Source organism: Lithobates pipiens, unplaced genomic scaffold, assembly GCF_037356315.1.
Source record: "Lithobates pipiens isolate NorthernLeopardFrog02 unplaced genomic scaffold, aLitPip1_a1.2 Scaffold_16, whole genome shotgun sequence".
NCBI classification, from domain to species: Eukaryota; Metazoa; Chordata; class Amphibia; order Anura; family Ranidae; genus Lithobates; species Lithobates pipiens.
Genome location: NW_027507748.1, coordinates 14306470 through 14450648, shown reverse-complemented (window position 1 = coordinate 14450648; position 144179 = coordinate 14306470). Strand labels below are relative to the sequence as shown.

Here is a 144179-nt window from a genome sequence, read left to right as displayed (position 1 = left end):
TGATCTCTGGACTCCCCTCTACAAAGTTACAATGTTACAGTCTGATCTCTGGACTCCCCTCTACAAAGTTACAATGTTACAGTCTGATCTCTGGGCTCCCCCTATAAAGTTACAATGTTACAGTCTGATCTCCGGACTCCTCCTACAAAGTTACAATGTTACAGTCTGGGATCTCTGGACTCCCCCTACAAAGTTACAATGTTACAGTCTGATCTCTGGACTCCCCCTACAAAGTTACAATGTTACAGTCTGATCTCTGGACTCCCCCTACAAAGTTACAATGTTACAGTCTGATCTCCGGGCTCCCCCTATAATGTTACAATGTTACAGTCTGATCTCTGGACTCCCTCTACAAAGTTACAGTCTAATCTCTGGACTCCCCCTACAAAGTTACAATGTTACAGTCTGATCTCTGGACTCCCTCTACAAAGTTACAATGTTACAGTCTGATCTCTGGACTCCCCTACAAAGTTACAATGTTACAGTCTGATCTCTGGGCTCCTCCTACAAAGTTACAATGTTACAGTCTGATCTCTGGGCTCCTCCTACAAAGTTACAATGTTACAATCTGATCTCTGGGCTCCTCCTACAAAGTTACAATGTTACAGTCTGATCTCTGGACCCCCCCTACAAAGTTACAATGTTACAGTCTGATCTCTGGACTCCCCCTACAAAGTTACAATGTTACAGTCTGATCTCTGGACTCCCTTCTACAAAGTTACAATGTTACAGTCTGATCTCTGGGCTCCCCCTACAAAGTTACAATGTTACAGTCTGATCTCTGGACTCCCCTCTACAAAGTTACAATGTTACAGTCTGATCTCTGGGCTCCCCCTACAAAGTTACAATGTTACAGTCTGATCTCTGGACTCCCCCTACAAAGTTACAATGTTACAGTCTGATCTCTGGACTCCCCTCTACAAAGTTACAATGTTACAGTCTGATCTCTGGACTCCCCCCCTACAAAGTTACAATGTTACAGTCTGATCTCTGGACTCCCCCCACAAACTTACAATGTTACAGTCTGATCTCTGGGCTCCCCCTACAAACTTACAATGTTACAGTCTGATCTCTGGGCTCCCCCTACAAAGTTACAATGTTACAGTCTAATCTCTGGACTCCTCTCTACAATGTTACAGTCCGATCTCTGGACTCCCCTCTACAAAGTTACAATGTTACAGTCTGATCTCTGGGCTCCCCCTACAAAGTTACAGTCTGATCTCTGGACTCCCCCTACAAAGTTACAATGTTACAGTCTGATCTCTGGGCTCTCCTACAAAGTTACAATGTTACAGTCTAATCTCTGGGCTCCCCCTACAAAGTTACAATGTTACAGTCTGATCTCTGAGCTCCCCCTACAAAGTTACAATGTTACAGTCTGATCTCTGGGCTCCCCTCTACAAAGTTACAATGTTACAGTCTGATCTCTGGACTCCCCCTACAAAGTTACAATGTTACAGTCTGATCTCTGGGCTCCCCCTACAAAGTTACAATGTTAGAGTCTGGTCTCTGGACTCCCCCTACAAAGTTACAATGTTAAAGTCTGATCTCTGGGCTCCCCCTACAAAGTTACAATGTTACAGTCTAATCTCTGGACTCCTCTCTACAATGTTACAGTCTGATCTCTGGACTCCCCTCTACAAAGTTACAATGTTACAGTCTGATCTCTGGGCTCCCCCTACAAAGTTACAGTCTGATCTCTGGAATCCCCCTACAAAGTTACAATGTTACAGTCTGATCTCTGGGCTCCCCCTACAAAGTTACAATGTTAGTCTGATCTCAGGACTCCTCCTACAAAGTTACAATGTTACAGTCTGATCTCTGGGCTCCCCCTACAAAGTTACAATGTTACAGTCTGATCTCTGGGCTCCCCCTACTAAGTTACAATGTTACAGTCTGATCTCTGGGCTCCTCCTACAAAGTTACAATGTTACAGTCTGATCTCTGGGCTCCTCCTACAAGTTACAATGTTACAGTCTGATCTCTGGACTCCCCCTACAAAGTTACAATGTTACAGTCTGATCTCTGGACTCCCCCTACAAAGTTACAATGTTACAGTCTGATCTCTGGACTCCCCTCTACAAAGTTACAATGTTACAGTCTGATCTCTGGGCTCCCCCTACAAAGTTACAATGTTACAGTCTGATCTCTGGGCTCCCCCCACAAACTTACAATGTTACAGTCTGATCTCTGGACTCCCCCTACAACGTTACAATGTTACAGTCTGATCTCTGGGCTCCCCCTATAAAGTTACAATGTTACAGTCTGATCTCTGGACTCCTCCTACAAAGTTACAATGTTACAGTCTGATCTCTGGGCTCCCCCTACAAAGTTACAATGTTACAGTCTGATCTCTGGACTCCCCCTACAAAGTTACAATGTTACAGTCTGATCTCTGGACTCCTCCTACAAAGTTACAATGTTACAGTCTGATCTCTGGACTCCCCCTACAAAGTTACAATGTTACAGTCTGATCTCTGGACTCCTCCTACAAAGTTACAATGTTACAGTCTAATCTCTGTACTCCCCCTACAAAGTTACAATGTTACAGTCTGATCTCTGGACTCCCCCTACAAAGTTACAATGTTACAGTCTGATCTCTGGACTCCCCTCTACAAAGTTACAATGTTACAGTCTGATCTCTGGACTCCCCCCCTACAAAGTTACAATGTTACAGTCTGATCTCTGGACTCCCCCTACAAAGTTACAATGTTACAGTCTGATCTCTGGGCTCCCCCTACAAAGTTACAATGTTACAGTCTGATCTCTGGGCTCCCCCTACAACGTTACAATGTTACAGTCTGATCTCTGGGCTCCCCCTATAAAGTTACAATGTTACAGTCTGATCTCTGGACTCCTTCTACAAAGTTACAATGTTACAGTCTGATCTCTGGACTCCTCCTACAAAGTTACAATGTTACAGTCTGATCTCTGGACTCCCCTCTACAAAGTTACAATGTTACAGTCTGATCTCTGGACTCCCCTCTACAAAGTTACAATGTTACAGTCTGATCTCTGGACTCCCCCTACAAAGTTACAATGTTACAGTCTGATCTCTGGACTCCCCCTACAAAGTTACAATGTTACAGTCTGATATCTGGACTCCCCCTACAAAGTTACAATGTTACAGTCTGATCTCTGGACTCCCCCTACAAAGTTACAATGTTACAGTCTGATCTCTGGGCTCCCTCTACAAAGTTACAAAGTTACAATGTTACAATCTGATCTCTGAGCTCCCCCTACAAAGTTACAATGTTACAGTCTGGTCTCTGGACTCCCCCTACAGAGTTAAAATGTTACAGTCTGATCTCTGGACTCCCCCTACAAAGTTACAATGTTACAGTCTGATCTCTGGGCTCCCCCTACAAAGTTACAATGTTAGCCTGATCTCTGGACTCCTCCTACAAAGTTACAATGTTACAGTCTGATCTCTGGGATCCCCTCTACAAAGTTACAATGTTACAGTCTGATCTCTGGGCTCCCCCTACAAAGTTACAATGTTACAGTCTGATCTCTGGACTCCCCCTACAAAGTTACAATGTTACAGTCTGATCTCTGGACTCCCCTCTACAAAGTTACAATGTTACAGTCTGATCTCTGGACTCCCCCCCTACAAAGTTACAATGTTACAGTCTGATCTCTGGACTCCCCCTACAAAGTTACAATGTTACAGTCTGATCTCTGGGCTCCCCCTACAAAGTTACAATGTTACAGTCTAATCTCTGGACTCCTCTCTACAATGTTACAGTCCGATCTCTGGACTCCCCTCTACAAAGTTACAATGTTACAGTCTGATCTCTGGGCTCCCCCTACAAAGTTACAGTCTGATCTCTGGACTCCCCCTACAAAGTTACAATGTTACAGTCTGATCTCTGGGCTCTCCTACAAAGTTACAATGTTACAGTCTGATCTCTGGGCTCCCCCTACAAAGTTACAATGTTACAGTCTGATCTCTGGACTCCCCTCTACAAAGTTACAATGTTACAGTCTGATCTCTGGACTCCCCCTACAAAGTTACAATGTTACAGTCTGATCTCTGGGCTCCCCCTACAAAGTTACAATGTTAGAGTCTGGTCTCTGGACTCCCCCTACAAAGTTACAATGTTAAAGTCTGATCTCTGGGCTCCCCCTACAAAGTTACAATGTTACAGTCTAATCTCTGGACTCCTCTCTACAATGTTACAGTCTGATCTCTGGACTCCCCTCTACAAAGTTACAATGTTACAGTCTGATCTCTGGGCTCCCGCTACAAAGTTACAGTCTGATCTCTGGACTCCCCCTACAAAGTTACAATGTTACAGTCTGATCTCTGGGCTCCCCCTACAAAGTTACAATGTTAGTCTGATCTCAGGACTCCTCCTACAAAGTTACAATGTTACAGTCTGATCTCTGGACTCCTCCTACAAAGTTACAATGTTACAGTCTGATCTCTGGACTCCTCCTACAAAGTTACAATGTTACAGTCTGATCTCTGGACTCCTCCTACAAAGTTACAATTTTACAGTCTAATCTCTGGACTCCCCCTACAAAGTTACAATGTTACAGTCTGATCTCTGGACTCCCTCTACAAAGTTACAATGTTACAGTCTGATCTCTGGACTCCCCTCTACAAAGTTACAATGGCACAGTCTGATCTCTGGTCTCCCCCTACAAAGTTACAATGTTACAGTCTGATCTCTGGGCTCCCCCTACAAACTTACAATGTTACAGTCTGATCTCTGGACTCCTTCTACAAAGTTACAATGTTACAGTCTGATCTCTGGACTCCTCCTACAAAGTTACAATGTTACAGTCTGATCTCTGGACTCCCCTCTACAAAGTTACAATGTTACAGTCTGATCTCTGGACTCCCCTCTACAAAGTTACAATGTTACAATCTGATCTCTGGACTCCCCCTACAAAGTTACAATGTTACAGTCTGATCTCTGGACTCCCCCTACAAAGTTACAATGTTACAGTCTGATATCTGGACTCCCCCTACAAAGTTACAATGTTACAGTCTGATCTCTGGACTCCCCCTACAAAGTTACAATGTTACAGTCTGATCTCTGGGCTCCCTCTACAAAGTTACAAAGTTACAATGTTACAATCTGATCTCTGAGCTCCCCCTACAAAGTTACAATGTTACAGTCTGGTCTCTGGACTCCCCCTACAGAGTTAAAATGTTACAGTCTGATCTCTGGACTCCCCCTACAAAGTTACAATGTTACAGTCTGATCTCTGGGCTCCCCCTACAAAGTTACAATGTTAGTCTGATCTCTGGACTCCTCCTACAAAGTTACAATGTTACAGTCTGATCTCTGGACTCCTCCTACAAAGTTACAATGTTACAGTCTGATCTCTGGACTCCTCCTACAAAGTTACAATGTTACAGTCTGATCTCTGGGCTCCCTCTAAAAAGTTACAATGTTACAGTCTGATCTCTGGGCTCCCCCTACAAAGTTACAATGTTACAGTCTGATCTCTGGGCTCCCCTCTACAAAGTTACAATGTTACAGTCTGATCTCTGGGCTCCCCCTACAAAGTTACAATGTTACAGTCTGATCTCTGGGCTCCCCCTACAAACTTACAATGTTACAGTCTGATCTCTGGACTTCTCCTACAAACTTACAATGTTACAGTCTGATCTCTGGACTCCCCTCTACAAAGTTACAATGTTACAGTCTGATCTCTGGGCTCCCCCTACAAAGTTCCAATGTTACAGTCTGATCTCTGGACTCCCCCTACAAAGTTCCAATGTTACAGTCTGATCTCTGGGCTCCCCCCACAAACTTACAATGTTACAGTCTGATCTCTGGACTCCCCCTACAACGTTACAATGTTACAGTCTGATCTCTGGGCTCCCCCTATAAAGTTACAATGTTACAGTCTGATCTCTGGACTCCTCCTACAAAGTTACAATGTTACAGTCTGATCTCTGGGCTCCCCCTACAAAGTTACAATGTTACAGTCTGATCTCTGGACTCCCCTCTACAAAGTTACAATGTTACAGTCTGATCTCTGGACTCCCCCTACAAAGTTACAATGTTACAGTCTGATCTCTGGGCTCCCCCTACAAAGTTACAATGTTAGAGTCTGGTCTCTGGACTCCCCCTACAAAGTTACAATGTTAAAGTCTGATCTCTGGGCTCCCCCTACAAAGTTACAATGTTACAGTCTAATCTCTGGACTCCTCTCTACAATGTTACAGTCTGATCTCTGGACTCCCCTCTACAAAGTTACAATGTTACAGTCTGATCTCTGGGCTCCCCCTACAAAGTTACAGTCTGATCTCTGGACTCCCCCTACAAAGTTACAATGTTACAGTCTGATCTCTGAGCTCCCCCCTACAAAGTTACAATGTTACAGTCTGATCTCTGGACTCCCCTCTACAAAGTTACAATGTTACAGTCTGATCTCTGGGCTCCCCTCTACAAAGTTACAATGTTACAGTCTGATCTCTGGGCTCCCCCTACAAAGTTACAATGTTAGTCTGATCTCAGGACTCCTCCTACAAAGTTACAATGTTACAGTCTGATCTCTGGACTCCTCCTACAAAGTTACAATGTTACAGTCTGATCTCTGGACTCCTCCTACAAAGTTACAATGTTACAGTCTGATCTCTGGACTCCTCCTACAAAGTTACAATTTTACAGTCTGATCTCTGGACTCCCCCTACAAAGTTACAATGTTACAGTCTGATCTCTGGACTCCCTCTACAAAGTTACAATGTTACAGTCTGATCTCTGGACTCCCCTCTACAAAGTTACAATGGCACAGTCTGATCTCTGGTCTCCCCCTACAAAGTTACAATGTTACAGTCTGATCTCTGGGCTCCCCCTACAAACTTACAATGTTACAGTCTGATCTCTGGACTCCTTCTACAAAGTTACAATGTTACAGTCTGATCTCTGGACTCCTCCTACAAAGTTACAATGTTACAGTCTGATCTCTGGACTCCCCTCTACAAAGTTACAATGTTACAGTCTGATCTCTGGACTCCCCTCTACAAAGTTACAATGTTACAGTCTGATCTCTGGACTCCCCCTACAAAGTTACAATGTTACAGTCTGATCTCTGGACTCCCCCTACAAAGTTACAATGTTACAGTCTGATATCTGGACTCCCCCTACAAAGTTACAATGTTACAGTCTGATCTCTGGACTCCCCCTACAAAGTTACAATGTTACAGTCTGATCTCTGGGCTCCCTCTACAAAGTTACAAAGTTACAATGTTACAATCTGATCTCTGAGCTCCCCCTACAAAGTTACAATGTTACAGTCTGGTCTCTGGACTCCCCCTACAGAGTTAAAATGTTACAGTCTGATCTCTGGACTCCCCCTACAAAGTTACAATGTTACAGTCTGATCTCTGGGCTCCCCCTACAAAGTTACAATGTTAGTCTGATCTCTGGACTCCTCCTACAAAGTTACAATGTTACAGTCTGATCTCTGGACTCCTCCTACAAAGTTACAATGTTACAGTCTGATCTCTGGACTCCCCTCTACAAAGTTACAATGTTACAGTCTGATCTCTGGGCTCCCTCTAAAAAGTTACAATGTTACAGTCTGATCTCTGGGCTCCCCCTACAAAGTTACAATGTTACAGTCTGATCTCTGGGCTCCCCTCTACAAAGTTACAATGTTACAGTCTGATCTCTGGGCTCCCCCTACAAAGTTACAATGTTACAGTCTGATCTCTGGGCTCCCCCTACAAACTTACAATGTTACAGTCTGATCTCTGGACTTCTCCTACAAACTTACAATGTTACAGTCTGATCTCTGGACTCCCCCTACAAAGTTACAATGTTACAGTCTGATCTCTGGACTCCCCCTACAAAGTTACAATGTTACAGTCTGATCTCTGAGCTCCCCCCTACAAAGTTACAATGTTACAGTCTGATCTCTGGACTCCCCTCTACAAAGTTACAATGTTACAGTCTGATCTCTGGGCTCCCCTCTACAAAGTTACAATGTTACAGTCTGATCTCTGGGCTCCCCTCTACAAAGTTACAATGTTACAGTCTAATCTCTGGGCTCCCCTCTACAAAGTTACAATGTTACAGTCTGATCTCTGGGCTCCCCTCTACAAAGTTACAATGTTACAGTCTGATCTCTGGGCTCCCCTCTACAAAGTTACAATGTTACAGTCTGATCTCTGGACTCCCCTGTACAAAGTTACAATGTTACAGTCTGATCTCTGGGCTCCCCTCTACAAAGTTACAATGTTACAGTCTGATCTCTGGACTCCCCCTACAAAGATCCAATGTTACAGTCTGATCTCTGGACTCCCCTCCAGAAGTTCCAATGTTACAGTCTGATCTCTGGGCTCCCCCTACAAACTTACAATGTTACAGTCTGATCTCTGGACTCCCCCTACAAAGTTCCAATGTTACAGTCTGATCTCTGGGCTCCCCCCACAAACTTACAATGTTACAGTCTGATCTCTGGACTCCCCCTACAACGTTACAATGTTACAGTCTGATCTCTGGGCTCCCCCTATAAAGTTACAATGTTACAGTCTGATCTCTGGACTCCTCCTACAAAGTTACAATGTTACAGTCTGATCTCTGGGCTCCCCCTACAAAGTTACAATGTTACAGTCTGATCTCTGGACTCCCCCTACAAAGTTACAATGTTACAGTCTGATCTCTGGACTCCTCCTACAAAGTTACAATGTTACAGTCTGATCTCTGGACTCCCCCTACAAAGTTACAATGTTACAGTCTGATCTCTGGACTCCTCCTACAAAGTTACAATGTTACAGTCTAATCTCTGTACTCCCCCTACAAAGTTACAATGTTACAGTCTGATCTCTGGACTCCCCCTACAAAGTTACAATGTTACAGTCTGATCTCTGGACTCCCCTCTACAAAGTTACAATGTTACAGTCTGATCTCTGGACTCCCCCCCTACAAAGTTACAATGTTACAGTCTGATCTCTGGACTCCCCCTACAAAGTTACAATGTTACAGTCTGATCTCTGGGCTCCCCCTACAAACTTACAATGTTACAGTCTGATCTCTGGGCTCCCCCTACAAAGTTACAATGTTACAGTCTAATCTCTGGACTCCTCTCTACAATGTTACAGTCCGATCTCTGGACTCCCCTCTACAAAGTTACAATGTTACAGTCTGATCTCTGGGCTCCCCCTACAAAGTTACAGTCTGATCTCTGGACTCCCCCTACAAAGTTACAATGTTACAGTCTGATCTCTGGGCTCTCCTACAAAGTTACAATGTTACAGTCTGATCTCTGGGCTCCCCCTACAAAGTTACAATGTTACAGTCTGATCTCTGGACTCCCCTCTACAAAGTTACAATGTTACAGTCTGATCTCTGGACTCCCCCTACAAAGTTACAATGTTACAGTCTGATCTCTGGGCTCCCCCTACAAAGTTACAATGTTAGAGTCTGGTCTCTGGACTCCCCCTACAAAGTTACAATGTTAAAGTCTGATCTCTGGGCTCCCCCTACAAAGTTACAATGTTACAGTCTAATCTCTGGACTCCTCTCTACAATGTTACAGTCTGATCTCTGGACTCCCCTCTACAAAGTTACAATGTTACAGTCTGATCTCTGGGCTCCCCCTACAAAGTTACAGTCTGATCTCTGGACTCCCCCTACAAAGTTACAATGTTACAGTCTGATCTCTGGGCTCCCCCTACAAAGTTACAATGTTAGTCTGATCTCAGGACTCCTCCTACAAAGTTACAATGTTACAGTCTGATCTCTGGACTCCTCCTACAAAGTTACAATGTTACAGTCTGATCTCTGGACTCCTCCTACAAAGTTACAATGTTACAGTCTGATCTCTGGACTCCTCCTACAAAGTTACAATTTTACAGTCTGATCTCTGGGCTCCCCCTACAAACTTACAATGTTACAGTCTGATCTCTGGACTTCTACAAACTTACAATGTTACAGTCTGATCTCTGGACTCCTCCTACAAAGTTACAATGTTACAGTCTGATCTCTGGGCTCCCCCTACAAAGTTACAATGTTACAGTCTGATCTCTGGGCTCCCCCTACAAACTTACAATGTTACAGTCTGATCTCTGGACTTCTCCTACAAACTTACAATGTTACAGTCTGATCTCTGGACTCCCCCTACAAAGTTACAATGTTACAGTCTGATCTCTGGACTCCCCCTACAAAGTTACAATGTTACAGTCTGATCTCTGAGCTCCCCCCTACAAAGTTACAATGTTACAGTCTGATCTCTGGACTCCCCTCTACAAAGTTACAATGTTACAGTCTGATCTCTGGGCTCCCCTCTACAAAGTTACAATGTTACAGTCTGATCTCTGGGCTCCCCTCTACAAAGTTACAATGTTACAGTCTAATCTCTGGGCTCCCCTCTACAAAGTTACAATGTTACAGTCTGATCTCTGGGCTCCCCTCTACAAAGTTACAATGTTACAGTCTGATCTCTGGGCTCCCCTCTACAAAGTTACAATGTTACAGTCTGATCTCTGGACTCCCCTGTACAAAGTTACAATGTTACAGTCTGATCTCTGGGCTCCCCTCTACAAAGTTACAATGTTACAGTCTGATCTCTGGACTCCCCCTACAAAGATCCAATGTTACAGTCTGATCTCTGGACTCCCCTCCAGAAGTTCCAATGTTACAGTCTGATCTCTGGGCTCCCCCTACAAACTTACAATGTTACAGTCTGATCTCTGGACTCCCCCTACAAAGTTCCAATGTTACAGTCTGATCTCTGGGCTCCCCCCACAAACTTACAATGTTACAGTCTGATCTCTGGACTCCCCCTACAACGTTACAATGTTACAGTCTGATCTCTGGGCTCCCCCTATAAAGTTACAATGTTACAGTCTGATCTCTGGACTCCTCCTACAAAGTTACAATGTTACAGTCTGATCTCTGGGCTCCCCCTACAAAGTTACAATGTTACAGTCTGATCTCTGGACTCCCCCTACAAAGTTACAATGTTACAGTCTGATCTCTGGACTCCTCCTACAAAGTTACAATGTTACAGTCTGATCTCTGGACTCCCCCTACAAAGTTACAATGTTACAGTCTGATCTCTGGACTCCTCCTACAAAGTTACAATGTTACAGTCTAATCTCTGTACTCCCCCTACAAAGTTACAATGTTACAGTCTGATCTCTGGACTCCCCCTACAAAGTTACAATGTTACAGTCTGATCTCTGGACTCCCCTCTACAAAGTTACAATGTTACAGTCTGATCTCTGGACTCCCCCCCTACAAAGTTACAATGTTACAGTCTGATCTCTGGACTCCCCCTACAAAGTTACAATGTTACAGTCTGATCTCTGGGCTCCCCCTACAAAGTTACAATGTTACAGTCTGATCTCTGGGCTCCCCCTACAACGTTACAATGTTACAGTCTGATCTCTGGGCTCCCCCTATAAAGTTACAATGTTACAGTCTGATCTCTGGACTCCTCCTACAAAGTTACAATGTTACAGTCTGATCTCTGGGCTCCCCCTACAAAGTTACAATGTTACAGTCTGATCTCTGGACTCCCCCTACAAAGTTACAATGTTACAGTCTGATCTCTGGACTCCTCCTACAAAGTTACAATGTTACAGTCTGATCTCTGGACTCCCCCTACAAAGTTACAATGTTACAGTCTGATCTCTGGACTCCTCCTACAAAGTTACAATGTTACAGTCTAATCTCTGTACTCCCCCTACAAAGTTACAATGTTACAGTCTGATCTCTGGACTCCCCCTACAAAGTTACAATGTTACAGTCTGATCTCTGGACTCCCCTCTACAAAGTTACAATGTTACAGTCTGATCTCTGGACTCCCCCCCTACAAAGTTACAATGTTACAGTCTGATCTCTGGACTCCCCCTACAAAGTTACAATGTTACAGTCTGATCTCTGGGCTCCCCCTACAAACTTACAATGTTACAGTCTGATCTCTGGGCTCCCCCTACAAAGTTACAATGTTACAGTCTAATCTCTGTACTCCCCCTACAAAGTTACAATGTTACAGTCTGATCTCTGGACTCCCCCTACAAAGTTACAATGTTACAGTCTGATCTCTGGACTCCTCCTACAAAGTTACAATGTTACAGTCTGATCTCTGGACTCCTCCTACAAAGTTACAATGTTACAGTCTGATCTCTGGGCTCCTCCTACAAAGTTACAATGTTACAGTCTGATCTCTGGACTCCCCTCTACAAAGTTACAATGTTACAGTATGATCTCTGGACTCCCCCTACAAAGTTACAATGTTACAGTCTGATCTCTGGGCTCCCCCTACAAAGTTACAATGTTACAGTCTGGTCTCTGGACTCCCCCTACAGAGTTAAAATGTTACAGTCTGATCTCTGGGCTCCCCCTACAAAGTTACAATGGTACAGTCTGATCTCTGGGCTCCCCTCTACAAAGTTACAATGTTACAGTCTGATCTCTGGACTCCCCTCTACAAAGTTACAATGTTACAGTCTGATCTCTGGGCTCCCCCTACAAAGTTACAATCTGATCTCTGGACTCCCCCTACAAAGTTACAATGTTACAGTCTGATCTCTGGGCTCCCCCTACAAAGTTACAATGTTACAGTCTGATCTCTGGACTCCTCCTACAAAGTTACAATGTTGCAGTCTGATCTCTGGACTCCCCCTACAAAGTTACAATGTTACAGTCTGATCTCTGGGCTCCCCTACAAGTTACAATGTTACAGTCTGATCTCTGGGCTCCCCCTATAAAGTTACAATGTTACAGTCTGATCTCTGGACTCCTCCTACAAAGTTACAATGTTACAGTCTGATCTCAGGACTCCCCCTACAAAGTTACAATGTTACAGTCTGATCTCTGGGCTCCCCCTATAAAGTTACAATGTTAAAGTCTGATCTCTGGACTCCTCCTACAAAGTTACAATGTTGCAGTCTGATCTCTGGACTCCCCTCTACAAAGTTACAATGGCACAGTCTGATCTCTGGACTCCTCCTACAAAGTTACAATGTTACAGTCTGATCTCTGGGCTCCCCCTACAAAGTTACAGTATGATCTCTGGTCTCCCCCTACAAAGCTACAATGTTACAGTCTGTTCTCTGGACTCCTCCTACAAAGTTACAATGTTACAGTCTGATCTCTGGGCTCCCCCTACAAAGTTACAGTCAGATCTCTGGGCTCCCCCTACAAAGTTACAATGTTACAGTCTGATCTCTGGGGTCCCCCTACAAACTTACAATGTTACAGTCTGATCTCTGGACTCCTCCTACAAAGTTACAATGTTACAGTCTAATCTCTGGGCTCCCCCTACAAAGTTACAATGTTACAGTCTGATCTCTGGACTTCTCCTACAAACTTACAATGTTACAGTCTGATCTCTGGACTCCCCCTACAAAGTTACAATGTTACAGTCTGATCTCTGGACTCCCCCTACAAAGTTACAATGTTACAGTCTGATCTCTGAGCTCCCCCCTACAAAGTTACAATGTTACAGTCTGATCTCTGGACTCCCCTCTACAAAGTTACAATGTTACAGTCTGATCTCTGGGCTCCCCTCTACAAAGTTACAATGTTACAGTCTGATCTCTGGGCTCCCCTCTACAAAGTTACAATGTTACAGTCTGATCTCTGGACTCCCCTGTACAAAGTTACAATGTTACAGTCTGATCTCTGGGCTCCCCTCTACAAAGTTACAATGTTACAGTCTGATCTCTGGACTCCCCCTACAAAGATCCAATGTTACAGTCTGATCTCTGGACTCCCCTCCAGAAGTTCCAATGTTACAGTCTGATCTCTGGGCTCCCCCTACAAACTTACAATGTTACAGTCTGATCTCTGGACTCCCCCTACAAAGTTCCAATGTTACAGTCTGATCTCTGGGCTCCCCCCACAAACTTACAATGTTACAGTCTGATCTCTGGACTCCCCCTACAACGTTACAATGTTACAGTCTGATCTCTGGGCTCCCCCTATAAAGTTACAATGTTACAGTCTGATCTCTGGACTCCTCCTACAAAGTTACAATGTTACAGTCTGATCTCTGGGCTCCCCCTACAAAGTTACAATGTTACAGTCTGATCTCTGGACTCCCCCTACAAAGTTACAATGTTACAGTCTGATCTCTGGACTCCTCCTACAAAGTTACAATGTTACAGTCTGATCTCTGGACTCCCCCTACAAAGTTACAATGTTACAGTCTGATCTCTGGACTCCTCCTACAAAGTTACAATGTTACAGTCTAATCTCTGTACTCCCCCTACAAAGTTACAATGTTACAGTCTGATCTCTGGACTCCCCCTACAAAGTTACAATGTTACAGTCTGATCTCTGGACTCCCCTCTACAAAGTTACAATGTTACAGTCTGATCTCTGGACTCCCCCCCTACAAAGTTACAATGTTACAGTCTGATCTCTGGACTCCCCCTACAAAGTTACAATGTTACAGTCTGATCTCTGGGCTCCCCCTACAAACTTACAATGTTACAGTCTGATCTCTGGGCTCCCCCTACAAAGTTACAATGTTACAGTCTAATCTCTGGACTCCTCTCTACAATGTTACAGTCCGATCTCTGGACTCCCCTCTACAAAGTTACAATGTTACAGTCTGATCTCTGGGCTCCCCCTACAAAGTTACAGTCTGATCTCTGGACTCCCCCTACAAAGTTACAATGTTACAGTCTGATCTCTGGGCTCTCCTACAAAGTTACAATGTTACAGTCTGATCTCTGGGCTCCCCCTACAAAGTTACAATGTTACAGTCTGATCTCTGGACTCCCCTCTACAAAGTTACAATGTTACAGTCTGATCTCTGGACTCCCCCTACAAAGTTACAATGTTACAGTCTGATCTCTGGGCTCCCCCTACAAAGTTACAATGTTAGAGTCTGGTCTCTGGACTCCCCCTACAAAGTTACAATGTTAAAGTCTGATCTCTGGGCTCCCCCTACAAAGTTACAATGTTACAGTCTAATCTCTGGACTCCTCTCTACAATGTTACAGTCTGATCTCTGGACTCCCCTCTACAAAGTTACAATGTTACAGTCTGATCTCTGGGCTCCCCCTACAAAGTTACAGTCTGATCTCTGGACTCCCCCTACAAAGTTACAATGTTACAGTCTGATCTCTGGGCTCCCCCTACAAAGTTACAATGTTAGTCTGATCTCAGGACTCCTCCTACAAAGTTACAATGTTACAGTCTGATCTCTGGACTCCTCCTACAAAGTTACAATGTTACAGTCTGATCTCTGGACTCCTCCTACAAAGTTACAATGTTACAGTCTGATCTCTGGACTCCTCCTACAAAGTTACAATTTTACAGTCTGATCTCTGGGCTCCCCCTACAAACTTACAATGTTACAGTCTGATCTCTGGACTTCTACAAACTTACAATGTTACAGTCTGATCTCTGGACTCCTCCTACAAAGTTACAATGTTACAGTCTGATCTCTGGGCTCCCCCTACAAAGTTACAATGTTACAGTCTGATCTCTGGGCTCCCCCTACAAACTTACAATGTTACAGTCTGATCTCTGGACTTCTCCTACAAACTTACAATGTTACAGTCTGATCTCTGGACTCCCCCTACAAAGTTACAATGTTACAGTCTGATCTCTGGACTCCCCCTACAAAGTTACAATGTTACAGTCTGATCTCTGAGCTCCCCCCTACAAAGTTACAATGTTACAGTCTGATCTCTGGACTCCCCTCTACAAAGTTACAATGTTACAGTCTGATCTCTGGGCTCCCCTCTACAAAGTTACAATGTTACAGTCTGATCTCTGGGCTCCCCTCTACAAAGTTACAATGTTACAGTCTAATCTCTGGGCTCCCCTCTACAAAGTTACAATGTTACAGTCTGATCTCTGGGCTCCCCTCTACAAAGTTACAATGTTACAGTCTGATCTCTGGGCTCCCCTCTACAAAGTTACAATGTTACAGTCTGATCTCTGGACTCCCCTGTACAAAGTTACAATGTTACAGTCTGATCTCTGGGCTCCCCTCTACAAAGTTACAATGTTACAGTCTGATCTCTGGACTCCCCCTACAAAGATCCAATGTTACAGTCTGATCTCTGGACTCCCCTCCAGAAGTTCCAATGTTACAGTCTGATCTCTGGGCTCCCCCTACAAACTTACAATGTTACAGTCTGATCTCTGGACTCCCCCTACAAAGTTCCAATGTTACAGTCTGATCTCTGGGCTCCCCCCACAAACTTACAATGTTACAGTCTGATCTCTGGACTCCCCCTACAACGTTACAATGTTACAGTCTGATCTCTGGGCTCCCCCTATAAAGTTACAATGTTACAGTCTGATCTCTGGACTCCTCCTACAAAGTTACAATGTTACAGTCTGATCTCTGGGCTCCCCCTACAAAGTTACAATGTTACAGTCTGATCTCTGGACTCCCCCTACAAAGTTACAATGTTACAGTCTGATCTCTGGACTCCTCCTACAAAGTTACAATGTTACAGTCTGATCTCTGGACTCCCCCTACAAAGTTACAATGTTACAGTCTGATCTCTGGACTCCTCCTACAAAGTTACAATGTTACAGTCTAATCTCTGTACTCCCCCTACAAAGTTACAATGTTACAGTCTGATCTCTGGACTCCCCCTACAAAGTTACAATGTTACAGTCTGATCTCTGGACTCCCCTCTACAAAGTTACAATGTTACAGTCTGATCTCTGGACTCCCCCCCTACAAAGTTACAATGTTACAGTCTGATCTCTGGACTCCCCCTACAAAGTTACAATGTTACAGTCTGATCTCTGGGCTCCCCCTACAAAGTTACAATGTTACAGTCTGATCTCTGGGCTCCCCCTACAACGTTACAATGTTACAGTCTGATCTCTGGGCTCCCCCTATAAAGTTACAATGTTACAGTCTGATCTCTGGACTCCTCCTACAAAGTTACAATGTTACAGTCTGATCTCTGGGCTCCCCCTACAAAGTTACAATGTTACAGTCTGATCTCTGGACTCCCCCTACAAAGTTACAATGTTACAGTCTGATCTCTGGACTCCTCCTACAAAGTTACAATGTTACAGTCTGATCTCTGGACTCCCCCTACAAAGTTACAATGTTACAGTCTGATCTCTGGACTCCTCCTACAAAGTTACAATGTTACAGTCTAATCTCTGTACTCCCCCTACAAAGTTACAATGTTACAGTCTGATCTCTGGACTCCCCCTACAAAGTTACAATGTTACAGTCTGATCTCTGGACTCCCCTCTACAAAGTTACAATGTTACAGTCTGATCTCTGGACTCCCCCCCTACAAAGTTACAATGTTACAGTCTGATCTCTGGACTCCCCCTACAAAGTTACAATGTTACAGTCTGATCTCTGGGCTCCCCCTACAAACTTACAATGTTACAGTCTGATCTCTGGGCTCCCCCTACAAAGTTACAATGTTACAGTCTAATCTCTGTACTCCCCCTACAAAGTTACAATGTTACAGTCTGATCTCTGGACTCCCCCTACAAAGTTACAATGTTACAGTCTGATCTCTGGACTCCTCCTACAAAGTTACAATGTTACAGTCTGATCTCTGGACTCCTCCTACAAAGTTACAATGTTACAGTCTGATCTCTGGGCTCCTCCTACAAAGTTACAATGTTACAGTCTGATCTCTGGACTCCCCTCTACAAAGTTACAATGTTACAGTATGATCTCTGGACTCCCCCTATAAAGTTACAATGTTACAGTCTGATCTCTGGGCTCCCCCTACAAAGTTACAATGTTACAGTCTGGTCTCTGGACTCCCCCTACAGAGTTAAAATGTTACAGTCTGATCTCTGGGCTCCCCCTACAAAGTTACAATGGTACAGTCTGATCTCTGGGCTCCCCTCTACAAAGTTACAATGTTACAGTCTGATCTCTGGACTCCCCTCTACAAAGTTACAATGTTACAGTCTGATCTCTGGGCTCCCCCTACAAAGTTACAATCTGATCTCTGGACTCCCCCTACAAAGTTACAATGTTACAGTCTGATCTCTGGGCTCCCCCTACAAAGTTACAATGTTACAGTCTGATCTCTGGACTCCTCCTACAAAGTTACAATGTTGCAGTCTGATCTCTGGACTCCCCCTACAAAGTTACAATGTTACAGTCTGATCTCTGGGCTCCCCTACAAGTTACAATGTTACAGTCTGATCTCTGGGCTCCCCCTATAAAGTTACAATGTTACAGTCTGATCTCTGGACTCCTCCTACAAAGTTACAATGTTACAGTCTGATCTCAGGACTCCCCCTACAAAGTTACAATGTTACAGTCTGATCTCTGGGCTCCCCCTATAAAGTTACAATGTTAAAGTCTGATCTCTGGACTCCTCCTACAAAGTTACAATGTTGCAGTCTGATCTCTGGACTCCCCTCTACAAAGTTACAATGGCACAGTCTGATCTCTGGACTCCTCCTACAAAGTTACAATGTTACAGTCTGATCTCTGGGCTCCCCCTACAAAGTTACAGTATGATCTCTGGTCTCCCCCTACAAAGCTACAATGTTACAGTCTGTTCTCTGGACTCCTCCTACAAAGTTACAATGTTACAGTCTGATCTCTGGGCTCCCCCTACAAAGTTACAGTCAGATCTCTGGGCTCCCCCTACAAAGTTACAATGTTACAGTCTGATCTCTGGGGTCCCCCTACAAACTTACAATGTTACAGTCTGATCTCTGGACTCCTCCTACAAAGTTACAATGTTACAGTCTAATCTCTGGGCTCCCCCTACAAAGTTACAATGTTACAGTCTGATCTCTGGACTCCCCCTACAAAGTTACAATGTTACAGTCTGATCTCTGAGCTCCCCCTACAAAGTTACAATGTTGCAGTCTGATCTCTGGACTCCCCCTACAAAGTTACAATGTTACAGTCTGATCTCTGAGCTCCCCCTACAATGCTACAATGTTACAGTCTGATCTCTGGACTCCCCTCTACAAAGTTACAATGTTACAGTCTGATCTCTGGACTCCCCTCTACAAAGTTACAATGTTACAGTCTGATCTCTGGACTCCCCTCTACAAAGTTACAACGTTACAGTCTGATCTCTGAGCTCCCCCTACAAAGTTACAATGTTACAGTCTGATCTCTGGGCTCCTCCTACAAAGTTACAATGTTATAGTCTGATCTCTGGGCTCCCCCTACAAAGTTACAATGTTACAGTCTGATCTCTGGGCTCCCCCTATAAAGTTACAATGTTACAGTCTGATCTCTGGGCTCCCCTACAAAGTTACAATGTTACAGTCTGATCTCAGGGCTCCCCCCTACAAAGTTACAATGTTACAGTCTGATCTCTGGACACCCCCTACAAAGTTACAATGTTACAGTCTGATGTCTGGGCTCCCCCTACAAAGTTACAATGTTACAGTCTGATCTCTGGGCTCCCTCTACAAAGTTACAATGTTACAGTCTGATCTCTGGACTCCCCCTACAAAGTTACAATGTTACAGTCTGATCTCTGGGCTCTCCTACAAAGTTACAATGTTACAGTCTGATCTCTGTACTCCCTCTACAAAGTTACAATGTTACAGTCTGATCTCTGGGCTCCCCCTACAAAGTTACAATGTTACAGTCTAATCTCTGAACTCCTCTCTACAATGTTACAGTCTGATCTCTGGACTCCCCTCTACAAAGTTACAATGTTAAAGTCTGATCTCTGGGCTCCCCCTACAAAGTTACAATGTTACAGTCTGATCTCTGGACTCCCCCTACAAAGTTACAATGTTGCAGTCTGATTTCTGGGCTCCCCCTACAAACTTACAATGTTACAATTTGATCTCTGGACTCCTCCTACAAAGTTGTAATGTTACAGTCTGATCTCTGGGCTCCCCCTACAAAGTTACAATGTTACAGTGTGATTTCTGGACTCCCCCTACAAAGTTACAATGTTGCAATTTGATCTCTGGGCTCCCCCTACAAAGTTACAATGTTACAGTCTGATCTCTGGACTCCTCCTACAAAGTTACAATGTTACAGTCTGATCTCTGGGCTCCCCCTACAAAGTTACAATGTTACAGTGTGATTTCTGGACTCCCCCTACAAAGTTACAATGGTTCAATCTGATCTCTGGGCTCCCCCTACAAAATTACAATGATACAGTCTGATCTCTGGACTCCCCCTACAAAGTTACAATGTTACAGTCTGATCTCTGGGCTCCCCCTACAAACTTACAATGTTACAGTCTGATCTCTGGACTCCTCCTACAAAGTTACAATGTTACAGTCTGATCTCTGGGCCCCCCCTACAAAGTTACAATGTTACAGTCTGATCTCTGGACTCCCCCTACAAAGTTACAATGTTACAGTCTGATCTCTGGGCTCCCCCTATAAAGTTACAATGTTACAGTCTGATCTCCGGACTCCTCCTACAAAGTTACAATGTTACAGTCTGATCTCTGGACTCCCCCTACAAAGTTACAATGTTACAGTCTGATCTCTGAGCTCCCCCTACAAAGTTACAATGTTACAGTCTGATCTCTGGACTCCCCCTACAAAGTTACAATGTTACAGTCTGATCTCTGGACTCCCCCTACAAAGTTACAATGTTACAGTCTGATCTCCGGGCTCCCCCTATAATGTTACAATGTTACAGTCTGATCTCTGGACTCCCTCTACAAAGTTACAGTCTAATCTCTGGACTCCCTCTACAAAGTTACAATGTTACAGTCTGATCTCTGGACTTCCCTCTACAAAGTTACAATGTCACAGTCTCATCTCTGGGCTTCCCCTACGAAGTTACAATGTTACAGTCTAATCTCTGGGCTCCCCCTACAAAGTTACAATGTTACAGTCTAATCTCTGGACTTCCCTCTACAAAGTTACAATGTCACAGTCTCATCTCTGGGCTTCCCCTACGAAGTTACAATGTTACAGTCTAATCTCTGGGCTCCCCCTACAAAGTTACAATGTTACAGTCTGATCTCTGGACTCCCTCTACAAAGTTACAATGTCACAGTCTGATCTCTGGGCTCCCCCTACAATGTTACAATGTTACAGTCTGATCTCTGGACTCCCCTCTACAAAGTTACAATGTTACAGTCTGATCTCTGGACTCCCCTCTACAAAGTTACAATGTTACAGTCTGATCTCTGGGCTCCCCCTATAAAGTTACAATGTTACAGTCTGATCTCCGGACTCCTCCTACAAAGTTACAATGTTACAGTCTGGGATCTCTGGACTCCCCCTACAAAGTTACAATGTTACAGTCTGATCTCTGGACTCCCCCTACAAAGTTACAATGTTACAGTCTGATCTCTGGACTCCCCCTACAAAGTTACAATGTTACAGTCTGATCTCCGGGCTCCCCCTATAATGTTACAATGTTACAGTCTGATCTCTGGACTCCCTCTACAAAGTTACAGTCTAATCTCTGGACTCCCCCTACAAAGTTACAATGTTACAGTCTGATCTCTGGACTCCCTCTACAAAGTTACAATGTTACAGTCTGATCTCTGGACTCCCCTACAAAGTTACAATGTTACAGTCTGATCTCTGGGCTCCTCCTACAAAGTTACAATGTTACAGTCTGATCTCTGGGCTCCTCCTACAAAGTTACAATGTTACAATCTGATCTCTGGGCTCCTCCTACAAAGTTACAATGTTACAGTCTGATCTCTGGACCCCCCCTACAAAGTTACAATGTTACAGTCTGATCTCTGGACTCCCCCTACAAAGTTACAATGTTACAGTCTGATCTCTGGACTCCCTTCTACAAAGTTACAATGTTACAGTCTGATCTCTGGGCTCCCCCTACAAAGTTACAATGTTACAGTCTGATCTCTGGACTCCCCTCTACAAAGTTACAATGTTACAGTCTGATCTCTGGGCTCCCCCTACAAAGTTACAATGTTACAGTCTGATCTCTGGACTCCCCCTACAAAGTTACAATGTTACAGTCTGATCTCTGGACTCCCCTCTACAAAGTTACAATGTTACAGTCTGATCTCTGGACTCCCCCCCTACAAAGTTACAATGTTACAGTCTGATCTCTGGACTCCCCCCACAAACTTACAATGTTACAGTCTGATCTCTGGGCTCCCCCTACAAACTTACAATGTTACAGTCTGATCTCTGGGCTCCCCCTACAAAGTTACAATGTTACAGTCTAATCTCTGGACTCCTCTCTACAATGTTACAGTCCGATCTCTGGACTCCCCTCTACAAAGTTACAATGTTACAGTCTGATCTCTGGGCTCCCCCTACAAAGTTACAGTCTGATCTCTGGACTCCCCCTACAAAGTTACAATGTTACAGTCTGATCTCTGGGCTCTCCTACAAAGTTACAATGTTACAGTCTAATCTCTGGGCTCCCCCTACAAAGTTACAATGTTACAGTCTGATCTCTGAGCTCCCCCTACAAAGTTACAATGTTACAGTCTGATCTCTGGGCTCCCCTCTACAAAGTTACAATGTTACAGTCTGATCTCTGGACTCCCCCTACAAAGTTACAATGTTACAGTCTGATCTCTGGGCTCCCCCTACAAAGTTACAATGTTAGAGTCTGGTCTCTGGACTCCCCCTACAAAGTTACAATGTTAAAGTCTGATCTCTGGGCTCCCCCTACAAAGTTACAATGTTACAGTCTAATCTCTGGACTCCTCTCTACAATGTTACAGTCTGATCTCTGGACTCCCCTCTACAAAGTTACAATGTTACAGTCTGATCTCTGGGCTCCCCCTACAAAGTTACAGTCTGATCTCTGGAATCCCCCTACAAAGTTACAATGTTACAGTCTGATCTCTGGGCTCCCCCTACAAAGTTACAATGTTAGTCTGATCTCAGGACTCCTCCTACAAAGTTACAATGTTACAGTCTGATCTCTGGGCTCCCCCTACAAAGTTACAATGTTACAGTCTGATCTCTGGGCTCCCCCTACTAAGTTACAATGTTACAGTCTGATCTCTGGGCTCCTCCTACAAAGTTACAATGTTACAGTCTGATCTCTGGGCTCCTCCTACAAGTTACAATGTTACAGTCTGATCTCTGGACTCCCCCTACAAAGTTACAATGTTACAGTCTGATCTCTGGACTCCCCCTACAAAGTTAAAATGTTACAGTCTGATCTCTGGACTCCCCTCTACAAAGTTACAATGTTACAGTCTGATCTCTGGGCTCCCCCTACAAAGTTACAATGTTACAGTCTGATCTCTGGACTCCCCTCTACAAAGTTACAATGTTACAGTCTTATCTCTGGACTCCCCCTACAAAGTTACAATGTTACAGTCTGATCTCTGGGATCCCCTCTACAAAGTTACAATGTTACAGTCTGATCTCTGGGCTCCCCCTACAAAGTTACAATGTTACAGTCTGATCTCTGGACTCCCCCTACAAAGTTACAATGTTACAGTCTGATCTCTGGGCTCCTCCTACAAAGTTACAATGTTACAGTCTGATCTCTGGACTCCCCTCTACAAAGTTACAATGTTACAGTCTGATCTCTGGACTCCCCTCTACAAAGTTACAATGTTACAGTCTGATCTCTGGACTCCCCTCTACAAAGTTACAATGTTACAGTCTGATCTCTGGACTCCCCCCCTACAAAGTTACAATGTTACAGTCTGATCTCTGGACTCCCCCTACAAAGTTACAATGTTACAGTCTGATCTCTGGGCTCCCCCTACAAACTTACAATGTTACAGTCTGATCTCTGGGCTCCCCCTACAAAGTTACAATGTTACAGTCTAATCTCTGGACTCCTCTCTACAATGTTACAGTCCGATCTCTGGACTCCCCTCTACAAAGTTACAATGTTACAGTCTGATCTCTGGGCTCCCCCTACAAAGTTACAGTCTGATCTCTGGACTCCCCCTACAAAGTTACAATGTTACAGTCTGATCTCTGGGCTCTCCTACAAAGTTACAATGTTAGAGTCTAATCTCTGGGCTCCCCCTACAAAGTTACAATGTTACAGTCTGATCTCTGGACTCCCCTCTACAAAGTTACAATGTTACAGTCTGATCTCTGGACTCCTCCTACAAAGTTACAATGTTACAGTCTGATCTCTGGGCTCCCCCTACAAAGTTACAATGTTACAGTCTAATCTCTGGACTCCTCTCTACAATGTTACAGTCTGATCTCTGGACTCCCCTCTACAAAGTTACAATGTTACAGTCTGATCTCTGGGCTCCCCCTACAAAGTTACAGTCTGATCTCTGGACTCCCCCTACAAAGTTACAATGTTACAGTCTGATCTCTGGGCTCCCCCTACAAAGTTACAATGTTAGTCTGATCTCAGGACTCCTCCTACAAAGTTACAATGTTACAGTCTGATCTCTGGACTCCTCCTACAAAGTTACAATGTTACAGTCTGATCTCTGGACTCCTCCTACAAAGTTACAATGTTACAGTCTGATCTCTGGACTCCTCCTACAAAGTTACAATTTTACAGTCTGATCTCTGGACTCCCCCTACAAAGTTACAATGTTACAGTCTGATCTCTGGACTCCCTCTACAAAGTTACAATGTTACAGTCTGATCTCTGGACTCCCCTCTACAAAGTTACAATGGCACAGTCTGATATCTGGTCTCCCCCTACAAAGTTACAATGTTACAGTCTGATCTCTGGGCTCCCCCTACAAACTTACAATGTTACAGTCTGATCTCTGGACTCCTTCTACAAAGTTACAATGTTACAGTCTGATCTCTGGACTCCTCCTACAAAGTTACAATGTTACAGTCTGATCTCTGGACTCCCCTCTACAAAGTTACAATGTTACAGTCTGATCTCTGGACTCCCCTCTACAAAGTTACAATGTTACAGTCTGATCTCTGGACTCCCCCTACAAAGTTACAATGTTACAGTCTGATCTCTGGACTCCCCCTACAAAGTTACAATGTTACAGTCTGATATCTGGACTCCCCCTACAAAGTTACAATGTTACAGTCTGATCTCTGCACTCCCCCTACAAAGTTACAATGTTACAGTCTGATCTCTGGGCTCCCTCTACAAAGTTACAAAGTTACAATGTTACAATCTGATCTCTGAGCTCCCCCTACAAAGTTACAATGTTACAGTCTGGTCTCTGGACTCCCCCTACAGAGTTAAAATGTTACAGTCTGATCTCTGGACTCCCCCTACAAAGTTACAATGTTACAGTCTGATCTCTGGGCTCCCCCTACAAAGTTACAATGTTAGTCTGATCTCTGGACTCCTCCTACAAAGTTACAATGTTACAGTCTGATCTCTGGACTCCTCCTACAAATTTACAATGTTACAGTCTGATCTCTGGACTCCTCCTACAAAGTTACAATGTTACAGTCTGATCTCTGGACTCCCCTCTACAAAGTTACAATGTTACAGTCTGATCTCTGGGCTCCCTCTAAAAAGTTACAATGTTACAGTCTGATTTCTGGGCTCCCCCTACAAAGTTACAATGTTACAGTCTGATCTCTGGGCTCCCCTCTACAAAGTTACAATGTTACAGTCTGATCTCTGGGCTCCCCCTACAAAGTTACAATGTTACAGTCTGATCTCTGGGCTCCCCCTACAAACTTACAATGTTACAGTCTGATCTCTGGACTTCTCCTACAAACTTACAATGTTACAGTCTGATCTCTGGACTCCCCCTACAAAGTTACAATGTTACAGTCTGATCTCTGGACTCCCCCTACAAAGTTACAATGTTACAGTCTGATCTCTGAGCTCCCCCCTACAAAGTTACAATGTTACAGTCTGATCTCTGGACTCCCCTCTACAAAGTTACAATGTTACAGTCTGATCTCTGGGCTCCCTTCTACAAAGTTACAATGTTACAGTCTGATCTCTGGGCTCCTCCTACAAAGTTACAATGTTACAGTCTGATCTCTGGGCTCCCCTCTACAAAGTTACAATGTTACAGTCTGATCTCTGGGCTCCCCTCTACAAAGTTACAATGTTACAGTCTGATCTCTGGGCTCCCCTCTACAAAGTTACAATGTTACAGTCTGATCTCTGGACTCCCCTCTACAAAGTTACAATGTTACAGTCTGATCTCTGGGCTCCCCTCTACAAAGTTACAATGTTACAGTCTGATCTCTGGACTCCCCCTACAAAGTTACAATGTTACAGTCTGATCTCTGGACTCCCCTCTACAAAGTTACAATGTTACAGTCTGATCTCTGGACTCCCCCTACAAAGTTCCAATGTTACAGTCTGATCTCTGGGCTCCCCCTACAAACTTACAATGTTACAGTCTGATCGCTGGACTCCCCCTACAAAGTTCCAATGTTACAGTCTGATCTCTGGACTCCCCCTACAAAGTTCCAATGTTACAGTCTGATCTCTGGGCTCCCCCCACAAACTTACAATGTTACAGTCTGATCTCTGGACTCCCCCTACAAAGTTCCAATGTTACAGTCTGATCTCTGGGCTCCCCCTATAAAGTTACAATGTTACAGTCTGATCTCTGGGCTCCCCCTACAAAGTTACAATGTTACAGTCTGATCTCTGGACTCCCCCTACAAAGTTACAATGTTACAGTCTGATCTCTGGACTCCTCCTACAAAGTTACAATGTTACAGTCTGATCTCTGGACTCCCCCTACAAAGTTACAATGTTACAGTCTGATCTCTGGACTCCTCCTACAAAGTTACAATGTTACAGTCTAATCTCTGTACTCCCCCTACAAAGTTACAATGTTACAGTCTGATCTCTGGACTCCCCCTACAAAGTTACAATGTTACAGTCTGATCTCTGGACTCCTCCTACAAAGTTACAATGTTACAGTCTGATATCTGGACTCCTCCTACAAAGTTACAATGTTACAGTCTGATCTCTGGGCTCCTCCTACGAAGTTACAATGTTACAGTCTGATCTCTGGACTCCCCTCTACAAAGTTACAATGTTACAGTATGATCTCTGGACTCCCCCTACAAAGTTACAATGTTATAGTCTGATCTCTGGGCTCCCCCTACAAAGTTACAATGTTACAGTCTGGTCTCTGGACTCCCCCTACAGAGTTAAAATGTTACAGTCTGATCTCTGGGCTCCCCCTACAAAGTTACAATGGTACAGTCTGATCTCTGGGCTCCCCTCTACAAAGTTACAATGTTACAGTCTGATCTCTGGACTCCCCTCTACAAAGTTACAATGTTACAGTCTGATCTCTGGGCTCCCCCTACAAAGTTACAATCTGATCTCTGGACTCCCCCTACAAAGTTACAATGTTACAGTCTGATCTCTGGTCTCCCCCTACAAAGTTACAATATTACAGTCTGATCTCTGGACTCCTCCTACAAAGTTACAATGTTACAGTCTGATCTCTGGACTCCCCCTACAAAGTTACAATGTTACAGTCTGATCTCTGGGCTCCCCTACAAGTTACAATGTTACAGTCTGATCTCTGGGCTCCCCCTATAAAGTTACAATGTTACAGTCTGATCTCTGGACTCCTCCTACAAAGTTACAATGTTACAGTCTGATCTCAGGACTCCCCCTACAAAGTTACAATGTTACAGTCTGATCTCTGGGCTCCCCCTATAAAGTTACAATGTTACAGTCTGATCTCTGGACTCCTCCTACAAAGTTACAATGTTACAGTCTGATCTCTGGACTCCCCTCTACAAAGTTACAATGGCACAGTCTGATCTCTGGACTCCTCCTACAAAGTTACAATGTTACAGTCTGATCTCTGGGCTCCCCCTACAAAGTTACAGTCTGATCTCTGGGCTCCCCCTACAAAGTTACAATGTTACAGTCTGATCTCTGGGCTCCCCCTACAAACTTACAATGTTACAGTCTGATCTCTGGACTCCTCCTACAAAGTTACAATGTTACAGTCTAATCTCTGGGCTCCCCCTACAAAGTTACAATGTTACAGTCTGATCTCTGGACTCCCCCTACAAAGTTACAATGTTACAGTCTGATCTCTGAGCTCCCCCTACAAAGTTACAATGTTGCAGTCTGATCTCTGGACTCCCCCTAAAAAGTTACAATGTTACAGTCTGATCTCTGAGCTCCCCCTACAATGCTACAATGTTACAGTCTGATCTCTGGACTCCCCTCTACAAAGTTACAATGTTACAGTCTGATCTCTGGACTCCCCTCTACAAAGTTACAATGTTACATTCTGATCTCTGGACTCCCCTCTACAAAGTTACAACGTTACAGTCTGATCTCTGAGCTCCCCCTACAAAGTTACAATGTTATAGTCTGATCTCTGGGCTCCTCCTACAAAGTTACAATGTTATAGTCTGATCTCTGGGCTCCCCCTACAAAGTTACAATGTTACAGTCTGATCTCTGGGCTCCCCCTATAAAGTTACAATGTTACAGTCTGATCTCTGGGCTCCCCTACAAAGTTACAATGTTACAGTCTGATCTCAGGGCTCCCCCCTACAAAGTTACAGTCTGATCTCTGGACACCCCCTACAAAGTTACAATGTTACAGTCTGATGTCTGGGCTCCCCCTACAAAGTTACAATGTTACAGTCTGATCTCTGGGCTCCCTCTACAAAGTTACAATGTTACAGTCTGATCTCTGGACTCACCCTACAAAGTTACAATGTTACAGTCTGATCTCTGGGCTCCCCCTACAAAGTTACAATGTTACAGTCTGATCTCTGGACTCCCTCTACAAAGTTACAATGTTACAGTCTGATCTCTGGGCTCCCCCTACAAAGTTACAATGTTACAGTCTAATCTCTGAACTCCTCTCTACAATGTTACAGTCTGATCTCTGGACTCCCCTCTACAAAGTTACAATGTTACAGTCTGATCTCTGGGCTCCCCCTACAAAGTTACAATGTTACAGTCTGATCTCTGGACTCCCCCTACAAAGTTACAATGTTGCAGTCTGATCTCTGGGCTCCCCCTACAAAGTTACAATGTTACAATTTGATCTCTGGACTCCTCCTACAAAGTTACAATGTTACAGTCTGATCTCTGGACTCCTCCTACAAAGTTACAATGTTACAGTCTGATCTCTGGGCTCCCCCTACAAAGTTACAATGTTACAGTGTGATTTCTGGACTCCCCCTACAAAGTTACAATGTTTCAATCTGATCTCTGGGCTCCCCCTACAAAATTACAATGTTACAGTCTGATCTCTGGACTCCCCCTACAAAGTTACAATGTTACAGTCTGATCTCTGAGCTCCCCCTACAAACTTACAATGTTACAGTCTGATCTCTGGACTCCTCCTACAAAGTTACAATGTTACAGTCTGATCTCTGGGCCCCCCCTACAAAGTTACAATGTTACAGTCTGATCTCTGGACTCCTCCTACAAAGTTACAATGTTACAGTCTGATCTCTGGACTCCCCCTACAAAGTTACAATGTTACAGTCTGATCTCTGGGCTCCCCCTACAAAGTTACAATGTTACAGTCTGATCTCTGGACTCCCCCTACAAAGTTACAATGTTACAGTCTGATCTCCGGGCTCCCCCTATAATGTTACAGTCTAATCTCTGGACTCCCCCTACAAAGTTACAATGTTACAGTCTGATCTCTGGACTCCCTCTACAAAGTTACAATGTTACAGTCTGATCTCTGGACTTCCCTCTACAAAGTTACAATGTCACAGTCTCATCTCTGGGCTTCCCCTACGAAGTTACAATGTTACAGTCTAATCTCTGGGCCCCCCCTACAAAGTTACAATGTTACAGTCTAATCTCTGGACTTCCCTCTACAAAGTTACAATGTCACAGTCTCATCTCTGGGCTTCCCCTACGAAGTTACAATGTTACAGTCTAATCTCTGGGCTCCCCCTACAAAGTTACAATGTTACAGTCTGATCTCTGGACTCCCCCTACAAAGTTACAATGTTACAGTCTGATCTCTGGGCTCCCCTACAAGTTACAATGTTACAGTCTGATCTCTGGGCTCCCCCTATAAAGTTACAATGTTACAGTCTGATCTCTGGACTCCTCCTACAAAGTTACAATGTTACAGTCTGATCTCAGGACTCCCCCTACAAAGTTACAAGGTTACAGTCTGATCTCTGGGCTCCCCCTATAAAGTTACAATGTTACAGTCTGATCTCTGGACTCCTCCTACAAAGTTACAATGTTACAGTCTGATCTCTGGACTCCCCTCTACAAAGTTACAATGGCACAGTCTGATCTCTGGACTCCTCCTACAAAGTTACAATGTTACAGTCTGATCTCTGGGCTCCCCCTACAAAGTTACAGTATGATCTCTGGTCTCCCCCTACAAAGCTACAATGTTACAGTCTGTTCTCTGGACTCCTCCTACAAAGTTACAATGTTACAGTCTGATCTCTGGGCTCCCCCTACAAAGTTACAGTCTGATCTCTGGGCTCCCCCTACAAAGTTACAATGTTACAGTCTGATCTCTGGGCTCCCCCTACAAACTTACAATGTTACAGTCTGATCTTTGGACTCCTCCTACAAAGTTACAATGTTACAGTCTAATCTCTGGGCTCCCCCTACAAAGTTACAATGTTACAGTCTGATCTCTGGACTCCCCCTACAAAGTTGCAATGTTACAGTCTGATCTCTGAGCTCCCCCTAAAAAGTTACAATGTTGCAGTCTGATCTCTGGACTCCCCCTACAAAGTTACAATGTTACAGTCTGATCTCTGAGCTCCCCCTACAATGCTACAATGTTACAGTCTGATCTCTGGACTCCCCTCTACAAAGTTACAATGTTACAGTCTGATCTCTGGACTCCCCTCTACAAAGTTACAATGTTACAGTCTGATCTCTGGACTCCCCTCTACAAAGTTACAATGTTACAGTCTGATCTCTGGACTCCCCTCTACAAAGTTACAATGTTACAGTCTGATCTCTGGACTCCCCTCTACAAAGTTACAATGTTACAGTCTGATCTCTGGACTCCCCTCTACAAAGTTACAATGTTACAGTCTGATCTCTGAGCTCCCCCTACAAAGTTACAATGTTACAGTCTGATCTCTGGGAGGAGACTGGGGAAATGTTTGCTCCTGCCTGCAGCAGACTATTGACATTGTCTCAGCCTAGGCAGAGTCACTGACTTGAGCTCATGGAGGGCTTTTTAGGTGTTTCCAGGATTCTGTTGCTATGTACTGTGACATGTCTTGGATTTTTTATATGCAGATTTGTACAGATAATGTAAAGGTTGTAGAGGGTTTGTTGGCTTTTATCTGTTCAGTTTTACTTTGTGTGTGTTTGGTTGTCTTTGCACGTCTCCCCCCCCCGCCAGCCACTGAGCAGAATTGTGTAAGAGGCCAGCGGCCTGTGTTTAATTAAACCCACATTGACGGAAAGTTTAAAATCTGGAGGACAGGACTCAGTGCTCAGCAGAAGAGCGGAGAGGTGACAGCGGCAGAGATGGGGGAACTCAAGGTAAGTCCAATGCTGCAATATCATTGGACGGAGTATTCCTGTAAGGAAAAAATGTACATAGTGATTCTGTTACGGATTATTATACTTAATTTAAATTTTGTTGGCGGCCCAGAATAATATCATTTTTTTGGTTAAAATCTCCTATTGTCTTCTCATCTTCTCATTGTCTTCTCATACATATTGTAAGGTATATGTCCCCTAATCCCAGCTCTGCGATTATTAGAGGGAGTCGCTACAATGTTTTTTTCATTTATGTTTCCATTACTAAGAACGCAATGGAAGGAATGCCTTTTTTCTGCTGCACTCCACCTCTAACTGGAATGTCCATTATGGGTGGATGCAGTTTTTTTCTCATTTATCCACTACTCCTTTATTTCTTATGTTATTGTCCCAATGCGCGGATTAATTTAACCACTTAAGGACCGGAAGGATTTGCCCCCTTCATGACCAGGCTATTTTTTGCGATACGGCACGGCGACGCTTTAACTGACAATTGCGCGGTCATGCAACAACGTACCCAAACAAAATTGAGATCTTTTTTCCCACAAATAGAGCTTTCTTTTGGTGGTATTTGATCACTGCTGTGTTTTTTTGCGCTGTTAATAAAAAAAATTAAAATTTTTAAACAAAATCGATATTTTTTACTTTTTGCTATAATAAATATCCAAAAAAATAATAATAATTTCTTCCTCAGCTTAGGCAGATATGTATTCTTCTACATATTTTTGTTTAAAAAAAATCTCAATAAGCGTATATTCATTGGTTTGCGCAAAAGTGATAGGGTATAGATTTATGGCATTTTTTTATAATTTTTTTTTTTTACTAGTAATGGCAGCGCTCAACGATTTTCAGCGGGACTGCGACATTGCGGCAGACAGATCGGACACTTTTGTAAATTTTTTGGGACCATTGACATCTATACAGAGCCTAAAATAGCCATTGATTACTGTATAAATGTCATTGGCAGAGAAGGGGTTAACACTCGGGGAGGCGATCAAGATGTTTAATTTGTGTCCTAGGGAGGAGTTTCTAACTGTGGGGGGATGGGACTGCCTGGAGGAGGTAACCGAGGAGGAGGTAACTGCTGTTCCTAGCCAGTATGAACAGCAGATCTGTCTCCTCTCCCCTGACAGAACGGAGATCTGTCTGTTTACATTGACAGATCTCTGTTCTGTCTCTCTCAGGAGCGATCGTGGGTGCGCGGCGGACATCGTGGCCGCCAGGCACGCGCATCAGCTCCATCGTCGCGCTCGCGTGAACCCCCCCTAGTGCATTTAAAGTGTCCGACGTACAGCTACGGCGATACGCCCAGGGGAGCCATGCGCATCAGCTCCGTCATCGCGTTTGCATGAACCCCCCCCCTAGTGCATTTAAAGTGTCCGACGTATAGCTACGGCGATGCGCCCAGGGGAGCCAACCTGCCGACTGCGGCGGCTGGTTCCCAACTGGTTAAAATGTATTATAGGAGGTTGCAGTGGCGGCTGGTGCTCCATCGCTTCCTGATTGGCCAGGAGAAGAAACAGGAAGAAATTAGCGAATATTAGTTTGTTAATGTCACAGAACTGGGTGGGATCAGGGCGCTGTGCTCTGCGCCCCGAGCCCACCCCTTTTTGAAGCCAATTAGAGCCTAGGCTCTAATCATGTGCTTAGAAAAAAATAAAACCCCATTGGAATCCATGTATCCGGTGCCTTGTATGTAGATTAGGGGCCGGGTGCATTGGATTAAGGGGCATGGCCTGCCATGTATTCTGAGGCTGCTTAGTACATACAGGAAGATAGCCAGATTCAGAATACTTCAATATTCCCAAAGGGAAATTGTTGAACGTACTGCGACTTATAGTTCGTCAGCATAACAATGTTTCCAAGTGTTAATCAGGACAGCTTACACACATTACAATAATTTTTGTTCCATTCTTATGGTTGCCACTTCATCCCTTTAAACCCACACACATATTGATTTTGCAGCATTGTTTGTAATATAGTTATGTCCTATGATCTACAGCTCCATCTAGTGGTCATTAAAAAAACAAAAAAAAGTACACCGCATTATGGCCACTAGATGGCGCTGACGGTCACAGGAGTTACATATATTACAAATAGTGATGGACGAACTTCCAAAGAGACGCTTCGCGAACGCGAACCGCGAACGTGGCCAAAAGTCATATTTTCAGCCACAAAATACTTACTAGCTGTGCACACATAGACCCACAACATGGGCACTGACATAACAAAAGTATGAAGTGAATATGGGATCGACAACGACAAGTATTCTTTTTTTTATCTGTGAAATTTTGTCGATTCAGGAGCGCATGAAGGCCATGGAGGGGAGGCAAGGTCAGGCCAGGCTATGAAGGGGGTGTAGGAGATGATCAGTGCCACAGTCAGGGCAGCGCAGTCCTGTGCCAGTGTCCCAGTGTGCCAACCTGTGCTTGAGCCCCTCCCTCTGCCCGGCCCTTACCCCCACCTATGCAGGGCTCCACTGCGGTGGTCTGGAGGTGCCAGTCTAGTGCTGATCCTCAGCCATGGTGCTGGCACTGTCTGCTGATTGACTTCTCCGCTGCTATCTCCCTCACTGTCTGAAACCAGCACCGCGATAGAGACTGAGCACTGACACCAGCACCGTGATAGAGAGCACTGACACCAGCACCAAGATAGAGAACACTGACACCACACCAGCACCGTGATAGAGAGCACTGACACCAGCACCGAGATAGAGAACACTGACACAAGCACCATGATAGAGAGCACTGAGACCACACCAGCACTGAGATAGAGAGCACTGACACCACACCGGCACCGAGATAGAGAGAGAGAGCACTGACACCAGCACTGAGATAGAGAGAGAGCACTGACACCAGCACCGTGATAGAGAGCACTGACACCAGCACCGTGATAGAGAACACTGACACCAGCACCGAGATAGAGAGCACTGACACCACACCAGCACCAAGATAGAGAGCACTGACACCACACCAGCACTGAGATAGAGAGCACTGACACCAGCACAGAGATAGAGAGAGAGCACTGACACCAGCACCGTGATAGAGAGCACTGACACCAGCACCGTGATAGAGAGCACTGACACCAGCACCGTGATAGAGAGCACTGACACCAGCACCGTGATAGAGAGCACTGAGACCACACCAGCACCGAGATAGAGAGCACTGACACCACACCAGCACCGAGATAGAGAGAGAGCACTGACACCAGCACCGAGATAGAGAGAGCACTGACACCAGCACCGAGATAGAGAGAGCACTGACACCAGCACCGAGATAGAGAGAGCACTGACACCAGCACCGAGATAGAGAGAGCACTGACACCAGCACCGAGATAGAGAGCACTGACACCAGCACCGTGATAGAGAGCACTGACACCAGCACCGTGATAGAGAGCACTGACACCAGCACCGAGATAGAGAGCACTGACACCAGCACCGAGATAGAGAGCACTGACACCAGCACCGAGATAGAGAGCACTGACACCAGCACCGAGATAGAGAGCACTTCTGCAATTTGCCACTTTGGCTCAAGTCTGTTGCTCCTACCCTACCCCTACCACCCCTGCGGAAGGGCCTGCCTCTTCCTCTGCCTGTCATTTTTTAAATGACCCTGTGACAAAAGTCTCCAGAGAAGTGCAGTATATGTGTTCTAATTGCGTTTGTCACTCTTTGTAGTATCGCTGCAGAACCGCTCAGCAGTCACAATGCTGCACAGTGGAAATGCACTATACTATGCTTTCTATATGTGCAAGTATTTTATACGTGTATTACACCCCTATATACTGCACACCAAATAATACACCTATACCAGTCCTTAAAAGGACCTTTGTGGACCTAATAGTAGCTAGCTAGTAGCTAGTGAATTGCAGACTGTCCCTGCTCCAAACACCAAACTGTCCCTACACTGAGAAACGACAGCTGCAGAATCGGTCAGCAGCACTGCATGCAGTGCACTATAATATGCTTTCTATATTTGAAAGAAAGTATATTATACGTGTATTACAACCCTATATACTGTACACCTATACCAGTCCTTAAAAGGACCTTTGTGGCCCTAGTAGCTAGTGAATTGCAGACTGTGCCTGCTCCAAAACCAAACTGTCCCTACACTGAGAAACGACAGCTGCAGAATCGGTCAGCAGCACTGCATGCAGTGCACTATAATATGCTTTCTATATTTGAAAGAAAGTATATAATAAGTGTATTACAACCCTATATACTGTACACCTATACCAGTCCTTAAAAGGACTTTTCTGAACCTAATAGTAATAGCTAGTGATTAGACTGACTGTCCCTGCTCCACACAGTGTCCTGTCCCTACACTTACAAAAGACAGAATGTAAAATGGCCGCCAGATCAGGTCTATTTATAAGTTAGGGGGAATGTCCAATTGTCCATGTGCTGAAATGTCTCAATTGACTGTCCTGTACCCCATGTTGGATGTGTCATGAGTCAAAGTTCTTCACAATGTAAACGAATATGTCCACCGCGAACAGCGCCAGAAGTCTGCCGGTTTGGCGAATCGCGAACCGCAAGGCCATCTCTAATTACAAACAATACGGCAGCCATTCGTGACGCCCAGGTGAACGGTTAAAATGTCTGCCAATTGCTTTCTTTTTTTTTTTTACATAGATTGCTATGTGTGGGGATTGTCGTTTTTCTGCACTAGATCAACGCCAGTCACCCCAAGGGCAATGGTTTTCTATGCGCCCTGTTCACACCGCAATGCTGCCTTTAGGTGGGTTACAGTGCAACGCAGAACAATGCAGACATGCTGCATGTTTCCACAGTGCACCATCGCTCACCCGATGTCGGTGCCAGTCACCGTGCTACAGCTCCGCCACAGTAGCTAGACAAGAATGAAACATCATGTTGGCATTTCAATAAAGTTTAAAAAGTAAACCATGCTTTGCATTGTAAGAATGCAGGGTTTGGCCGGCACAAAGCACTCAGGACACGTATAATTTTTGGCATGCAGGTCTTGTGAATGTAGCCAGGACAAGGGGGTGGGCAGGAGGGGAAGCTGCCCTGGGCACTGTAGTATCATGCGAGGTGGGCGGACGCCGCAAAGAGATTGAGGGAGAGGGGATTTGTGCTGGATGGGGGAAATTTGAAGTTGGGGGAGAAAATGTGTGCAAGAGGGAACATTTTAGGGGTAGAAGATTTGTGCTAGGAGGGGAATTTTAGGGAATTTGTGCTGGAAGGGGGAAATTTGAAGTGGGGGGGGGGGGGAGAAAATGTGTGCAAGAGGGGACATTTTAGGGGTAGAAGATTTGTGCTAGGAGGGGAAATTTGGGGAACTTGCCCTGGAAGGGGGAAAATTGAAGTGGGGGGGGGGGGGGAATGTGTGCAAGAGGGGACATTTTAGGGGTAGATTCGTGCTAGAAGGGTAAATTTGGGGAATTTGTGCTGGAAGTGGGGGGGGGGGGGAGAGAAAATGTGTGCAAGAGGGAACATTTTAGGGTAGAAGATTTGTGCTAGGAGGGGTAATTTGGGGAATTTGCCCTGGAAGGGGAAAATTTGAAGTGGGGGGGGGGAATGTGTGCAAAAGGGGACGATTTAGGAGTAGAAGATTTGTGATAGGAGGGGGAATTTGGGGAATTTGCCCTGGAAGGGGGAAATTTGAAGTGGGGGGGGGGGGGGAATGTGTGCAAGAGGGGACATTTTAGGGGTAGATTTGTGCTAGAAGGGTAAATTTGGGGAATTTGTGCTGGAAGTGGGGGGGAGAGAAAATGTGTGCAAGAGGGAACATTTTAGGGTAGAAGATTTGTGCTAGGAGGGGTAATTTGGGTAATTTGCCCTGGAAGGGGAAAATTTGAAGTGGGGGGGGGGAATGTGTGCAAAAGGGGACAATTTAGGAGTAGAAGATTTGTGATAGGAGGGGGAATTTTGGGGAATATGTGCTGGGAGAGGAAAATTTGAAGTGGGGGGGGGGGGGGGGGAATCTGTGCAAGAGGGGACATTTTAGGGGTAGAAGATTTGTGATAGGAGGGGCAATTTTGGGGAATATGTGCTGGGAGAGGGAAATTTGAAGTGGAGGGGGGGGGGGGAGGTGCAAGATGGGACATTTTAGGGGTAAAAGATTTGTGCACGGAGGGGAATTTTGGGGAATTTGTAGTGGAAGGGGGACATTTGAAGTTGGGGGGGGGGGGGAGAAAATGTGTGCAAGAGGGGACATTTTATGGGTAGAAGATTTGTGCTAGGAGGGGAATTTTGGGGAAATTGTAGTGGAAGAGAGAAATATGAAATGGGGGGGGGGGGGAAATGTGTGCAAGAGGGGACATTTTAGGGTAGAAGATTTGTGCTAGGAGGGGGAATTTTGGGGAAAATGTGCTGGGAGAGGAAAAATTTGAAGTGGGGGGGGGGGGGGGGGTGTGCAAGAGGGAACATTTTAAGGGTAGACGATTTGTCATAGGAGGGGGAATTTTGGGGAATATGTGCTGGGAGAGGAACATTTTAAGTGGATTGGGGGGGGGGGTGTGCAAGAGGGGACATTTTAGGGGTAGAAGATTTGTGATTGGAGGGTAAATTTGGGGAATTTGTGCTGGAGGGGGGAAATTTGAAGTGGGGGAGGGGAGAAAATGTGTGCAAGAGGGCACATTTTAGGGATAGAAGATTTGTGCTAGGAGGGGAAATTTGGGGAATATGTGCTGGGAGAGAGAAATTTGAAGTGTGGGGGGGGGGGGATGTGTTCAAGAGGGGACATTTGTGGGGTAGAAGATTTGAGCTAGGAGGGGAAATTTGAATGGGGGGGGTGCAAGAGGGGACATTTTAGGGATAGTGCGTGCGTAGTGCGTTTTTAGCGCGTTTTTGATGCATTTTGGATTATTTCATCTGCCCAACAACAAATTGGCCAAATAAAAAGAAAAAAAGCATAAAAAAATGTAAAATGTATAAAAAACGTGGCAAAATTACACGTCTAAAAACGTAGGAAGCACGGCAAAAAGCACTGCAGAGACACTCAAAAGCAACATGCATAGATGTGAATGGAACTTTAGATGGATAAAGAGAAGAGTACAAGGATGATGATGATGATAGGAATGATGAACGATCTGGGCTCTCTTGCTGTCCTCTCTGACCCTTGAAGCTTTGCAGGCTTCGGTTGCACTTTGGATGGGCCCATTAAGCAGAGGGTGGAGGGGGAGGGGAGGGGAGTGTTCACTTCTCAGCCTATCACAGCCTCTAATCGCACATCTGCCCAGCGGTTCTGACACATGGAATCCGCACTAAACTTCAAACACAAGTCAGATTCCTGCTGCTGTCACCGCTTAACCCCGTCCTGGACGGGACCGTCCGCCGCTTCACCGCCAACAGCTATAAAGGATCAGCACAGTGAAGAAGAATGTTACTTTATATCAAAATTATACATTGTATCAGATAGAAACACAGAAATGTACACAGATCCTGAGATATTTATTCAGACTTTTAGCATTTCGTGAGTGCGCGTAAAAGCACGCGATTTCCGCACATATTTATGGAATTTGCAGAAACCACCTGTCACACTTGTGTTGCCATTCATTGTTAATTGCAATACAAATGCAGCAAAAAAACAAACAAACACCCATTTGTTGCGTGAAAAAAATAAGCAACAAATGCAACAAAATCTGTGTTAATTTAGTCTACTAAAACGACTAAAACATTTTTAGTCGACTAAATGAATACTATTTTAGTAGACTAAAATACGACTAAAACAACTGAGATGACTAAAATACGACTAAAACTAAAATGGCATTTTAGTCAAAAGACTTATGCCGCGTACACATGATCAGATTTTCCCACGGGAAATGTTCAACGGGAGCTTGTTGCCGGAAATTTCGACCGTGTGTAGGCTCCACCGGATATTTTCCATCGGACAATTTCCGACAAACGAAATTTGAGATCTGGACCAGCAGATCAGACTAGGTCCAACGGACTTCCTGACGGACTTCCGGCGGAGTCCTGACGAACTTGCCCACACATGACAGGACTTCCCGGCAGACTAGGTCCGCCGGTCTTCCGACGGAGTTCCGGCGGACTTCCAAATGAACGGACTTGCAAACACACGGACTAAAGTCCGTTCATTTTGAACATGATGAGTTACGATGGGACTAGAAAAGGAAGTCAATCAGGTCGCTTTAATCGGCAAGATTGACACCTTGCCAGCCCCATCGCCTGGTATGGATTTTAAGGGGAACCCCCTATGTCGAAAAAACGGCACGCGGGTCCCCCCAAGGTCCATACCAGACCCTTATCTGAGCACGCAGCCCATACGGTCAAGTGGGGAAGAGCGAGTGCCCCCCCGAACTCTACCAGGCCGCGTGCCCTCAACATGGGGGGGCAAGTGCTTAGGGGAAGGGGGGCGCTCTGCAGGCCCCCCCCACCCCAAAGCACCTTGTCCCCATGTTGATGAGGACAAGGGTCTCTTCTCGACAACCCTGGCCGTTGGTTGTCAGGGTCTGCGGGAGGGAGGGCTTATTGGAATCCGGAAGCCCCCTTTAATAAGATGGCCCCCAGATCCCAGCCCCCACCCTATGTGAATAAGTATGGGGTACATCATACCCCTACCCATTCACCTGGGGGAAGAAAGTCAATAAAAAAACACATTAGACAGGTTTTTAAAGTAGTTTATTAGGCAGCTCTGGGGTCTCTTCCGACTCCTCCGCTCTCTCTAGCCTCTTCTCCCACTCTCCGGCCTTCTCTCCCGGTCTCCATTTCTTCTCCCGCTATCCGGCCTCTTCTCCCGCTCTCCGATTCTTTTCCCGCTCTCCGATTCTTCTTCTGCTCTCCGATTCTTCTCCCGGGCTCCTCCACTATCTTCTGCTTATTTGCCGCTCTTTTGCTAGCAGTGGCCCGGTCTCTTCTGTAGTCTTCTTCCCTCTTCTCTTCTTCCGATGTTGACACGCTCTCTCCCGCTGTAATGCTGTGTACACGGTGCGCAACGACTTATATAGGCATGGGGCGGGGTCACTGGGTGATGTCACCCGGTGGCCCCACCCCTTATGACGGCACAGTCCCAGCATGCCCCGGGTGGTGATGTCATAAGGGGCAGGGCCACCGGGTGACATCACCATGCTACTTTGCTAAAATATAAAGTAGCGAGTGTGTCAGGAACCAGAGTCCAGTAGCCAGATCGGGTAGTCAGCCAGTCCAAAGTTCATAAACCAGATCGGGTAATCAGCCAGTCCAGAAGTCAGGGATCCAAGGAGAGCAACCGCAAGCAGGATAAGAAGCCAGGAGGGATGTCAGCAAGCCAGTCTTGAAACAAACAGCAGGAGATGGTTCCTTGTGATGTGACCAACGTGAAGGCAAAGGAAAGAGTGAGCTTGAAGGCTTTAAATAGGCAGGTCAGACGAGCATCATCGGGAACAGCTGGTAACTGTGGAAAGAGAAGAGAGCTGGCAATTAGCCAACAGCTGAGCGGCCAGCCCAGAGGAGGAAGGACTAAGCCAGCCCTGACAGAGTGTCCAGCTTGTATAACAGTGTAAATTTGCTGTCCCCTCAAAATAACTCAACACACAGCCATTAATGTCTAAACCGCTGGCAACAAGTGAGTACACCCCTAAGTGAAAATATCCAAATTGAGCCCAATTAGCCATTTTCCCTCCCCGGTGTCATATGACTCGTTAGTGTTGCAAGGTCTCAGGTGTGAATGGGGAGCAGGTGTGTTAAATTTGGCGTTATCGCTCTCACTCTCTCATACTGGTCACTGGAAGTTCAACATGGCACCTCATGGCAAAACACTCTCTGAGGATCTGAAAAAAAGAATTTTTGCTCTACATAAAGATGGCCTAGGCTATAAGAAGATTGGCAAGACCCTGAAACTGAGCAGCAGCACGGTGGCCAAGACCATACAGCGGTGTAACAGGACAGGTTCCACTCAGAACAGACCTCGCCATGGTCCACCAAAGAAGTTGAGGTCACGTGCTCAGCGATATATCCAGAGGTTGTCTTTGGGAAATAGACATATGAGTGCTGCCAGCATTTCTGCAGAGGTTGAAGGGGTGGGGGGTCAGCCTTTCAGTGCTCAGACCATACGCCGCACACTGCATCAAATTGGTTTGCATGGCTGTCGTCCCAGAAGGAAGCCTCTTCTAAAGATGATGCACAAAAAACCCGCAAACAGTTTGCTGTAGACAAGCAGACTAAGGACATAAATTACTGGAACCCTGTCCTGTGGTCTGATGAGACCATGATAAACTTATTTGGTTCAGATGGTGTCAGGCGTGTGTGGGGGCAACCAGGTGAGGAGGACAAAGACAAGTGTGTCTTGTCTACAGTCAAGCATGGTGGTGGGAGTGTCATGGTCTGGGGCTGCATGAGTGCTGCCGGCACTGGGGGGCTACAGATCATTGAGGGAACCATGAATGCCAACATGTACTGTGACATACTGAAGCAGAGCATGATCCTCTCCCTTCAGAGACTGGGCCGCAGGGAAGTATTCCAACACGATAACGACCCCAAACACACCTCCAAGATGACCAATGCCTTGCTAAAGAAGCTGAGGGTAAAGGTGATGGACTGGCCAAGCATGTCTCCAGACCTAAACCCTATTGAGCATCTGTGGGACATCCTCAAACGGAAGGTGGAGGAGCGCAAGATCTCCAACATCTACCAGCTCCGTGATGTCATCATGGAGGAGGAGAAGAGGACTCCATTGCCAACCTGTGAAGCTCTGGTGACCTCCATGCCCCAAGAGGGTGAAGGCAGTGCTGGAAAATAATGGCGGCCACACAAAATATTGACACGTTGGGCCCAATTTGGACATTTTCACTTAGGGGGTGTACTCACTTTTGTTGCCAGCGGTTTAGACATTAATGGCTGTGTGTTGAGTTATTTTGAGGGGACAGAAAATTTACACCGTTATACAAGCTGTACACTCACTACTTTACATTGTAGACAAGTGTCATTTCTTCAGTGTTGTCACATGAAAAGATTTACAAAAATGTGAGGGGTGTACTCACTTTTGTGAGATACTGTATATATATATATATATATATATATATATATATATATATATATTTTTTTTTTTTTTATTATTTATACGAAGTAGCGCCACACTTGTTTTCATTCAATTTTTAAATGAAAATATGCATGATGACAGGTCCACTTTAAATAAAGCATACCAATCCAAGGGGAGTGGAGGGTCTTGTGCACATATTGCGGTCTCGGTGTTGGCTCATGTCTTCGGGGTTAATCCTGCGTTCTCTCGCCTCCGTGCGATTAAGCACAATGTTAATTACTGGATTCTCAGCCACCTGTAGGAGACGTCCTGCCATTTATAAATAAATGATTGTTTCAAAGCGTCTTACTGCCAGGTGCTGTGATTACCAGCGCTGGCTGTGCCGCACCCCGATGGCGCGCGGCCTGGAAAGGTCACCCTCCATGGATATTGGTTCCTTGGTGGGGGGGGGTACAGGGTGAGCCCACCAGGATAGAGGGGGGAGGGGGCTGCTAAATATTTTACAGCTCTGCATGTGAGCGAGATTAGCAAATGTCACCAAAGCCACAGACAAAGGCGCCAAAAGCCTGGAGCTTTGCGGGTTTGATTAAAGAACAAAGCCGAGAAACACATACAAACAGTCTTCAGTTCACCTCTGGATTCTTCTAAAAGTTAATTTTTAGCTTTTCTGCTGTGTCAATATATTGCTGCCAGACTCATCCACCCCACTAAATGTCTGTCACCCCTCTCTGCCAATCCCTCCACCAGCTCCCCTCCATCTCTGCCCCTAACTACATCACCACCCCTATCCCAATCGCCCTTTTGGATTCCCTTCACCTCTCCTCTAAGCTACATCACCAACCGCTCAGTGTCCACTACCCCACTCTGCCAATCCCTCCACTGGCTTCCCTTCACCTCTCCTCCAAGCTACATCACCAACCGCTCAGTGTCCACTACCCCACTCTGCCAATCCCTCCACTGGCTTCCCTTCACCTCTCCTCCAAGCTACATCACCAACCGCTCAGTGTCCACTACCCCACTCTGCCAATCCCTCCACTGGCTTCCCTTCACCTCTCCTCCAAGCTACATCACCAACCGCTCAGTGTCCACTACCCCACTCTGCCAATCCCTCCACTGGCTTCCCTTCACCTCTCCTCCAAGCTACATCACCAACCGCTCAGTGTCCACTACCCCACTCTGCCAATCCCTCCACTGGCTTCCCTTCACCTCTGCCACTAGCAACTTCACCAACCACTCAGTGTCCACACCCAGGGCCGATCCTGGGCACCACCGCGTGCCATAGAAACTTAAAGTGACACGACGCCAGTCCCAGGGAGGCTGAGCTTGAGCATTGGTGCCCCCCCCCCTCCTCAGCTTGCGGCGCTTGGGCGTGGTGCACCCCGTGCACCCGCCCAGGATCGGCCCTGTCCTCACTCCACCCCGCACTCTGCCAATCCCTCCATTGATTTCCCCTCACCTCTGCTGTGAGCTTCATCACCAAATGTTCAGTGACCTTCACCTCTCTCTGCCAATCTGTTCATTGACTCCTCTACACCTTTGCACCACAATATATCACCAACCTCTCAGTATCCATCACCTTTCTCTGCCGATCCCCACCACTTACTTCCCTGCGCCTCTGCTCCAAGCTACATCACCAACCTCTATACCCACCACCTTTATCTCTGCCCTGAAATACAACACCAAACATTAGAGAGGAAGTAAACCCTGATGAGTTTACTTCCTCTTTCATTCCCTGCAAAGGCAAAGCATAATGGACTACTATGCATCGCATCACATCGCATAGTAGTCCATTATGTGTCCCTTACCTGACACAGGAGCCAGCGAAGTCACCGCTGTCCCCTGTAGTCCGGCGCATCCATCTTCTCGGTGGGGTCTCGCAGCTCCGCCGCTGTCATTTGGCGAAGCCGCGATGACGTCACTCCCGTGCATGCGCACGGGAGCCGACACGCGTGGCAGCTCCGTCGTTGGAAATGCCGCGCTCAGTGCGCCTGCGCGCCACTGTCACCGTATAGGTTTAGGAGATATTTCTTGGACCTACAGGTAAGCCTTAATCTAGGCTTACCTGTAGGTCAAAGTGTGTTGTAAGGGTTTACAACCACTTTAAGTGTCCATCACCCCTCTCTGCCAATCGCTCCACCAGCTTCCCTCCATCTCTGTCCCAAGCGCCATCACCAACCACTCAGTGTCCACCACTCCTCTCTGCCAATACCCCCATTGATTTCCCTTCACCTCTGCTCCACATGGCAACACTAAACATTCAGTATCCCTCCCCTCTATCTGCCAATCCCTCTGTTGACTTCCCTTCACCTCTGCCACGAGCTACATCACCAACCAGCCCTCTCTGCCAATTCCTCTGCTGACTTCCCTTCACCTTTACTTGGAGCTACTGTATATCACCAACCACTCGGTGTCCACACCCCACCCCGCACTCTGCCAATCCCTCCATTGACTTCCTTTCACCTCTGCTGTGAGCTACATCACCAAATGCTCAGTGTCCTCCACCTCTCTCTGCCAATCCCTTCATTGACTCCTCTACACATTTTCCCCAAACTACATCACCAACCTCTCAGTATCCACCACACTCCTCTGCCAATCCCCACCTCTTACTTCCCTTCACCTCTTCTCTGAGCTACATCACCAACGATTCAGTGTCTTCCACCCCCTCTGCCAATCCCTCCATTGGCTTCCTTTTACCTCATCACCCGAGCTACATCACCAACCTCTATACCCACCACCTTCACCTCTGTTCTGAGTTACATCACCAACCGCTCAGTGTCTACCATCCCCTTTGCCACTCCCTCCATTGGCTTCCCTTCACCTCTGCTCCGAGCTACATCACCAACCTCTATACCCACCACCTTCACCTCTGTTCTGAGTTACATCACCAACTGCTCAATGTCTACCACCCCCCTTGCCACTCCCTCCATTGGCTTCCCTTCACCTCTGCTCCGAGCTACATCACCAACCTCTATACCCACCACCTTCACCTCTGCCCTGAGCTACAACACCAAACATTAAAGAGGAAGTAAACCCTGATGGGTTTTACTTACTCTTTTTTACCCTGCAAAGTAAAAGCATAATGGGCTAATATGCATCGCATCACATACTAGCCCATTATGTTGCATTTACCAGGAAACAAAGCCCGCGATGTCCCCGCTGGTGGCCGCAATATAGGAGATATTTCCAGTACCTACAGATAAGCCTCATTATAAGCTTACCTGTAGGTAAAAGTGGTGTAACTAGGTTTACAACCACTTTAAGGGCTCATTTACACTCGCTTCGACTTCAACACACATTAAAGCGCCTACCTCTTCAACATGCTTTTTTAATGTGTTTTTGATGCTTTGGTGATACTTCGGGTAGTGCATTTTTGAAGCTTGGATTAAAGCCTCTCAAAAGCTGCAAGTGCTTCAATCGAGCTTTGCCATAGACTTCTATGGAGGCTTTGAAGATGCTTTGAAGCTCCACTAAAGCGACATGGGGTAACATTTTTGAAGCAAAGCAAAAGCAAGGTGTAAACAGGAATGTAAGCTAACCATTTTATTTAGTTACAGGAGCTTTGACTGGGGTTCAGAGAGCTTTAAAAAAGCATGTCCGAAGCCTTGTTTTTAAGCAAGTGTAAATGAGCCCTCAGTGTCCATCACCCCTCTCTGCCAACTGATCCACTGACTTCCCTTCACCTCTACTCCAAGCTAAATCTCCTATCTGATCAATGTTTATAATAAATGTTACTCTCTAGTTATCTCCTGTCTGATCAATGTTTATCAACAATGTTACTTTGTATCTCTCTATCTCCAGTCTGATCAATGTTTATAAACAATGTTACTTTGTATCTCCTGTCTAAATAATGTTACTTTGTTCCTCTCCATCTCCTGTCTGATCAATGTTTATCAACAGTGTTACTTTGTATCTCCCCCTTCTCCTGTCTAAATAATGTTACTTTGTAGCTCTCTATGACCCCTTTCAAATTGAGGTGCTTTTCAGGTGTTTTAGCACTAAAAATAGCACCTGTAAAGCGCCTCCCAAGCCACCCCAGATCTCACTGATGATCGGGGATCTCTCCTTTATATATGTGATCTGACTGATGATCGGGGATCTCTCCTTTATATATGTGATCTGACTGATGATCGGGTCTGTCCTTTATATATGTGATCTGACTGATGATCAGGGATCTCTCTCTCTCCTTTATATATGTGATCTGACTGATGATCGGGTCTGTCCTTTATATATGTGATCTGACTGATGATCGGGGATCTCTCCTTTATATATGTGATCTGACTGATGATCGGGTCTGTCCTTTATATATGTGATCTGACAGATGATCAGGGATCTCTCTCTCTCCTTTATATATGTGATCTGACTGATGATCGGGTCTGTCCTTTATATATGTGATCTGACTGATGATCGGGTCTGTCCTTTATATATGTGATCTGACTGATGATCGGGTCTGTCCTTTATATATGTGATCTGACTGATGATCGGGTCTATCCTTTATATATGTGATCTGACTGATGATCGGGTCTGTCCTTTATATATGTGATCTGACTGATGATCGAGTCTTTCTCTCCTCCTTTATATATGTGATCTGACTGATGATCGGATCTCTCTCTCTCTCTCTCCTTTATATATGTGATCTGACTGATGATCGGGTCTCTCTCTCTCTCCTTTATATATGTGATCTGACTGATGATCGGGTCTCTCTCTCTCCTTTATATATGTGATCTGACTAATGATCGGGTCTCTCTCTCTCTCTCTCTCCTTTATATATGTGATCTGACTGATGATCGGGTCTCTCTCTCTCCTTTATATATGTGATCTGACTGATGATCGGGTCTGTCCTTTATATATGTGATCTGACTGATGATCAGGGATCTCTCTCTCTCCTTTATATATGTGATCTGACTGATGATCGGGTCTGTCCTTTATATATGTGATCTGACTGATGATCGGGTCTGTCCTTTATATATGTGATCTGACTGATGATCGGGTCTGTCCTTTATATATGTGATCTGACTGATGATCGGGTCTGTCCTTTATATATGTGATCTGACTGATGATCGAGTCTTTCTCTCCTCCTTTATATATGTGATCTGACTGATGATCGGGTCTCTCTCTCTCTCTCCTTTATATATGTGATCTGACTGATGATCGGGTCTCTCTCTCTCCTTTATATATGTGATCTGACTGATGATCGGGTCTCTCTCTCTCTCCTTTATATATGTGATCTGACTGATGATCGGGTCTCTCTCTCTCTCCTTTATATATGTGATCTGACTGATGATCGGGTCTCTCTCTCTCCTTTATATATGTGATCTGACTGATGATCGGGTCTCTCTCTCTCTCTCCTTTATATATGTAATCTGACTGATGATCGGGTCTCTCTCTCTCCTTTATATATGTGATCTGACTGATGATTGGGTCTCTCTCTCTCTCTCCTTTATATATGTGTTCTGACTGATGATCGGGTTTCTCTCTCTCCTCCTTTATATATGTGATCTGACTGATGATCGGGTCTCTCTCTCTCTCTCCTTTATATATGTGATCTGACTGATGATCGGGTTTCTCTCTCTCCTCCTTTATATATGTGATCTGACTGATGATCGGATCTCTCTCTCCTTTATATATGTGATCTGACTGATGATCGGGTCTCTCTCTCTCTCCTTTATATATGTGATCTGACTGATGATCGGGTCTCGCTCTCTCTCCTTTGTATATGTGATCTGACTGATGATCGGGTCTCTCTCTCTCTCTCTCCTTTATATATGTGATCTGACTGATGATCGGGTCTCTCTCTTTCTCCTTTATATATGTGATCTGACTGATGATCGGGTCTCTCTCTCTCCTTTATATATGTGATCTGACTGATGATCGGGTCTCTCTCTCTCTCCTTTATATATGTGATCTGACTGATGATCGGGTCTCTCTCTCTGTCTCTCCTTTATATATGTGATCTGACTGATGATCGGGTCTCTCTCTCTCCTCCTTTATATATGTGATCTGACTGATGATCGGGTCTCTCTCTCTCTCCTTTATATATGTGATCTGACTGATGATCGGGTCTCTCTCTCTCCTTTATATATGTGATCTGACTGATGATCAGGACTCTCTCTCTCCTTTATATATGTGATCTGACTGATGATCAGGACTCTCTCTCTCTCTCTCTCTCTCCTTTATATGTGTGATCTGACTGATGATCGGGTCTCTCTCTCTCCTTTATATATGTGATCTGACTGATGATCGGGTCTCTCTCTCTCTCCTTTATATATGTGATCTGACTGATGATCGGGTCTCTCTCCTTTATACATGTGATCTGACTGATGATCGGGTCTCTCTCTCTCCTTTATATATGTGATCTGACTGATGATCGGGTCTCTCTCTCTCTCCTTTATATATGTGATCTGACTGATGATCGGGTCTCTCTCTCTCTCCTTTATATATGTGATCTGACTGATGATCGGGTCTCTCTCTCTCTCCTTTATATATGTGATCTGACTGATGATCGGGTCTCTCTCTCTCTCCTTTATATATGTGATCTGACTGATGATCAGGACTCTCTCTCTCTCTCTCTCTCTCCTTTATATATGTGATCTGACTGAAGATCGGATCTCTCTCTCTCCTTTATATATGTGATCTGACTGATGATCGGGTCTCTCTCTCTCTCCTTTATATATGTGATCTGACTGATGATCGGGTCTCTCTCTCTCTCCTTTATATATGTGATCTGACTGATGATCGGGTCTCTCTCTCTCTCTCCTTTATATATGTGATCTGACTGATGATCGGGTCTCTCTCTCTCCTTTATATATGTGATCTGACTGATGATCGGGTCTCTCTCTCTCTCCTTTATATATGTGATCTGACTGATGATCGGGTCTCTCTCTCCTTTATATATGTGATCTGACTGAAGATCGGATCTCTCTCTCTCCTTTATATATGTGATCTGACTGATGATCGGATCTCTCTCTCCTTTATATATGTGATCTGACTGATGATCGGGTCTCTCTCTCTCTCCTTTATATATGTGATCTGACTGATGATCGGGTCTCTCTCTCTCTCCTTTATATATGTGATCTGACTGATGATCGGGTCTCTCTCTCTCTCTCCTTTATATATGTGATCTGACTGATGATCGGGTCTCTCTCTCTCTCTCTCCTTTATATATGTGATCTGACTGATGATCGGGTCTCTCTCTCCTCCTTTTTATATGTGATCTGACTGATGATCGGGTCTCTCTCTCTCTCCTTTATATATGTGATCTGACTGATGATCGGGTCTCTCTCTCTCTCCTTTATATATGTGATCTGACTGATGATCGGGTCTCTCTCTCTCTCCTTTATATATGTGATCTGACTGATGATCGGGTCTATCTCTCTCTCCTTTATATATGTGATCTGACTGATGATCGGGTCTCTCTCTCTCTCCTTTATATATGTGATCTGACTGATGATCGGGTCTCTCTCTCTCTCCTTTATATATGTGATCTGACTGATGATCGGGTCTCTCTCTCCTCCTTTATATATGTGATCTGACTGATGATCGGGTCTCTCTCTCTCTCCTTTATATATGTGATCTGACTGATGATCGGGTCTCTCTCTCTCCTTTAAATATGTGATCTGACTGATGATCGGATCTCTCTCTCCTTTATATATGTGATCTGACTGATGATCGGGTCTCTCTCTCTCTCCTTTATATATGTGATCTGACTGATGATCGGGTCTCTCTCTCTCTCCTTTATATATGTGATCTGACTGATGATCGGGTCTCTCTCTCTCTCTCCTTTATATATGTGATCTGACTGATGATCGGGTCTCTCTCTCTCTCTCCTTTATATATGTGATCTGACTGATGATCGGGTCTCTCTCTCCTCCTTTTTATATGTGATCTGACTGATGATCGGGTCTCTCTCTCTCTCCTTTATATATGTGATCTGACTGATGATCGGGTCTCTCTCTCTCTCCTTTATATATGTGATCTGACTGATGATCGGGTCTCTCTCTCTCTCCTTTATATATGTGATCTGACTGATGATCGGGTCTCTCTCTCTCTCCTTTATATATGTGATCTGACTGATGATCGGGTCTCTCTCTCTCTCCTTTATATATGTGATCTGACTGATGATCGGGTCTCTCTCTGTCTCCTTTATATATGTGATCTGACTGATGATCGGGTCTCTCTCTCCTCCTTTATATATGTGATCTGACTGATGATCGGGTCTCTCTCTCTCTCCTTTATATATGTGATCTGACTGATGATCGGGTCTCTCTCTCTCTCCTTTATATATGTGATCTGACTGATGATCGGGTCTCTCTCTCCTTTATATATGTGATCTGACTGATGATCGGGTCTCTCTCTCTCTCCTTTATATATGTGATCTGACTGATGATCGGGTCTCTCTCTCTCTCCTTTATATATGTGATCTGACTGATGATCGGGTCTCTCTCTCTCTCTCCTTTATATATGTGATCTGACTGATGATCGGGTCTCTCTCTCTCTCTCCTTTATATATGTGATCTGACTGATGATCGGGTCTCTCTCTCCTCCTTTTTATATGTGATCTGACTGATGATCGGGTCTCTCTCTCTCTCCTTTATATATGTGATCTGACTGATGATCGGGTCTCTCTCTCTCTCCTTTATATATGTGATCTGACTGATGATCGGGTCTCTCTCTCTCTCCTTTATATATGTGATCTGACTGATGATCGGGTCTCTCTCTCTCTCCTTTATATATGTGATCTGACTGATGATCGGGTCTCTCTCTCTCTCCTTTATATATGTGATCCGACTGATGATCGGGTCTCTCTCTCTCTCCTTTATATATGTGATCTGACTGATGATCGGGTCTCTCTCTCCTCCTTTATATATGTGATCTGACTGATGATCGGGTCTCTCTCTCTCTCCTTTATATATGTGATCTGACTGATGATCGGGTCTCTCTCTCTCCTTTATATATGTGATCTGACTGATGATCAGGACTCTCTCTCTCCTTTATATATGTGATCTGACTGATGATCAGGACTCTCTCTCTCCTTTATATATGTGATCTGACTGATGATCAGGACTCTCTCTCTCCTTTATATATGTGATCTGACTGATGATCGGGTCTCTTTCTCCTTTATATATGTGATCTGACTGATGATGATCAGGGATCTCTCTCTCCTTTATATATGTGATCTGACTGATGATTAGTGATGGACGAACTTCCGACGGGACGTTTCGCGAACGTGGACCGCGAACGCGGCCGATAGTTTGCGAACCGTAACGTTCGCGGCGGGCCCCATTGACTTCAATGGGAGGCGAACTTTGCAAACCTACAGGTCAAATTTGCAGCCACAAAATATTTAATAGCTGTGCAAACATAGTCCCACCACATGGCCAATGACATAACACATGTATGAGGTGAATCTGGGATCGACAACTACAAGCATTCTTTTTTTATACAAGGGACATTTCTCCTCTAAATGTCCAGAACAGAAGTGCTCTTTATGCCAGGAACTGGGGTACCTGGCAAGGGACTGTAACATCATTAAATGTAACCTATGTGATAAGATTGGTCACCCTTATAGCCGGTGCCCTGAGGCTTTGCACAATAAGCCAGAGTTAGTGGAGGAATTCTTCCGTCTGGATAGAAAAGAATCTGGGCTGGTGGAGGTTGTACCAGGGGATCCTAGTGTCTCTGTCCCGTCAGAATCTGTGGCTGTGAGGCCGTCTGTGGTGTCAGTTAGTGATGGACGAACTTCCGACGGGACGTTTCGCGAACGCGGACCACGAACGCGGCCGATAGTTTGCGAACCGTAACGTTCGCAGGGGGGCCCCATTGACTTCAATGGGAGGCGAACTTTGCAAACCTATTTTTATATGGGAAATTGTTGTGACAATTCAGAACTGTGGAGCGCATGAAGGCAATGGAGGAGAGGGAAGGTCAGGGACCAGGGTAGGCAAAGAAGAGGGTGCAGGAGATCACCAGCAGCGTGACATACAGAAATGACACCTGCACCGTGACAGAGTGATCTGACAACAGCACCGTGATAGAGAGCACTGACATCAGCAGCGTGACATAAAGCACTCACACCAGCACCGTGATATGCAGCACTGACAGCAGCACCGTGATAGAGAGCACTGACATCAGCAGCGTGACATACAGCAATGACACCTGCACCGTGATAGAGTCATCTGACACCAGCACCGTGATAGAGAGCACTGACATCAGCAGCGTGACATACAGCAATGACACCTGCACCGTGATAGAGTGATCTGACAACAGCACCGTGATAGAGAGCACTGACATCAGCAGCGTGACATAAAGCACTCACACCAGCACCGTGATATGCAGCACTGACAGCAGCACTGTGATAGAGAGCACTGACATCAGCAGCGTGACATACAGCAATGACACCTGCACTGTGATAGAGTGATCTGACACCAGCACCGTGATAGAGAGCACTGACATCAGCAGCGTGACATACAGCAATGACACCTGCACCGTGATAGAGTCATCTGACAACAGCACCGTGATAGAGAGCACTGACATCAGCAGCGTGACATACAGCAATGACACCTGCACCGTGATAGAGTCATCTGACAGCAGCACCGTGATAGAGAGCACTGACATCAGCAGCGTGACATACAGCAATGACACCTGCACCGTGATAGAGTCATCTGACAGCAGCACCGTGATAGAGAGCACTGACATCAGCAGCGTGACATAAAGCACTCACACCAGCACCGTGATATACAGCACTGACAGCAGCACCGTGATAGAGAGCACTGACATCAGCAGCGTGACATAAAGCACTCACACCAGCACCGTGATATACAGCACTGACAGCAGCACCGTGATAGAGAGCACTGACATCAGCACCGTGATATACAGCACTGACACCTGCACTGTAAGGAGCCCCAGGAGGAAGTCAGCACAGCACAGGGATGGTGGGAGCCCCTCATAATGAGCATAGCACAGGGATGGTGGGAGCACCTCAAAATATGCACAGCAGAGGTACAGCCCCAGGAGGATGTCAGCATAGCACAGGGATGGTGGGAGCCCCTCATAATAAGCAGCCCCAGGAGGATGTCAGCATAGCACAGGGACGGTGGGAGCCTCTCATAATAAGCAGCCCCAGGAGGAAGTCGGCACAGCACAGGGATGGTGGGAGCCCCTCATAATGAGCATAGCACAGGGACGGTGGGAGCCCCTCATAATAAGCAGCCCCAGGAGGAAGTCAGCACAGCACAGGGATGGTGGGAGCCCCTCATAATGAGCATAGCACTAGGGATGGTGGGAGCCCCTCATAATAAGCAGCCCCAGGAGGATGTCAGCATAGCACAGGGATGGTGGGAGCCCCTCATAATAAGCAGCCCCAGGAGGATGTCAGCATAGCACAGGAATGGTGGGAACCCCTCATAATAAGCAGCCCCAGGAGAAAGTCAGCACAGCACAGGGATGGTGGGAGCCCCTCATAATAAGCAGCCCCAGTAGAAATATGACATGAAATGTCCTCTTGATATGGATCGGAAAATAATTCCTGTTACTCAAGCGGAAGGTATGTGGTGGTGGTGGTGGTGTTGTTGGTGGTAGTGTCTTTGGGGGTGCACATAGCAGAGAGTGAAGAAGAGGGTGCAGATCGAGAGGATGAGGAGGGTGCAGAAGAGTAAGGCTGAGCGAGCCACTCAACCAAGTCTGGTGCGTCCTTTAAAGTAATTGAACGCACCTTTCGCAACTTCCCACTTTGGCTCAAGGCTGGTGCTCCTGCCCTACCCCTACCACCCCTGCGGAAGGGCCTGCCTCTTCCTCTGCCTGTCATTTTTTAAATTACCCTGTGACAAAACTCTCAGTCCCTATACCGATGAAGGACTGCTGCAGTATAGGGCAGCGGTCAGCAGTAGTGCACCTCAACCCTATGTATTGTGGACCGATACCAGTCCTTATAGAATGGCAGACTGTACCTCACTCAACCCTATGTACTGTAGCACCCTAGACAGACCAAGTTAACAGTCCTTATAAGGAGCTTTGTGGAACAAGTGGGTTGTGAATGATTAGCAGACTGCAGCAGAAGGGCAGCAGTCAAGTATAATATTCTTTCTATATTTGGAAGAAAGAATATTATACGTGTACAAGCCTTTTACCATACCACTGATACCAGTCCTGAAAAGAACCTTTGTGGAACTAATAGTAACAGCTACTGATTAAACTGACCCTCACTGCCTCACACACAGCTTCCTGCCTGTCCCTATATAAACTGACAAAACAGAGGCTGCTGGAACAATAACTGGTTACTGGAATAGCACTTTTGTGGACCTGATAGTAACAGCTAATGATTAAACTGACTCTCCCTGCAGCAGCACACACCGTCCTGTCCCTTTCTCTAAACTGACATAAGACACTCAGGCTGCTGCAACAATCACTAGCACAGCACTGCCTCAAACCTATATCCTGAACTACACCTAACACCTATACCAGTCCTGAAAAGAACTTTTGTGTACCAAATAGCTAGCGATTTGGGTCACTGTAATCTCTCCCTGCTCCACACAGCAACCTCTCCCTATAGTGACAGAAGAAAGAATGTAAAATGGCCGCCGGATCGGGTGTATTTATAAGTTAGGGGGAATGTCCAAGTGTCCATGTGCTGTAATGTCTCAATTGGCTGTCCTGTACCCCATGATGGATGTGTCATCATAGGTCAAAGTTCTTTTACACAGTAAACACGGAAGTCGGCCGGGCGAACGGCGCTAATAGTCCGCCGAACGGGCGGACCGCGAACAGCCGAAATTCGCCGCGAAACGACCGCTGAGCAAACCGTTCGGCCATCACTACTGATGATCGGATATCTCTCTCTCCTTTATATATGTGATCTGACTGATGATTGTGACTCTCTCTCCTTTATATATGTGATCTGACTGATGATCTGGTCTCTCTCCTTTATATATGTGATCTGACTGATGATCGGGGCTCTCTCTCTCTCCTTTATATATGTGATCTGATTGATGATCAGGACTCTCTCTCTCCTTTATATATGTGATCTGACTGATGATCGGTCTCTCCCTCTCCTTTATATATGTGATCTGACTGATGATCGGGTCTCTCCCTCTCCTATATATATGTGATCTGACTGATGATCGGGTCTCTCCCTCTCCTTTATATATGTGATCTGACTGATGATCGGGTCTCTCCCTCTCCTTTATATATGTGATCTGACTGATGATCGGGTCTCTCCCTCTCCTTTATATATGTGATCTGACTGATGATCGGGTCTCTCCCTCTCCTTTATATATGTGATCTGACTGATGATCGGGTCTCTCCCTCTCCTTTATATATGTGATCTGACTGATGATCGGGTCTCTCTCTCTCCTTTATATATGTGATCTGACTGATGATCGGGTCTCTCTCTCTCTCCTTTATATATGTGATCTGACTGATGATCGGGTCTCTCCCTCTCCTTTATATATGTGATCTGACTGATGATCGGGTCTCTCCCTCTCCTTTATATATGTGATCTGACTGATGATCGGGTCTCTCCCTCTCCTTTATATATGTGATCTGACTGATGATCGGGTCTCTCCCTCTCCTTTATATATGTGATCTGACTGATGATCGGGTCTCTCCCTCTCCTTTATAAATGTGATCTGACTGATGATCGGGTCTCTCCCTCTCCTTTATATATGTGATCTGACTGATGATCGGGTCTCTCCCTCTCCTTTATATATGTGATCTGACTGATGATCGGGTCTCTCCCTCTCCTTTATATATGTGATCTGACTGATGATCGGGTCTCTCCCTCTCCTTTATAAATGTGATCTGACTGATGATCGGGTCTCTCCCTCTCCTTTATATATGTGATCTGACTGATGATCAGGTCTCTCTCCTTTATATATGTGATCTGACTGATGATCAGGACTCTCTCTCTCCTTTATATATGTGATCTGACTGATGATCAGGACTCTCTCTCTCTCTCTCCTTTATATATGTGATCTGACTGATGATTGTGACTCTCTCTCCTTCATATATGTGATCTGACTGATGATCAAGTCTCTTTCTCTGTTGTAGAAATCAGTCGCTGGGTGAAAAGGCTGAGTTCTGACATAACACTAAAAAAAAAAAGAACAATGGCTGCCTGTTTGTTCTGGGGAACCCCTTAGGGGGCAAACTTTTAGTCAAGTAATGACCTGGGTTTATCTGGTAGCTTGGATGAGCAGATATTTTGCTTTTGCTACGGACTTGCAGTACAAAGTTCTCCTGCATTGAACTGTTTTTTGTTTGCTGCCAGGACAAACCTGCTTGGACTGCTCCTGGGTGTCGCTGTCTCATGTATGATTTACTGCTGCAACTGCCAGCCAGCTGATCCAACCCCCCCCCCCCCCCTTTACAGAAAGAAAAAATATATATCAATTAGTACTGTGATTGATTGCTGGGGTCTCCTGTACATCATTGATCTTTGTACCATATTAAGGAAATATATATTTTTTTTATTGCCGTGCATCGGTAAAGATACTTATTAATGGCCCCCAACCCCCCACCCCCTTTGGATGCCGCAGTTTCTGAAATGCATCACAGATGCAGCCGGAATCTGACACATTGTGACTCAGCATCTTTATCTGGCAGACAGAGAGCGATGGTGCGTCTGCAGCCCCTATACAGGAGCGATCAATACGACTCCATCCGCCCCCTAGAAATTCCACCCACTTCCACCAGCCGGGGGACCAGTACTATCCATCACCTATGCTGACAGTTCTCATTATTGATGGAGAAAATAAGTCTTACAATCTGTTGGAGTCGTTAAAATGAGTCTACGCATTTCTGATATAACCAATGTACTCTGCAGCCAACTTTGTCACCAGTTATATTTCATCTGCAGGTGTTGAAGAATTGCCCTTTTCGAAATATCCAACTCCAAATTCATAACATCCCTCTTTTTCTACATGCCATTATTAACACCTTTGTTAGTAAATCCCTATCATAAAAAGTGACTTTTAAAGTGGAGCTGCCATTAAAACTGGCACTTTATATGAAGCAATACACACATGCCAACCTCTTCTGAATTTAATAAAAAGTGCCACTTGCTGCTGCCAGTCACATGGTGAATGTACCCCCAACTGAATTGTGTGTGCTTCATGCCATTAAAGACTGCAGAGGGTAGTCCGGTAAGAGAAAAAATAAAAAATACAATAAGAATAATGTGTCCCCGGACTGTGAAATATAATGCCGCGTACACACGATCGGAATTCCGGCCAGAAAGAGACCGATGAGAACTTTTCATCGGAAAATGCGACCGTGTGTATGCTCCATCGGAATTTAGCTGTCCGAATTTCCGCAAGCCAAAAATTGATAGCATGTTCTCAATTTTCCAGACGGGAAAAACGTTCTATCGGAAATTCCGATCGTGTGTATGCAATTCCGACACGCCAAAACTCTTGCATGCTCAGATTCAACTACGAGACAGAAGCTATTGGCTACTTGGTATTGAACTTCCTTTTTCTAGTCCCGTCGTACGTGTTGTACGTCACGGCGTTCTAAACGATCGGAATTTGGTGTGATCGTGTGTAGGCAAGACAGCTTGAGCCGAATTCCGTCGGAATTCCGTTGGGAAAACCATCAGAGCTCCTTCCGACGAGAATTCCGATCGTGTGTATGCGGCATGAGACTATCCCATTTCTTATTGGAATGCTTAATCCTACTAATGCCCCGTACACACGATCGGAAATTCGGGGCCAGCAAAAGACCGATGAGAGCTTTTCATGGGAAAATGCGACCGTGTGTATGCTCCATCAGACCATTGCTGGCAGAATTTTCAGCCAGCAAAAAGATTGACAGAAGGTTGTCTATTTTCCCAACGGAAAAAGTTTCGGTCGGAAATTCCGACCGTCTCTAGCAATTCCGGCGTGCAAAAATTCCTACGTATGCTCTGAAACAATTTGACGCATGCTCAGGAAGCATTGAACTTCATTTTCTCAGTTTGTCGTAGAGTTGTACGTCACCACGTTCTTGACTGACGGAATTTGGTGTGACCGTGTGTAGGCAACACAAGCTTGAGCGGAATTCTGACGGAATTCCGGCGAAAAAACCAGCCAAGGCTTTTCCGACGAGAATTACGATCGTGTGTACGCGGCATAAGTGTTGAGGTAAAAAGGGTAAAAAAATAAATATAAATATATATATATATATATATATATAATGTATTTTTTTCCCCTTGACTTTTTTTCTTGCTTTATATATATATATATATATATATATATATATATATATATACCCTTGGTAATCATTACGTAGACAACGTATCTTAAAGTTTTTTTTTTATAATGTAACTTCTTCAACTATTGTAAATTTAAGCTCTATTTTTTTTTTTTTTGTTTTTTTATTTGAAAACCTTAAAGTGGTGTTGACACCAAAAAAAAAAAAAATAGCTCAAAATTCATAAAAAAAATAATTGGGTAAAAAAAAAATTTTTTACTCACCTCTAAATGCCTGTTGCTAGGGAGTCCCTCGTAGTCTGCCTTCTTCAATGCCCGGGCTGGTGACATCACTTTCCCTTGCGCCGCACATTCATCTGGCACGTGTCCCAGATGACTGTGCGGTGTATCACGGCGCCCAGTGCTGCTGGCGCATGCACAGTGGATGCCCGGCTGTGAAGCCACAGCCGGGTGCCCACAGTAGGAATGCCAGCGCTGCGAGCAGAGTGGGGAATGAGGGGGGCTTCGCTCCCCCGCATCGCTGGACCCTGGGACAGGTAAGTGTCCGATTATTAAAAGTCAGCAGCTGCAGTATTTGTAGCTGCTGACTTTTAATTTTTTTCTTTTTTTTTAAGGGGCACCCCACTTTAATAAAATAAAATTGAAACAAGACTACAGAGGGTCTTTTCTTTTTAAATGAAAAAAAAAAGTGCCTTTTTCTTGCTACCAGTCATGCTGAGATCGATCCTCCAAGTGCATTGTGGGTAGAGTTGCTGCCTCAATACACGGGTTCTGTGGCTGATTAAGGTGGTAATTAAACTCACTTGGTGCCTTATCTGCATTCAGTTAGCCTCAGAACCCATATAATTCATATGTGTTCGGGTTTAAAGGGAGGAGGTGGCAACCCTAATTGTGGGTACCTCACATCATTCAAGACTGCAGTGTGGAATTTCAACAAAAGTCCTTCTTGCTACCAATCATTCATTGTTCTTCCAAGTGCACTGTGGGTGTTGTATGTCATTAGAGACTGCAAAGTCTATTTTTTTCAATCTGACAGACCCTGCCGGATAGATTTTTGTTAAATTAGATGTGAACCCTAACTGGAAGATTTCATTTGCTCTGTGCTCTTCAAAAATCTTCAATTTATTCCTTGAAATTTCTATTTCACCATTTTCTTTTTCCATTTTCACATCTCAGTGTTGCTGACAGTGGTGGCTGGTGCTCGATAATTCAGGGGGGGGGGGGGGGGGAGGGGTTGGTTTGCAGGAGATGGACATAAACATGGGGAACACCCCCGCCGCTGCGGGAGATGGACGGCCTCCTTACCTCCGGAGGCAGATGTCCTGCCCAGACTCCGGTCTCCCCTCCTCCTCCCTCCCCTGTGTGAGCCGGGGAGTGCTGGATGGCTGAGCTGGATGAGTCATAGTGGTGGGTCTCCTCCAGCCGTGCATCTCCTCCTCCCCCTTGGCCAATAAGATTGCTTCTCCTTTCGGCCAATCAGGATATGGGTCTCATGACCCATTTCCCGATTGTCTGGGAGGAGAATCAGTTATTCGCTATTCTCGCACAACTGTGTGGGCTCAGAGCGCAGTGCTCTGCACCCCGAGCCCATCCTTTTTTGAAGACTATTAGAGCCTCTGGCTCTAATCAAGTGCTTCCAACCCCCCCCCCCCCCCTGAAATCCATGGTCCGGCGCCCTGTGTGTGGATCAGGGGGCCGGATGCAAGGGTAGGGGGGCAGCGATCAAACAGCTTCTCACAGCTCCGTGAGCAGAGAGCTGCTGACTGTCAATCAGCAGCTCTCTGCTCTGCCCCCTCCTCGCTCACTGGAGCACCGGGCTGCAGAGGGGGTGGGAGCAGCCGGCTCAGCCTCTCCGCAGCTTGCGGAGAGGCTGAGCTGGTCCAGGCACGTGGGAGGATCCCATCTTCATTGACGTGATCTTGCCCGAACCTGGACTGGTTCTGTGACGTCACCCGATAGCAAGCTTCAGCTCGCTGCCTGCAGAAAACAGGTCACAGGAGCACAGAACGAACTGCACTCCTGCGAGCCAGGGGAGAAGTACAGCCAAACAAGGTTTGGCTGTACTTCTCCATTAAATGTACTTGTCTCAGTCCAGAGCACTGTCATTTCTGTCTGCTGCCTCCTTCCTCTGCTATTAGCATGAGCCCCTTCTGACAAGTTTTCCTGACACCAAGAGATAAAAGGTGACAGGGGAGAGAGCTCCAACTGATTGACAGCCTCAGCTCTGCTCCTGTTTGCTGTGTGACGGGGGTGTGTGTGTGTGTGTGTGTGGGGGGGGGGGGGTAGTCCCTTCCCTTCAATCAGCTCTCAGAACTCTGCAGAGTGTACCTTCAGCTCTCTGCCCCCTTTTTTTCTGACAGCTCAGGCAAGCTTTTTAAGTTCTGCACTTTGAATGGCTGTAGAGAAGAGAAGACTGCAGATAAAAAGATACAACATATGTAGATTTCTTGTTAAATCTGTGTATCACCTAAGGCCAGTCACTTCACTGGGTATATGTAACAGTTTACATTTACTTTACTTATTGTCTAACCCTGCCTTTCTCAACCAGGCAGGGCCGGGTCAAGGGGTGGCTGCCCTGGGCACTGTGGTATCATATGAGGTGGGGGAGCACCAGAAAGAGATTGGGGGGGGGGGGTGATAATTTGTGTTAGGAGGAGGAATTTAAGAATCGTTCAAGGAGGGGAAATTTGGGGAGGTGTGCTAGGAGTGGTGATTTGGGGGTATTTATGTTGGGAAGGGGGAACAGGATTTGTGCTAGGAGGGGGGGGGGATTTGTGCTAGAAAAGGTCATATGGTAGACGGAGGAAGGAATTTGTGCTAGGGAGGATTTTTTCTTGGAATGATTGGGGGTATTTTTAGTAGGAGGGGAACCTGGGGGGGGGGGGGCATTTGTGCTAGGATAGGGAATTGGGGGAGGGGAATTTGTGCTGGGGGGATTTGGAGTGGGGATGGGGGATTTGTTGTGCTTGGAGAGGACACTTGAGGGGTAGAGGATTTCTGCTAGGGGGGGAGAAATGTTTTTTGGGGGGGAGGGTTTATGCTAGGATGAGGAATTGAGGTTGGGGAACTTGTGCTGGGAGGGGGATTTGTAGTGGGAGAGGAGAGGATTTGTGTTTGGAGAGGACATTTGAGGGGTAGAGGACTTGTGCTAGGACGGGGATTTTTTTTAGGGGGGGGGGGGTTTGTGCTGGGGATATATAGGGAGAGAGGATTTGAGATGAGGGGTGAGATTTGTGTTGGTAAGGGGTGAACCTCAGTAGGGGGTGGATTTGTACTGGGAGGAGGGGAAATGTATGCTTGGGGGTAAACATGAAGATTAGTGCTCACTTTTTTGGAGGTGGGGGGATTTTTGCTGACACATAATGCTCATACATCTGGGGGGGGGGGGGCACAATTTTGCATGTTCACCCTGGGCTCTAGATCATTTTGTCCCAGCACTGCAACCAGGGTTCCATGTCCTTCAGATAAATCCCCCCCACCCACCTGAGTGCAGCTAGCCCAGTAACATAGTTGCCTTTCACGCTCTATCCACATTTGCTTGTTGTGCAGCCTGGCCTGCGCTGGTAAAATTATTGGCATGTGCTAACCACTTGGATCTACACAGTATAACAAGATAGTAAACATTACATTATATTGTATCGAAACGAATGTAACAATATGACGTACAAGGTATCAGTTTGTATATTTACACCTCTGTGTCTCTCTCTATTGCCAGTATATGTCTGGATTCGGCAATGAGTTTGCCTCGGAGGATCATCGCTGCCCAGGTGCCTTACCTGAGGGACAGGTGAGTCCACACTACATTATAGAAGTTGCTCAGAGGATCCTTGAATAAAGTGTAGCTGGGTGACTTCGTGGATATATTTTACTCGGCAGATTTTTTAATGGGAAAAAATTAACTCCCCCCAAAGTGTGTGAATTGCCCCCCGTCACCAACCAGAGTCCGGTTTTCTGCACTGTTTTTATGAATATTATTTTGATTATAATTTAATATTATATAGTAATATAGCGCTGACATATTCCACAGCGCTGTATATAGAACACTAAGCCAGTCACATCAGTCTCTGTACCAGAGGAGCGTCTCCACCAGGTGTCGCTGTTTTTCAAGGTGCTGTTGGCTCACTCTGCTGGGATCTCAGCTGAGAGAAGTAGCAATCCTGGGGCCTGTCCTGCGGGCTTTTCCCAGGAAAGCATGAACCATATTGGGGAAGATGAAAGTGGAGTCTCCCCAGAGGCACTGAGGTCTACTCCATGTGCTCAAGCTGCAATGGATCCTATGGTTGTCCCTATGCAAGAGGAATACTTACCAGTCTTCCAGGATAGAGTGGTGAACAGAATTTGCCGCATTTCCAAGGAGGAACAGAGACTTGCTGTAATGAAAGAAGATCTCAGGAAAAAGAAATCCCTGCACAGTAAGTCTGGAAACAGTAAGAGGGAAGTCTCCAAGCTGAAGTCTCTGGTTCGGAGAAAAGTGTGAGAATGAGGAGAGATTTCAACTGTTGAAGACGCCTGTGCCAGTACCAGCCAGAGGGTGGATACCAGAGCAACGGCGACAGTATGGATGGGGGGGTAAGGAAGTGGCTTCACATGGTGGCCCCAGTACTACCTCTGTCTCAGGATCTGTCATGTCTGAGTCAGTATCTGCCCCCCTCCCTCCCCAGCAGCCTGGGTCATCTCAGGAGGAGGTTGAGGACAATGGCAGATTGCTGCAGGCCATTACAGAAATGGAATCTCCCATGAGTGGCACCGACTCATCAGATGAGGCTCATGATAAAGGAGTGCTTGCTGAAAATCTCTCTCAATGTGTCTAGGACTTTCCTGAGATTGAACCTGCCAACAGATCCTTGCAATCAGCAGGGAATGCAGGAAGAGCTGGCTGCGAAGAGACCCACATGGACACTAACAGTGTAGAGCAGGAATGTCGCATGGATATTGAAACTGCAGGAGGGCCGCATGAACGCTGAAACAGATGGTGTTTTTTCTAAACAGAAGACTTTACTTGATGATGGGACTATGGTGTGTGGGACTGTTGTGCTGGAGGGGAGGAGGGAGGATCAAGTGGTGGGTAATTTACCAAACCAGTTTTCAGAGGTTCCTATGCAGCCAGTTAATATTCCTATGCAGCCAGTTAATGTGTCATCTGTCCCAGTTAGTAATTATGCTAAGGCTGTGTCGGGACAAAGTCATGCTGCTGCTAGTGGAAGGGAGCCATTTGTGCGACTTTCTTCCATTAAACTCAGGAGTGTAGTACAGTTCAGGTGGGAAAGAGGAGATATTCCACCTATCAGGAGGGTGGTTGTGAATAAGATACTAACCAGGGGATTTAAGGCAGAGAATATTTATGCTCTTATCAGTCCGGCTGGTTTCTATGAATATGATTTATCATTTGTGCGTCCAGAATCGCTGGATCTGTTTTGGGAGCGGTTTGAGTATGTATACAGAGGCCAGCCTGACTGGAAGGGTCTTGTCCCTAAGGTAATCTCATGACAGCCCTTGATTAAGAATGTGACTATCCTGACAAGGAATAAGTCTATACCCCCCGAGGATTTATGGGTCTGGTTGAGGAGGTTTGGTGAAACGTTGTGTCCCTTAAAAAGATTGTGGATGATAGAGGAATCTGGACGGGTGGGTCAATGAGGTTGAGAGTGTGTGGGAATGTGGTCCACCATTTGCCCTCCTCTGCCTTTATTGGTAGAGATAGAATTACTGTCTTCTACCCTGGTCAAACTAAGCTGTGCCATAAATGTGGAGTCAAGGGACATTTCTCCTCTAAATGTCCAGAACAGAAGTGCTGTTTATGCCAGGAACTGGGGTACCTGGCAAGGGACTGTAACATCATTAAATGTAACCTATGTGATAAGATTGGTCACCCTTATAGCCGGTGCCCTGAGGCTTTGCACAATAAGCCAGAGCTAGTGGAGGAATTCTTCCATCTGGATAGAGAAGAGTCAGGGTTGACGGAGGTTGTACCAGGGGATCCTAGTGTCTCTGTCCCGTCAGAATCTGTGTCTGTGAGGCCGTCTGTGGTGTCAGTGTTCCCCCAGTCTGTGGTTCCCCAGTCAGTGTCAGAAAGTGTGGTTGTCAAGTCTGTGTCCGCACCTATTGTTTCTCCTAGTGTAGTGAAGGCAGTGGAGGGTGCTGGACCAGCGTGTATGGTGGTGCCAACCCCTCCTCAGCGTGGCTGGAAGTCAGTGGACACCGAGGGGTGGAGTGAGGGATGGATTGGATGATGGTGCAGGGGGAGGTGGGAAGGAAATGAGAGTGGTTGGTGCAAAATGTCCGGTGAATGATGTGGAAGTTGGGGAGAATGATGTGGGGGAGGGGTTAATGGGGGGGGGGGGGTTTGGAATTGCATCCTGATGGCAATTAAATCTCAAAATGTTTCTTAGCCTGGATTGTGTTTAAGTTGAGGTTCGGGGTTTGTAGTCTCTTTTTGTGTAAATATGTTTTTTATTAATGTTTGTATGATTTTTTTAATAAACAAAAATTTATACTCTAATGTCCCACAACACACATGGGTAATGTTGGATCAGGCATGAAGGTGTCCCATTTTCCGTTAGATACCTGTATGTGTAAAGTCTCTCATCCGGTCATGGGGTCACTATTTCTATTGTCTGTGTTACAGAATAATCCCCAGGTCTGTCCGTACGGTCTGTACGCAGAACAACTCTCCGGCTCGGCCTTCACCTGTCCCAGGAGCTCCAATAAGAGAAGGTACCCCCAGGTGTCCTATGTTCATTCTGTAATCTGTGCCCTGAGATGCCAGCTCTGGTATCTAATCCTCTGGTGCCCAATATGTGACACAAGGGCCATATGTGGCCCTTTAATACTTACTGTGTGGCCCTTTTTGAACCCCAGTGATGAGAGTGGGAACATTGATTTACAAAGGTGCTGTAATAACAGAGATCTCCAACAATCTCATATAACATGCCCCCTGCCTCTAACTGTCTTCTGTAGCATGTTGGAAGGTCACCTAATGGTGGCCCTGGCCTGTTGCAGCAGAGAATAATGCTGAATTCTATTTAATCACATACTGTAAAGATTTCATGACAAAAGTGGAATTCCCACCAAAACTTTTCCTTCCATCTTTGGATTGCGTGAGGAAGGATTAGAAGATCCCCTATTTAGGTTTTATTTTTTGCTGCCTGGGACACAAAATCCAAGGAGTTCCAGGAATTCTCGGTTTACTATTTGCCCTGCTTTATTAAAGGGACAGTCCTCGCAAAAATGATATGTCGGTCAGTTGTAGGGGGAGTGTTCTGGGCCGGCTGTTTCCTGACTTCTTTTATATGTTGGTAACTCCAACAGTGGGATCTCCATGCCATAATTGCTGGTTGTGTCCCCGTTCAACATTGTATGTTCCAACTCCTCCTGTTACATCTTTCATAACATAGATTAAATAAGAAAATCCAGCAGAAATGGTGGGAACCCCTCACAATGGGCACAGGCCAATGAACTGGTGTACAGACCCATGAACTCAGCACAGGGATGGTGGGAACCCCTCATAATGGGCACATTAGGTGTACAGACCCGAGAACTCAGCACAGGGATGGTGGGAACCCCTCATATTGGGCACAGCAGATGTACAGACCCGGGAACTCAGCACAGGGATGGTGGGAACTCCTCATAATGGGCACAGCAGGTGTATAGACCAAGAGACTCTGCACAGGGATGGTGGAAACCCCTCATAATGGGCACAGCAGGTGTATAGACCAAGGAACTCTGCACAGAGATGGTGACAACTCCTCATAATGGACACAGCAGGTGTACAAACCCAGGAACTCAGCACAGGGATGGTGGGAACTCCTCCTAATGGGCACAGCGGGTGTACAGAACCAGGAACTCAGCACAGGGATGGTAGGAACCCCTCATAATGGGCACAGCAGGTGTACAGAACCAGGAACTCAGCACAGAGATGGTAGGAACCCCTCATAATGGGCACAGCAGGTGTGCAGACCCAGAACTCAACACAGGGATGGTGGGACCCCCATCATAATGGCACAGAAAGTGTTAACCTCCATTAGGAGACCAATATATCCTGAAGAACTTTCTTTTATAAATTGATCTCTCCGACTTGATAATGATGTCTTGTCATTCAATGTTGGCAGCTGGCTGTACCGTATTTTACCTTCTGTCCGCCACAAACCATTTCAACCGTATAAGCAGAGCAACCTGACTCACAACTGGGATGAAGTGGAACCAGATCCCAATCAGGTATGTTGGAGGGCAGGGTGATGGGGTGGTCGTCACGTCCTACATGTTTTTCCTATATGTTGAGCGCCAAGCAAGGGTCGCATGAGAGGCCTTACTGGCACAGCCGATTCATCTCTTTAGATGTTACAGTACCACAGTTACTTGTACATTTAGGAAGGATGTGCAGAGTCAATGCCCTCTCCACCTGTCCATACCACCTTATTCCCAGTAACGGCATAGGGTCCCACCGTGCACCTAGCACTGACTCTCGCTGTGCACTTCACTTAATTCTTCGTCCATTGTACCTGTGCACACAATGAGGGCCATGACTCTGCTGATCTGCTCCCATTACTATGGGAAAACGAATGGCGGCCAAAGGAGTGCTGACAACATCTTCCTCGCCTGAAGAGACTATCTCACCTGCAACATGTACACACTTACAACAGGCTTCTAGAGAAACCTTTGTTACCATTGGTAACCACTGTATGAACTCTTTTAATGTCTGCCTTCATACCCCAATGTGTTTAGTGACCCAAGTGGTAAGCCATGCGGTTGATTTACTATAGGCAAGTAGGCTGTGCACTCTGCAATTGCAGTTGCTCCAGTCCAGAGCTTAGTAAATGAGCAGAAGCTCAGCTGACTTCCATCATCCAATCATATGAAAGCAAAAGTGCTGTTTTTTCATTTTATTTTCCTTGATTAATCTCTGGAGCAACTGCACTGTGCAAAGTGCACAGTCGATTTGCCTCTAGTAAATCAACTCCTATGTGCATCGGTTACTTGCATTGCACCCCTTTAGTAACCTCAGACCAGGCAAAGACAAGGTTTCAAGTTTTACTTGAGGAATGAATTAATATAACGACCAAGACAATCAACAGTCCAACATAAAGTGCCAACATTTACTAACATCCCTAGTCCCTAACTACAGGGCTATGGCTGCCCCAGCATACCTATTTAAGAAAAAGTACACCAATTCCTATTGGCCATAGCTACTATATATCTCATCTCTAGCCACTCAGGCTCTTTCCTAGGGAAACACGGCCAAAGGGGGAGGAGGGCCACCTAGATGCCAACATCTGGAGTCGATGGCCAGTATCACAATCTGCTGTGTGACTAAATATTCAAGACTGCCTGTAAGTGTCTTCTCCCCATGTACATCCTTTTTTTTTAAACTCTGAATTCTTACACCAGAGATGCACTATATGGCCAGAATAATGTGGCCATAATGAATGAATGAATGAATGAATGAAATACTTGTATAGCGCACAATGCGAACTGAATCGCCTCTAGGCCATAAGAACATAGAATGTTGTAGTTGCAGGGGGGGGGGGGTAACTCCATATTGATAGTCATGGTTTTGGAATGGGTTGTCCTAAAAGTTCATGTCGGTGCAATGGTCAGGAGGGATGCCCTACAAACCCGTTTTGGTCTAATGGTCAGGAGGGATGTCCTAAAAACTCATATAGGTGTGATGGTCAGGAGGGATGTCCAACCAACTCACATAGGTGTGATGGTCAGGTGGGATGTCCTAAAAACTCATATAGGTGTGATGGTCAGGAGGGATGTCCAACCAACTCACATAGGTGTGATGGTCAGGTGGGATGTCCTAAAAACTCATATAGGTGTGATGGTAGGGTGGGATGTCCTACAAACCCTTATAGGTTTGATGGTCAGGTGGGATGTCCTAAAAACTCATATAGGTGTGATGGTAGGGTGGGATGTCCTACAAACTCATATAGGTGTGATGGTAGTGTGGGATGACCTACAAACTCATATAGTTGTGATGGTAGGGTAGGATGTCCTACAAACCCTTATAGGTTTGATGGTAGGAGGGATGTCCTACAAACTCACATAGGTGTGATGGTCAGGTGGGATGTCCTACAAACCCTTATAGGTGTGATGGTCAGGTGGGATGACCTAAAAACTCATATAGGTGTGATGGTAAGGAGGGATGTTCTACAAACTCACATAGGCGTGATGGTAGGGTGGGATGTCCAACAAACCCTTATAGGTTTGATGGTCAGGAGGGATGTCCAACAAACTCACATAGGTGTGATGGTCAGGTCGGATAACCTAAAAACTCCCATAGGTGTGATGGTCAGGGTAGATGTCCTACAAGATTATGTAGGTATGATGGTCAGGTGTAGCCAAACTGTTTAGGCCAGGCATGTCCAAAGTCCGGCCCGCGGGCCAATCGCGGCCCGCGGCCCGGTTTTGAACGGCCCGCCTGGTAATCTAAACATATATATCTTTTGTGGCCCCCGACGATCTCCCAGCGCCGGGGCCACAAAAGATATATAGTCTGGCTGCATTGGAGATAGGAGGCTGTACGAGCGATGTGCACACAGGAGTATTTCCTGTTTACACTGCAGCCTCTGTAATAGGAAGTCCCATCTCCACCATTGGACGACTGTTCTGTCCATCAAAGGAGGCGGGACTTTCTCTTAAAGAGGCCGCTGTGAAAACAGGAGATTCTCCTGTTCTTTGGCGCTCGTCCAGCCCCCTCCAAGGCTGCACTGATGGCAATGGTAAGTACATTCCTGGCAATAGTGAGTGAAATCCTGGCAATGGTGGCTGCATTCCTGGCAATAGTATGTGAAATCCTGGCAATGGTGGCTGCATTCCTGGCTAATAGTGAGTGAAATCCTGGCAAATGGTGGCTGCATTCCTGGCAATAGTGAGTGAAATCCTGGCTAATGGTGGCTGCATTCCTGGCTAATGGTGGCTGCATTCCTGGCTAATGGTGGCTGCATTCCTGACTAATAGTGAGTGAAATCCTGGCAAATGGTGGCTGCATTCCTGACTAATAGTGAGTGAAATCCTGGCAAATGGTGGCTGCATTCCTAGCAATAGTGAGTGAAATCCTGGCTAATGGTGGCTGCATTCCTGGCTAATAGTGAGTGAAATCCTGGCAATGGTGGCTGCATTCCTGGCAATAGTGAGTGAAATCCTGGCAATGGTGGCTGCATTCCTGGCAATAGTGAGTGAAATCCTGGCTAATGGTGGCTGCATTCCTGGCTAATGGTGGCTGCATTCCTGGCTAATAGTGAGTAAAATCCTGGCAATGGTGGCTGAAATCCTGGCTAATGGTGGCTGCATTCCTGGCAATGGTGGGAGCGCAGATGGGCACTGACCCTTATTTTGCTTCAGAGTTTTTTATTTAAAATTGTACGTTTTTTTTTCCTGAAACTTCCCTCTTATTCGCCAATAAATACGGTATATCCAAATAACACGCCCGAGCTCATCTCTTCAACACACACGGCCACAAAGGCAAGAGAATTCTTGTTGGGCCGTGTATTAGTGTTGGAACGAACACACTTAGACCGAATTTTAATGGTTCAAAGAATGTCAGGAAAAATGGTCGGCCCTCGCGCATGTTCACTTCATCAAATCTGGCCCTCTTTGAAAAAAGTTTGGACACCCCTGGTTTAGGCTATATAGTATATATAGTTATATATTCTAAATTCTGCCATTAACTAGTTTGTTTTCCTCTGCAGTTCAGGTGGAAACCATTTATAATAGAGGAGAAGAAGCAGGACTTTGTGGATGTAAGTAACTTTTTCTTGTACCTAAAACATTGAACCCCCCCCCCCCCAACCGGCTCATAAACTGTGTTTGCTGTAAATATTCATGTTAGCGATGTATTTACTTTCCAATCTGATAAAAATGGCATTTGTACAAATTTAGTTGATAAGTAAGAAGTAATGCTCCGGGACATCTGTGTCTTGGCAGGGTCTGCGCACAATCTGCGGAGCTGGTGATGCCAAATCACGTAATGGAATCGCCATCCATATATACACCTGCAACACCTCCATGATTGACAGGTATGAGGGTAATATGGATTTTATGGACTGTTTTTCTGAGCTCACACTCTGCTCTCTAGTGTGCACAATGTATCTTCCTACAGTTACTGTCCCATCTTTCCTTTCTCTCCCTGTGCCTGCTCTCTATACTCTCCATGTGCCTGCTCTCTATTCTCTCCATGTGCCTGCTCTCTATTCTCTCCCTGTGCCTGCTCTCTATTCTCTCCCTGTGCCTGCTCTCTATTCTGTCCCTGTGCCTGCTCTCTATTCTGTCCCTGTGCCTGCTCTCTATTCTGTCCATGTGCCTGCTCTCTGTGTCTGCTCTCTATTCTGTCCCTGTGTCTGCTCTCTATTCTCTCCATGTGCCTGCTCTCTATTCTGTCCCTGTGCCTGCTCTCTGTGTCTGCTCTCTATTCTGTCCCTGTGCCTGTTCTCTATCCTCTCTCTGTGTCTGCTCTCTATTCTGTCCCTGTGCCTGCTCTTTATGTCTGCTCTTTATTCTGTCCATGTGCCTGGTCTCTATTCTGTCCCTGTGCCTGTTCTCTATCCTCTCTCTGTGTCTGCTCTCTATTCTGTCCCTGTGCCTGCTCTTTATGTCTGCTCTCTATTCTGTCCCTGTGCCTGCTCTCTATTCTCTCCATGTGCCTGCTCTCTATTCTGTCCCTGTGCCTGCTCTCTGTGTCTGCTCTCTATTCTGTCCCTGTGCCTGCTCTCTGTGTCTGCTCTCTATTCTGTCCATGTGCCTGCTTTCTATTCTGTCCCTGTGTCTGCTCTCTATCCTCTCTCTGTGTCTGCTCTCTATTATGTCCCTGCTCTCTATCTTCTCTCAGTGTCTGTGCTCTATTCTGTCCATGTGCCTGCTTTCTATCCTCTCTCTGTGCCTGCTCTCTATTCTGTCCCTGTGCCTGCTCTCTATGTCTGCTCTTTATTCTGTCCATGTGCCTGTTCTCTATCTTCTCTCTGTGTCTGCTCTCTATTCTGTCCCTGCTCTCTATCTTCTCTCTGTGTCTGCTCTCTATTCTGTCCCTGTGCCTGCTCTCTATCTTCTCTCTGTGTCTGCTCTCTATTCTGTGCCTGCTCTCTATCTTCTCTCTGTGTCTGCTCTCTATTCTGTCCCTGCTCTCTATCTTCTCTCTGTGTCTGCTCTCTATTCTGTCCCTGTGCCTGCTCTCTATTCTGTCCCTGCTCTCTATCTTCTCTCTGTGTCTGCTCTCTATTCTGTCCCTGTGCCTGCTCTCTATTCTGTCCCTGTGCCTGGTCTCTATCCTCTCTTTGTGTCTGGTCTCTATTCTGTCCCCGTGTCTGCTCTCTATCTTCTCTCTGTGTCTGCTCTCTATTCTGTCCCTCTGTCTGCTCTCTATCTTCTCTCTGTGTCTGCTCTCTATTCTGTCCATGTGTCTGCTCTCTACCCTCTCTCTGTACCTGCTCTCTGTTCTATCCCTGTCCCTGCTCTCTATTCTGTCCATGTGTCTGCTCTCTACCCTCTCTCTGTACCTGCTCTCTGTTCTATCCCTGTCCCTGCTCTCTATTCTGTCCCTGTGTCTGCTCTCTGTACTCTCCCTGTGTTTGCTGTCTATCCTGTCCCTGTCCCTGCTCTCTATTCTGCCCCTGCTCTCTATTCTGTCCCTGCTCTCTATTCTGTCCATACTCTCTATTCTGTCCCTGTATACAAAAGAAAAAGGTGAAAAGAGAGCCTCACCAGCCTCACCTGTCCCTGCTCTCTATTCTGTCCCTGTGTCTGCTCTCTATACTCTCCCTGTATCTGCTCTCTATCCTCTCTCTGTGCCTGCTCTGTATGAAAAGAGAGCCTCACCTGCAGTAATTACTAGGGACCATGCAGCTTATAGATAAGGACACTTTATTAAACAAACATATCAAATGGTAATACAAAAAACACTGGATAAAAATCCCATCACCAGCACCTCAGTAAAAAAAAAAAAAAAAGACAACCCTGTCTGATCAAGATACAGTTGCATCATAAAAATCCACACACATACATGTCAGCATAACATCCCGGGGTAATAGAGCACATGACAATATGGTGAAGTGAAATCACTGTTAATACACCAAATATAAGGAATATCCCTACAATGTGAAGGATGATTGAGCAAAAAATGGGGGCTCTGCGGGTGCAGCATGGGGGGGGGGGGAAGTAAGTTGTTCCTGTGACCACCATGGATAGCAACTCCAGGCACTAACGTGCCGTATGTAGTGCAGGTATGTATCCCAAGCCCACAGTTTTTCCACAGGAGGGTGAAGCTGGGAAGTAGTGATGCGGTGAGGTCATATATAATTTACATTGTAACAGTGGTTGGGATATCAGTCCAGCGTATATCACGGGATATTGTTCTCAGCGTGACCAGTGGTGACTGCAGTGCAAAAAAGACACAGCATAGGTGTATAGTGCATGGACCAACATGTCCGCTCACCCAGCCTGGAAGCAGCGTGGACTTGCGTGGATGCTGGCTGTAGCTTTCCTGCCTGCACATCAGTTGGATTTGGATCAGGGATGTGGCCGTGTCAGGCACTAGGTCAGCGGCGGGTGCAGTTTGATGTGTGCTTTGCCGGCGGTATGGCAGCACTGCCCCATTGATTTAAATGCGCAGGAGCGGTAAAGGAGCGGTGTATTCACCACTGCTACAGCGCTGCAAAGAAGCTGCTGGCAGGACCTTTTGTGACGCCCTGCCAGCGCAGCGCCCCAGTATGAGAGCACTCGGGCTTTTACACTGGGTTTGCAGCTGAGGCTTTTTTCAGGCGCTATGCAGGCACTTTTTTTTTTTTTTTTAAACACCTCCAGTATGAAAGTGGTCTTATCTATAAGCTGCATGGTCCCTAGTAATTACTGCAGGTGAGGCTCTCTTTTCACCTTTTTCTTTTGTATGTTTAGTTGATTACCAGGATCACACCTTATTGAGGCGAGTCAACTATTTGAGGGACGCTGTGTTTGCTCTCATACAGAGCCTTCCCAGCCCTTACATCCCAGTGAGCTACTGGTTATCCCCCTGGTTTTCTTTCCCTATATTCTGACCCTGTCCCTGCTCTCTATTCTGTCCCTGCTCTCTATTCTCTCCTTGTCCCTGCTCTCTATCCTGTCCTTGTCCCTGCTATCTATCCTGTTCCTGCTCTTTATCCTGACCCTTTGCCTGCTTTCTATTCTGTCCCTGCTCTCTATCCTGTTCCTGTCCCTGCTCTCTATCCTGTCCCTGCTCTCTATCTTGTCCCTGCCCTATATCCTGTCCCTGCTTTCTATCCTGTCCCTGCTTTCTATCCTGTCCCTGCTATCTATCCTGTCACTGCTCTCTATCCTGTCACTGCTCTCTATACTGTCCCTGCTCTCTATTCTGTCACTGCTCTCCATCATGTCACTGCTCTCTATTCTGTCCTTCTCCCTGCTCTCTATTCTGTCCTTCTCCCTGCTCTCTATCCTGTCCCTGCTCTGTATCCTTACCCTTTACCCTTTCTATTCTGTCCCCGCTCTCTATCCTGTCCCTGCTCTCTATTCTGTCCCTGCTCTCTATTCTGTCCTTGTCCCTGCTCTCTATCCTTTCCTTGCCCTTGCTCTCTATCCTGTCCCTACTCTCTATCCTGTCTCTGATCTGTATACTGACCCTTTTCCTGCTCTCTATCCTGTCTCTGCTCTCTATACTGTCCCTGTGTTTGCTGTCTATCCTTTCCCTGCTCTCCATCCTGTCACTGTTATCTATCCTGTTCCTGTCCCTGCTCTCCATCCTGTCACTGCTCTCTATCGTGTTCCTATCCCTGCTCTCTATCCTGTTCCTGTCCCTGCTCTCTATCCTGTCACTGCTCTCTATCCTGTTCCTGTCCCTGCTCTCTATCCTGTCACTGCTCTCTATCCTGTTCCTGTCCCTGCTCTCTATCCTGTCCCTGCTCTCTATCCTGTCACTGCTCTCTATCCTGTTCCTGTCCCTGCTCTCTATCCTGTTCCTGTCCCTGCTCTCTATCCTGTCCCTGCTCTCTATCCTGTCACTGCTCTCTATCCTGTCCCTGCTCTCTATCCTGTCCCTGCTCTCTATCCTGTTCCTGTCCCTGCTCTCTATCCTGTCCCTGCTCTTTATCCTGTTCCTGTCCCTGCTCTCTATCCTGTCCCTGCTCTCTATTCTGTTCCTGTCCCTGCTCTCTATCCTGTCCCTGCTCTCTATCCTGTCACTGCTCTCTATCCTGTTCCTGTCCCTGCTCTCTATCCTGTCCCTGCTCTCTATCCTGTCACTGCTCTCTATCCTGTTCCTGTCCCTGCTCTCTATCCTGTCCCTGCTCTCTATCCTGTTCCTGTCCCTGCTCTCTATCCTGTCCCTGCTCTCTATCCTGTTCCTGTCCCTGCTTTCTATCCTGTCCCTGCTCTCTATCCTGTCCCTGCTCTCCATCCTGTCCCTGCGCCTTGTGAAGTTTATCTCCCATTTTTTTTCTTTTCTGTGACTGTAACGGTCACACAATTTATGACATCCAGCTGAAGTCATTCGCCCGCCAAGCATTCAATGACCTCGCCAGTCCTTTACACTGTCACTGACATCCCCACTCCGTATTCATCATACAATCCTAGCATATACATATCAATCTGCATCCTCTGAAATCTTCTGATACATTTTTCTTCCTCTTCCCGTTTCTAGGTGCTTCTATAACTCCGACGGTGACTTTCTCATCGGTGAGCCGACCTTTAGAAGTTTAGAGAATAACTTCAAACATCTCCAGTTAAAAAAAAATCTAGAACTATAAAAGAACGTACAGAAATATACTGTATGGGTTTATATTTTTAAAATCATCAAGAGTCAAATTGAAACAATTCAAAACTAAATTCACAGGAGAAATTTTTTTTATTAAGAATCACAAAGAGCCATTTAATGAGATGCTACTACAATGTATATTAGCTTTTATGTGGTTTGTTCAGCATAGTATCATCTATATACTCATTATACACTCATTAAATACGCAAAACGTGTGTGTGTATATATACACACACACACACACACACACACACACACACACACACACACACACACACACACACAGTATCTCACAAAAGTAAGTACACCCCTCACATTTTCGTAAATCTTTTCTTCTATCTTTTCATGTGACAACACTGAAGAAATGACACTTGTCTACAATGTAAAGTAGTGAGTGTACAGCTTGTATAACAGTGTAAATTTGCCGTCCCCTCAAAATAACTCAACACACAGCCATTCATGTCTAAACCACTGGCAACAAAAGTAAGTACACCCCCTAAGTGAAAATGTCCAAATTGGGTCCAAAGTGTCAATATTTTGTGTGGCCGCCATTATTTTCCAGCACTGCCTTAACCCTCTTGGACATGGAGGTCACCAGAGCTTCACAGGTCACCACTGGAGTCCTCTTCCCCTCCTCCATGACGACACAGGAGAAGCCCAAGGCCTAAAAAAAGTTGTATTTCCTAGAAAGGACACAGTAGGGAGGCAATTCACTCCATGTCCCCAGCCAAATATTATCTGCAATTGGCATTTTCGTGGCTCCAGGCAGCCAATGTATCACTGCTGTCTGACCCTTCGTATTTACAAAGTATGTCCTTTGCTCACCTCTGCAGTCACAACTTGTTTGGATCTGGTCATATTTTATTCTTACAGCAGACCCAAAGTGATATTGTACTCCAAAAAAATAAAGTGATGGAACGGAGGGTGAGAGCTTAGTGGGCACTGCGTGCAATCATATGTTGGCATTGGAAATGTTCCTTTTCCTCAAATAAGTCTAAATAGAACAATATTGGCTTATTACAAGTCCCGAGATTTATTGTGTAGTTTATTTTCTACATTACATTGTGTACTATAGAATCATTATAGCAGCTGCTATAATAAATGGAAAAAAGGAGCCATATTTCTTATTCCAAATATTCTGAATAGGTTCACAGCTGTTACACTAGCGCCCTCTATTGACTGATAGTGATAACTTCATGGAAAGCATTGACAATGTTGGGAATGTTTGGCTATACAGTGAGTAAAATAAGTATTTGATCCACAAGAAAAACATGATTTAGTGCTTGGTGGAGAAATCCTTGTTGGCACAGAGGTAAGACATTACTTGTAGTTGGTTACCAGGTTTGCGCACATCTCAGGAGCAGTGGCAGCTGGTGCTCAAAATGTTTTTTTTTTGGGGGGGGGGGCAAACAAACTCTGAAAAAAAACCCCATGAATTGCAGCTTCACTGTGCCCATCAAATGCCGACGCTGTGCCTATCAAATGCCGCAACTGTGACCAAACGCCGCCACTGTGCCCATCAAATGCAGCCACTGTGCCAATCAAATGCTGCCACTGTGCCCATCAAATGCCACCACTGTGCCCATCAAATGCCGCCACTGTGCCCATCAAATGCCGCCACTGTGCCAATCAAATGCTGCCACTGTGCCCATCAAATGCCACCACTGTGCCCATCAAATGCCGCCACTGTGCCCATCAAATGCAGCCACTGTGCCAATCAAATGCCACCACTGTGCCCATCAAATGCCGCCACTGTGCCCATCAAATGCAGCCACTGTGCCAATCAAATGCTGCCACTGTGCCCATCAAATGCCACCACTGTGCCCATCAAATGCCACCACTGTGCCCATCAAATGCCGCCACTGTGCCAAATGCCGCCACTGTGCCAAATGCCGCCACTGTGCCATCAAATGCAGCCACTGTGCCATCAAATGCAGCCACTGTGCCCATCAGATGCTGCCACTGTGCCATCAAATGCGCCACTGTGCCCATCGAATGCTGCCATTGTCCCCCCCTCCCCCTCACCCACCGTCTACCCGGCGCTTACCCTGCCTCGGTGGGGCAGTGGGTGACGGTCTTCCATGTCCTCGATGTCCTTCTCCCATCCTCTCCTCCCATCCTGTCCTATTTGACACCTATTAGAGCCTATAGCAAAAAGTAAAAAATATTGCTTTTTTTTTTCAAAATTGGCGCTATTTTTTTTTTATAGTTCAAAAAATAAAAAACGCAGAGGTGATCAAATACCACCAAAAGAAAGCTCTGTTTGTGGGAAAAAAAGGACATCAATTTTGTTTGGATGCGACGTCGCACGGCCGCGCAATTGTCAGTTAAAGTGACGCAGTGCCGAAATCACAAAAGGCGCTCTGGTCAGGAAGGGGGTAAAATCTTCCGGGGCTGAAGCGGGTAAACAAAATGGCAATGCCTTCCCCCTGTATCCAAAAAAGGAACCCCATACATTGTTATAGCAGTCTTATTACTGGTCCAGTAACCTCAATGGGGGGGCTTTCTCTTCTTTCTCGGTGGTGGTGGGGTTTGTATTCCTCCAGGACCACGTGGCACTTATATAATGACATGTGAAGGCCGCTCAGTCCTGGAGTATTGTCTACATCAGCCTTTCTCAACCTTTTCAACCCAGAGGAACCCTTGATATAGTTCTCCGGTCTCGGGGAACCCCCTGCTAGCAATTAGAAATCTACAACTCATGATACATTAGTGTGATGGTCAGTGGGAAGAATGGTCCTTACACTTGTGGTCATTAGGAAGAATTACCTCCTTACAGATAGCTGAAAAGATCAATGGTGTGAGTGGGAACTTCTCCGAGAGGCAGAAATGGCCCAATGCTGAAGGAACCCCTAGCAACCTCTGGAGGAACCCTAGCCTAGCAACCTCTGGAGGAACCCTAGCCTAGCAACCTCTGGAGGAACCCTAGCCTAGCAACCTCTGGAGGAACCCTAGCCTAGCAATCTCTGGAGGAACCCTAGCCTAGCAATCTCTGGAGGAACCCTAGCCTAGCAACCTCTGGAGGAACCCTAGCCTAGCAATCTCTGGAGGAACCCTAGCCTAGCAATCTCTGGAGGAACCCTAGCCTAGCAACCTCTGGAGGAACCCTAGCCTAGCAACCTCTGGAGGAACCCTAGCCTAGCAATCTCTGGAGGAACCCTAGCCTAGCAACCTTTGGAGGAACCCTATCCTAGCAATCTCTGGAGGAACCCTAGCCTAGCAACCTCTGGAGGAACCCAGCCTAGCAACCTCTGGAGGAACCCTAGCCTAGCAATCTCTGGAGGAACCCTAGCCTAGCAACCTCTGGAGGAACCCTAGCCTAGCAACCTCTGGAGGAACCCTAGCCTAGCAACCTCTGGAGGAACCCTAGCCTAGCAATCTCTGGAGGAACCCTAGCCTAGCAACCTCTGGAGGAACCCTAGCCTAGCAACCTCTGGAGGAACCCTAGCCTAGCAACCTCTGGAGGAACCCTAGCCTAGCAACCTCTGGAGGAACCCTAGCCTAGCAACCTCTGGAGGAACCCTAGCCTAGCAATCTCTGGAGGAACCCTAGCCTAGCAACCTTTGGAGGAACCCTAGCCTAGCAACCTTTGGAGGAACCCTAGCCTAGCAACCTCTGGAGGAACCCTAGCCTAGCAACCTCTGGAGGAACCCTAGCCTAGCAACCTCTGGAAGAACCCTAGGGTTCCACTGAACCCTGGTTGAGAATCACTGGTCTACATAATAAGAGTTCCATTGAGGAGTTAGAACAAGGCAATGGTGGTGTGTACCATTCAACTGAGGATAAAGGATTTGCGGAGACTGTGCAACTGCACAAGAGCCCCTCTGGGACCTAGGGGCCCATTTATACTGGATGTAGTTCAGATGAGTGTGCAGGGACCCCAATCTTTGTTATGAGACCAGGACACCACCTACTTTTATCTATGGGATGGGGGAACCACAAATATCAGCCTTGCACAAGCCATGGTACCATTGCTCATGGTCAACCAGTGATGCCATTTTGTTTTTTTGCTCTTTTTTTTTATTGCTATAAACAGGTTCTTGTGAATTAAAAAAAAAAAAAAGTCAGAAAATAGATTAAAAAAAAAATTTAATAATCCTCACAGTTTCTTGTGTTTTTTTTCCCCTGACAGTTCCTCAGCAGGGAAAGATCCTCATCCTGACGGAGTTTGGGAAGATTTTGGTGGAGCCCAATGAGATCTGTGTAATTCAGGTGATCACATGACTTATTGATAACACTGCGGCAGTGCATGGGGGGTCTCCTGTCTCTTACTCCATATCTGAAGTTCACCTGTTTTCTGCATTCCGCCCCCCCCCCCCTCCTCCCCCTCCCCCTTGCAGCAAGGCATGCGCTTCAGCGTGGAGGTCTTTGGGAACTCCAGAGGATACGTCCTGGAGGTGTTCGGCGTCCACTTTGAGCTTCCGGATCTGGGGCCAATCGGTAAGAAAATCTAAGTGCTGTTAAAAGGGAATGTACAGTGCCTTGAAAAAGTATTCATACCCCTTGAGGTTTTCCACATTTTGTCATGTTACAACCAAAAACGTAAATGTATTTTTTGGGGATTTTATGTGATAGACCAACACAAAGTGTCACATAATTGTGAAGTGGAAGGAAAATGATAAATGGTTTTCCAAAGTTTTTACAAACAAATATGTGAAAACTGTGAGGGGGTCATTTGTATGGCGCCCCCCAGAGTCATTACTTTGTAGAACCCCCTTCTTCTGCCATTACAGTTGCAAGTCTTTTTGGGGATGTCTCTACCAGCTTTGCACATCTAGAGAGGGATATTTCTGCCCATTCTTCTTTGCAAAATATCTCAAGCTCTGTCAGATTGGATGGAGAGCGTCTGTGAACAGCGATTTTCAAGTCTTACCACAGATTCTCAATGGGATTTAGGTCTGGACTGTGACTGGGCCATTCTAACACATGAATATGCTTTGATCTAAACCATTCCATTGTAGCTCTGGCTGGATGTTTCGGGTCCTTCTCCTAGCTGGAAGGTGAACCTCCACCCCAGTCTCAAGTCTTTTGCAGACTCGAAGCCCTTGTACACACGGTCGGAAATTCCGACCACAAAATCCGTCTGATTTTTTCAGATGGATTTTGTCAGAAACCCGTGTTGCATACACACGGTCGGACAAAGTTGTCGGAAAATCTGATCGTTCAGAATGTGATGACGTTCGTACGTAACAACGGGACTACGTTCAGGCTAGTAGCCAATAGCTTTGGTCTCATAATTTGATCTGAGCATGCGTGGCACTTTGTCCGATCGGAATTCTCTAAAAATGATCGGACAAAGTCCAATCGGATCGTGTTGTCGGAAAATTTTATATCCAGCTCTCAAACTTTGTTGGTTGGACATTTCGACAGAAAAAGTCTGATGGAGCCCGACAACACGGTCCGATCGGACATTTTCCGTCGGAATGTCCGACCGTGTGTACAAGGGCTAACAGGTTTTCTTCTAAGATTGTCCTGTATATTTGGCTCCATCCATCTTCCCATCAACTCTGACCAGCTTCCCTGTCCCTGCAATAGAAAAGCATCCCCACCACAGGATGCTGACACCACCATGTTTCACGGTGGGGATGGTGTGTTCAGGGTGATGTGTGTGTGTTTGTTTTCCAACACACATAGCATTTTGCTTTTAGGCCAAAAATTTCAATTTTGGTCTCCTCTGACCAGAGCACCTTCTTCCATATGTTTGCTGTGTCCTCCACATGGCTTCTCACAAACTACTGTAGCGCTGGCTCCTGAAGAGCACACGCTATGTGTTTTTGAAATTTAATGTTTATTCTAAACCGCAGTTTGGTTTGAGTTTAATTACTCCAAATTTTGACCTCAACATCAGTCTGACTAGACTGCAGGATGTTCTGCTTGGCCATGGGGGGCGCTGTCACTTCTGGCAGGCATGGTAACACAGTCTGGTTGGGTGCTTTATTTAAGGTTGCTTTCTCTTGGAGTCAACCCAGTGGGAGTGTCACTCTTGCTGTGCCTTCTGGGAGAGGGTACTTAAGATATGGACGTCACGTGTTTTGGGGGTTCCCGGTCCAGAAGTATATCCTGACTGCATGGTCCTGGTCCTCCTGACCAGCCCCCAGGACGCCTATGGCCTGGGGTGCGGATCCACTCGACTTTACCTCTGGAGGCTGGCTAGCCCGAGGCGAGGAAACTAAAGGAAGGATTCGGAGCTGGTCTCAAGTTGTGGAGAGTCCCAGCAACTTCGAAGTTATCCAGGGGAGGAGTCTTCGGGAGAAGGCCACGCAAGGGTTGGCTTCTCGACAAGAACCTGGTAAAGCTGAAGGACCTAAACTAATCCAATCTCGTGCGGTATCTCCGGACCGGCTGCAAGATACTGGTACCACACGAGCATTCTACAAGTTTTAAAGTTTCCCGACGCGTGTTCTATCAACGTCTGTGGCAGAGACTTGTTCCTGACTTAAGCACCCTGTTGGCTGCTAGGCCGGGTGAGAGAAGGACTATCCAACTAGGGTGAAGATCCAGCTGTGAATGGCTATTTTCTGGATTTATTCAAAGTGAGAGATTTCTCCTATACTGTCTTGGATATGACTTTTCACCTAAACCCTCTGATCCTATACTGAGAGACTGTTCGTTAACTACGATTTTGCGAAAAAAAATCCCTTTAAGCGGATCTGTCGTCAGTCTCTATAGTTGTTGGGCCGTCTACCAAGGGAAACCCCTAGACGCAAATCGAGGTGAAGAAGGTAACGGTAAGCCCATTAAAACCAGCCGCTCCTTCGGGAGTAAGAGCTACACTACAAACAGGACTTCTTATGACTTTCTTCCACCAATGTCTTTCTTCTTGTCACTCTTCCATAAAGGGCAGATTTGTGGAGAGACGACTAATAGTTGTCCTGTGGACAGATTCTCCCCCCTGAGCTGTGGATCTCTGCAGCTCCTCCAGAGTTACCATGGACCTCTTGGCTGCTTCTCCGATGAATGCTCTCCTTGCCCGGCCCGGTCAGTTTAGGTGGACGGCCATGTCTTGGTAGGTTTGCAGTTGTCCCATACTCCTTTCCATTTTTGGATGATGGATTGAACAGAGCTCCGTGAGATGTTCAAAGCTTGGGATTTTTTTTTATAGCTTGACCCTGCTTTATACTTCTCCACAACTTTATCCCTGACCTGTCTGGTGTGTTCATTGGCCTTCATGATGCTGTTTGTTCACCACACTTCCCTAAAAACCTCTGAGGGCTTCACAGAACAGCTGCATTTATACTGAGATTAGATTACACACAGGTGGACTCTATTTACTAATTAGATGACTTCTGAAGGCGATTGATTCCACTAGATTATAGTTAGGGGGTAAAGGGGGCTGAATATAAATCCCCCCCACACTTTTCACATATTTATTTGTAAAAGTAAATTGAAAACCATTTATAATTGTCCTTCCACTTCACAATTATGTGCCACTTTGTGTTGGTCTATCACATAAAATATCAATAAAATACATTTATGTTTTTGGTTGCAACATGTGCAACACTTCAAGGGGTATGAATACTTTTTCAATGTATTGGGTAGTGGCACATTATTACAAGTTTCCATATTTTTCTTATTGTACTAAAAATAGATATGTACAGATTGGCCACTAGAGGGCACCTCATTCAGCCTCCTGACTTAAAGCGGAGGTCCACCCTTCAGTGGACCTTCCGCTCATTGGAATCCTCCCCCCCCCCTCCGGCGCCACAATTAGCACCTTTCAGGGGGGAGGGGGTGCAGGTACCTGTACAGTACAGGTATCTGCACCCACTTCCAGCGTAGATTCTGCAGAAGGTACGCCCCTTTCCGAAGGTCCCCCGCTGCCTGCTGGGAAACACACGGATCCCAGAAACAGCGGGGACCATCCTTATTGCGCAGCGCGACTCGCGCATGCGCAGTAGGGAACCGGGAAATGAAGCCGAAAGGCTCCACTTCCTGATTCCCATACCCAAGATGGCGGCGGCAGCACCCGAGAGACGATCGAGAGATCGGCTTTGGGTGCCGACATCGCGGGCGCGCTGGACAGGTAAGTGTCCTTATTTTAAAAGTCAGCAGCTGCAGTATTTGTAGCTGCTGGCTTTTAAAAAAAAAAAAAACGGCGGACCTCCCGCTTTAAAGTTGATCTGTCAGTAATTGCACAAGTCCCCATGAATGAATTCCTGGCGTGTCCCAAAATAAAGAAACAATATAATTTTTTTTTTTTTTTCAAACAAATCTCAGTTTTTTTATCATTTAAAAAGCTGACCTTGTGCTCCGATCAGTGACTCTGCATAGGCTGAGATGATTTCATCAATCCGCTGCAGGCAGGAGGAAGCATTTCCTCAGTCTCCGCTCCCCTCCCCCCCAGTGATCAGACTGCAACACTACAATTTTGTGCCAAGGTGAGAGGATGCAGCAGGGGCTGATCTGTGTCAAACGTTGGTGAACAAGCATTGTCAGTGGTCAATGTGGCCACTGAAGCCACATTGTCGGGCACTGTAGGTGAAACATACCTGGAAGCGTTACATTGAAACGATGCATAGCAAGCACGCATTTAGTATGAGAAATACCCCTGATGCTGGGTCTCTTTAACAACTTTTTGGGATAAGATATGAGCTAGAAGATGGTGGAACTGAATTTCCTCTTTGGTGCAGACCTGTCCCTGTGCATTGTATACACTCTATCAGGACGCCTACAGGAATACTGGCAGTCACTTCCTTTATTGTGTGTTGTGCACTATGACATCACATACCCGTCATGTGTTTACCCTAGGGGCCAATGGGCTGGCAAACCCCAGAGACTTCCTGACCCCGGTGGCCTGGTTTGAAGACCGGACTGTGGAAGGCGGCTACACGGTAATCAACAAATACCAGGGCCGGCTGTTCGCCTCCCTGCAGGTAAGTCTGTCCATCCTTCTGCCCCCTACAAAAGGAGAGTTTGTCCTTCCATACTAAAAAAAAAAAAAAAAAAAAAAAAAAAGAGATCTGTAAATTGGCCACTAGAGGGAGCCGCATTCAACCTCCCTGCTTAAAGTGGACCTGTCAGTAACTTTACAGTAAAGTGGACCTTGCCTTGTCAGTAATGTAAGTAAACATTCGAGTTCCTTTGTTAACCCTTTCATGCCTTGTGGTCCGTACACACGATCCGAATATCCTACGAAAAACTGTCGTCCGAGGAAGAATCGTATGATTTTTTTTTTTGGTTCGTGTGTGCGCCACTTTCGAGAGTCGATCACGGCAGATCGTTCGATATTTTTCGATCGGGGCAAGCGTGAAAATTTTCCTGGTGCGATACCAGATCGTATGAGTTTTCGTTTAGTCAGTAAAGTTGTTGTCCCAAAATACAATACAAATACATTACAACATGTGACATCACTTCCCTTTTTTTTTTTTTTCTGTCGTACGAGAATTTTCGGGACTTTAGTAACCTATTCCATTTCTACTTGCAACTATTAAGCGGAAAAAGTCGTACGATATTCGGATCGTGTGTCCGGGCCATAAGCCCATTTCTGACATTTGTTGCTTACAAGTTAAAATCCTGTAATTTTTTCCTAGAAAATCAATTAGAACCCCCGAACATTATATCTATAATCTTTTTTTTTCTTTTCTTCCTGTCTCCCATTTCCTCTTTTTATATGTAAATGTTTATTCATTAATCTGTTTATTTGTTCACTCCTTATTCGTCTGATTATTGTTTTTAATATGTTTATCAGTTATATTTTGTATGTTTATGTTTTTATCTTGCTATTTATATGTTTATTTATTCTCGTCTTATTCCCCTATATCTATGTTTATTTTTTGTATCCAATATATATATACATATATTCTATCTCTAGAGGGGGAGAGAGAGAGAGAGCGAGAGAAAGGGAGAGGGGGGGAGAGAGGGAGAGGGGGGGAGAGAGAGGGAGAGAGAGGGGAGGGAGAGAGAGAGGGAGAGAGCGAGAGGAGGAGAGAGAGGGGGGAGAGAGAGCGAGAGGGGGAGAGAGAGGGGGGGAGAGAGAGCGAGAGGGGGAGAGAGAGGGGGGAGAGAGAGGGGGGAGAGAGAGCGAGAGAAAGGGAGAGGGGGGAGAGAGGGAGAGGGGGGAGAGAGAGGGAGAGAGAGGGGAGGGAGAGAGAGAGGGAGAGAGCGAGAGGAGGAGAGAGAGGGGGGAGAGAGAGCGAGAGGGGGAGAGAGAGGGGGGGGAGAGAGAGCGAGAGGGGGGAGAGAGAGGGGGGAGAGAGAGGGGGGAGAGAGAGCGAGAGGGGGGATCGAGAGGGGGAGAGAGAGGGGGGGGAGAGAGAGCAAGAGGGGGGATCGAGAGGGGGAGAGAGAGGGAGAGAGAGAGCGAGAGGGGGAGCGAGAGGGAGAGAGAGGGGAGGGAGAGAGAGAGGGAGAGAGCGAGAGGAGGAGAGAGAGGGGAGGGAGAGAGAGAGGGAGAGAACGAGAGGAGGAGAGAGAGAGAGCGAGAGGGGGAGAGAGAGGGGGGAGAGAGAGCGAGAGGGGGAGAGAGAGGGGGGGGAGAGAGAGAGAGGGGGGAGAGAGAGGGGGGAGAGAGAGCGAGAGGGGGGATCGAGAGGGGGAGAGAGAGGGGGGAGAGAGAGCAAGAGGGGGGATCGAGAGGGGGAGAGAGAGGGAGAGAGAGAGCGAGAGAGGGGGAGAGAGGGGAGGGAGAGAGAGAGGGAGAGAGCGAGAGGAGGAGAGAGAGGGGAGGGAGAGAGAGAGGGAGAGAGCAAGAGGAGGAGAGAGAGGGGGGAGAGAGAGCGAGAGGGGGAGAGAGAGGGGGGAGAGAGAGCGAGAGGGGAGAGAGAGGGGGGAGAGAGAGCGAGAGGGGGAGAGAGAGGGGGGGGAGAGAGAGCGAGAGGGGGAGAGAGAGGGGGGAGAGAGAGGGGGAGAGAGAGCGAGAGGGGGGATCGAGAGGGGGAGAGAGAGGGGGGGAGAGAGAGCGAGAGGGGGGATCGAGAGGGGGAGAGAGAGGGAGAGAGAGAGCGAGAGGGGGAGAGAGAGAGAGAGCGAGAGGGGGAGAGAGAGAGGGAGCGAGAGGGGAGAGAGAGGGGGAGAGAGAGAGGGAGAGAGAGAGGGAGAGCGAGAGGGGGGAGAGAGAGAGCGAGAGGGGAGAGAGAGAGAGCGAGAGGGGGAGAGAGAGAGCGAGAGGGGGGAGAGCGAGAGCGAGAGGGGGAGAGAGAGCGAGAGGGGGAGAGAGAGGGGGAGAGAGAGAGAGAGGGGGAGAGAGAGGGGAGGGAGAGAGAGGGGAGGGAGAGAGAGCGAGAGAGGGAGAGCGAGAGGGGGGAGGGAGAGAGAGCGAGAGAGGGAGAGCGAGAGAGGGAGAGCGAGAGGGGGGAGAGAGAGAGCGAGAGAGAGCGAGAGGGGGAGAGAGAGCGAGAGGGGGAGAGAGAGAGCGGGAGAGGGGGAGAGAGAGAGCGGGAGAGGGGGAGAGAGAGCGGGGGGAGAGAGAGAGGGGGAGAGAGAGATAGGGAGAGGGAGGGAGAAGGAGAGAGAGGAAGAGAGAGAGCGAGAGGGGGGAGAGAGAGAGCGAGAGGGGGAGAGAGAGCGAGAGGGGGAGAGAGAGAGGGGGAGAGAGAGAGCGGGAGAGAGAGAGCGGGAGAGAGAGCGGGAGAGAGAGAGAGGGGGAGAGAGAGAGGGGAGAGGGGGAGGGGGAGAGGGGGAGGGGGAGATAGGGAGAGGGAGGGAGAAGGAGAGAGAAGAAGAGAGAGAGCGAGAGGGGAGAGAGAGGGGAAGAGAGAGAGGGAGAGAGAGCGAGAGGGGGATAAAGAGGGGGGGAGAGCGATGGAGAGGGGGGAGAGAGATAGAGATATTTATATATATTTAGCAGAGACCCAAGAGAATACAATGGCGATCGTTGCGTTATTTGCTCAGCAGTCTTTCAAACGCAATTTTTTTATAAGAAAAAAATACACTTTCATACACTAAAAAAAAAATAACAAAGCGGTAAAGTTAGCCCAATTTTTTTATATAATGGGAAAGATGATGTTACGCCGAGTAAATAGATACCACACGTGGCGCTTTGAAATTGCGCACACTTGTGGACGCTTTAAAAAAAAAAAAAAAAATGTAACGGTTACCAGGTTGGCATTACAGAGGAGGTCTTTTGCTAGAATTATTTCTCTCGCTCTGGCGATCGCGGCGATACCTCACCTGTGTGATTTTTAACACCGTTTACATTTGCGGGAGCGACTTTAGCATATTCGTTATTTTCGAATCATTTAAAATTTTGGAAGATGGCTATATCATTCTATTCTTTCTAGTTTTTCTGTTTTATTCTATTCTTTTATTTTCAATTCTATTCTTTTCTATTCTATCATTTTTATTCAGTTTTAATCTATTCTGTTCTATTATATTTTATATTCTGTTTTATTCTATTTTGTTTTATTCTATCCTTTTTATTTTCTATTCTGTTCTGTTTTATTCTATTTCTTTCTTATTGTATTGTTTTTTTGTTCTATTTTATTTTTTCTAATCTTTTCTATTCTATTCTTTTATATGTCATTCTGTTTTATTATATTATTTTATATTTTATTCAACTCTTATTTTCTATTCTATTCTATTTTATGCTATTCTATGTTTTTCTAGCCTGTTCTGTTCTATTTGTAACTATTTCTATTCTATTCTTTTATATGTTATACTATTTCTATTCTATTCTTTTATATTCAATTCTGATTTATGTTATATTCTTTTCTGTTTTATTCTATTATAATATTTTACATTTTATAATGTCTCTATTCTTTTCCATTCTATTCTTTTTTATTCTATGTTTTGTGATTCTGTTCTATTTTATTCTATTCCGCTCTGTTCTATTAAATTCCATTCTTTACTATTTTATTGTATTTTTTTCTATTTTATTCTGTTTTATTTCTTTCTATTCTATTTGATTTTTTTTATATTCTTTTCTATTCTGTTCTATATTTTATTCTATTATTTTTATATTTTATTCTATTATTTTATATGTTATACTATTTCTATTCTATTCTTTTATATTCAATTCTGATTTATGTTATATTCTTTTCTGTTTTATTCTATTATAATATTTTACATTTTATAATGCCTCTATTCTTTTCCATTCTATTTTTTTTTTATTCTATGTTTTGTGATTCTGTTCTATTTTATTCTATTCCGCTCTGTTCTATTAAATTCCATTCTTTACTATTTTATTGTATTTTTTCTATTTTATTCTGTTTTATTTCTTTCTATTCTATTTGATTTTTTTATATATATTCTTTTATATTCTGGTCTATATTTTATTCTATTCTATTATTTTTATATTTTATTCTATTCTTTTATTTTCTATGTTTTTCTATTCTATTCTTTTATATTCAATTCTGATTTATGTTATATTCTTTTCTGTTTTATTCTATTATAATATTTTACATTTTATAATGTCTCTATTCTTTTCCATTCTATTCTTTTTTATTCTATGTTTTGTGATTCTGTTCTATTTTATTCTATTCCGCTCTGTTCTATTAAATTCCATTCTTTACTATTTTATTGTATTTTTTCTATTTTATTCTGTTTTATTTCTTTCTATTCTATTTGATTTTTTTTTATATATTCTTTTCTATTCTGTTCTATATTTTATTCTATTCTATTATTTTTTATATTTTATTCTATTCTTTTATTTTCTATGTTTTTCTATTTTGTTTTATTTCTTTCTATTCTATTCTTTTCTTTTTTTTTTTTTTTCACAATATCTTTTCTATCCCATTCTATTAAATTTGATTATATTCTAATTCTTTCAATTCTTTTTTTTTTTCCCATTCCATTGCATTCTAGTTTTCTCTATTTTATTCTAAAGCAGCCTAAGTAGGGAATCGTCATCTTATTTCACTTTTATAATTTACTGTATTTATTGCAATATGTTTAATGCTTGAATTCGGATAATTCGTTATCTTGTTACATTATTTTGTTGTGTTACCATTTACAGTAGTTTGGATTTGTTGAAATTTGTTACTCTTGTGAATAGGAAATTCGGATATATCCCAATCTCCCAAAATTTAAATTTCATCCAAATTTCAGTTCATAACTAAATGAGATGCACGTGTCTGAATTGGACCTTGCATCTCAGTGAAATAAAAACCCATGGGGGGGAAAAAAAAGCTAGATAATACTTTCCTCTCCCTGGCTTCCTCCTGCGGTGCCTAGGTGATAGGTTAGACTGTGATGTCATCCTCCCTCTGACCAGATTTTGAAGATCTTGCCAGCAGGAGGCCGGCATCTTTGTCGCTTGTAAATTTGGGCCTAGCCTTGTTGTTGCCGTTCGCAAGTATCTTGCTGTTGGCCAATTTTACACTGAGCATGAAAAGACCTTCCCTTCACTTTCTTTTTATTTATTTTTTATTGTTAATGCATTGGTACGTGTACCCCATGAAAGAACCATGCAGAAAGTTGTTTTTTATCCCCCCGAAGGACTTTTCACCGTTTAATGTTGTCGCTTGGCATGGGAACTACGCACCCTACAAGTACAACCTGGATAACTTCATGGTGATAAACTGCGTGGCGTTCGATCATGCGGTAAGTCTGAGGCCGTGTCATTTTTTTTTATTTTTTCAGACGATGTTCCTGGAATATTTGGATGGTGCAGTAACATAGTTATGTACATCCTGCTTGCAGGACCCGTCTATCTTCACCGTGCTGACAGCGAAGTCTCTGAGGCCCGGTGTGGCAATCGCAGATTTCGTCATCTTTCCTCCGCGCTGGGGTGTGGCGAACCACACATTCCGCCCGCCGTATTATCACAGTGAGTAGAATGGGATGCTGGTTGTAGGGATGGGGGTGTCAGGGTGTGAAACAGAGGCGTTTGTGAACATTCTTCCCACTGATCACCAATGTAAGGAACATTCTTCCCACTGATCACCAATGTAAGGAACATTCTTCCCACTGATCACCAATGTAAGGAACATTCTTCCCACTGATCACCAATGTAAGGAACATTCTTCCCACTGATCACCAATGTAAGGAACATTCTTCTCACTGATCACCAATGTAAGGAACATTCTTCTCACTGATCACCAATGTAAGGAACATTCTTCCCACTGATCACCAATGTAAGGAACATTCTTCCCACTGATCACCAATGTAAGGAACATTCTTCCCACTGATCACCAATGTAAGGAACATTCTTCCCACTGATCACCAATGTAAGGAACATTCTTCTCACTGATCACCAATGTAAGGAACATTCTTCCCACTGATCACCAATGTAAGGAACATTCTTCTCACTGATCACCAATGTAAGGAACATTCTTCTCACTCATCACCAATGTAAGGAACATTCTTCTCACTGATCACCAATGTAAGGAACATTCTTCCCACTGATCACCAATGTAAGGAACATTCTTCCCACTGATCACCAATGTAAGGAACATTCTTCCCACTGATCACCAATGTAAGGAACATTCTTCTCACTGATCACCAATGTAAGGAACATTCTTCTCACTGATCACCAATGTAAGGAACATTCTTCTCACTGATCACCAATGTAAGGAACATTCTTCTCACTGATCACCAATGTAAGGAACATTCTTCTCACTGATCACCAATGTAAGGAACATTCTTCTCACTGATCACCAATGTAAGGGACATTCTTCCCACTGATCACCAATGTAAGAAACATTCTTCCCACTGATCACCAATGTAAGGAACATTCTTCTCACTGATCACCAATGTAAGGGACATTCTTCTCACTGATCACCAATGTAAGAAACATTCTTCCCACTGATCACCAATGTAAGGAACATTCTTCTCACTGATCACCAATGTAAGGGACATTCTTCCCACTGATCACCAATGTAAGAAACATTCTTCTCACTGATCACCAATGTAAGGAACATTCTTCTCACTGATCACCAATGTAAGGAACATTCTTCTCACTGATCACCAATGTAAGGAACATTCTTCCCAATTTTTCTTTATTAAAAGTCTTGCAATCATTAAGCATAAAATCACAATATATAAATATACATAAATATATACATATTTACATAAATTAAAATAAATATAGCAAAACTGCTCTCAAACCAAAAAAAAAAATACTTTACAGCAATAACATAAATCCTATTACGACTCACACCATTACACCAGACATCAAACTTGTGAGGTTAAGAAACAATCCCGTACCCATTATGCATGCAGCCCTTCTTCAAAAAGAAGATACTAACCAACAAAAGCTAAGGGAGTGAAAGAACCAGAAAAAGAAAAGAGCTCCTCACCCAGAGATGGGCAGTTCACCAAAGGCAGGTCTGATATTCCTCCACGCCCTTATCCAGACTGCCCGAGGCTCCCTGCCCTTCTCAAGACCCCGAATTTTCCCAACCTCACCCAAAATATCGTGCACCACCACCTCAACAGAGAGGACTTTCTTCCGCAGGGTAATCTGGCACCGTGCATTCCATGTGAAGTAACGGACAACTATACTAACTAAAAACAGTGTATCCAAATCAAAATCCCAGTGAGTCGGGAATGCCCCATACACCCACTCCGCATAACTCATGCGATAGAAAAAGGGGATGCCTAGAGCCCTCCCCACCCTTTTATACACCTCTATGTTAAAGGGACACTGGAGCAAAAAGTGGTCCATAGACTCCACTTTACCAACACACTCCGCTCTAGGACAATCCCGATCATCCACAGGGCGATGCTTCAAGTTCCCTCTCACATAGAGCCTTCCATGGAAGGCGAGCCAGGCTTGATCCCTAAACTTCAAGGGGATTCTTTCTAAATTGATTAAACGCAACCCCTCCCTCATTACAGAGCCTGGGCAATCCCTTAAGGCCAGTGACACACTGAAAGCAGAGCCCAAAATCCTCTTCTCCAGAAGCTTCCTGGGGAGGGACTTGATATCCTCCACTGTCACCTGCCACTGCCGAAGTATTTTCAGACACGGGGCAACATAAGCCGGGAGCTTGCCATGTCGGACTCTCAGACTTTTCACTGGCCCGCCATCTTCCCAGCATCGCAGAAAAGGCCTAAAACAAGATTGAAAAATACCCACCCATCCCGGCGGGTTCTCTGCTAGCATGTTACCAAGATTATACTTTAAAAACAGCAGAGAAAAGAAAACTATTGGGTTGACCATTCCTAGGCCACCCTCCCGCCTAGACAGGTAAGTTACATTGCGTTTGATCAGGCTCAGCCTACTTCCCCATAACAGTTGGAAAAAGCAGCTGTACACCCTTGCATAGAGAGATACTGGCAAGATACAGACGAAGCTGACATACAAAAAAATTGGGACCAGGTACGTTTTGATCAAGTCAACCCTCTCCCTCAATGAAAGCTTCCATTTCTTCCAACTTGCTACTTTGGCATTGGCACACACCAACCTGCTTTCCCAATTTCGATGACCATAGTCACCAGGACCAAATTTGATGCCCAACACTTTAATTTCCTGCTGGGGCTCTGGGAAGGCATCCGGAAGTTCGAAGCTTTCACCTTCCTCACCCATCCAGAAAACTTCACTCTTTTCATGGTTGACTTTAGAACCAGAAGCCTCCGTGTACTGCTCTATCATAGAGACCACCCCCTGCGCCTCCTCCGTTCCAGAGACAATAACAGACACATCATCGGCATAGGCCACGACCTTCAAAGGTGGCACACCAGCAATGCCCAAAGGCACCCCGCACAAAGATCCACTCTCTAGCCTTCTTATGAAGGGGTCGATTGCGAATACATATAACAGGGGGCTCAGAGGACATCCCTGGCGCACACCAGAGCCAACCTCAAAAGGCCGTCCAACCCAACCATTAACCAGTGGGAAGCTCTCAGCCCCTTTATATAATGTCTTCAGCCAATCTATAAACCTCCCCTGCAGGCCGTATCTACCAAGTAGCAAATACAGGTACTCGTGATTGACTCTATCAAAAGCCTTTGCCTGATCCAATGCCAGCAAGTACTTTCTCCATCCAGCAGCCCTGCATCGCTCCAAAGCCTCCCGGACAGCTAAAACCGCTGAAAAGGTACTTCTACCTTGGACCGAGCAGTGCTGATGACTGGACAACAAATCGCCTGCCACTGACGACAAGCGCCAAAAAAGAATCTTCGCCAAGATCTTTCTATCAACATTGAGAAGACTGATGGGGCGCCAGTTCTCAATCATTGAGGGGTCTTTACCTTTTGACAGAAGAATCACAGCGGATTGCCTCATGGAGGGAGGGAGCGAACCCTCTTCTAGACAGCTGTTATAAACCTCCGCTAAAAAGGGAGCCAGAATGGACTTAAAACACTTGTAGAATTCAGCTGTCAACCCATCTGGCCCAGGCGATTTTTTGGTAGCCAGCTTCTCTATAGCATGGACTACCTCATCCACTGAAATTGGTTCTGTCAAATCCATCAAAGGCAATGTACCATTTCCCAATCCTGGAGTAGAATCCAGAAAGCTTTCCATCTTGTCCCGACAAAGGTCCTTTCTTCCTAGAAGGTCTGCATAATATGATCTGAAGATCTCCAGGATCCCTGATCTGGACTTCACCAGGGAACCCGTACTATCCCTCAGGCCTATGACCGTCTTAACTGCTATGCCTTGCTTACAGTTCTGGTAAGGATCAGGCGAGTGATATTTTCCATAATCCCTCTCCAGAACCAAGGAGGCATGCCGGTCGTATTGACATTTTCTAAGAAGAAACTTCACCTCAGAGATCTCCCCTGGATCTCCTCTATACGAGACAAGACGATCAAGCTTCCTCCGCAAATGCTGGTAGGCAATGTACATACCAAGCTGCTTCTTCTTACTTATGGCCTTGAAAAGTCCAATCGCCCTTTGTTTCACAAGTTCCCACCACTCTGACTTACTGCTGCAAAAGTCCAGAATAGAAACCTGTGCCTGGAAAAAATCCTCAAAGGATTGTCTTACCTCTACGTCTTCCAGGAGAGCCGAATTCAGTTTCCAGGTACCCCTTCCCCTGGGTGGAGTGTCCGAGGCATTCAGAGTCACAGACAGCATACAGTGGTCAGAGAACTCCACCGCCCTCAACTCAGGAGCCGAGAAAGCAGAGTTCTCCTTTAAAAAAAACCTATCTATCCTACTCTGACTATTCCCTCTCTGAAATGTGAATCCCGTGCTGCCAGGGCAGTGCTTAATATGCACATCTACCAGGCCTGCTTGTCTCACCATATCTCTAAGAAAAACGCTATCGTACGCCAGCCTGTCTATGGAGCCTCTCCTGTCTTCAGGCCTAATTATGGTGTTAAAATCACCTCCAAAGACAACCTGCTGGGACGTAAAAAGGAAGGGCTTGATCTCTGTGAGGAGGCATTTCCTGCCCCATCTTGACTGTGGTCCATAGATATTAATCAGACGCAAGTCCTGCCCCCTAACAGAGACGTCCAAGACCATGCATCTCCCAATCTCTACCTCAATTACCCGCCGGCACGTTACCATATCGGTTTTAAAAAGGACCGCAACTCCGCTGCAGGGCTCTGCCGCAAGAGACCAAAAGGAGGGACCGCATCTCCACTCCCTTTTTGCTAGATGGACATCGGCCAAAGTATTGAGCCAGGTCTCTTGCAAAAATAAAATCTCGGCATCAAACTCGCTGAGCAAAAATAAGGCAATATCACGAGCTCTTGCAGATTTCATGCTGGCGACATTAATGGTCGCCACCTTTATCGGAGTGGGAACTGCCATCAGGATGATTGGGGTAGTCGTTTCTTAACCTTTGCCACACTCTCATCACCAGAAACAGCTCTCTTCAAACTATGTGACTCCCCCTCATCCATGGATGATAAAGAAAAAGATAAATCAGACATCCCATCACCTGACAAAACTGAAAAAGGGTTACCAGGAGGGACCCCTCCTGGGTCCGACTCTGAGGAAGAAATTACCACCTTATTTGTCTTCCTCTTCTTCTTTTTCTTCCTCCTAAACGTCTCCCACCCCTCATCATCTGAATCCCCCTCAACAGAGGGTGAGACATGGGATATGGACACCCTTCCATCAGCCCCACCCCCATCCAGCACCCCCACATTCCCCTGACCACGTTTGCGCTGCCGAGGGACGGGGACTGGAGGCTGAGAAGGAAGATCCGCTAAACCTGCCCCCCCAGCAGCTTCCGCTAGTCTGGAGGACCTACGTACAGCAGGAATAGGGACCACCACATGGGGGACAGATTTAGGGACCACATCACTAGAGGGGACAGAATCTGAAGCAACAGATGGAACTGACACAGGAGGGACAGACTCAGGGACCACATTACCAAGGGAAACAGAACCTGAAACAGATGGAACAGACACAGGAGGGACAGACTCAGGGACCACATTACCAGGGGAAACAGAACCTGAAACAGATGGAACAGACACAGGAGGGACAACAACAGTTACAGCGGCCTCATCCTCCTTATCCAGCCTCTGCAGCTCAGCCTCCAATCCTGGCAGGTTATGTAAAGCCTCTGGACACTTACTGTAAGGATGGCCAAGCTGTTGGCACAGATTGCACCGAATTTGGGTACAATCCTTTGCCAAATGGTCCAGACCCTGGCATAGCGAACACTTTTTACGCGTGCAGGTAGAGGCAAAATGGCCCTTTTCACCACATTTATTGCAGACTTTGGGCTGTCCCTGGTAAAATATAGTCAGCCGATCTCTTCCCAGGAAAGCTGAACAGGGCAGATGTTGGACTACATTGCCCAGCACCCCCAGTTTTAGTGACACCGTCCAGGCCCCTGTCCATATCCCATGTTCATCCAGGACCTTCCGCAGTGGAGTGAGGACCTCACCATATCGGCGTAGCCATACTATCAAATCAGCCTCTGGTATGGATTCGTTGCGCACCAGGATGGTCACCGATTTTATCAGAGGCTGCCTGGAAATCACTTTTGGCACCAAACCACTCCACTGCGAAAGGCCCCGGCACCTCCTATGTCGCTCCCAAAATAAATCCAACCCCTCAGGTTTAACAAAAGATAAATCAAACTCATAACTCCCCACTGGGCAAATCAAAGCAAAAATATCCACAGCTTTAAACCCCATTTCCAAAATCAACTCTGCCACCCTCCCCCTCACTGGTGGGGTCCCCTCCCCCTCCCACTTGAACTGAACCACATTCCTCCTCCTATACCCACCACCAAACCCCCCTATATTGTGACCACCAATATTTACAGCATTCCCCCCACCCTCCTTGGTGCGACTCCCCACAACAGACGCATAACTCCCCATATTCCTCCCAGCAGAAGAGATATTTGTGTGTTTTGAACTGTCTGAGACATCTTTAGCAGATATCGATTGTACAGATTTGGTCTGTACAATCGATGAGTCTTTCCTCTGAGCAGAGAGAGAAATGTCATTTTTGTTTTTCCCAGCAGTATTAACCCCTTCACCATCACCCACCACATTCATTGTTTTATCATGACTGTCATTGTCAATACTTGCTGGTATATTCACATGTCCTGCAGTCTTCCCAGCAGTGTCAGTTCCCACTGCTGTGCTGGTGGAATCTTCAGCTGGCCTGTTCTCTTCCATCAGGACAGGACTTTCTGCAGAGGACAGTGCAGGCTGGACTGACACATCCATGGCTTCCATTGCACATGGTGCAGTATTCTGATCCCCTCCCCCACCAGCATCAATCAGCTCTGCTGGAACACAGAGAGGCTCAGGTGAGGCAATCACACTGCAGGTGTCAGACACAGTGTGTGAAACACATGCAGCAAACGTGGTAGTGGAACTACAGGTCTCAGCACATGCAGGTGCAGCAACATCCATACTCAGGGGGTTTGGTGCAGGTTTATCCTCATTCCCTGGCTGATTCTTCTGAACATCCTCCGGGACCTCTGATGGATTATCAGACATTACAAGCTTGTCTCCTCTCAGGGGGGATTCCATCCGCTGGATGAAAGCCAGGGTGCCATTCTCACTCTCAACCCCCTGGCTGGTTGCCGCCGGCGATTCCAAGGCCTTACATGGGGGGAGAGGAGCAGAGGCAGATGGACCCGGGTCATCCATTACCTGAGGCTGATCCACTGAACACGCTGAGGACTGGCTGACAAACCTTCTCTCGTTTTCAAACTTTTCTTTAAATGCTCCACTTTTTTCTTTTAGTTTTCCCAACAATAGAGTTTGCTGCTTTACTTTTTCCTCTAATTCCTGTAGCTCAGGCTTCATGGCGGTGCGATTCTTACTCCAGGCCTGGAAGTATTTGGCTTTGAAGTTTTTAAGCTCCACTCTCAAAACTTTAAGTTTCTCCTCCGCTCTTCCAATCGCCCTAAAGCGATTAACAACCTTAAGGCTGAAAACGCTGGCATCCATACCAGGGCCCGGACCCACAGACAGATCCTCCACCTCCTCCTCACTGGGACCCGTGTCATCAGGGGGATCCATCCCAGGGCCTCCCCCAGGATCAGGCATTATTCCTGGGCCGAGCTAGCAGGCAAGGCCCAGGCTTGAAAAATGGGTGGTTCTCACAGAGAGCTCTTTGGGTGTGTCCTCCTCCTCCTTCCCACTGATCACCAATGTAAGGGACATTCTTCCCACTGATCACCAATGTAAGGGACATTCTTCCCACTGATCACCAATGTAAGGAACATTCTTCTCACTGATCACCAATGTAAGAAACATTCTTCCCACTGATCACCAATGTAAGGAACATTCTTCTCACTGATCACCAATGTAAGGAACATTCTTCCCACTGATCACCAATGTAAGGAACATTCTTCTCACTGATCACCAATGTAAGGAACATTCTTCTCACTGATCACCAATGTAAGGAACATTCTTCCCACTGATCACCAATGTAAGGGACATTCTTCTCACTGATCACCAATGTAAGGAGCATTCTTCTCACTGATCACCAATGTAAGGAACATTCTTCTCACTGATCACCAATGTAAGGAACATTCTTCTCACTGATCACCAATGTAAGGGACATTCTTCTCACTGATCACCAATGTAAGGAACATTCTTCTCACTGATCACCAATGTAAGGAACATTCTTCTCACTGATCACCAATGTAAGGAACATTCTTCTCACTGATCACCAATGTAAGGAACATTCTTCTCACTGATCACCAATGTAAGGAACATTCTTCTCACTGATCACCAATGTAAGGAACATTCTTCTCACTGATCACCAATGTAAGGAACATTCTTCCCACTGACCACCAATGTAAGGAACATTCTTCCCACTGACCACCAATGTAAGAAACATTCTTCCCACTGATCACCAATGTAAGGAACATTCTTCCCACTGATCACCAATGTAAGGAACATTCTTCCCACTGATCACCAATGTAAGGAACATTCTTCTCACTGATCACCAATGTAAGGAACATTCTTCTCACTGATCACCAATGTAAGGAACATTCTTCTCACTGATCACCAATGTAAGAAACATTCTTCCCACTGATCACCAATGTAAGGAACATTCTTCTCACTGATCACCAATGTAAGAAACATTCTTCCCACTGATCACCAATGTAAGGAACATTCTTCTCACTGATCACCAATGTAAGGGACATTCTTCCCACTGATCACCAATGTAAGAAACATTCTTCTCACTGATCACCAATGTAAGGAACATTCTTCTCACTGATCACCAATGTAAGGAACATTCTTCCCACTGATCACCAATGTAAGGGACATTCTTCCCACTGATCACCAATGTAAGGGACATTCTTCCCACTGATCACCAATGTAAGGAACATTCTTCTCACTGATCACCAATGTAAGAAACATTCTTCCCACTGATCACCAATGTAAGGAACATTCTTCCCACTGATCACCAATGTAAGGAACATTCTTCTCACTGATCACCAATGTAAGGAACATTCTTCTCACTGATCACCAATGTAAGGAACATTCTTCCCACTGATCACCAATGTAAGGGACATTCTTCTCACTGATCACCAATGTAAGGAGCATTCTTCTCACTGATCACCAATGTAAGGAACATTCTTCTCACTGATCACCAATGTAAGGAACATTCTTCTCACTGATCACCAATGTAAGGGACATTCTTCTCACTGATCACCAATGTAAGGAACATTCTTCTCACTGATCACCAATGTAAGGAACATTCTTCTCACTGATCACCAATGTAAGGAACATTCTTCTCACTGATCACCAATGTAAGGAACATTCTTCCCAATTTTTCTTTATTAAAAGTCTTGCAATCATTAAGCATAAAATCACAATATATAAATATACATAAATATATACATATTTACATAAATTAAAATGAATATAGCAAAACTGCTCTCAAACCAAAAAAAAAAAAAAAAAAACACTTTACAGCAATAACATAAATCCTATTACGACTCACACCATTACACCAGACATCAAACTTGTGAGGTTAAGAAACAAACCTGTACCCATTATGCATGCAGCCCTTCTTCAAAAAGAAGATACTAACCAAAAAAAGCTAAGGGAGTGAAAGAACCAGAAAAAGAAAAGAGCTCCTCACCCAGAGATGGGCAGTTCACCAAAGGCAAGTCTGATATTCCTCCACGCCCTTATCCAGACTGCCCGAGGCTCCCTGCCCTTCTCAAGACCCCGAATTTTCCCAACCTCACCCAGAATATCGTGCACCACCACCTCAACAGAGAGGACTTTCTTCCGCAGGGTAATCTGGCACCGTGCATTCCATGTGAAGTAACGGACAACTATACTAACTAAAAACAGTGTATCCAAATCAAAATCCCAGTGAGTCGGGAATGCCCCATACACCCACTCCGCATAACTCATGCGATAGAAAAAGGGGATGCCTAGAGCCCTCCCCACCCTTTTATACACCTCTATGTTAAAGGGACACTGGAGCAAAAAGTGGTCCATAGACTCCACTTTACCAACACACTCCGCTCTAGGACAATCCCGATCATCCACAGGGCGATGCTTCAAGTTCCCTCTCACATAGAGCCTTCCATGGAAGGCGAGCCAGGCTTGATCCCTAAACTTCAAGGGGATTCTTTCTAAATTGATTAAACGCAACCCTTCCCTCATTACAGAGCCTGGGCAATCCCTTAAGGCCAGTGACACACTGAAAGCAGAGCCCAAAATCCTCTTCTCCAGAAGCTTCCTGGGGAGGGACTTGATATCCTCCACTGTCACCTGCCACTGCCGAAGTATTTTCAGACACGGGGCAACATAAGCCGGGAGCTTGCCATGTCGGACTCTCAGACTTTTCACTGGCCCGCCATCTTCCCAGGATCACAGAAAAGGCCTAAAACAAGATTGAAAAATACCCACCCATCCCGGCGGGTTCTCTGCTAGCATGTTACCAAGATTGTACTTTAAAAACAGCAGAGAAAAGAAAACTATTGGGTTGACCATTCCTAGGCCACCCTCCCGCCTAGACAGGTAAGTTACATTGCGTTTGATCAGGTTCAGCCTACTTCCCCATAACAGTTGGAAAAAGCAGCTGTACACCCTTGCATAGAGAGATACTGGCAAGATACAGACGAAGCTGACATATAAAAAAATTGGGACCAGGTACGTTTTGATCAAGTCAACCCTCTCCCTCAATGAAAGCTTCCATTTCTTCCAACTTGCTACTTTGGCATTGGCACACACCAACCTGCTTTCCCAATTTCGATGACCATAGTCACCAGGACCAAATTTGATGCCCAACACTTTAATTTCCTGCTGGGGCTCTGGGAAGGCATCCGGAAGTTCGAAGCTTTCACCTTCCTCACCCATCCAGAAAACTTCACTCTTTTCATGGTTGACTTTAGAACCAGAAGCCTCCGTGTACTGCTCTATCATAGAGACCACCTCCTGCGCCTCCTCTGTTCCAGAGACAATAACAGACACATCATCGGCATAGGCCACGACCTTCAAAGGTGGCACACCAGCAATGCCCAAAGGCACCCCGCACAAAGATCCACTCTCTAGCCTTTTTATGAAGGGGTCGATTGCGAATACATATAACAGGGGGCTCAGAGGACATCCCTGGCGCACACCAGAGCCAACCTCAAAAGGCCGTCCAACCCAACCATTAACCAGTGGGAAGCTCTCAGCCCCTTTATATAATGCCTTCAGCCAATCTATAAACCTCCCCTGCAGGCCGTATCTACCAAGTAGCAAATACAGGTACTCGTGATTGACTCTATCAAAAGCCTTCGCCTGATCCAATGCCAGCAAGTACTTTCTCCATCCAGCAGCCCTGCATCGTTCCAAAGCCTCCCGGACAGCTAAAACCGCTGAAAAGGTACTTCTACCTTGGACCGAGCAGTGCTGATGACTGGACAACAAATCGCCTGCCACTGACGACAAGCGCCAAAAAAGAATCTTCGCCAAGATCTTTCTATCAACATTGAGAAGACTGATGGGGCGCCAGTTCTCAATCATTGAGGGGTCTTTACCTTTTGACAGAAGAATCACAGCGGATTGCCTCATGGAGGGAGGGAGCGAACTCTCTTCTAGACAGCTGTTATAAACCTCCGCTAAAAAGGGAGCCAGAATGGACTTAAAACACTTGTAGAATACAGCTGTCAACCCATCTGGCCCAGGCGATTTTTTGGTAGCCAGCTTCTCTATAGCATGGACTACCTCATCCACTGAAATTGGTTCTGTCAAATCCATCAAAGGCAATGTACCATTTCCCAATCCTGGAGTAGAATCCAGAAAGCTTTCCATCTTGTCCCGACAAAGGTCCTTTCTTCCCAGAAGGTCTGCATAATATGATCTGAAGATCTCCAGGATCCCTGATCTGGACTTCACCAGGGAACCCGTACTATCCCTCAGGCCTATGACCGTCTTAACTGCTATGCCTTGCTTACAGCTCTGGTAAGGATCAGGCGAGTGATATTTTCCATAATCCCTCTCCAGAACCAAGGAGGCATGCCGGTCGTATTGACACTTTCTAAGAAGAAACTTCACCTCAGAGATCTCCCCTGGATCTCCTCTATACGAGACAAGACGATCAAGCTTCCTCCGCAAATGCTGGTAGGCAATGTACGTACCAAGCTGCTTCTTCTTACTTATGGCCTTGAAAAGTCCAATCGCCCTTTGTTTCACAAGTTCCCACCACTCTGACTTACTGCTGCAAAAGTCCAGAATAGAAACCTGTGCCTGGAAAAAATCCTCAAAGGATTGTCTTACCTCTACGTCTTCCAGGAGAGCTGAATTCAGTTTCCAGGTACCCCTTCCCCTGGGTGGAGTGTCCGAGGCATTCAGAGTCACAGACAGCATACAGTGGTCAGAGAACTCCACCGCCCTCAACTCAGGAGCCGAGAAAGCAGAGTTCTCCTTTAAAAAAAAACCTATCTATTCTACTCTGACTATTCCCTCTCTGAAATGTGAATCCCGTGCTGCCAGGGCAGTGCTTAATATGCACATCTACCAGGCCTGCTTGTCTCACCATATCTCTAAGAAAAACGCTATTGTACGCCAGCCTGTCTATGGAGCCTCTCCTGTCTTCAGGCCTAATTATGGTGTTAAAATCACCTCCAAAGACAACCTGCTGGGACGTAAAAAGGAAGGGCTTGATCTCTGTGAGGAGGCATTTCCTGCCCCATCTTGACTGCGGTCCATAGATATTAATCAGGCGCAGGTCCTGCCCCCTAACAGAGACGTCCAAGACCATGCATCTCCCAATCTCTACCTCAATTACCCGCCGGCACGTTACCATATCGGTTTTAAAAAGGACCGCAACTCCGCTGCAGGGCTCTGCCGCAAGAGACCAAAAGGAGGGACCACATCTCCACTCCCTTTTTGCTAGATGGACATCGGCCAAAGTATTGAGCCAGGTCTCTTGCAAAAATAAAATCTCGGCATCAAACTCGCTGAGCAAAAATAAGGCAATATCACGAGCTCTTGCAGATTTCATGCTGGCGACATTAATGGTCGCCACCTTTATCGGAGTGGGAACTGCCATCAGGATGATTGGGGTAGTCGTTTCTTAACCTTTGCCCCACTCTCATCACCAGAAACAGCTCTCTTCAAACTATGTGACTCCCCCTCATCCATGGATGATAAAGAAAAAGATAAATCAGACATCCCATCACCTGACAAAACTGAAAAGGTGTTGCCAAGAGGAACCCCTCCTGGGTCCGACTCTGAGGAAGAAATTAACACCTTATTTGTCTTCCTCTTCTTCTTTTTCTTCCTCCTAAACGTCTCCCACCCCTCATCATCCGAATCCCCCCCAACAGAGGGTGAGACATGGGATATGGACACCCTTCCATCAGCCCCACCCCCATCCAGCACCCCCACATTCCCCTGACCACGTTTGCGCTGCCGAGGGACAGGGACTGGAGGCTGAGAAGGAAGATCCGCTAAACCTGCCCCCCCAGCAGCCTCCGCTAGTCTGGAGGATCTACGTACAGCAGGAATAGGGACAACCACATGGGGGACAGACTTAGGGACCACATCACTAGAGGGAACAGAATCTGAAGCAACAGATGGAACTGACACAGGAGGAACAGAACCTAAAACAGATGGAACAGACACAGGAGGGACAGACTCAGGGACCACATTACCAGGGGAAACAGAACCTGAAACAGATGGAACTGACACAGGAGGGACAACAACAGTTACAGCGGCCTCATCCTCCTTATCCAGCCTCTGCAGCTCAGCCTCCAATCCTGGCAGGTTATGTAAAGCCTCTGGACACTTACTGTAAGGATGGCCAAGCCTTTGGCACAGATTGCACCGAATTTGGGTACAATCTTTTGCCAAATGGTCCAGACCCTGGCATAGCGAACACTTTTTACGGGTGCAGGTAGAGGCAAAATGGCCCTTTTCACCACATTTATTGCAGACTTTGGGCTGTCCCTGGTAGAAAATAGTCAGCCGATCTCTTCCCAGAAAAGCTGAACAGGGCAGATGTTGGACTACATTGCCCAGCACCCCCAGTTTTAGTGACACCGTCCAGGCCCCTGTCCATATCCCATGTTCATCCAGGACCTTCCGCAGTGGAGTGAGGACCTCACCATATCGGCGTAGCCATACTATCAAATCAGCCTCTGGTATGGATTCGTTGCGCACCAGGATGGTCACCGATTTTATCAGGGGCTGCCTGGAAATAACCTTTGGCACCAAACCACTCCACTGCGAAAGGCCCTGGCACCTCCTATGTCGCTCCCAAAATAAGTCCAACCCCTCAGGTTTTACAAAAGATAAATCAAATTCATAACTCCCCACTGGGCAAATCAAAGCAAAAATATCCACAGCTTTAAACCCCATTTCCAAAATCAACTCAGCCACCCTCCCCCTCACTGGTGGGGTCCCCTCCCCCTCCCACTTGAACTGAACCACATTCCTCCTCCTATACCCACCACCAAACCCCCCTATATTGTGACCACCAATATTTACAGCATTCCCCCCACCCTCCTTGGTGCGACTCCCCACAACAGACGCATAACTCCCCATATTCCTCCCAGCAGAAGAGATATTTGTGTGTTTTGAACTGTCTGAGACATCTTTAGCAGATATCGATTGTACAGATTTGGTCTGTACAATCGATGAGTCTTTCCTCTGAGCAGAGAGAGAAATGTCATTTTTGTTTTTCCCAGCAGTATTAACCCCTCCACCATCACCACCACCCACCACATTCATTGTTTTATCATGACTGTCATTGTTAATACTTGCTGGTATATTCACATGTCCTGCAGTCTTCCCAGCAGTGTCAGTTCCCACTGCTGTGCTGGTGGAATCTTCAGCTGGCCTGTTCTCTTCCAACAGGACAGGACTTTCTGCAGAGGACAGTGCAGGCTGGACTGACACATCCATGGCTTCCATTGCACATGGTGCAGTATTCTGATCCCCTCCCCCACCAGCATCAATCAGCTCTGCTGGAACACAGAGAGGCTCAGGTGAGGCAATCACATTGCAGGTGTCAGACACAGTGTGTGAAACACATGCAGCAAATGTGGTAGTGGAACTACAGGTCTCAGCACATGCAGGTGCAGCAACATCCATGTTCAGGGGATTTGGTGCAGGTTCATCCTCATTCCCTGGCTGATTTTTCTGAACATCCTCCGGGACCTCTGATGGATTATCAGACATTACAAGCTTGTCTCCTCTCAGGGGGGATTCCATCCGCTGGATGAAGGTCAGGGTGCCATTCTCACTCTCAACCCCCTGGCTGGTTGCCGCCGGCGACTCCAAGGCCTTACATGGGGGGAGAGGAGCAGAGGCAGATGGACCCGGGTCATCCATATGCTGAGGCTGATCCACTGAACATGCTGAGGACTGGCTGACAAATCTCCTCTCATTTTCAAACTTTTCTTTAAATGCTCCACTTTTTTCTTTTAGTTTTCCCAACAATAAAGTTTGCTGCTTTACTTTTTCCTCTAATTCCTGTAGCTCAGGCTTCATGGCGGTGCGATTCTTACTCCAGGCCTAGAAGTATTTGGCTTTAAAGTTCTTAAGCTCCGCTCTCAAAACCTTCAGCTTCTCCTCCGCTCTCCCAATCGCCCTAAAGCGATTAACAACCTTAAGGCTGAAGACATGGCATCCATACCAGGGCCCGGACCCACAGACAGATCCTCCACCTCCTCCTCACTGGGACCCGTGTCATCAGGGGGATCCATCTCAGGGCCTCCCCCAGGATCAGGCATTATTCCTGGGCCAAGCTAGCAGGCAAGGCCCAGGCTTGAAAAATGGGTGGTTCTCACAGAGAGCTCTTTGGGTGTGTCCTCCTCCTCCTTCCCACTGATCACCAATATAAGGAACATTCTTCCCACTGATCACCAATGTAAGGAACATTCTTCTCACTGATCACCAATGTAAGGAACATTCTTCCCACTGATCACCAATGTAAGGAACATTCTTCCCACTGATCACCAATGTAAGGAACATTCTTCTCACTGATCACCAATGTAAGGAACATTCTTCTCACTGATCACCAATGTCTCCTCACAATTGTCCTCCACTCCACCTTCCATCACGCCAAGCTCACGTTTTTCTGCAAAAAGGCAGGCTTCCGTGAGCCTAATGTTCGAGCGTAAAAAAATGATGACACCGGATAACCCTTTTGCCCAATGGTTGACGGCTGGCTTGTCAGAACTGAAAGCCCGCCAACTACTGCCATATAAACTGGTGGACTCGGAGGCCTTTCGCAAATTTGTGGCCATTGGAACACCACAATGGAAGGTCCCAGGAAGGAAGTATTTCTCAGAGAAGGGCATCCCAGAGCTATATGGCCATGTTCAGCGGCAAGTGAATGTATCTCTGGCACACAGTGTCGGTGCCAAGATACATCTGACCACAGACACGTGGTCTAGCAAACACGGGCAGGGAAGGTATATCACTTTTACTGCCCACTGGGTGAACCTTCTGACGGCCGTCAAGCATGTAACCCGTGGCACCCGTGTAGATTTGGTTTTACCGCCACGGATTGCATGCAGGCTTGACTCTTCTTCTCCTCCTCCTCCTACTCCATCCTCCTCCCTCTCCTTCTCAGCTGACTCCTCCTTTTCCGCTGCTAGCATCTCTTCCGCTGCGCTGCCCAAGCTCCCCAGAACCTATTCGACATGCCAGGTGAGACGTTGCCATGCCATGCTGCGTCTGTTGTGCCTGGAAGCCAAGAGCCACACTGGCCCGGCACTCCTTTCAGCTTTGCGTTCACAGGCAGATCAGTGGCTAACACCGCTCAATTTGACAGTTGGAAAAGTGGTGTGTGACAACGGTGCCAATCTGCTTAGCGCATTGAATCAGGGCAAAATCACGCACGTGCCATGCATGGCACACGTCTTAAACTTGGTCGCGCAGCGATTCGTTGTTAAATACCCTGGAATCCAGGACATCATTTGGCAGGCAAGGAAAATCTCGACCCATTTCAGAAGATCTTACACGGCCATGGCTCGCCTTGCTGACACAATCTGCCGGTCAGGCGTCTTATTTGCGATTGCCCGACGCGATGGAACTCAACCTTCTATATGCTTGATAGGCTGCTCCAGCAGAAACGTGCAGTTAACGTCTACCTGTATGAACTCTGCGGCAGAACCGGTTCTGGGGAGCTGGGTTTTTTTTCACCGCGCCAGTGGCTGCTCACGCATGCAGACTTCTGCGCCCATTTGAGGAGATCACCAAACTGGTCAGTCGCAGCCATGGCGCCATCAGTGACATGGTACCTTATGCCGTCTTTATGGAGCGTGCATTGCGTCGTTTCATTGATCAAGCTGTGGAGGAGCAGGAGCGGGAAGATGAGGAAGTCGCAATGCTGGAGGAATTCCCAGGGGGGGCTACTCTATCTGAGACAAGTCAACAACAGGAGTCTGAAGAGGAGTCAGAGGAGGATGGTGCCGGGGCGGATGAGGAGGAGCAAGAAGAGCATGCTTTAAACCTTTATGGGATCCCTGCTGTGCGTGGATGGGGAGAGGAGAATGAAGAGGACGACATTATCCTGGATGATGAGCAGGAGCCAGGCCACCACACCGCTTCCACTTTAGTGCAAATGGGGGCCTTCATGCTCCAGTGTTTTAATAGGGACCCCCGTATAAAAAGCATAAGGGTCAAGGACCAGTATTGGGTGGCAACGTACTTAGACCCCCGGTACAAACACAAAATGGCGGAAATGTTACCGCCGTCGCAGAGGGCTGTCAGAATGCAGCACTTCCAGGCCTTGCTTCGAGAAATGCTGCATTCTGCTTTTGCGTGCGCTGGCAGAGGAGCAATTCCCACTCCCAGAGAAGGAGTTGCGGGTACCAATCCAACAGCGCCTGCAAGAAGAGGCCGGTTTGAAGATGTGTTGGTGACTTCGGATATGAGGTCATTCTTTCAGCCAACCCATCGACAGGTGTCATCCGGATCCAGCATCAGGGAACGCCTAGACCGTCAGGTGTCCGACTACATCGGGTTAACGGCCGATGTGGACGCTCTGAGGAGTGATGAACCCCTGGACTACTGGGTGGGCAGGCTTGACCTCTGGCCAGAGCTTGCCCAATTTGCAATCGAACTGTTGGCTTGCCCCTCATCCAGTGTCCTGTCCGAAAGGACGTTCAGAGCAGCAGGGGGGATCGTGACCGATACTCGCCTAGCTCACGACAGTGTTAACTACCTCACATTTCTAAAAATTAATGAGGCATGGATCTCGGAGGAATTCAACACATGTGACCAGTAGACCATGTATATGTCTATAAACAATTTTTTTAATCGAGCACACAGACCTTCTTTCTTAATTTGGCTCACTTCCTTGTCCAAAAAAAGCCCACCGTACTATATGCCCGTACCCTCCTCTTTGAAGAGGTTGAGCGGTGTCATATTTCTACTGGGGCTGCTTATTATGAGGGGCTCCCACCATCCCTGTGCTGTGCTGACTTCCTCCTGGGGCTGTACCTCTGCTGTGCATATTTTGAGGTGCTCCCACCATCCCTGTGCTATGCTCATTATGAGGGGCTCCCACCATCCCTGTGCTGTGCTGACTTCCTCCTGGGGCTGTACCTCTGCTGTGCATAATTTTAGGTGCTCCCACCATCCCTGTGCTATGCTCATTATGAGGGGCTCCCACCATCCCTGTGCTATGCTGACTTCCTCCTGGGGCTGCTTACGGTGCAGGTGTCAGTGCTGTATATCACGGTGCTGATGTCAGTGCTCTCTGTCACGGTGCTGCTGTCAGTGCTGTATATCACGGTGCTGGTGTGAGTGCTTTATGTCACGGTGCTGATCTCAGTGCTCTCTATCACGGTGCTGCTGTCAGTGCTGTATATCACGGTGCTGGTGTGAGTGCTTTATGTCACACTGCTGATGTCAGTGCTCTCTATCACGGTGCTGCTGTCAGTGCTGTATATCACGGTGCTGGTGTGAGTGCTTTATGTCACGCTGCGGATGTCAGTGCTCTCTATCACGGTGCTGCTTTCAGTGCTGTATATCACGGTGCTGGTGTGAGTGCTTTATGTCACGCTGCTGTCAGTGCTCTCTATCACGGTGCTGCTGTCAGTGCTGTATATCACGGTGCTGGTGTGAGTGCTTTATGTCACGCTGCTGATGTCAGTGCTCTCTATCACGGTGCTGCTGTCAGTGCTGTATATCACGGTGCTGGTGTGAGTGCTTTATGTCACGCTGCTGATGTCAGTGCTCTCTATCACGGTGCTGCTGTCAGTGCTGTATATCACGGTGCTGGTGTGAGTGCTTTATGTCACGCTGCTGATGTCGGTGCTCTCTATCACGGTGCTGCTGTCAGTGCTGTATATCATGGTGCTGGTGTTAGTGCTTTATGTCACGCTGCTGATGTCAGTGCTCTCTATCACGGTGCTGTTGTCAGATGACTCTATCACGGTGCAGGTGTCATTGCTGTATGTCACGCTGTATGTCACGCTGCTGATGTCAGTGCTCTGTATCACGGTGCTGCTGTCAGATGACTCTATCACGGTGCAGGTGTCATTGCTGTATGTGACGCTGCTGGTGATCATCTCCTGCACCCTCTTCTTTGCCTACCCTGGTCCTCGACCTTCCCTCTCCTCCATTGCCTTCATGCGCTCCACAGTCCTGAATTGTCACAACAATTTCCTATATAAAAAAAGAATGCTTGTAGTTGTCGATCCCAGATTCACCTCATACATGTGTTATGTCATTGGCCATGTGGTGAGACTATGTTTGCACAGCTAATAATTATTTTGTGGCTGCAAATTTGACCTATAGGTTTGCGAAGTTCGCCTCCCATTGAAGTCAATGGGGCCCGCCGCGAACGTTCCGGTTCGCAAACTATCGGCCGCGTTCGCGGTCCGCGTTCGCGAAACGTCCCATCGGAAGTTCGTCCATCACTACTGATCACCAATGTAAGGAACATTCTTCCCACTGATCACCAATGTAAGGAACATTCTTCCCACTGATCACCAATGTAAGGAACATTCTTCCCACTGATCACCAATGTAAGGAACATTCTTCCCACTGATCACCAATGTAAGGAACATTCTTCCCACTGATCACCAATGTAAGGAACATTCTTCTCACTGATCACCAATGTAAGGAACATTCTTCTCACTGATCACCAATGTAAGGAACATTCTTCCCACTGATCACCAATGTAAGGAACATTCTTCTCACTGATCACCAATGTAAGGAACATTCTTCCCACTGATCACCAATGTAAGGAACATTCTTCTCACTGATCACCAATGTAAGGAACATTCTTCCCACTGATCACCAATGTAAGGAACATTCTTCTCACTGATCACCAATGTAAGGAACATTCTTCTCACTGATCACCAATGTAAGGAGCATTCTTCTCACTGATCACCAATGTAAGGAACATTCTTCTCACTGATCACCAATGTAAGGGACATTCTTCTCACTGATCACCAATGTAAGGAACATTCTTCTCCACTGATCACCAATGTAAGGAACATTCTTCTCACTGATCACCAATGTAAGGAACATTCTTCCCACTGATCACCAATGTAAGGAACATTCTTCTCACTGATCACCAATGTAAGGAACATTCTTCCCACTGATCACCAATGTAAGGAACATTCTTCTCACTGATCACCAATGTAAGGGACATTCTTCTCACTGATCACCAATGTAAGGAACATTCTTCTCCACTGATCACCAATGTAAGGAACATTCTTCTCACTGATCACCAATGTAAGGAACATTCTTCTCACTGATCACCAATGTAAGGAACATTCTTCTCACTGATCACCAATGTAAGGAACATTCTTCTCACTGATCACCAATGTAAGGAACATTCTTCCCACTGATCACCAATGTAAGGAACATTCTTACCACTGACCAGTGGCGGCCGGTCCATAATTTCAAAAAATAAATAAATATTTAAAATGGCCCCTTTAGGAACAAAAAAAAAAAAGTCAGTTAACAAAGTGCACTGTGGCGCGGGACACTAAGGGAAGCGCAACGTCAATGCAATCACAAGATTGCAGACATGGCGCTTCATTTGTGGGCATTTAACCCGCCTTGTGGCGCAATACAAAACGCTGAGTAGCTTCCGCTCGTAAAATCACTGTGATTCTACGGGCGGGAGCATTGTTGTTCAAATCTAGACATTTCGGGTTTAGTGAATCAGACGAAAGCCGGAAGTGACATCGGCAGCTCCGTTCTTCAGCTAGAGCGAAGCTGCAGGAAGGGACGGGTTCAACTTCATAAAGGCTGGAGGTGCTGTGTGACTTCTGCCACTGAAGTCAGCCTGTGTGAGTGTGTGTACTTTATAAAGTGGCAGCTCTGTGCTTACAACCCTCTATCAGGGGGTTACATCATAAAAATCACTTGTGCCCAGAGCACCTATGGAAGGCAGCCCTCTGCCCATGCTGTGTACTGCAATGAGGGCTGATTTACAAAGCATCGGTATAAAGAGAAAGGATTGGAATTCATTTCCGGGCTGGCTACTTTTATGTCGATTGGTGCAGGATCCCCTATATTGGATATTTTGCTCACTGTCCCCTGTCTCGGGGGAAAATGGCTGGGATACAGCCTAGTGAGTCCTAGAGAGTGTAAGCTGGAGAGCCGACTGGTCGGTACCTGGGCACAGGTGATAGGGCATGGCAAACCCTGGCAGGATTAGAAGGACAGCTAAGAATGTATTAATAACACAGCTTCATGCTCTGTCCTGTGATGCTGGGGCTATATACTCTGTCCTGTGATGCTGGGGCTATATACTCTGTCCTGTGATGCTGGGGCTATATACTCTGTCCTGTGATGCTGAGCTGTATACCCTTGACACTATGAGTGGAATACAGGGGTAGGAGTGGGTGGATTCTATAAGGGGTGTGGCTTATGAGAAGTGGGGCGGGCCAACCGGGAAGGGGAGGGGTCTGGCGCCCCCCCCCCCCCATCCTAAAACTTCACCAGCCGCCACTGCCACTGACCACAAATGTAAGGAACTCAACCAGAATTCCTTCAAAAGGTGCTAAGGGTTCCTTCAGCTACAAACAGTTTCTGAGTCTCAGATAAGCAACCCCCTGACACTAATGACCTTATCTATATGTAAGCAGCATTCTTCCCACTGGCCACCAGTGTAATGGGGCTCTTCTTTCACTGACTTCCACCAATCACAAGTCAAGAGGGCTCTTCTTTAATAACCACCAATGTAAGCATTGCACTGACCACCAATGTAGGGGGCATCTTTACTCTGACCATTATAGTTAGCAGGCATTATTATACCATGAGCTATAGATATAGTTATTATCGCCAGGGGTTGCCAGAGATTAAAGATTATTTCAAGGGGTCCTTTGTGTTAAAATGGTTGAGAAAGGCATCTCTAACTCTTTGTAGGAATACCCTGTACACCTCCTTATGTGTTATGCATATGAAGAGGAGGTGGGGGTGTCCATATCAGGAGAAAAGTCTAGGATGGCAATTGGCAAGGCTGCTCCTCCATAGATACAATACTGTGAATGAACGTTGTCTCCCTAAGACAGGAAGTGTGTTAATATCAGAACTTTGCCCTGGTGTCACTGGGATAGGAAGTGATTTAAAATCTCTCCAGTGGGGACACACCTGGGTAAATGTACACTCTTCCCCCCTAAAAGAAATAAACGTTTTGTTGGTACAACATCCGGCCTTGGTCCTGTCCAGTCATCCAGGGGCCAGGTACGACAGGCAAAGAGGACCTGTCACACCATGGAACTGTTATAGGACCACCAAGTTCTTCTGTGGGATTATCGTGGTACCTGGGTGTGGACATCCTTCTTGATTCTGCATTTCGAAGATGGTGGTTAACTTTTGTCTCCTTTATCGTCAGGGAATTGTATGAGCGAGTTTATGGGGCTGATTAAGGGTCACTACGAAGCAAAGGAGGAGGGATTCCAGCCAGGTGGGGGCAGCCTGCACAGCGCCATGACACCTCACGGGCCGGACTACGAGTGCTTCGAGAAGGCCAGCAACGCTAAACTGGAGCCTGAGCGGGTGGCTGAGGGGACGATGGTAAGCCGGTCATCTGGTGCTGCATAGAAAGCAATTAGTTAATAATTGTATTAAAAAAAAAAAAATATATATATATATATATATATATATATATATAAAAAATATATATATATGTGTATATATATATATATGAATATATATATATATATATATATATATATATATATATATATATATATATATAATATATATTTATTCATATATATATATATATATATATATACAGTGGTGTGAAAAAGTGTTTGCCCCCTTCCTCATTTCCTGTTCCTTTGCATGTTTGTCACACTTAAGTGTTTCGGAACATCAAACCAATTTAAACAATAGTCAAGGACAACACAAGTAAACACAAAATGCAATTTGTAAATGAAGGGGTTTATTATTAAAGGTGAAAAAAAATCCAAACCATCATGGCCCTGTGTGAAAAAGTGATTGCCCCCCTTGTTAAAACATACTATAACTGTGGTTGTCCACACCTGAGTTCAATTTCTCTAGCCACACCCAGGCCTGATTATTGCCACACCTGTTCACAATCAAGGCATCACTTAAATAGGAGCTGCTTGACACAGTAAGGTCCACCAGAAGATCCTTAAAAGCTACACATCATGCCGAGACCCAAAGAAATTCAGGAACAATTGAGAAAGAAAGTAATTGAGATCTATCAGTCTGGAAAGGGTTATAAAGCCATTTCCAAAGCTTTGGGAATCCAGCGAACCACAGTGAGAGCCATTATCCACAAATGGCGAAGACATGGAACAGTGGTGAACCTTCCCAGGAGTGGCCGGCCGCCCAAAATTACCCCAAGAGCGCAGCGAAGACTCATCCAAGAGGTCACAAAAGACCCCACAACAACGTCCAAGGAACTGCAGGCCTCACTTGCCTCAGTTAAGGTCAGCGTTCATGCCTCCACCATCAGGAAAAGACTGGGCAAAAATGGCCTGCATGGCAGAGTTCCAAGGAGAAAACCACTGCTGAGCAAAAAGAACATCAAAGCTCGTCTCAATTTCTCCACAACACATCTTGATGATCCCCAAGACTTTTGGGACAACATTCTGTGGACCGATGAGACAAAAGTGGAACTCTTTGGAAGGTGTGTGTCCAAGTATATCTGGCGTAGAAGGAACACTGCATTTCAGAAAAAGAACATTATACCAACAGTAAAATATGGTGGTGGTAGTGTGATGGTCTGGGGCTGTTTTGCTGCTTCAGGACCTGGAAGACTTGCCGTGATAAAAGGAACTATGAATTCTGCTGTCTACCAAGAGATCCTGAAGGAGAATGTCCGACCATCTGTTCGTGTACTCAAGCTGAAACCAACTTGGGTTCTGCAGCAGGACAATGATCCTAAACACACCAGCAAGTCCACCACCGAATGGCAGAAGAAAAACAAAATGAAGACTTTGGAGTGGCCTAGCCAAAGTCCTGACCTGAATCCTATTGAGATGTTGTGGTATGACCTTAAAAAGGCCGTTCATGCTCGAAAACCCTCTAATGTAACTGAATTAGGACAATTCTGCAAAGATGAGTGGGCCAAAATTCCTCCAGGACGCTGTAAAAAGCCTCATTGCACGTTATCGCAAACGCTTGGTTGCAGTTGTTGCTGCTAAGGGTGGCCCAACCAGTTATTAGGTTTAGGGGGCAATCACTTTTTCACACAGGGCCATGATGGTTTGGATTTTTTTTCACCTTTAATAATAAACCCCTTCATTTACAAATTGCATTTTGTGTTTACTTGTGTTGTCCTTGAATATTGTTTAAATTGGTTTGATGTTCCGAAACACTTAAGTGTGACAAACATGCAAAGGAACAGGAAATGAGGAAGGGGGCAAACACTTTTTCACACCACTGTATATATATATATATATATATATATATATATATTTATTTATATATATATATATATATATATATATATATTTATTTATATATATATATATATATATATATAAATATATATATATATATATATTTATTTATATATATATATATATATATATTTATAAATAAATATATAAATATATATATATATATGAATAAATATAATATATATATATATATATATATATATATATATATATATATATATATATATATAAAAATATATATATATATATATATATATATATATATATATATATACATATAAAAATGTGTATATATACAGTGCTGTGAAAAAGTATTTGCCCCCTTCCTGATTTTTTTTTATTTTTTTGCATATTTCTCATGCTTACATGATTCAGATCATCAAACAAATTTTAATATTTCGCAAAGATAACCCGAGTAAATCCAAGATGCATTTTTTTAATTATTATTTCATTTATTAAGAGAAATAAGCTGTTCAAACCTGCCTGGCCTTATGTGAAAAAATAATCGCCCCCTCCCCCACGCTGAATCATGAATAAACTGGGATTAACCACCATTTCTTGGAAAGCCGAGTTAAACTTCACTTGCCACGCCCAGGCCTGATTACTGCCAGACCTGTTGAATCAAAAACAAATCACCTAAATAGAAGCTGTCTGACAAAGTGAAGCACGCTAACAGATCACAAAAAGCCACACATCATGCCACAATCGAAAGAAATTCAAGAACAGATGTGAAACAAAGTCACTGACCTGTATCAGTCTGGAAAGCCATTTCTAAGGCTTTGGAACTCCAGCGAAACACGGTGAGAGCCATTATCCACAAATGGAGAAAACTTGGAAGAGTGGTGAACCTTCCCAGGAGTGACCGGCCAACCAAAATGACTCCAAGAGCACAACGACGACTCATCCAGGAGGTCATAAAAGAACCCAGAACAACATCTAAAGAACTGCAGGCCTCGCTTGCCTCAGGTAAGGTCAGTGCTGATGATTCAACAATAAGAAAGAGACTGGGGAAAAATGGCGTCCATGGGAGAGTTCCAAGGCCAAAGCAACTGCTGACCAAAAAGAACACAAAGGCTCATCTCACATTTACCAAAAAACATCTCAATTATCCCCAAGACTTTTAGGCAAATATTCTGTGGACTGATGAGAAAATGTTACTCTTTGGAAGGTGTGCGTCCCGTAACATCCGGCATAAAACGAATACATTTCATAACAAGAACATCATCCCAACAGTGAGACATGGTGGTGGTAGCGTGATGGTCTGGGGCTGCTTTGCAGCTTCAGGACCTGGACGACTGACCATGATTGATGGAACCATGAATTCTGAGCTCTACCAGAGAATCCTGAAGGCGAACGTCCGGCCATCAGTTCATGACCTCAAGCTCAAGTGGACTTGGGTTATGCAGCAGGACAATGATCCGAAACACAACAGCAAGTCCACCTCCAAATGGTTCAAACAAAGTAAACTTTAGGTTTTGGAGTGGCCTAGTCAAAGCACGGACTTAAATCCAATTGAGATGCTGTATCATGACCTTACACAGGGCGTTCATCCTGGGAAACCCTCCAATGTGGCTGAATTAAAACAATTCTGCAAAGATGAGTGTGCCAAAATTCCTCCACAGCCATGTGAAAGACTCATTGCCAGTTATCGCAAACGCTTGATTGCAGTTGTTGCAGCCAAGGGTGGCCCAACCAGTTATTAGGTTTAGGGGGCAATTACTTTTTCACATAGAGCCAGGCAGGTTTGGACAGCTTTTTTTGCTTTAATAAATGAAACCCTCATTTAAAAACTGCATTTTGTATTTCCTCGGGTTATCTTTGTGTGATAATAAAATGAGTTTGATGATCTGAGTCATTTAAGTGTGACAAATATGTGCAAAAAAAATAAAAAATCAGGAAGGGGGCAAATACTTTTTCACAGCATTGTGTGTGTGTATGTATGTATGTGTATATATATATATATATATATATATATGTGTGTGTGTGTGTGTGTGTGTGTGTGTGTGTATATATATATATATATATATATGTATGTATGTATGTATGTATGTATATATATATATATATATATATATATATGTACGTGTGTGTGTATATATATATATATATATATATATATATATATATATATATGTGTATGTATATATATGTGTATATATATATATATATGTGTGTGTGTGTGTGTATATATGTGTGTGTGTGTGTATATGTATATATATATAATGTATATGTGTATGCATGTATATGTGTGTGTGTGTATACACACACACACAATGCTGTGAAAAAGTATTTGCCCCCTTCCTGATTTTTTTGCGCATATTTGTCACACTTAAATTACTCAGATTATCAAACTCATTTTATTATGGGGTGTACTGACTTTTGTTGCCAGCGGTTTAGACATTAATGGCTGTGTGTTGAGTTATTTTGAGGGGACAGGAAATTTACAATGTTATACAAGCTGTACACTCACTACTTTACATTGTAGACAAAGTGTAATTTCTTCAGTGTTGTCACATGAAAAAATAGAAGAAAATATTTGCAAAAATGTGAGGGGTGTACTTACTTTTGCAAGATACTATATATACACATACATACATATATGATTCTGATTCCTCTTGTATTGAATTGTATTGTAACTGTACTGTTTGCTCTTGCGTTGTAGAATGCTGTGCACACTGTTGCCGCTACAAAAATCCTGTATAATTATATTAATATATTAATAACTACAGGGGGGGGGGCATGAGACAATGCTTTGAGACTATATTACTTCATAGATCCGGAAAAAAATACATAAAGGGGTCAATGTAATTTATAAAAATGGCCTTCAACATTGGCACAGGCACAATGAATACCTGTATTGATCGTCGGCTCCATCTAGTGGTCATAAGGCAGTATTTTTTTTATGACTAAGGAGTATCAGGAAAATACTACCTTATGGCCACTAGATGGAGCTGTCAAATAGAGGAAATAATCATATTACAAACAATATGCTGATAATTCATTGCGCCTGTGCGAATGCTTAAGACAGCTGCACGGCAATTTATTAAAGTAAGAATACACACGCAGACAATGTTTGATTGTCCCTGAATTCAGCTTTATTATACTGATCAGCTGAACACAGATCAGTGTATAATATTATCGCTTCTCTCCCCTCCACAGGCATTCATGTTTGAGTCTTCGCTGAGCATGGCCGTCACCCGCTGGGGGCTGGAGACCTGCAACCGTCTGGATAAAGAGTATTACCGCTGCTGGGAGCCCCTCCGCAGCCACTTCACCCCCCACACCGGAGAGCAAGAAGCGACCGCCGCCCCTGCCCCCGCCTCAGCTATGTCACTTGAAGTCATATAAAGACAGTCCTGTTATATTCTCGAAAACATTACAATGTAATTTTAAACCAATGTACGGTGGTGTCACAATCCCTGGCTATACAGTGCGGTAGAGGTGGAATGAATGGCTGAACACAATTAGAAACACTGTAGCAAATAAAAGTCTTCTCATATGTATTTAGCTCCGGAGTTCAGCTAATGTGATATGGGATCTTACAGCACAGAATTCCTAGTGTTTGTTCCTTTGTATCATTTCTGACTTCTTATAAAATATAATAAAAATTAATCAGGACTACCAGAGTCAGTGTGAGTGACTGGACTGAATCTGCAGGTGTGCGGTAATGGTGGGAACCCCTCATAATGGGCACAGCGGGTGTACAGACCTGGGAACTCAGTACAGGGATGGTGGGAACTCCTCATAATGGGCACAGACCTGGGAACTCAGCACAGGGATGGTGGGAACCCTTCATAATGGGCACAGCGGGTGTACAGACCCGGGAACTCAGCACAGGGATGGTGGGAACCCTTCATAATGGGCACAGCGGGTGTACAGACCTGGGAACTCAGCACAGGGATGGTGGGAACCCTTCATAATGGGCACAGCGGGTGTACAGACCCGGGAACTCGGCACAGGGATGGTGGGAACCCCTCATAATGGGCACAGCGGATGTACAGACCTGGGAACTCAGTACAGGGATGGTGGGAACTCCTCATAATGGGCACAGACCTGGGAACTCAGCACAGGGATGGTGGAAATCCCTCATAATGGGCACATCAGGTGTACAGAATGGGGAACTCAAGACAAGGATGGTGAGAACCCGTCATCATGGGCACAGCAGGTGCACAGACCTAGGAACTCAGCACAGGGATGGTGAGAACCCCTCATAATGGGCACAGACCTAGGAACTCAGCACAGGGATGGTGAGAACCCCTCATAATGGGCACAGCGGGTGTACAGACCCGGGAACTCAGCACAGGGATGGTGAGAACCCCTCATAATGGGCACAGCGGGTGTACAGACCCGGGAACTCAGCACAGGGATGGTGGGAACCCCTTATAATGGGCTCCCAGGTAGGTTTTCAGAGTTATTCAGCTGGGAACGTTTGTCTTAACCTCTTCACCACCAGAGGTCACCAAAGCTGAGATGTCCAGATCATATTCTTCTGTGTCACCTTTTTGAATTCCATCCACAGTCTATTGTTTCAAAACTGAACTGTTCTTTAAAAGCTGTCTAAAAAATGTTTAAAACTGAACTCTCTATTCCTCAACAGCCCTAAAGCTATAAATCTACTTTGTGTGCAAAACATGTCTCAGATGTCACCTTGTGAAAGTAATGGTGACACAATCACTGTGCTGTACATAGCCTGTGCAGGAAGCAAAGCAGAGCTCTGGGAGGGGCCCGACGGGGCTCCATCCTCTACAGGCGGCCTGCAGGAAGCTACAGGAGGGGGGCGGAGACACGACCAGCTCCCCCTGCACAAGGAGAGAGAGCAGCAACGATCGGTCTTTATCACAGGAAGTATCGCACTGGATTGCATCACATGACCAACAGATTTAGATGATATTTGCTTATCTCATCTGCTTGCTTCTTCCCACGTCAACCATGTTGTGACCCCAATCCTTCCAAGATTCTGCTTTGTATGCCTGACCCCCTTAAAGTGTCGCTAAATCCGCATTCAAAATTACAAAAAAAAAAAAAAAAAACGATCAATTAATGGAGTTCATACTCCATTGCTACGAGATTCGTTTTCTGTATACGGCAAAAAGCCTGGTTGATCCCGCTGCTCTATATCTCCCCCCTTCTGTCCGTGTCCCCAAATCAGTTATGGATTTTGCAGAGCAGTGTTGGCAGTTCTGCACATGCTCAGTCATCAGTGAGTTTCTATGCTGAGCATTTCCTCCCAATCACATCTGAGCAGCCCATGTGACTATAGTCACACATGTGGTAGACGTGCCCCTGCCGGGGTGGCCATTGAGAGTAGGCGTGCCCCTACGTCGGTGGTCATTGAGGGTACAAGTGCCCCTACGTTGGTGGTCAGCGAGGGTACAAGTGCCCCTACGTTGGTGGTCAGCGAGGGTACAAGTGCCCCTACGTTGGTGGTCAGCGAGGGTACAAGTGCCCCTACGTTGGTGGTCAGCGAGGGCACAAGTGCCCTTATGTCTATGGTCCGTGAGATAAGAGGTGCCCCTACGGTCGGTGGTCAGTGGGGGTACTAGTGCCCCTGCGTCGGTGGTCAGTGGGGGTACTAGTGCCCCTGCGTCGGTGGTCAGTGGGGGGTACTAGTGCCCCTGCGTCGGTGGTCAGTGGGGGTACTAGTGCCCCTGTGTCGGTGGTCAGTGCGGGTACAAATGCCCCTACGTCAGTGGTCATTGAGGGCACAAGTGCCCCTACGTCGGAGGTCAGTGAGGGCACAAGTGCCGTTATGTTTATGGTCCATGAGAGAAGAGATGCCCCTACGGTCGGTGGTCAGTGGGGGTACTAGTGCCCCTGCGTCGGTGGTCAGTGGGGGTACTAGTGCCCCTGCGTCGGTGGTCAGTGGGGGGTACTAATGCCCTTACATCAGTAGTCAGTGAGGGTACAAGTGCCCCTATGTCGGTAGTCAGTGAGGTTTCAAGTGCCCCTTCCTAGGTGGTCAGTGAGGGTACAAGTGCCCCTACATCAGTAGTCCGTGAGGTTTCAAGTGCCCCTTCCGAGGTGGTCAGTGAGGGTACAAGTGCCCTTACGTCTATGTTCCATGACAGAAGAGGCGCCCCTAAGTCGGGGGTCAGTGGGCGTAAATTTAAAAAAAAAAAATGCCCTGTTCTGTGTTCCAGTCCCTGCCACCCTCTTCTCATGCTCTCTGCAGGGCCGGGTCTCGGAAACCATTGGGGGTCATAGTTTCTCAGCTGTAGGAATTGCTCAAACTACTGTACAAGACCCTTTGTACTGGGAAACAAAGGAAAGAACTAGGAGCGTACAGAGGTGCGCGCTTCTAGTACAGAATGTAAGTGAACTTCCTCTCAGTATTAGAAGTCCATTACTCTACAGCTTGTGGTCGGGGGGGGGAGGTCAGACTGATGCATGAAGAAACCCATCCCCCCGCCCACCCGCCGCCATCCCCATTCTGGAGGCACTCTGAAGGTCACTCAATAATGGATGTCGGTAAAGTAAACACATCCCACCACATCTCACACATTTTCATCTTTATTTTACAATTCTGTTCCCACATATATTACAGGTTCCTTAAACTTCCAACCAAAATGAATAAATCAATGGAAGCATTATATGACAAAAAAATGGGTTTATTATGGAGCCAGCTGGACCACGGCTCTGCGGGGGCGGGGGCGGGGCTCAGACATGATAAGAAAACGGATCGTCGTGCTTCCCTTCGCGGATCTCCCTCAACTTCCGCTCCTGTGAAGGAGTAAAAAAACAGAGAAAGACGTCAATTCATTAATGACACCCCCGCCAGAAAAATACAGGCCAATCACAGAACAGCAGGCAAGGCATAAACCTCAGAACATGGGGTGTGCTGGTACCAAGGGTCACCCCCCAAGGACTTCCACAAGTTAGACGAAAATACAGGACTGAGTTGTTTAAACCCAGCCTTGTGGGTCAGGCGGGGGGCGGGGTGGGGGGGGGGGGGTGTGGGGTGTCTCTGTTTGGTTGTCCGGACTATTAAAGTTGTCAGCGTTTGAATGCTAATGGATGCAACCAGATGGTTTTGTTTTGTTTTTTCGCTCCCTGACTTGCTCAGTCAGTCATTGGTGGACTCTTCCCACCTGACCTGTAGCAGCAAACTAAGCCGGTCGCCGCCTTGGCTGCATTTAGATAAAAGGGCAAAGGGTTAGTGGCACTCGGGGCCCCTGGAAGAAATAAATTCTCCCCAGCAGGAAAAAAAAAAATAAAAAATAAACAACAACAACACAAAATCCTTCCCCGCGCTAAAGAGAAATAAAAAAAAAAAAAAAAAAAAAAAAAAAGCTTTGACCGTGGTTATCCTAAGTGAATCTGTTCACTCACATCACATAAAAGAGTCACTTACCCGATCCCACTTTATGGCAAAGTACATGAGGAGCATGGGTCCACCCATGCCGAGGGCACGCAGCAACACGCTGGGGGTTAGTCTGGAATTGGGATAAATGTTGTCACTGCGCGCGAACATCCATCGGTCCACCGCTGGGTCTGGCTAAGGGGGACAGAGAGACATGTGACTACCTGAGGACCTCTACTGCCCATTATACCCATCAACCCTCCACCTGAGGACCTCTACTGCCCATTATACCCATCAACCCTCCACCTGAGGACCTCTACTGCCCATTATACCCATCAACCCTCCACCTGAGGACCTCTACTGCCCATTATACCCATCAACCCTCCACCGGAGGACCTCTACTGCCCATTATACCCATCAACCCTCCACCTGAGGACCTCTACTGCCCATTATACCCATCAACCCTCCACCTGAGGACCTCTACTGCCCATTATACCCATCAACCCTCCACCTGAGGACCTCTACTGCCCATTATACCCATCAACCCTCCACCTGAGGACCTCTACTGCCCATTATACCCATCAACCCTCCACCTGAGGACCTCTACTGCCCATTATACCCATCAACCCTCCACCTGAGGACCTCTACTGCCCATTATACCCATCAACCCTCCACCTGAGGACCTCTACTGCCCATTATACCCATCAACCCTCCACCTGAGGACCTCTACTGCCCATTATACCCATCAACCCTCCACCTGAGGACCTCTACTGCCCATTATACCCATCAACCCTCCACCTGAGGACCTCTACTGCCCATTATACCCATCAACCCTCCACCTGAGGACCTCTACTGCCCATTATACCCATCAACCCTCCACCTGAGGACCTCTACTGTCCATTATACCCATCAACCCTCCACCTGAGGACCTCTACTGCCCATTATACCCATCAACCCTCCACCTGAGGACCTCTACTGTCCATTATACCCATCAACCCTCCACCTGAGGACCTCTACTGCCCATTATACCCATCAACCCTCCACCTGAGGACCTCTACTGCCCATTATACCCATCAACCCTCCACCTGAGGACCTCTACTGCCCATTATACCCATCAACCCTCCACCTGAGGACCTCTACTGTCCATTATACCCATCAACCCTCCACCTGAGGACCTCTACTGCCCATTATACCCATCAACCCTCCACCTGAGGACCTCTACTGTCCATTATACCCATCAACCCTCCACCTGAGGACCTCTACTGTCCATTATACCCATCAACCCTCCACCTGAGGACCTCTACTGCCCATTATACCCATCAACCCTCCACCTGAGGACCTCTACCTCCCATTTTTCCCCATCAACCCTCCCCCTGAGGACCTCTACCTCCCATTATACCCATCAACCCTCCACCTGAGGACCTCTACTGCCCATTATACCCATCAACCCTCCACCTGAGGACCTCTACTGCCCATTATACCCATCAACCCTCCACCTGAGGACCTCTACTGCCCATTATACCCATCAACCCTCCACCTGAGGACCTCTACTGCCCATTATACCCATCAACCCTCCACCTGAGGACCTCTACTGCCCATTATACCCATCAACCCTCCACCTGAGGACCTCTACTGCCCATTATACCCATCAACCCTCCACCTGAGGACCTCTACTGCCCATTATACCCATCAACCCTCCACCTGAGGACCTCTACTGCCCATTATACCCATCAACCCTCCACCTGAGGACCTCTACTGCCCATTATACCCATCAACCCTCCACCTGAGGACCTCTACTGCCCATTATACCCATCAACCCTCCACCTGAGGACCTCTACTGCCCATTATACCCATCAACCCTCCACCTGAGGACCTCTACTGTCCATTATACCCATCAACCCTCCACCTGAGGACCTCTACTGCCCATTATACCCATCAACCCTCCACCTGAGGACCTCTACTGTCCATTATACCCATCAACCCTCCACCTGAGGACCTCTACTGCCCATTATACCCATCAACCCTCCACCTGAGGACCTCTACTGCCCATTATACCCATCAACCCTCCACCTGAGGACCTCTACTGCCCATTATACCCATCAACCCTCCACCTGAGGACCTCTACTGTCCATTATACCCATCAACCCTCCACCTGAGGACCTCTACTGCCCATTATACCCATCAACCCTCCACCTGAGGACCTCTACTGTCCATTATACCCATCAACCCTCCACCTGAGGACCTCTACTGTCCATTATACCCATCAACCCTCCACCTGAGGACCTCTACTGCCCATTATACCCATCAACCCTCCACCTGAGGACCTCTACCTCCCATTTTTCCCCATCAACCCTCCCCCTGAGGACCTCTACCTCCCATTATACCCATCAACCCTCCACCTGAGGACCTCTACTGCCCATTATACCCATCAACCCTCCACCTGAGGACCTCTACTGCCCATTATACCCATCAACCCTCCACCTGAGGACCTCTACTGCCCATTATACCCATCAACCCTCCACCTGAGGACCTCTACTGCCCATTATACCCATCAACCCTCCACCTGAGGACCTCTACTGCCCATTATACCCATCAACCCTCCACCTGAGGACCTCTACTGCCCATTATACCCATCAACCCTCCACCTGAGGACCTCTACTGCCCATTATACCCATCAACCCTCCACCTGAGGACCTCTACTGCCCATTATACCCATCAACCCTCCACCTGAGGACCTCTACTGCCCATTATACCCATCAACCCTCCACCTGAGGACCTCTACTGCCCATTATACCCATCAACCCTCCACCTGAGGACCTCTACTGCCCATTATACCCATCAACCCTCCACCTGAGGACCTCTACTGCCCATTATACCCATCAACCCTCCACCTGAGGACCTCTACTGCCCATTATACCCATCAACCCTCCACCTGAGGACCTCTACTGCCCATTATACCCATCAACCCTCCACCTGAGGACCTCTACTGCCCATTATACCCATCAACCCTCCACCTGAGGACCTCTACTGCCCATTATACCCATCAACCCTCCACCTGAGGACCTCTACTGCCCATTATACCCATCACCCTCCCTCCACCTGAGGACCTCTACCTCCCAATATATCCATCACCCTCCACCTGAGGACCTCTACTGCCCATTATACCCATCAACCCTCCACCTGAGGACCTCTACTGCCCATTATACCCATCAACCCTCCACCTGAGGACCTCTACTGCCCATTATACCCATCAACCCTCCACCTGAGGACCTCTACTGCCCATTATACCCATCAACCCTCCACCTGAGGACCTCTACTGCCCATTATACCCATCACCCTCCATCTGAGGACCTCTACTGCCCATTATACCCATCACCCTCCACCTGAGGACCTCTACTGCCCATTATACCCATCACCCTCCACCTGAGGACCTCTACTGCCCATTATACCCATCACCCTCCATCTGAGGACCTCTACACCCCATTATGAACATCAACCTCCACCTGAGGACCTCTACTGCCCATTATACCCATCACCCTCCACCTGAGGACCTCTACTGCCCATTATACCCATCAACCTCCATCTGAGGACCTCTACACCCCATTATGAACATCAACCTCCACCTGAGGACCTCTACTGCCCATTATACCCATCAACCCTCCACCTGAGGACCTCTACTGCCCATTATACCCATCACCCTCCATCTGAGGACCTCTACACCCCATTACGAACATCAACCCTCCACCTGAGGACCTCTACTGCCCATTATACCCATCAACCCTCCACCTGAGGACCTCTACTGCCCATTATATCCATCACCCTCCCCCCGAGAACCTCTACTGCCCATTATACCCATTACCCTCCCCCTGAGGACCTCTACTGCCCATTATACCCATCACCCTCCACCTGAAGACCTCTACTGCCCATTTTTCCCCATCACCCTCCACCTGAAGACCTCTACTGCCCATTATACCCATCACCCTCCACCTGAGGACCTCTACTGCCCATTATACCCATCACCCTCCACCTGAGGACCTCTACTGCCCATTATACCCATCACCCTCCCTCCACCTGAGGACCTCTACCTCCCAATATATCCATCACCCTCCACCTGAGGACCTCTACTGCCCATTATACCCACCAACCCTCCACCTGAGGACCTCTACTGCCCATTATACCCATCAACCTCCATCTGAGGACCTCTACTGCCCATTATACCTATCACCCTCCACCTGAGGACCTCTACTGCCCATTATACCCATCACCCTCCACCTGAGGACCTCTACTGCCCATTATACCCATCAACCCTCCACCTGAGGACCTCTACTGCCCATTATACCCATCACCCTCCATCTGAGGACCTCTACACCCCATTATGAACATCAACCTCCACCTGAGGACCTCTACTGCCCATTATACCCATCAACCCTCCACATGAGGACCTCTACGGCCCATTATACCCATCAACCCTCCACCACATTATACCTATCATCCTCCACCTGAGGATCTCTACCTCCCATTATACCCATCACCCTCCATTGGAGGACCTCTCTTTCCTATTATACCCATCGACCTCCACCTGAGGACCTCTACTCCCATTATACTTATCACCCTCCACCTGAGGACCTCTAAGCCCCATTATACCCATCACCTGAGAACCTCCACCCCCCAATATACCCATCACCCTCCACCTGAGGACCTCTCCCCCCCCCCCCCATTATTCCCATCTCCTTCTATCTGAGGACCTCTATTTCTTATTATATCCATCACCCGCCACCTGAGGACCTCTACCCCCTCCATTATACCCCCCCTCCACCTGAGGACCTCTACCTCCCATTATACCCATCACCCTCCACCTGAGGACCTCTACACCCCATTATACCCATCACCCTCCACCTGAGAACCCACACCTCCTATTATAACCATCACCCCCCACCTGAGGACTTCCATCCTCATTATACCCATCACCTTCCACCTGAGGACCTCTACCCTCATTATACCCATCATCCTCCACCTGAGGACCTCTACCCTCATTATACCCATCATCCTCCACCTGAGGACCTCTACTCCCATTATACCCATCTCCCTCCACCTGAGGATCTCTAACTCCCATTATACCCATCACCCTCCACCTGAGAACCTCTACGCCCCATTCTACCCATCACCTGAGAACCTCCACCCCCCCCAATATACCCATCACCCTCCATCTGAGGACCTCTAGCCCTCCAGTATATCCATCACCCTGTCCAGGCCCAGTACAGGAGGGCTGGCTGTACTGCCTTATCAGCGGCCCTGGTTGTGCCCACCATGTCATCATGTGCTGTGCCTACCGTGTCACTTGCTGAGTTGTGCTGTGCCCACCATGTCCCATCCAGTGTTGTGCCCACCATGTCCCATGCAGTGTTGTGCAGTGCCTACCATGCCACTTGCAGTGTTGTGCCCATCATGTCATCATGTGCCTACCTTGTCACTTGCTGCGTTGTGCCCACCATGTCACTTGCTGCGTTGTGCCGTGCCCACCATGTCCCGTGCAGTGTTGTGCCCACCATGTCACGGGCAGTGTTGTGCAGTGTGTGTTGTGCAGTGCCCACCATGTCACAGGCAGTGTTGTGCAGTGTGTGTTGTGCAGTGCCCACCATATCACGGGCAGTGTTGTGCAGTGCCCACCATGTCATGGGCAGTGTTGTGCAGTGCCCACCATGTCACGGGCAGTGTTGTGCAGTGCCCACCATGCCAAGTGCAGTGTTGTGCCTACCATATCAATTGATGCGTTGTGCCCACCATGTCACTTGCTACATTGTGCTTTGCCCATGTCATTTTCCATGCCAACCATGTGACGTACAATGTTGTGCTGTGCCCACCATGTCATGTGCAGTACTGTGCCCACCATGTCATGTGCAGTACTGTGCCCACCATGTCATGTGCAGTACTGTGCCCACCATGTCACGTGCAGTGTTGCATTGTGCCCACCATGTCATGTGCAGTACTATGCCCACCATGTCACTTGCTGCTTTGTGCTGTGCCATCATGTCATGTGTTGTGCAGTGCCCACTATACCACATGCATTGTTGTGCCCATCATGTAATGTGCTGTGCCCACCATGTCACTTGCTCCCTTGTGCTGTGCCCACCATGTCACTTGCTGTGCCCACCTCCCCTCAGGCCCCATCACCCACCACCAGCCCCTTCCTCTTGGGGTCATTGAGTTGTAGTTGATATTCTCTCTTCAGTTTGGCTCGGATGGTCACTCTCTCCTCCTGTAACCTCCTCTTCTCCGGGGTCAGTTCATAGTACTGGGCCGGGTTCAGCGTCTCTGGGCGGCTCACGAATCGGCTCTCCTTGTACTCCGCCATGACACAAGGACACCCCGGACATCCACCGGGCCTCACACAGCTTTATTCACAGAGGACAAAACTCACAGCGCCCTACCGGAGACCGCCGCTAGATGGCGCTCAGTACATCGCGATATCAATTATGGCCGCTAGATAGAGCTCAATACAGTGTGATACCTCCTTCTGGTCGCTAGATGGCGCGCAATATCACTTATGGCAGCTACAATACAGAGCGACTCCACGTTTGGTCGCTAAATAGCGCTTAATACAGCGCGATATCACCTCCTAGTCGCTAGATGGCGCTCAACACAGCACGATACCATTTATGGCTTTGAATCCTATACCATACACTACCACTGGCAGCCGCTAGAGGGAGTCCAATACAATGAAATACTTTTAGTTATCGCTTTATTTATATATATATATATATATATATATATATATATATATATATATATATATATATATATATATATAAAACGATCACTAAAAGTATTTCATTGTATTGGACTCCCTCTGGCGGCTGCCAGTGGTAGTGTATGGTATAGGATTCATCTTAAAGCCATAAATGGTATCGTGCTGTATATATATATATATATATATATATATATATATATATATATATATAGATATATAGATATATCTATATATATGTGTACATATATATATTATATATATATATATATATATATATATATATATATATATACATACCTACATATATATATATATGTAGCACTAACCCCCAAAGGAGCTGCTGGTTATTTTTGGGCTTACCGTTACCTTCCGTTCTCCTTGTTGCACGTCTAGGGGATGTCCCGTGGTAGATGGCCCAGTAACGTGAGACTGACCATAGATCCACTTGAATGGATTTTATTTGCAAAACTCAGACAATTGAACAGTCTTTCAACTTGGGATCAGAGGGTTGGAAAGGAAAGTTCAGGTTCTCTCAATGTCAAAGTCCAAAAACGTTAAAGAACTCTCTTACTCTGACTGCATCCAGAGAATAGCCATTTGCAGCTGGATGATCACTCAGGTTGGACAGTCCCTCTCTCACAAGGCCTAGCAGCCAACTTGGTGCTTACTCAGGAACAAAGTCTTTGTCACAGACGTTGTTGTAGAACATGTAGGGAAACTAAGCTGTAGAACACTTGTAGGATACCTGGATCTTTCAGCCCGCTTGGCGATATCCACAAGACCGGATTCTCTCTGTTACTTCAGCCCTTCCAGGCTCTTGTTAAGAAAACCAACCCGTACGTGGTGTTCTTCTGAAGAGTCCTCCCCTGGAATGCTGGAAGTACACTGGGTCTCTCCCGAACCGGAGACGGCACCCAACCACCTCAGAATCCTTCCTTAGTTTCCTTGCCTTAGGCTAGCCAGCCCAGAGACATCAAAGTCAGGTGGATCCACACCCCCGGCCATAGCCCTCCTGGGGGCTGGTCAGGAGGACCAGGACCAAGTAATCAGCACATCATTCTGGACCGGAAACCCCCGAACCACATGACCTTCGCATCTTAAGTGCCCTCTCCCAGAAAGCACAGTGAGAGCGCCACTCCCACTGGGCGGGCTCCGAGAGAGAGTAACTTAAGCACCCGACCAGACCATAGCTCCATGCCTGCCGGAAGAGACAGTGCCCCCTGTGGCCAGGCTGAACATCTCACAGTCCAGTCAGACTGATGCTGAGGCCCAATTTAGATAATTGTACCCAAACCAAACTGCAGTTTAGGCAACTTTAACTTTATAAAAACCGCATAGCGCATGCTCTTCAGGAGCCGCTGCTACACACTCCCCCTGCTTATTTAGACAATGTACCCATCGTCGGGGAAAGACAGGAAAAAGAAACCCAGCATTAACAACTAGCTCTACCAAAAAAAAAAAAAACCTTAGAGTACCTGAATGTTTTGGGTGGAAATGGGGGAAAAAAAGGAAGGAAACAATAAACTTTCTATATTGTGTAAAGACATAGTTTAAGCATAAAACTATTATATATCAAGGTTACCACCCAAGCTTGTCTATCTAACCCACCCATTCTCCGGCAGTTTGATAGATGCTCCTGGGTGAATCCTGAAAAAAGAAGAAAACATACAGACAATACACTATACACCGACTATTAGAAGGCAGGATTCCATCCAATCTCCATGGATTCCTCTCCTCTAAACTCTAAAACTTTTAAAACTTTTTTTTTTTCTTGTAGAGCAGTGCTAATTGTGCCGACTTATGCCGCCTAGTGGTATAGGTCGCTAAAGGGCAGTCTCTAACTGAAAACAGATTAAGTGTTCTTGACACAGTGAATGTTCCATTCTCTGTGTAACTGGTTCTAACTACCCCATAGTTCAGCAGCTTCATGAAAAATTGCAAAAAGGCAAAGACCAAGAGAAACCCTCCTTGCAAATTTCAAAGTCTTGACTCGGGAACAGTTCACCAGTAGAAACGGGGATCAGGCAAAGTCAAATCTACCACAGTAGTAACAAAGTACACGGCACTGTCTTTATCCGGTCTGCAAATCACAACTTTGTCCTCATAAATGTGCCGACCGTAACTCCACTGCCGTAGACATCTGACAAACCGTTCATACAGCTCCGGTGAAAAAGCCTTTTTTCCGAAGCGGCTTTGGTACTTTTAAATAGCTCCAAACATCGTCCTCGTACCAGGCCTCACGGTTCTTTTCAATAACGGTCATAATGTCCCTTGGAACATAGAGTAATTCCAACCCGTATTCACTAGCTACTCTCTTATGAAGGAGTCTCTGCGACCTTGCAAGTCTCGGCAATGCACGGGCACTTCCTTCCCACGGGTGGTAGGCAGGAGTTTGGGGACCACTGTGCCAACGTGGCAGAGTCCCTTTTAAGTGTGGGCAAATTCACAGGTTTAGGGAGAGTCACATTTACCGTGATGTGATTTTCCGCATTCTGCGTTCCATCCCCTGAGGTTAGAGATAGCCAGTCTGAAACATCTGTACAAGTGGTGGCTACATTATCCCCTCCAGCCAACAACAACTCCTGAGACAATGTCCCCAAAATGTCATCATCTTCCGTATCCGACAAAGACTCTAACTCCGAATCTCTATATTCCTCTGCCGGTAAATAATTCACTAAAGGTGTACTCACAGACTATTTCCCGAAGCAACCTTCTTCCGCTGATTGGATCCAGCCGGACTCGGTGGCGGTCATCCATGTTGGTTCCGGGAAGACATTGTGCGCCCCACTTTCTCCAAAGGAGGCATAGTGATTTCAGTAACGTTAGTAGAAGCAGTGTCCATCTGCTCCAAAGTGGTCTCCTCAGTGGTAGACGCAGCGGCATCTCTCTCGGGGATGTCAGCGACAACAGGTGTCATCGCAGTGGAAGGCCTCACCAAAGGGGTGAAGATGGCCTACTCCTCGGTTGTCACGCCCGTGGTCCAGTCCACACGGTAGGCCCTCGGTAATGCGACTGACTGCTCCACTTTAAAGGTGTACTCTCCACATCTCTTGCATCTGGTGAACGGTCGAGGGTTGGCGACCAGGCCGTCGCACTTTCTGCATAACTTGTCCAGGCCCTCGATATCTCCAGCGGTATACAGTATGAACCGCCCCTGCGGCAGCAGGCGAATGCCCGTGCCTGTGAGCACGGTACCGGGCAGCTGCATTCCTGCGGGACCCCTTCCAATAGGCATCCTGGGTCCTGACACAGACTGCATACCCGGGGAACGGTACATTCTTGAGGAAAAAAATCTTCTCTCCAACACTCTGAGAGAAAATCAACCGGCCCTTTCCTTCACACACTCTCACGCGGTGCCTCGTGCTGGAAAGAACAACTCAGACTCCTCCCACTAGGAGGCTTGGGTTGCGCAACTTCGCAGGCTTTTCGGCAAAGGCTCCTCCCACACTTACGCACCTCAGTGAAAGTCCCAGTAAAGATGGCAAAGTATATATATAGCAAAGACCCTAGGGAATAAAATGGCAATCGATTAAACCTTTTTTTTATGCGCAGTATTTTGGAAAAAATACACTATTGCTCTCGCTCTGAGGATCACAGCGATCCCTCACAAGTGCGTTGTGAACACTGTTTACATATGTGACATATGTGACTTACGTATGCTTCTGTGTGTGAGTTCCCGAAGGATGGGGGAGCTTTAAAAAAATAATTTTTTTTGTCTTGTTTATTTTATTTTTACACTGTCCCTTTCATTTTTTTTTTTTTTTATTGCTCTTATACCTTTTTCTAAGCAACGTAATAATCCCTTTTGATAGAAATAAGAGATGACGGGTCCTCTTTATGGAGAGATCTCATGTAATAGAAATAAGAGATGACAGGTCCTCTTTATGGAGATCTAATGTAATAGGAATAAGAGATGACAGGTCCTCTTTATGTATATCTAATGTAATAGGAATAAGAGATGACAGGTCCTCTTTATGGAGATCATGTAATAGAAATAAGAGATGACAGGTCCTCTTTATGGAGATCTCATATAATAGGAATAAGAGATGACAGGTCCTCTTTATGGAGATCTCATGTAATAGAAATAAGAGATGACGGGTCCTCTTTATGGAGATCTCATATAATAGGAATAAGAGATGACAGGTCCTCTTTATGGGGATCTCATGTAATAGAAATAAGAGATGATGGGTCCTCTTTATGGAGAGATCATGTAATAGAAATAAGAGATGACAGGTCCTCTTTATAGGGAGATCATGTTATAGGAATAAGAGGTGACAGGTCCTCTTTATGGAGATCTCATGTAATAGAAATAAGAGATGACAGGTCCTCTTTATGGAGAGATCATGTAATAGGAATAAGAGATGACGGGTCCTCTTTATAGGGAGATCATGTTATAGGAATAAGAGATGACGGGTCCTCTTTATGGAGATCTCATGTAATAGAAATAAGAGATGACAGGTCCTCTTTATGGAGATCTCGTGTAATAGAAATAAGAGATGACAGGTCCTCTTTATAGAGATCTCATGTAATAGAAATTAGAGATGACAGGTCCTCTTTATGGAGAGATCATGTAATAGAAATAAGAGATGAAAGGTCCTCTTTATGGAGATCTCATGTAATAGAAATAAGAGATGAAAGGTCCTCTTTATGGAGATCTCATGCAATAGAAATAAGAGATGACGGGTCCTCTTTATGGAGATCATGTAATAGAAATAAGAGATGACAGGTCCTCTTTATGGAGATCATGTAATAGAAATAAGAGATGACAGGTCCTCTTTATAGGGAGATCTCATGTTATAGGAATAAGAGATGACAGGTCCTCTTTATGGAGATCTCATGTAATAGAAATAAGAGATGACGGGTCCTCTTTATGGAGATCATGTAATAGAAATAAGAGATGACGGGTCCTCTTTATGGAGATCATGTAATAGAAATAAGAGATGACAGGTCCTCTTTATGGAGATCATGTAATAGAAATAAGAGATGACAGGTCCTCTTTATAGGGAGATCTCATGTTATAGGAATAAGAGATGACAGGTCCTCTTTATGGAGATCATGTAATAGAAATAAGAGATGACGGGTCCTCTTTATGGAGATCATGTAATAGAAATAAGAGATGACGGGTCCTCTTTATAGAGATCTCGTGTAATAGAAATAAGAGATGACAGGTCCTCTTTATGGAGATCTCATGTAATAGAAATAAGAGATGACAGGTCCTCTTTATGGATATCTCATGCAATAGAAATAAGAGATGACAGGTCCTATTTATAGGGAGATCTCATGTTATAGGAATAAGAGTTGACAGGTCCTCTTTATGGAGATCTCATGTAATAGAAATAAGAGATGACGGGTCCTCTTTATGGAGATCATGTAATAGAAATAAGAGATGACGGGTCCTCTTTATAGAGATCTCGTGTAATAGAAATAAGAGATGACAGGTCCTCTTTATAGAGATCTCATGTAATAGAAATTAGAGATGACAGGTCCTCTTTATGGAGAGATCATGTAATAGAAATAAGAGATGAAAGGTCCTCTTTATGGAGATCTCATGTAATAGAAATAAGACATGAAAGGTCCTCTTTATGGAGATCTCATGCAATAGAAATAAGAGATGACGGGTCCTCTTTATGGAGATCATGTAATAGAAATAAGAGATGACAGGTCCTCTTTATGGAGATCATGTAATAGAAATAAGAGATGACAGGTCCTCTTTATAGGGAGATCTCATGTTATAGGAATAAGAGATGACAGGTCCTCTTTATGGAGATCTCATGTAATAGAAATAAGAGATGACGGGTCCTCTTTATGGAGATCATGTAATAGAAATAAGAGATGACAGGTCCTCTTTATGGAGATCATGTAATAGAAATAAGAGATGACGGGTCCTCTTTATAGGGAGATCTCATGTTATAGGAATAAGAGATGACAGGTCCTCTTTATGGAGATCTCATGTAATAGAAATAAGAGATGACGGGTCCTCTTTATGGAGATCATGTAATTGAAATAAGAGATGACGGGTCCTCTTTATAGAGATCTCGTGTAATAGAAATAAGAGATGACAGGTCCTCTTTATGGAGATCTCATGTAATAGAAATAAGAGATGACAGGTCCTCTTTATGGAGATCTCATGCAATAGAAATAAGAGATGACAGGTCCTCTTTATGGGGATCTCATGTAATAGAAATAAGAGATGACGGGTCCTCTTTATGGAGATCTCATGTAATAGAAATAAGAGATGACGGGTCCTCTTTATGGAGATCATGTAATTGAAATAAGAGATGACGGGTCCTCTTTATAGAGATCTCGTGTAATAGAAATAAGAGATGACAGGTCCTCTTTATGGAGATCTCATGTAATAGAAATAAGAGATGACAGGTCCTCTTTATGGAGATCTCATGTAATAGAAATAAGAGATGACAGGTCCTCTTTATGGGGAGATCATGTAATAGAAATAAGAGATGACAGGTCCTCTTTATGGAGATCTCATGTAATAGAAATAAGAGATGACAGGTCCTCTTTATGGAGGTCATGTAATAGGAATAAGAGATGACAGGTCCTCTTTATGGGGATCTCATGTAATAGAAATAAGAGATGACAGGTCCTCTTTATGGAGATCTCATGCAATAGAAATAAGAGATGACAGGTCCTCTTTATGGAGATCTCATGTAATAGAAATAAGAGATGACGGGTCCTCTTTATGGAGATCTCATGCAATAGAAATAAGAGATGACAGGTCCTCTTTATGGAGATCTCATGTAATAGAAATAAGAGATGACAGGTCCTCTTTATGGAGATCTCATGTAATAGAAATAAGAGATGACAGGTCCTCTTTATGGGGAGATCATGTAATAGAAATAAGAGATGACAGGTCCTCTTTATGGGGAGATCATGTAATAGAAATAAGAGATGACAGGTCCTCTTTATGGAGATCTCATGTAATAGAAATAAGAGATGACAGGTCCTCTTTATGGGGAGATCATGTAATAGAAATAAGAGATGACGGGTCCTCTTTATGGGGAGATCATGTAATAGAAATAAGAGATGACAGGTCCTCTTTATGGAGATCTCATGCAATAGAAATAAGAGATGACAGGTCCTTTTTATGGAGATCTAATGTAATAGAAATAAGAGATGACGGGTCCTCTTTATGGGGATCTCATGTAATAGAAATAAGAGATGACAGGTCCTCTTTATGGAGATCTCATGTAATAGAAATAAGAGATGACGGGTCCTCTTTATGGGGATCTCATGTAATAGAAATAAGAGATGACGGGTCCTCTTTATGGAGAGATCTCATGTAATAGAAATAAGAGATGACAGGTCCTCTTTATGGGGAGATCATGTAATAGAAATAAGAGATGACAGGTCCTCTTTATGGGGAGATCATGTAATAGAAATAAGAGATGACAGGTCCTCTTTATGGAGATCTCATGTAATAGAAATAAGAGATGACAGGTCCTCTTTATGGGGAGATCATGTAATAGAAATAAGAGATGACAGGTCCTCTTTATGGAGATCTCATGTAATAGAAATAAGAGATGACAGGTCCTCTTTATGGAGATCTCATGTAATAGAAATAAGAGATGACAGGTCCTCTTTATGGAGGTCATGTAATAGGAATAAGAGATGACGGGTCCTCTTTATGGAGATCTCATGTAATAGGAATAAGAGATGACAGGTCCTCTTTATGGAGATCTCATGTAATAGAAATAAGAGATGACGGGTCCTCTTTATGGGGATCTCATGTAATAGAAATAAGAGATGACAGGTCCTCTTTATGGAGATCTCATGTAATAGAAATAAGAGATGACAGGTCCTCTTTATGGGGAGATCATGTAATAGAAATAAGAGATGACAGGTCCTCTTTATGGAGATCTCATGTAATAGAAATAAGAGATGACAGGTCCTCTTTATGGAGATCTCATGTAATAGAAATAAGAGATGACGGGTCCTCTTTATGGAGGTCATGTAATAGGAATAAGAGATGACAGGTCCTCTTTATGGAGATCTCATGCAATAGAAATAAGAGATGACAGGTCCTCTTTATGGAGATCTCATGTAATAGAAATAAGAGATGACAGGTCCTCTTTATGGAGATCTCATGTAATAGAAATAAGAGATGACAGGTCCTCTTTATGGGGATCTCATGTAATAGAAATAAGAGATGACAGGTCCCCTTTATGGAGATCTCATGTAATAGAAATAAGAGATGACAGGTCCTCTTTATGGAGATCTCATGTAATAGGAATAAGAGATGACAGGTCCTCTTTATGGAGATCTCATGTAATAGAAATAAGAGATGACGGGTCCTCTTTATGGGAATCTCATGTAATAGAAATAAGAGATGACAGGTCCTCTTTATGGGGATCATGTAATAGAAATAAGAGATGACAGGTCCTCTTTATGGAGAGATCTCATGTAATAGAAATAAGAGATGACAGGTCCTCTTTATGGGGAGATCATGTAATAGGAATAAGTGATGACAGGTCCTCTTTATGGAGAGATCTCATGTAATAGAAATAAGAGATGACAGGTCCTCTTTATGGAGATCTCATGTAATAGAAATAAGAGATGACGGGTCCTCTTTATGGAGATCTCATGCAATAGAAATAAGAGATGACAGGTCCTCTTTATGGAGATCTCATGTAATAGAAATAAGAGATGACGGGTCCTCTTTATGGAGATCTCATGCAATAGAAATAAGAGATGACAGGTCCTCTTTATGGAGATCTCATGTAATAGAAATAAGAGATGACAGGTCCTCTTTATGGAGATCTCATGTAATAGAAATAAGAGATGACAGGTCCTCTTTATGGGGAGATCATGTAATAGAAATAAGAGATGACAGGTCCTCTTTATGGGGAGATCATGTAATAGAAATAAGAGATGACAGGTCCTCTTTATGGGGATCTCATGTAATAGAAATAAGAGATGACAGGTCCTCTTTATGGGGATCATGTAATAGAAATAAGAGATGACGGGTCCTCTTTATGGGGAGATCATGTAATAGAAATAAGAGATGACAGGTCCTCTTTATGGGGAGATCATGTAATAGAAATAAGAGATGACAGGTCCTCTTTATGGAGATCTCATGCAATAGAAATAAGAGATGACAGGTCCTCTTTATGGGGATCTCATGTAATAGAAATAAGAGATGACAGGTCCTCTTTATGGAGATCTCATGTAATAGAAATAAGAGATGACGGGTCCTCTTTATGGGGATCTCATGTAATAGAAATAAGAGATGACGGGTCCTCTTTATGGAGAGATCTCATGTAATAGAAATAAGAGATGACAGGTCCTCTTTATGGGGAGATCATGTAATAGAAATAAGAGATGACAGGTCCTCTTTATGGGGATCTCATGTAATAGAAATAAGAGATGACGGGTCCTCTTTATGGGGATCTCATGTAATAGAAATAAGAGATGACAGGTCCTCTTTATGGAGAGATCTCATGTAATAGAAATAAGAGATGACAGGTCCTCTTTATGGAGAGATCTCATGTAATAGAAATAAGAGATGACAGGTCCTCTTTATGGGGAGATCATGTAATAGAAATAAGAGATGACAGGTCCTCTTTATGGAGATCTCATGCAATAGAAATAAGAGATGACGGGTCCTCTTTATGGAGATCTCATGTAATAGGAATAAGAGATGACAGGTCCTCTTTATGGAGATCTCATGTAATAGAAATAAGAGATGACGGGTCCTCTTTATGGAGATCTCATGTAATAGAAATAAGAGATGACGGGTCCTCTTTATGGGGATCTCATGTAATAGAAATAAGAGATGACAGGTCCTCTTTATGGAGATCTCATGTAATAGAAATAAGAGATGACGGGTCCTCTTTATGGGGATCTCATGTAATAGAAATAAGATATGACGGGTCCTCTTTATGGAGAGATTTCATGTAATTGAAATAAGAGATGACAGGTCCTCTTTATGGGGAGATCATGTAATAGAAATAAGAGATGACAGGTCCTCTTTATGGAGATCTCATGTAATAGAAATAAGAGATGACAGGTCCTCTTTATGGGGATCTCATGTAATAGAAATAAGAGATGACAGGTCCTCTTTATGGAGATCTCATGCAATAGAAATAAGAGATGACAGGTCCTCTTTATGGAGATCTCATGTAATAGAAATAAGAGATGACAGGTCCTCTTTATGGGGATCTCATGTAATAGAAATAAGAGATGACAGGTCCTCTTTATGGAGATCTCATGTAATAGAAATAAGAGATGACAGGTCCTCTTTATGGGGATCTCATGTAATAGAAATAAGAGATGACAGGTCCTCTTTATGGTGATCTCATGTAATAGAAATAAGAGATGACAGGTCCTCTTTATGGAGATCTCATGTAATAGAAATAAGAGATGACAGGTCCTCTTTATGGGGATCATGTAATAGAAATAAGAGATGACAGGTCCTCTTTATTGAGAGATCTCATGTAATAGAAATAAGAGATGACAGGTCCTCTTTATGGGGAGATCATGTAATAGGAATAAGAGATGACGGGTCCTCTTTATGGAGATCTCATGTAATAGAAATAAGAGATGACAGGTCCTCTTTATGGGGATCATGTAATAGAAATAAGAGACGACAGGTCCTCTTTATGGAGATCTCATGTAATAGAAATAAGAGATGACAGGTCCTCTTTATGGGGAGATCATGTAATAGAAATAAGAGACGACAGGTCCTCTTTATGGAGATCTCATGTAATAGAAATAAGAGATGACAGGTCCTCTTTATGGAGATCTCATGTAATAGAAATAAGAGATGACAGGTCCTCTTTATGGAGATCTCATGTAATAGAAATAAGAGATGACAGGTCCTCTTTATGGAGGTCATGTAATAGGAATAAGAGATGACAGGTCCTCTTTATGGGGATCTCATGTAATAGAAATAAGAGATGACAGGTCCTCTTTATGGAGATCTCATGTAATAGAAATAAGAGATGACAGGTCCTCTTTATGGAGATCTCATGTAATAGAAATAAGAGATGACGGGTCCTCTTTATGGAGATCTCATGTAATAGAAATAAGAGATGACAGGTCCTCTTTATGGTGATCTCATGTAATAGAAATAAGAGATGACAGGTCCTCTTTATTGAGAGATCTCATGTAATAGAAATAAGAGATGACAGGTCCTCTTTATGGGGAGATCATGTAATAGAAATAAGAGATGACGGGTCCTCTTTATGGGGATCTCATGTAATAGAAATAAGAGATGACAGGTCCTCTTTATGGAGATCTCATGTAATAGAAATAAGAGATGACAGGTCCTCTTTATGGGGATCATGTAATAGAAATAAGAGATGACAGGTCCTCTTTATGGGGATCTCATGTAAAAAGGGGCCTTAGTGCAAAAAGGAGAAAAAACTGCGCTAAAGCAAAAGAGGATAATGAAGGAACGTTGGCACCATCCCTGTGCTGTGATGGCTTCCTCTGATTGGTGAACAAAACACCAGTCACGTTTCTGTTGTAACGGAATTTGATTTTGATATTTCGTATAAAATTTCCTAAGCGTAGAAATTCCCCATAGGGCTCCCACCATCCCTGTGTGCTGAGATCCCGGGGGGGGGGTTTAACTTTTAGGTTTGTTAACTTTTTGGAACAATTACGAATTTCATATTTCGTACAGAATTCGTATGCATAAAAATTCGTATATTTTGGATTCGTACGGATGTACTAATTTTCGGAAATTCGTAAGAATTTTCGTTTCGTACGAAACGAATCGCGGATGTCTACCTGGAACACAATACAAGCAAGGACTGGTGGAATGTGTAGCAGTAGTGAACACGCTATAAGAGAAGGTTCACACAGGGGTAAGCCGGGATCCGACAGGTCGCCCCCCAAGTCGCCCCAAGTCGCGGGGTAGAGAAAAGCAATGTTAGCGAATGGAGCCGTCTTAATGTACACTACAGCAGTCGCTCCGACTTCAAAAAAGGTTCCTGTACGACCTCAAACCGACTTCTAGGCGACTTGTACCCATTGATTTCAATGGAAGTCGCCTCCAGGTCGGTTTTCCATCTATATTGAAGCGACAATGTCGCCTCTCTAATATTAAAAACAGGCATGGGTTCCCCCTCCAAGGGCAAACCAGGCCCTTAGGTCTGGAATGGATTTCAAGGGGAACCCCTATGCCGAAAAAAAGGGCATGGGGGTTACCCCAAAATCCATACCAGACCCTTATCCGAACACGCAGCCCAGGTCGGGAAAGGGGTTGGGCACAAGCGAGTGCCCCCCCCCCCGAACTGTACCAGGCCGCATGCCCTCAACATGAGGGGGGGGGTGGGTGCTTTGGGGAAGGGGGGGGCACCTTGCGGCCCCCCCCCACCCCAAAGCACCTTGTCCCCATGTTGATGAGGACAAGGGCCTCTTCCTGACAACCCTGGCCGTTGGTTGTCGGGGTCTGCGGGCAGGGGGGGGGGGGGCTTATCGGAATCCGGGAGCCCCCTTTAAAAAGGGGGCCCCCAGATCCCGGCCCCCAACCCTATGTGAATGAGTATGGGGTACATCGTACCCCTAACCCATTCACCTGGGGAAAAAAAGTGTCAATAAAAAAAAACACACTACAGGTTTTTAAAGTAATTTATTAGTTAGCTCCGGGGGGGGTCTTCTTCCGACTTTGGGGAGCTCTTTCACCGCTCTCTCCGGACTCTTCTCCCGCTCTCCGGTTCTTCTGCCGGGCTCCTCCACTATTTTCTTCCAGCTCTTTTACTAGCAGTGGCCCGGTCTTCTCCGTCCTTCTTCTCTCTTCTTCCGATGTTGACATGGCGCACTCTCCCACTGAAATTCCGTGTGCGAGGTGCGTGACGACTTATATAGGCATGGGGCGTGGTCACCGGGTGATGTCACACGGTTACCCCACCCCCTATGGCTCTAATCAGGTGCTTCAAACCCCCCCCCCCCCGCTGCTGTAATTCAAGCGCCCGGCGTCCAAAAAAGGGGCTGGACTCCTGAATAGGGGGGCGGCTACAGCGGCCATGGATAGATCCATACAATGCATGAATCTATCCATTATACAGGGGGGGGGGGCGGCTGGAGAGAGTGGGTGGAGCCCATGTGCCCTTAATGGACTCACCGCCACTGAAGACCATAGAGGTGATCAGAGATGATCTGGTCTCTGCTAACCTCTATGACCAACCGTGCGACCCATCGGATCACTTCATGGGCGAAAAAACTTAAGCCTGAGATACAAAGGTGAGCAGCAGGAGGGGGGATGGGGGGCCCTCCTGCTGCTTCGAAAAGCAAGTGGCTAATGAGCTGTTAGGACCACTTTCATTAAAAAATCCAATCTCTGAAAAATTAAAATACCGGGGTTATGGCTGATAACTGATGGCTGATAACTTCAACCATAACCCTGGTAAACCACTTGCAAGCAATAAATACCAGATAGCGGCCACACTATGCAATCGGCTCCTTACTGTGATGCTCAGGCAGCCACTAGATGGAGCTCAACAAAGTGTAAGGTCATCAGACACCACTAGATGGAGACAGAGAGGCAGGAAGGCAGCCAGCTGATGAACCACATTGCAATATCAGCAGAGACGGCTAGGGGGTGCTGAGGCTACACTTCACAGAGTCACTGCTAGATGGCGCTGCAGATCACTTCAGTGGCCATTGCAGTTTGCATAGCTGCCTTCATTCTTATCTCTTTTTTTTTTTCTTTCTTTTCCTTTTGGTTGAACCAACATCTTTCTTCATCCTATCTATATAACTCATGTCCAGGGACACAGGGACACTGTTGGGGGGCAGTGTCGGGGGAGAATGTTGGGGGGCCTGTCAGGGGGAAATTTGGGTGGGAAATGTCAGGGTGGTGTCGGGGGGAATGTCGGGGGCGGTGTCGGAGGGAAATGTCAGAGGCGGTATGGGTGGGAAATGTTGGGGGGAAATTTCGGGGGGTGGAGCCGGGGGAAAATGTTGGGGGGGCGGTGTCGGGGGTTTGTGTTCGGGGGAAATGTTGGGGGCAGTATCGGGAGGAAATGTTGGGGGAAAATGTTGGGGGCGGTGTTGTCGGGGGGAAATGTCGGGGGGACATTGTCGGGGGGAAATGTCGGGGGCGTTGGGGGGAAATGTTGGGGGCGGGGAAATGTCGAAGGGATGTCGACGGTGTCGGGGGAAATGTTGGGGGGTGGGGGAGATGTCGTGGGAAATGTCGGGAGGGAAATGTCGGGGGCAGTGCCGGGGGCGTTGTCGGGTGGAAATTTTGGGGGGGGCGTTGTCGGGGGGGGGGGGGGCATTGTTGGGGGGGAAATGTCAGGGCGGTGTCGGGCGGCATTGTTGGGGGAAATGATGGGGCGGTGTCGGGGCGGCGTTGTCGGGGGGGAAATGTCGGGGCAACGTTGTCGGGGGGGGAATGTCGGCGGTGTCGGGGCGGCGTTGTCGGGGGGAAATGTTGGGGCGGTGCCCGGGAGGCGTTGTCGGGGGGGGGGGGAAATGTCGGGTGGTGTCGGGGCGGCGTTGTCGGGGGGAAATGTTGTCGGGGACGGTGTCGGGGCAGTGTTGTCGGGGGGAAATGTCGGGGCGGCGTTGTCAGGGGGAAATGTCAGGGGGGGAAATGTTGGGGACGGTGTCGGGGGTTGGTGTTCGGGGGAAATGTTGGGGGCAGTATCGGGAGGAAATGTTGGGGGAAAATGTTGGGGGCGGTGTTGGGGGGGGGCGTTGTCGGGGGGAAATGTCGGGGGGAAATGTCGGGGGCGGTGTTGGGGGGGCGTTGTCGGGGGGGAAATGTTGGGGGGCATTGTCGAGGGGGAATGTCGGCGGTGTTGGGGGGAAATGTTGGGGGCGGGGAAATGTCGAAGGGATGTCGACGGTGTCGGGGGAAATGTTGGGGGGTGGGGGAGATGTCGTGGGAAATGTCGGGAGGGAAATGTCGGGGGCAGTGCCGGGGGCGTTGTCGGGAGGAAATTTTGGGGGGGCGTTGTCGGGGGGGGGGGGGGGCATTGTTGGGGGGGGGAAATGTCAGGGCGGTGTCGGGGGGGCATTGTCGGGGGAAATGATGGGGCGGTGTCGGGGCGGCGTTGTCGGGGGGGGAAATGTCGGGGCAACGTTGTCGGGGGGGGGAATGTCGGCGGTGTCGGGGCGGCGTTGTCGGGGGGAAATGTCGGGGCGGCGTTGTGGGGGGGGGGCATTGTTGGGGGGGGAAATGTCAGGGCGGTGTCGGGGGGGCATTGTCGGGGGAAATGATGGGGCGGTGTCGGGGCGGCGTTGTCGGGGGGGAAATGTCGGGGCAACGTTGTCGGGGGGGGAATGTCGGCGGTGTCGGGGCGGCGTTGTCGGGGGGAAATGTCGGGGCGGCGTTGTCGGGGGGAAATGTCGGGGCGGTGCCCGGGAGGCGTTGTCGGGGGGGGGGAAATGTCGGGCGGTGTCGGGGCGGCGTTGTCGGGGGGAAATGTTGTTGGGGACGGTGTCGGGGCAGTGTTGTCGGGGGGAAATGTCGGGGCGGCGTTGTCAGGGGGAAATGTCAGGGGGGGAAATGTTGGGGACGGTGTCGCAGATTGAAACAAT

The 144179-nt window shown here is 46.0% G+C and overlaps 2 protein-coding genes across 2 annotated transcripts; one reads left to right on the top strand and one right to left on the bottom strand.

Annotated features, from left to right (window-relative positions):
* Positions 1-31046: 31046 nt before the first annotated feature.
* HGD (homogentisate 1,2-dioxygenase) lies at positions 31047-118236 on the top strand. The gene is made up of 14 exons (XM_077479599.1): positions 31047-31193; positions 62030-62101; positions 64940-65028; positions 66423-66528; positions 70005-70055; positions 70240-70331; positions 74936-74970; positions 79182-79261; positions 79390-79489; positions 83798-83922; positions 89423-89527; positions 89627-89753; positions 112575-112756; positions 117778-118236. The coding sequence occupies exons 1-14, from the start codon at positions 31179-31181 to the stop codon at positions 117964-117966; spliced, it is 1368 nt and encodes a 455-aa protein (XP_077335725.1). The 5' UTR covers positions 31047-31178; the 3' UTR covers positions 117967-118236.
* Positions 118237-121112: 2876 nt separating this feature from the next.
* Positions 121113-128321, bottom strand: NDUFB4 (NADH:ubiquinone oxidoreductase subunit B4). Its single transcript, XM_077479600.1, has 3 exons — positions 128094-128321; positions 121970-122113; positions 121113-121338 (listed from the first exon to the last, which is right to left on the bottom strand). Exons 1-3 carry the CDS (start codon positions 128268-128270, stop codon positions 121276-121278), a joined length of 384 nt encoding a protein of 127 aa, XP_077335726.1. The 5' UTR covers positions 128271-128321; the 3' UTR covers positions 121113-121275.
* Between the last annotated feature and the right edge of the window lie 15858 nt (positions 128322-144179).

Bases quoted from the DNA above. Each gene is read 5' to 3' on its own strand.
- HGD (XM_077479599.1), top strand. The intron at 66,529-70,004 runs GTATGTTGGAGG...TTTCCTCTGCAG, and splicing joins TGGAACCAGATCCCAATCAG to TTCAGGTGGAAACCATTTAT. The intron at 89,528-89,626 runs GTAAGTCTGAGG...TCCTGCTTGCAG, and splicing joins GCGTGGCGTTCGATCATGCG to GACCCGTCTATCTTCACCGT.
- NDUFB4 (XM_077479600.1), bottom strand. From the start codon at position 128,270: ATGGCGGAGTACAAGGAGAGCCGATTCGTGAGCCGCCCAGAGACGCTG. The intron at 122,114-128,093 runs GTGGGTGATGGG...TGTCCCCCTTAG, and splicing joins CCAAGAGGAAGGGGCTGGTG to CCAGACCCAGCGGTGGACCG. The intron at 121,339-121,969 runs GTAAGTGACTCT...ACTCCTTCACAG, and splicing joins TTGCCATAAAGTGGGATCGG to GAGCGGAAGTTGAGGGAGAT.